General features: G+C 34.2%; 10 protein-coding genes and 1 pseudogene across 16 annotated transcripts; 8 read left to right on the top strand and 3 right to left on the bottom strand.

The window, feature by feature from the left end:
- The first annotated feature begins 12,773 nt into the window (after nucleotides 1–12,773).
- Nucleotides 12,774–13,924, top strand: LOC120180647. Its single transcript, XM_039185933.1, has 2 exons — nucleotides 12,774–13,161; nucleotides 13,800–13,924. Exons 1-2 carry the CDS (start codon nucleotides 12,774–12,776, stop codon nucleotides 13,922–13,924), a joined length of 513 nt encoding a protein of 170 aa, XP_039041864.1.
- A 3,540-nt stretch (nucleotides 13,925–17,464) lies between these two features.
- On the top strand, nucleotides 17,465–18,691 carry LOC120180515 (transcription factor TCP23-like). The gene has a single exon (XM_039185831.1). It carries the CDS (start codon nucleotides 17,523–17,525, stop codon nucleotides 18,684–18,686), a length of 1,164 nt encoding a protein of 387 aa, XP_039041762.1. The 5' UTR covers nucleotides 17,465–17,522; the 3' UTR covers nucleotides 18,687–18,691.
- Nucleotides 18,692–52,924: 34,233 nt separating this feature from the next.
- LOC120180677 (transcription repressor MYB6-like) lies at nucleotides 52,925–53,980 on the bottom strand. The gene is made up of 3 exons (XM_039185959.1): nucleotides 53,809–53,980; nucleotides 53,597–53,726; nucleotides 52,925–53,509 (listed from the first exon to the last, which is right to left on the bottom strand). The coding sequence occupies exons 1-3, from the start codon at nucleotides 53,939–53,941 to the stop codon at nucleotides 52,936–52,938; spliced, it is 837 nt and encodes a 278-aa protein (XP_039041890.1). The 5' UTR covers nucleotides 53,942–53,980; the 3' UTR covers nucleotides 52,925–52,935.
- A 1,419-nt stretch (nucleotides 53,981–55,399) lies between these two features.
- LOC120180678 (transcription factor IIIA-like) lies at nucleotides 55,400–73,322 on the top strand. The gene is made up of 6 exons (XM_039185960.1): nucleotides 55,400–55,540; nucleotides 55,647–55,772; nucleotides 71,975–72,263; nucleotides 72,457–72,695; nucleotides 72,834–72,975; nucleotides 73,087–73,322. The coding sequence occupies exons 1-5, from the start codon at nucleotides 55,415–55,417 to the stop codon at nucleotides 72,870–72,872; spliced, it is 819 nt and encodes a 272-aa protein (XP_039041891.1). The 5' UTR covers nucleotides 55,400–55,414; the 3' UTR covers nucleotides 72,873–72,975; nucleotides 73,087–73,322.
- Nucleotides 73,323–73,682: 360 nt separating this feature from the next.
- LOC120180539 (protein PHOTOSYSTEM I ASSEMBLY 2, chloroplastic-like) lies at nucleotides 73,683–74,520 on the bottom strand. 2 transcript variants are annotated; one of them, XM_039185851.1, is made up of 4 exons: nucleotides 74,282–74,520; nucleotides 74,130–74,184; nucleotides 73,917–73,963; nucleotides 73,683–73,812 (listed from the first exon to the last, which is right to left on the bottom strand). In XM_039185851.1, the coding sequence occupies exons 1-4, from the start codon at nucleotides 74,394–74,396 to the stop codon at nucleotides 73,784–73,786; spliced, it is 246 nt and encodes an 81-aa protein (XP_039041782.1). In that variant the 5' UTR covers nucleotides 74,397–74,520; the 3' UTR covers nucleotides 73,683–73,783. The 2 variants fall into 2 exon arrangements, with proteins under 2 accessions (XP_039041782.1, XP_039041781.1); XM_039185850.1 differs by having other exon boundaries at nucleotides 74,125–74,184; nucleotides 74,268–74,485.
- A 182-nt stretch (nucleotides 74,521–74,702) lies between these two features.
- On the top strand, nucleotides 74,703–88,462 carry LOC120180713 (threonylcarbamoyladenosine tRNA methylthiotransferase-like). Of its 5 annotated transcripts, XM_039186005.1 has the most exons (11): nucleotides 74,703–74,968; nucleotides 75,049–75,090; nucleotides 75,241–75,332; nucleotides 76,239–76,488; nucleotides 77,005–77,124; nucleotides 77,200–77,275; nucleotides 84,326–84,534; nucleotides 84,702–84,810; nucleotides 85,689–85,781; nucleotides 86,728–86,888; nucleotides 87,582–88,251. In XM_039186005.1, the coding sequence occupies exons 1-11, from the start codon at nucleotides 74,810–74,812 to the stop codon at nucleotides 88,125–88,127; spliced, it is 1,857 nt and encodes a 618-aa protein (XP_039041936.1). In that variant the 5' UTR covers nucleotides 74,703–74,809; the 3' UTR covers nucleotides 88,128–88,251. The 5 variants fall into 5 exon arrangements, with proteins under 5 accessions (XP_039041936.1, XP_039041933.1, XP_039041931.1 ...); XM_039186002.1 differs by lacking the exon at nucleotides 75,241–75,332 and having other exon boundaries at nucleotides 74,705–74,968; nucleotides 75,064–75,084; nucleotides 76,236–76,488; XM_039186000.1 differs by lacking the exon at nucleotides 75,241–75,332 and having other exon boundaries at nucleotides 74,705–74,968; nucleotides 75,049–75,084; nucleotides 76,236–76,488.
- Nucleotides 88,407–91,834, bottom strand: LOC120180712 (FT-interacting protein 7-like). The gene has a single exon (XM_039185999.1). It carries the CDS (start codon nucleotides 91,659–91,661, stop codon nucleotides 88,620–88,622), a length of 3,042 nt encoding a protein of 1,013 aa, XP_039041930.1. The 5' UTR covers nucleotides 91,662–91,834; the 3' UTR covers nucleotides 88,407–88,619.
- A 9,740-nt stretch (nucleotides 91,835–101,574) lies between these two features.
- LOC120180646 lies at nucleotides 101,575–102,102 on the top strand. The gene has a single exon (XM_039185932.1). The coding sequence runs from the start codon at nucleotides 101,575–101,577 to the stop codon at nucleotides 102,100–102,102; it is 528 nt and encodes a 175-aa protein (XP_039041863.1).
- A 96-nt stretch (nucleotides 102,103–102,198) lies between these two features.
- On the top strand, nucleotides 102,199–102,903 carry LOC120180645 (transmembrane protein 205-like). Its single transcript, XM_039185931.1, has 2 exons — nucleotides 102,199–102,537; nucleotides 102,649–102,903. The coding sequence occupies exons 1-2, from the start codon at nucleotides 102,199–102,201 to the stop codon at nucleotides 102,901–102,903; spliced, it is 594 nt and encodes a 197-aa protein (XP_039041862.1).
- A 1,028-nt stretch (nucleotides 102,904–103,931) lies between these two features.
- On the top strand, nucleotides 103,932–105,742 carry LOC120180687 (annotated as a pseudogene).
- Nucleotides 105,743–109,711: 3,969 nt separating this feature from the next.
- Nucleotides 109,712–113,145, top strand: LOC120180685 (protein NRT1/ PTR FAMILY 5.10-like). 2 transcript variants are annotated; one of them, XM_039185970.1, is made up of 4 exons: nucleotides 109,712–109,866; nucleotides 109,945–110,162; nucleotides 111,425–111,963; nucleotides 112,284–113,145. In XM_039185970.1, exons 1-4 carry the CDS (start codon nucleotides 109,728–109,730, stop codon nucleotides 113,107–113,109), a joined length of 1,722 nt encoding a protein of 573 aa, XP_039041901.1. In that variant the 5' UTR covers nucleotides 109,712–109,727; the 3' UTR covers nucleotides 113,110–113,145. The 2 variants fall into 2 exon arrangements, with proteins under 2 accessions (XP_039041901.1, XP_039041902.1); XM_039185971.1 differs by having other exon boundaries at nucleotides 109,764–109,866; nucleotides 109,945–110,064.
- The last annotated feature ends 7,227 nt before the right edge of the window (nucleotides 113,146–120,372 follow it).

Raw genomic sequence — 120,372 nt, 5'->3', positions numbered from 1 at the left:
ATGCTTTTATTCAAAAAGAAAACAAATTCTACGAAATTAAAACAAAAGATAAGGGTTTAGAAACACTCCTCCTTTGTGTACACCTAGTTTGGGTACCTACTGACGGACAAAGGTTCGATATGACTATACCTAGGGTGATAGTTCGACGGTTCACTATATACTTGGTTTCGGCCCTAACGGAAAAAAGGGACTCGAATTGTCCTTGATGTCGGTGCCCCCTTGGGCTGCCAGACCCTCAATCCTTACCCATTACAGGTTTCAAACGGACCGAGTTCAATTCGAGGGGATTCACTGCCTTATACCCATACGAGGAATAAATTCCTACGAAGGTATAAGGTATGTATCCCATGGGTTATTTGCTAAAACTCATACGAAGAATAAATTCTTACGAGAGTAAAGCATTCACCCTAACTAATTTGGATCGAAGCTCGTGTCTAGAGCTCATGTTATGCCAATGCGAGTGATGTGTGTGAGGAGGAACATACTTACCTTTGACTCAAAATGAAAAGAAAAAAACTCGACAAAAACTTGGACAGAGCTGAAAGCAAAAAAGATAAAATGTTAGTATGATAATTAAAAATGAAGCAATTAAAAATTTCAATAAACGGATCATAAGTTAACTATGTACTCAAACTTATGATCTCCACTAAGACGACAATGTGTAAGCGACCTACAGCTTGACTCTCTAAAAAAGATGTCCCCAGCGGAGTCGCCAAGCTGTCATAACCATTTTTATAAAACAATTAAATATTATTTTTAAAACGATTATGACTTTTATTTTGAAAAATTGAGTATTTTGGATTAATTTGGATTAAATTGAATAGAGTCGCCATCAACCTTTGTGTTAGGTAGATTGAATACCTAAAAACGTTTTTTTAAAACAATTTTAAGAAAAATCATTTTTTAAGACAAGATTCGGTCTGCGTTACCAAAGATTCATTTAAATGGATTCGGGAGTCGGTTACGTGCGGGGAAGGGTAAACACTCCCACAACGCCCAAAAACTGGTACTGTGTCGCTTACACATCGTTGTAAATGGTGGAAATTATAAATCAAATATAAGGTTAAAATATGATCTATTTATCGAACGTTGATTAATTTGCTTCGAATTAAATAAATAGAGAAAATTCTTTGACTCGAAAAGAAATCTCGAAATTAGCAATCCTCCCTCGGGAAAGCTAACTCGTCTATTTCTTATCAATAAAAGAATATTCCCTCATCATTTATTTAAAATGCGAATTGAATATAGAAAAATCGATGTTTACATACAACAAAATAAATTGATTAACTAAAAATGAATCGAATATAAAATGTAGAATGAATATCGATAATTTGCATGAAATGAAATAAACTATTATTAAGAGACATTCATTGCAATGTTCAACTTAAAATGAAATGAATTAATAATTAGCAAAATACAATTGATTTATTTCAAGTTCGCATTTGGTTTGAATGTCATATTGGATTACATCACTTCGATCAAGTGGTGCTTTCCACGCCCATTCTATAAATCGATTCTCTTGAAAATATTCGCAATATTTAAATAAAGAAATACAATGTAAGCCAATATAAATATGCGAAACAAAATATTTATAACAAATAAAGTTGAACATATTAATTCACATATGATATAAATAAATACATAACATAAAAATAAGTACATACAAAAGGAATTGACATAAACACAAATCAATATTAAAATTACCAAATAAAATGATCAAAAATAAATATTTATAATAACAATGACTAACATGGTAATAATAACAACTTAAAGAGCTAAAACAACAAAAATAACAAAATTGGAGGACTAAAATAGTAATTACGTAAACCTAGGGGCTAAAATAAGAAAAACATAAATTTAAAGGACTAAACAGTAATTACGAAACAAACAGAGCCCAAATATAACATTAAAATACAAGTACTAGAAACCAAAATAACCCACAAATATTATTAAGGACTAAAATAAAATGAAAGTAAAACAGGCAAGCCATATTAGTATTTAACCCAATATATAAAAGCATTGACCAAAACACATTCAGAATCAAAGTACAGGGATTATAAACATAAATAAAACATGTATTTATTTTATATAGTAAATAATGACTAAAATAATAAAATTAAAAATATTATGTCCAAATTCAAATATCCATAACAATACACAAGACACTAGATCAGTAACCAAAATGAAATAATTACAAACATTGTTCCCCGAATTAAACATTTACAAAAATAATATAGCCATACTAATAGGACTAACAAATAAATATAGAAAAATAAGTGCTTAAAATAGAATAAAGCAAAACATTTCATCATGATTAAACAAAAATATTACAAAGCCCGGGGGACTAATCGTGTAGTTAACCCACACGCTGATAACACGCATGCCCTGAACCCTCTAAACGACGTCGTTTTGAACAGTGCCAAAACGGCACCGTTCTGGCCCGAGTGCTTAAGCCCAAAATGAGGCTTCAACTCTCATCTCCCTCATTTCTCTCATCCTTCAGCAAACAGAGAGAGAGAAACTTAAACTCTCTCAATTCTCTCAAATGAAGAGAGAAAGACCACGGTGGCCGGAGGCGCCCACGGCGTGGCCGACGACGGCGCACGGTGGCCGGAGAAGGCCAAAGACCCCCAAAATCATCCTCTCATCTCCCTAAACTCAGAACCTCACCCCGTCTCACCTAGAATCCACCCTAACCCACTAGATCTAAGGTCTTTACCTCTCGATGTCTTTGAAATCCGGCGGCTCTTGGTGTTCCCAACCGGCTTTGAACCCACGGTGAGATCTCCTCTCTCTCTATTCTTCCTTTTTGCTGTTGGTTCCCCTTTTCGTTTGACTCTCTTTTTTCTTTTTTTTTCTTTTCTGGAAACCCCCCCCCAATGAATCCCCTGTCATCGCATGTATCTTTTTTTTATATCCTTGGCTGAGAATCATCATCTCCATTTGATAGGAATCATGTTCCTAGGCTCGGGTTAGTACCAAAAGCCAAATATTTAGGGATTTAGGACTTTTTTAATGGGTTTTCAGATTTGGTGAGATTTGAACTGTAGATGACATTTTCGGATTGATTTGGGTATTTTAAATTTAGAGTTTTGATTTGTTTACTATTTCCTTTGATTGGTTTGATTTGGAACTGATGGGGTTACTGTTGGCGCAGGTGGGAGCAGTCGGCGGCAGCAGAGGATACAGGCGGCGGCCAACGTTAGGGCTCAGAACTATGGTTAGGGTTTCAGACCCTAAATAGCTCTTGATCTAGACCGTTGGATCGGTCCAGATCTAACGGTCTGAATGATGCGGCGCTGGGCAAGAGAAGATGAAACCCTAATGTCTAAGGTTGCTGAGTCGGGCTGGGTTTGGGTCAGCAGATGGGTCTGATCCTGGACGCTGGGCTGACTGGGTTAATGTACTGGGCCTCAAAAATTGGCCTGCAAAAATAATAATAATAATAATTAAACATAATAATAATAACAATAATAATAATAATTAAAATTAGATAGAAAAGACCCGGACAAAAACGGGTGTCTACATTGATCACTTTGGCGATCAATGTAACATTCTAGATTCGACCGTAAGCTCTAGGTAGATTTAGGGATTACAATACCTAAGATAAAAAAATCTGAAATAAATAAATAAATGACAAACTAATTATAATTAGTTGTGAAACGAGCAGGCTATAATTGTCATAACCCATATAAGTTACGATTCAATAAAATAAATTAATCATGAGTTTAATGAAAACCTAATAAATCAATATCATCACGAGTTTAACGAATTTAGACCCAAAAAAGACAAGCAAAGAGAAGGAAAAAAACAGAGATAATTGTCAGAAAATAGAATTAAGAAGATACGTGAGAAAGAAAAAACGAAGAAAATAAAATCAAAAGAAGGAACGTGGAGGAAGAAAATGGAAGATTTTTTTTAAAATAACGATTTATATATATTAAGGTAAAAATATTTTGAGTCAAATTGAATTAAAATTTTGTATCTTACATTCAAATGTAACTTAATTCTTACAAATTTAAATTTTAAATAAAAGAATTATCTTCATTAATTTCCAATCTACAATTCAATATCACCTCTTTTTATGTATTTGAGATGTTTATTAGTACTTATGATCAAGAGAATTGACATTTACTTTCGTGTTATAAGATAATATATATTTATAATATTTTTTTTATTTTTTATTAATACATACAAATTTTTCGAACATAATTATTTTAATTTAAATTTTTTAGAGAGACAATATTTTCTTTTTTCGTTAAAATCATTTAAGAGATTTATACTTTTATATAGTTGAGTTGGAATGAATGAACTATTTCATGGAATATCTTTCATTTTTCTCTACCTCTCTTGTAATAATAATTCTTTTTAAGTATTTTAAAGAACGAGCTATTCGTGCAATAAAGAATGGTGAAATGAATCGTATTTAAAAAATTTCATTAAAAATATGCGTTTTATTGAATAATTAAAATTTTTATTTAATTTTAATTATAATATATATTAATATAAAATTATATTTTTTTTAAATATGAGAATAAATTTTTTTTCTACGAACTGAGTTTCAGGGTAAACCCATGAACTGAACATTAGACATGTTAAGGGGTTGGTTAGTTCATTCTTGGTTTATATTTTGATACGTTGGCCGATCTGACCTGAATTAAAAGTAAATAATATAAAATTTTATTTTATATAAATTTAATTTTATAATGTAAAAATTTTAATATAAAACTCCATTTTTTTAATTTAAAATAGATATTAGGGGTCAGTCGAACGCAGAACCTGGGCTATAATTTTTTTTAATTGAGTTTTAGTTCGGTCCATAAATATTAGATCTGCTTATGGGCCGATCAGCCCAAAGTTTTAGATTTTTAGCTCATAGATTGGTCTGGCATGATTAAAAATTAAACAATTTAAAAATATATTTTAAATAAAATTATAATAAAACATATAAATATTAACATGAAACTATATTTTTATTTATTTTATTATTTTTAAATTAAAAGATATTATTATGGGTAGGTCAAACACAAACTTAGGTAATATAAATATATATATATATATATATTAATAATTTAGAGTAATAATAAGATAATATATATTTAAAAAGATTTTAATCAATTAATAACTTAACACAAACTACAAACATAATTATTCGAACTTAAAATTTATAAAGAGAATAATAATACAACATACCCTTCTACCATATCACTTGATGGGTTCCCATATTTATTCTATTCAACTAACCAAACTGCATATTACATATTTATCCAGTTCGTACATATTATTTTAGTACAGTTATATTCCATTACAACTAACCATGTATGATTAGAATAATTATTAATTTAATACATTAGTGGTGATTTTTTCCCCTAAAAGTGAATTTAATTTATCCACATGTGCATTTAATCAATATTCAAGTAAACAAATAGGACACACATAAGATGAATCTAAGTGGGGGCGGTCGTTAGGAATGTTCGTTCGGTTAATTTGACCATTGATTGAATCAAATAATTATTAATCGAATTAATTAAATTTCTTTAATTTTTAATCGAATTGAACTATTTAAAAATATTTTAACTATGAACTAAACTAAATTCGGTTAATTTCATCGACTAATTGAATTCATCGAAATTTATAAATAATATATATTTAATATTTTCAGTTAATTCAATTAAAATCAAAGTTTTAACCCCTTGAAAAGTAAATAATATATATAGTATTAAATACTCAAAGTTTCGATTGATTCGGTTAATTAAATGATTTTCAAACAAATAAACCGATAACTAAAATTTGAAAAAATCATTAATCGTTAATCGACCGAACCAAAAATTAACCGACTGATTAACTAATTTTTTTTTGTTCAATCGGGTAATTCGATTTCAACCAAATTATGAACACCCCTAGTGGTCACTCCCTTAAATTTTTAAATTTATATATATTTTAAATATTTCTTTGTATTTTTTATTGAAAATCTATATTCACCCCCTAAAATTTTATAAATTTATATATTCTTAAAATTTTATAAATTCATCATTCATAACATAAAATTATACTTCGATCCACGGAGAGACATCAACAACACCAAAAGGAGACCGGCAGAGGCTTTGAACTTTTGGTTCTCACTAATTGGTCAATTTGTATTTTAAATCCTTTATATTTAATAAAATATTTATGAAAAAACTATATTAAATGTATAATATTATAATTTTTATGGATAGTTTTGTTATATGATATTTAATTTATGGTAATTTTCAATTAGAAATGTTTTTATATTCAATCTAAAATATTATATAATTTATAATATTTTTTATTACAACAAAAAAAGTTATATATGTTTTTTAACCGTTTTCTCTCTCGGTGCAAGTTAGCAAGGCTAACAACAAGTGAAGACGAACCCACTTTCCCTTTGATTCTTTGATTCATTCTTGTTGTAACCCGATTTTTTAGGGGTTTTGTTGGGTGATGTCTGTTGAGGTAGTAGCGGACTAGAGAAAGCTCTTCGCGATGGGGAATGAGCATGAACTCGATTTTTTTCCCCAGTGGAGGTGGAGGGTTCTTGCATTGTGAAGCCTCCTAAATTCGTGTTTGAAGAAGGGATCCTGGAGTGGAAATATGCGCTGGTTGGACAATTTATTGGGTCCTCTCCAAGTCCTGGGACATTGTAGAAGGTAGTCGAGCTGATGTGGGGCAAAGCTGCTCCGGTGAAAGTCAGTATGGTTGGTTCAAGCCTTTTTATTTTTTCGTTCAAGAATTCTTCTACCAGGGACTGGGTTTTAAAGAATGGTCTCTGACATATTCAACATAGACATATATTTCTTAGAAAATGGGAACCAAATATGAGGGAATTGCACTTTGACATGATTGGTATGTCGATCCGGATGCAGCTTTACAATATTCCCTTAGAATTATTCTCAAGGAAATGGCTCAGCTACATTGTGAGTGCAATTGGTAAACCCTTCCACATGGACTCAATAACAATGTCTAGGGAAAAATTAGAGTATGATCGTGTCTATGTGAAGATTTCTGTTGATTCAAAAATTCCATAATTTTTTGATGTTATGCTATGTGATGAATCAATTGTTAGGGTCAAGGTCATTGTACCTTGGAAGTCATCTTCATGTATGGAATGTGGTAGGTTTGGTCATTATATGAGATATTGTCCCCTGTGAAAGAAGATAGAGCGTGTATGGAGGGTTAAGGGATCGAATGGGGAGTTAAAACAATCTACTGCTGGGCGTGATACAACAGCAGCATGGGTAACTGGTGGAAATGCTCCCACTGAGCAGATTGACCCTAGTAATGTGAAGGGGTAATTGCTGGTGCAAATTCTGGAGGCACTGCTGGTTCTGAGCAGATTACCTTGGTGAATGATGTTGCAAACGAGTGTAAAGATAATGGCAGTACTAATTATTGTAAGGAAGTTGCAAATGAAGCAGAACAGATTACCCATGAGAATCCTGAGAATGGTGGCAACCCTCCCATAAAGAAAGGGATATGGCTGCAAAAAAAGACTGGTGGTATAGGTGTTATGGGTGGTTCCAAAAACAAGTTTGAAGTTCTAAATTCTGTTGACCCCGAGAGCTTGTTAGTTGTTGAGAACTCGGGCAGGAAACAACGAGCTGCTTCTCTTGGAATGGCAAAGGTTGTTCAAGATCTGAAACTTAAAAAGAAAGAGCATATCGAAAAGGTAAAGAAAGCATAGGACAGAGGAGGTGCTTCTTCTTCTTCCACTTCCTTATGTTAGTATACTTTTGGAACATTAAAGGATTCAATAGACCTCTAAAGCAAAAGAAAGTGTTGAAATGAGCTAGTAACTGTCATATTAGCATTTTATGTCTGCTTGAAACTAGAGTTTGGGAAAGGAATGCTGGAGGCATTTTGCATCAGACTTTTAGTGAATGGAATTCATGTTGTAATTATAGTCATTCAGCCAATGGGCGTGTTTGGTTGCTTAGTCAAAACAGTTTAAGTTGCACTGTTCAGTCTGTATTCGATCAGAGTATTATTGTGAGAGGTACTTTTAAGGAAAATGACTTTCTCATTTCTGTAATTTATGGTTCTAATGATGGATATATTCAGAAGCAAATCTGGAGTCAAATGAGCTCTGTGTGTAACATCCTCAGTATTGGGTTAGTGATCAAATTGTAAAGTTTTAGAATTTGGTGACTATATTAGAACCATGGATTAGTTCAATGATTTATTTAGAAATAAATCATAAAAGTTGTTAGTAATTATTAGATGAATTTAAAGGCAAAATGGTCATTTGACAAGGAAGATTTTTATTTTCCTTATAAAATAAGCAAATCACATGGGAAGAGAGAAAAAGGTTATAGAGTTCTCTTCTCTTCTCTTCTTCCTTCTTCATACGTGAAGGCTTGAATCAAATGTGAGTATTCTATTTAGATAATTTATGGATAAATTTAAGGTTGGGTTATGATCAGTAGATGATAACTAAGCTTAAGGAAATCTTAAGTTATCTTAAAATCAAAAGATAAAGGAGTTAGGGAAGATTAAAGATTTGGAGTTCTTGAGTGAAATATTGAATTAGAGTTTATAATAAGAATTGAAAGTTGAATTTGACTTGCCATCAATAAAAATAAGAGATTTATGAAGTTAGAAAGGATTAATAACAAATTTGAAAATTTAGTAAGATTCTTAAATTTTAAGAATCATGATGAGATATGGAAGATAAAGATGGTTTACATGGATATAAGTTGGTTTACGTAATGGTAGTTGAATTTAATGACATAATAGGGGCTTAAAATAGAAGAATTGAATGAAGAGTTGATGATTTTCGGGCTTAAAATGCAAATTCTGGGCAAGGTGTATCGATGCACTCTTTAAAGAAGAAACATCGAATGCTGGTGCATCGATGCATAAGGAGTGCATCGATGCATCCCCTAAAAATGAAAACATCGAAGGTGATTAGTGCATCCATGCACATGTTAAGGGATGCATCGATACACTGTTGAATGCATCGATGCACTTTAAAGGGAAATAGAAATAAACATTTCTTTTGGTCTAAGAAATGATAGATTAGAGTATATTAATTGGATACTAATATGTATCAATGTATGATTATGTAGCTATCGAACACGAACAAGTTCTGGTATGATCATCAAGTTAAGATTCGATCGAAAGAAAGAAAATCATAAAAGGGGATCGAAACTTAGTGAGGCCAAGGTGAGTGCATATTCAATAGTATATGATATATGATGGAAATAAGACTTGCGACAAGTCTATTTCCTATAGTGTTGCGTATAAATTTATGAATAGTAACTTGTGTTTAATATGAGTGTGTGTATGCTTGTTTATATGAATTGATTTGTTCTTGTATGTGCTATGTGAATATGAAAATAATCAATGTGCATATGTGATATATATGATATACAGGAACATAAGTGAACAAGATATGAAAATGATATACATGTTATATGAATACATGAGAAGTGTTATAAGATAAGTGGCATATGAATATGAAATCATATAAACAGTGATATGTACATGTGAATATGTGACATGATAGATTTCCAATGCCCATGTTATGTGTAAAGAGAGCTAGAGGTATAGTTGGCATGCCAAGAGTCGAGGGTTCATAGGTCTTTCGGGACATACAATAGTCCTTCGAGACTTTTCATAGTGGTCATTCGGGATAAATTCATAGCCCCCAGTGGGACCCCATACGAGTTGTGGTGACAGCATAGTGCACAACCTCAATAGACTCACATATCTGCAGTTCTCGCATGTATGCATGGGCTAAAATAAAGGATATAATATGAGAAAAATGCTATGTGATACTATATGTTTGTTTGGTAAAATGATGTATATGTATGTGAAAGTATGATAATAAGATGATAAAGTTATGAAGTGAGGGATGATATGTGAGCATATGGATAATTATTTTACAGATGAATATATGAAATGTGCATAGTAGGAATTAGTATTAGTATATGTATATGTGGGTATGATGCTTGTATGAGATATGTTAGTAGAAATTGTTCAAGCATGATTATGAGTTAAAATTTTATTATATGTTTTATGCCTCACTAAATCAACGACTTAGCGTGTATTTGTTTCACACGTAGGTATTAGAAACGAGAGGGGAATATCGAGAAGCAAGACATGTCAGTATTTTCCTTACGATGATCAGATCAGAAACATATTGAACATATGTATTTTGTTTATAGAGTTAGTTGGCATGTAGTTATAAGATTTTAAATTGAATATGCTCTGATGGTTTTAAAGAAATAATTTGATTGTAATTATTAATGTAAACTACTCATTTTTCTTAAAGGATGAAATTAAGATTTTAGTGGATTTTTAAAGAACATAGTTTTGAAAAGTCAATGTGACACCTCAGACTCGGATTCGAGTTGGGGGTGTTACACTGTGGGATGCACTATTGGGAACCTCCATTGGCTAATTGGAGGGGATTTCAATATTATTCTAAATGCTGAGGAAAGCTTGGCTACTGTAAACATTGCAACCAGAACATATATCTCATATTTTCACAAGTGTGTAGAGGATTTGGGAGTGTTTAATCATCCCTACTCTGGTCCTTTTTCACGTGGTCGAACAAACAAAAAGATGTTTACTTAGCAGGAAAATTGGACCGTGTGCTAGTAAACTCTAGCTGGTTTGAAACATTTTTTGATTCTGAGGTTGAATTCCAAGCTCCTGGGGATTACTCAGACCGTTGTTCTGCTCTGGTTTGGCTTCATAAAGAAGCACCTACAACTATGCCTAAACCGTTCAAGTTTTTCAATTTTTGGACAAAACATCCTGAGTTTCTCTCTATCGTGGAGAATTCGTGGTAGGCTCCTACTGTTGGAAATCCAGTTCAAATCATTTTCCACAGGATCAAAAGACTTAAAAGATGCCTCAGAGAGCTTAATAGAAAGTGTTTCAATGACATCTCCAATCGGGTTAAGCAGAAGGGGGAGAAATTGTCTAATATCCAGCTGGCTAACCTTAGCATTGTTCATACTGGTAATAATATCAATTCTGAACTGGAAGTTGGCAAGGAGTTACAAATCCTTTAAGAAGCAGAACTTCTTTTCTACAAGCAAAAGACCAAAGTGAATTGGATTAATGAGGGTGATCAGGGGACTCGTTTTTTTCACTCAATGGTGGCAAGCAAGAGGAAAACCAACACTATTCGAGTGTTATACAATCAGGCTGGAGTTAAACTATACACCTTTGAAGATATGTCTAATGAGATTATCAGATTTTTCCAGCAGCAGTTAGGAGTCATTGATCTGAATGTTGTGGGTAGTACTGTTGGAACTATCAAAGATCTCCTGAAGTGGGGCTGCTGAAGATTTATGTAGGGGTGTGTCTGATATGGAGATAATGGAGGCCATTTGGGGACAATGGAATAAAAATGCTCTTGGTCCTGATGGATATAACCCTTTTTTAAATCAGCTTGGCCTGTAATTGCTGAAGATTTCAAAGCTGGCATTAGGTACTGTTTTGGAAACTCTTTCATCCTCCCTGCTTTCAATACTACTTTTGTTGTTCTTGTTCCTAAGATCCCTAATCCCAATATGTTTAAAGACTATAGGAATATTTCTTGTTGTTCTGTGATTTACAAGACAATTACTAGGATTCTAGTTAAGCGTCTCTCTACTGTGTTCCCTAGTATGATTTTAAAAAACCAAACTACTTTTTTTAAAGGAAGAAGCATTGTATACAACACTTTGGTTGCTCAAGAGCTTGTTAGGGGCTATAATAAAAAGAACATTTCCCTTAGGTGTTCTATGAAAATAGATTTGCAAAAGGCATTTGACTCATTGAATTGGGATTTTATTGTTGTTGTATTGTATGCTTTAGGCTTGCATGAGAGGTTTGTTGGTTGAATTTGGGCTTGCTTCACTAAACCTAGTTACTCTATTGTACTTAATGACAACTTAGTTGGGTACTTTAGAGGTGCTAGAGGGGTAAGGCAAGGAGACCCCTATCTCCTTACCTTTTTGTCCTTGTCATTAATGTCTTGTCTAGCTTATTAAATATAGCTGCCCAACAAAGGATTTTCTGATTTCACCCCAAGTGTAGGAAAATTGGCCTGACTCACCTCTGTTTTATTGATGACTTACTCATCTTCTGCAAAGGATCTATTGAATCCATCATGGGTGTTCAATCTGTTTTAGACATGTTTTACTCTCTCTCTGGTTTGAAACTTAATGCCAGTAAATGTGAGTTATATGTTGCTGGAATGTCTAACGCATTATGTGATGATATAAGAGATGTCACTGGATTCAAGATTGGGAAGCTGCCTGTGAGATATTTGGGTATTCCCTTGGTGACTAATAAGCTGGCAGAAAAGGATTGTAACTTTCTCATTGAGAAGATAAGGGACAAGCTGAATTTGTGAGTTAACAGGCACCTAAGTTTTGCTGACAGGTTGTTGTTGATTCGCGATTTATAATCAACTTTACAAATTATTGGTGTAGGCAGGTCATGCTGCCTCAAATGGTGATAAAAAAATCGAGCAACTTTGTTCTCGATTCTTCTGCAAATGAGTTGATGTGTTTGCAAAACGAGCCCGAGTCAGTTGAAGGCATATATGTTTATTAAAATTTGAAGGTGGCCTGGATGTTTTTGATCTAGGTGGCTGGAACAAGGCTTGCTTTGTGAAGTTGATCAGAAATTTACTGGCTGAGGATGGATCCTTATGGGTGGCTTGGACCTATTCCTACGTGATCAAGGGGGCTGAATTATGGCAGATGAACACCCCTACGAATGCTAGCTGAAGTCTTAAATGCTTATTAAAAATGAGACCAGCCATTTCTCACTTGTTTGCTGATCCATGCAGAGAGCTTAACACAAGGCAAGGTTGGGAAGATATGGGCATTGTGGTTTTGAAAGTCTTATGGCACAGTCTGGTGTGGTTCCCTGGTCACATTCCAAAACACATCCTTATCCTATGGATGATTGTCTTGGATAGGCTCCCTACTCGAGCTAGACTCATGCGGATGGGACTAGCTATTGAAAGCGACAAGTGTTTGCTCTGTGACATAGAGCCTGAAACTAGAAATCGTATTTTCTTCGTGTGTGGGCATGCTAAAGCTTTATGGGGGGTTATTTTATCCTTATGTGGTATCAACCGTGGTGCGAGTAGCTGGAATGGGGAGCTTGCTTGGGCTATTCACTACTTAAAAGGTAAGTCGTTCATCGTGTGAGTGTTGAAGCTAGCGCTGGCTGGGCATGTGTACAACGTCTGGAAGGAAAGAAACAATAGGTTATTTGAAGGCATGGCTAGATTAAAGGACGATACGCTGGAGGACGTTCGAGATACCATCCGAATTCGTTTGGCTGGCTGGTCCTTCAACAGATTGGACTCGAGGAATGTAGACCTTTGTGTAAGTTGGGGCATATAGTGAGCATTGGTGTATCTTGCTTTCTGTTTTCTATGGACTGAGTATAGCTAGAGGTTAATTTACAGTTAATGTATTAACTGGTTTTTTGTAGCAGCCTATTTTCTTGAGTAATGAAATGGATTATCCAATAAAAAAAAGCTATATCATGGTGGGTTTAAGGTTTAATATCGAAAAAGTTATATAATTTATAATAATTTGGGTTAGAATATAAAATATTATGAAAAATATTATATTTTTAATTTTAATTTAAAATATTAATTATCTAACCTAAAAATCGTTTTGATAAGATTTTCAATCATAATCGATTTATGCTATTTTTTAATTTTATATTAAAAGGATATATATTTTAGGCTATTTTAATTTTTTATAATTAGATTTGAATATATGGATGGGAGAAACTATTTAATGGTTGTTGGACAGGGTCACGATTGTTGTCATTATCAGCCATAACTCAATCAGTGAGCTGTAAGGAAGTAGTGATGTACGGTCGTCTTTCTTTTCAACATTTCACACCTGTAAGTCAAGTTCCTATGCCAAGTCGATGATGGATTCCATTATTTATTTTATTATTAAAGTTAATTTCAAAATTATCAAAAGCTTATAGATACGAACGGAATATGTAATCTTCTGTAACCCGTGGTTTTATCAACTTTTTAGTCCAAGGAATCTATGCATTTTTACCAAGAAAAATATTAGATACAAATAATATATCTTTTTTATTTGGGTGTCTAAATAAAAATAATATAGGTGCTTAATATTAAAATAATATTAATGGTGGAGGAGAAAATATATATAAAACAATATAGATTAAATTGGTATAATATTAAAATATCATTTAATATAAAAATAAGTGTTTAAAATATATCTTTTTTATTTGGGTGTATAAATTATTTTACGGTTAAGTGTTTAATGTTTCTAATATTACATTTTTAGGTGTCTAAACTATTTATTAATTAATCTAGGTGCTTAATGTTTATAACATTACATTTTTAGGTGTATAAGAAAAAATTATTTAAAAAAATTAAAATTATATATATTTAAAAAAAGACCAAAAGTTTCTCAAAACTTAAAAAACCCCCATAAACTTTGAAAATCATAATTTCAGTCCTATATTTGTGTCGGTCACTGTCATTTTTCGTTATTGCCTTCAACGAAACCTCTACCAGAACCTCCACCCGACAAACAGTCGGATCCATAACCCAAAAACTCGATGAACAAATGACGAAAGCTAGGGTGACTCGAAAGAACAAACCTTGAAAAAACCGATACCAAAATGACCCAACGATGCTCGCGAAGACTAGGGTGACAACAACCAATGATGGGAATGACAAGGGTGGTGAAGGTAGCGACGACTGTGATCGGCAATGGATATGGTAAGATTAGGGTTAGAAACTTTATGGTCAATTTGTAGGGATTTTTTCCATCCTTTTAGAGAAATTAGGTTTTCTTTTAAATATAATAATATTTTTAAGGTTTTTTATTAAATCAAAATAAACATAATATGTCATGTGTTACTTAACAATAAATTTTAATGAAATTATGATCATGACACTTAAAATGATAACGTTTGTAATGTTAGACACTTATATTGATCGAAAAAAATTTAGGCACCTAACTAGAAAAAATGGTATAGTTCATGCATTTGTTTTTATAGTAAGCCTTTAAAACATTTAAGGTTGTTGATGGGAATAGATGTGTTGTGTCAGTAGTTGGAGATTTAGATGGAGAGTTACAACTGGTATAAAAATAATTGTTAGTCGATGGATTTCTACGAGAACAAGGATGAAAAATATAGCATGAGAGAAGATTGTCCAAGATAGACGATAGAAGATAAGGGAGTCTAGGAAAGTTCCCCTTTGAGTCCTAAATGAGAAGTATTTATAGTGTTTGTAGTTGATGGTGTTAAATATAAGATCATTATTACTAAATTGATCTGATGGTTAAATCTTTTATATTTCTCTTTGATATATCACGTGAGTTTATAAAAAATATTACTTGTACATTGTATTTTATTTTTTTAAAAAAATGTGCATTGTAGTTTATTTGGAGGCTATGAACTTTTTTCAGACTTTGATCAACAGAGAGATTTATCTGGAGGTATTTGATTGGTAGATAACTGACGTTTTTTGAAGATCATTCTTAAGGTATTCTAAAAATTAATATTTTAGAGTTAAAGTTAAATTAAAATATAATGTAAAAGTTAAATTTATTATTATATTAATTTTATTAACTATCATATCATATACTATTAATTTTTTTTAAAAAATAATATATTTTTATTTAGGCTTAAAGGTCACTGTTGTCCATGTAGTAAATTCAAATTATTAAATTTTCCTTATCATTTTTTCATCAATTTTACCCTCGAAATTATTTAAGGTATTCATCTTAGTCCTTGAAGTCTGTTGACCATTTTAACTAACAGAACTGTGAGGCTTTTACGTATGTGGATTAAATGTTTATGTTATAATATTTTATTAAACACAGTGAATATAACAAATTTCTCAAAAATAAATGTTATTTATTTAAGTGAGATTAAAGGATTATGTTAAATTTTTAGAGATTTTTTCTAACTGTTATATTTAATAAATATTTTATTATTTATTTTTAATACATGTCACGTCATCATCAAGCCACATTTATAATATTTATTAATTTGAAAATGAATGGTGTTGATAAACGTAGAAGATTATGTTAGTCAAAATAGACTTCGAGGGTTAAGATAAACATCATAAACAACTTTGAGAGTTAAATTGATGCAAAAAATTATAGAAACGAAATTGATAAATTAAGTTTACTCCAAGGACAACAGTGATCCTTAAGTTTAATTTTTATTAACCGAATGTTTCTTTTATAATTGTTCATAATTAGAGACGCAATAAAAAAAATATCCTATAAACTATTATCCCTAAAGAACCCCAAAACTTTGAATCAGTTGCAAAAATGTAAATAAATAAAAATATAACAATTGATGTTTTTCTTTAATTAAATAAAAATAATTTGATATTAAACTAAAATTAGAATTCACTCTATTTAACTCTCTCTAATCAACCATAAAATTTTCACCTCTTCATATTCAAACGCAAAACATCAATCAACTCAGGAAAAAAAATTCAGTCATCATGTTCATCATCATCTTCTATAGTCGACTTTTATTTTTCGATGACAATTCAACGCTGGAATACATTAATATATTCATCTTGGCTTCTTCTATTTAAATCTAACTTTCAATTTTTAACCACAATCTTAACTTTTATATCCTAAAGTTGAATTTTAGTTTAATTTAACTCTAATAATGATTTACTCGTGACTTTAAACACCTCAACATAATTTAGAATCGAAAAATGATCAACACAAATTAAATGAAATTATATTATATTGTTTTTTTGAGGTTTATGTTCTTTGGTTCTTTGAAATATACCCAGAAAAGCAAGCTTGTTTAGGTTATTGGTGTCTTGTATTGAAGCTTTATTTATGAAAAGTATTTCTTTTTTATTGAGAAGAAATAAGACTTGAAAAGAAATTGTGGTTAAAATTAAAGAGATTTTGTAATACTGCTGTTTTGGTATCAATAGACGGTTGTTGATGACGGTGACCGTTTATTAAAGTTTAAGTTATTCTAATGATTTTGAAAATAAATATAATTGTTGAAAATGATAATGTATAACTAAAAAAGAGAGGAGGGAATTGTGTGGGAGGAAAGAATGTTGTAATTTTTATTTCCATGTCATTTTTGTGTCAGTTTAGAGTTTTTGTAATGAGCTTTAACGTTTAGAGTGATGAAACAAGAGTTTAGGGACATTTTTAATAAATAAAAAGTTTGAAGCATGAAATTGAAAAAAGGTAGACTTGAAGGAGTAATTGTGAATTAAGCCATAGAAAAACTGTGTAAGTATTACATGATGAAGTTATTGGGAGAGGCCCCCACTCGTGCTGAAAATTTTATTTTAATTTGCTGTTTGGTGGGCACCTACTCCTCTGAGTGGATGGCAGTGGAAGAAAAGAAGACCCCTCGCACTACCTCCCGCTAAGATCACAACTCATTCACACTTTAGTAAAAATAAAAAAATAAAAGTAGGGCCTTTCATATTTTTGAGTGATAATTCCACAGACATACAAAATCTTTGGAAACCTCAACGGGAGATTATGGAGTCACGGAGCAATAAAAGCGGCAGCAGCACTGACCCTCCCCCTAAACAAGAAGCTTCACCACAACAAGCTGCTGGTGGCGCACATGGGACCTCCTCCTCTCAGCCTCACCCTCACCATGTCTCATTCATGGGCTCCATCTCCAACCAAGTTCCCCTTCCCTCTTCCACCTCTACTACTTCCACTTCTTCCCTTGCTAAACCACCTGCTGCCAAAAGACCCACCAAAGACCGTCACACCAAGGTCGATGGCCGCGGCCGTCGTATCAGGATGCCTGCCGTCTGCGCCGCCCGAGTCTTTCAACTCACCCGAGAATTGGGTCATAAATCCGACGGTGAAACCATCGAGTGGCTACTCCAACAAGCTGAACCCTCCATCATAGCTGCGACGGGGACGGGGACTATCCCGGCCAATTTCTCCACCCTCAACGTTTCGCTTCGCAGCAGTGGATCATCCATCGTTTCGGCTCCTTCGTCTAAGTCCGCGCCTCTCTCTTTCCACAGTGCTTTAGGCTTTTACAACAGTAACGGAGGAGACGACAGTGCCAACAATACTGCCATGCTAGGGTTTCACCATCAACTTTACCCTCAGGTTCTTAACCCTAACGACAACTACAATAGAAAGCCATTCAGGGATGATCTTTTCAAAGAAACGTCCCAACACAATACCGAAACCGGTGTTATAGACGCAAATTCCCCTAAACCGGATAGAACCGGAATGCCAGAACAAGAACCCGGTTCGTTCCACTCGGACAACGTCATGCCAACTCCAGCTATGTGGGCCGTCGCACCGGCCCCCACCAATGGAGGTAATGCCTTCTGGATGCTTCCAGTAGGTGGTACTGCCACCACATCAGCCACCGTACCAGAAGCACATATGTGGGCCTTTCCGGCTCATTATTCGGGTGGTAGCGGTAGAGCAAATCCGGTTCAGCTGGGTTCGATGATATTGCAACAACATCAAACCGGGGGTCATCAGCTCGGTTTAGGAGTGACAGAGACCAACATGGGATTACTCGGCAGTACCGGAATCAACGTTTACAGCAGCAACAACAACAACAACAACAACAACAGAGTGGATTTAAAAATGAATTTGGATCAAGAGAATCTAACTCAAGGCAGTGACAGTGGAGATGAAAACCCAGCAACAGATTCTCAATGATTAAAAGCTTCTAAATTCAGCTCACATTCTTCAACTGTTTTGCAGCAGCTTTTTTTTCCCTTTCCTTCAATGCATGTGTTTTGTTACCATTTTTGGATTGTTGATCGTGATTAGCTTTGATGATGAAATGTAATTCAATGTGAAGTAGGGTGTCAAAGATTGCCCATTAAATTAGCACAACCCCATCATTTCCCAGGTGTGAAAAATATGAAAATAAAAATAATTTCGTTTTTTTTTTCTTGTTAGTTAATTATTTATTTAATACTCTATTATTATTTGGTGGGATGAAGGAAGAAGATAATGAAAGGATTATTCTTTCAAGGAAAGTCAAGTGGCTGAATGTGAACCACATGTGTTGATATGAAAGGATTAGGTTTTACACATATTTTCGGCCTACATTGTAGCAATGGGTATTACTTTTAGATTGGTTGTCCATTTGTAGCATAAAAGACAAAGCAAATGGCAAATAAAATGGAATCTTGCCACCTGCTTTCTGTCCTGTCTTTCTCATGTATCAATATACAACTAAGCTTTAACCTTGCTTGCTTATCCTTTCCTTTTTCTAATAATAATATTTGGCCTTAATATATTTAAGCATTAAAACAAGTAGATAATTGGGTGTTGTTTAGGTATTAGAATCAAATTATAATAACTATAAAAAATCAATCATGATTTAATTATACTAAATCATTGAAAATAAAATATTAGATTTACAAAAACATACATGTAATTTATAAGTTAAAATATTTGAGTCTTTCTTTAATTACGATTTTTCAAAAAGATATGTTTTCTCGTCTCGTAAAAATTCTCTAACAAGATAGAGTAATACAAGTTAACCTAAGTCTTGGGAAACACTACCTCTTTACATAAATTAAATATTATGTCAATCTTTTAAGTATTTATAATTTTGTCTCCCATTAAATTATAAATACAACTTATGATGCATATACTCTAATTTCATAACACCTTAATACATATGAGACATGTAACATAATTGATCACTTAATTTTGTGTCATACTTTGTACCTTATATATATTTACACACAATTGTAGATTTTAATCTAACATTGGCTCGATTTTACATTTTCTTGTTTTATTTTCAATATTTTGATTTATTTTCTTAAGTTTTTATATTCTATTTTCCAAATATTTGTTTTACTTTAGTTTTGGGGGTGCAATTTGGTCCTTGGCATTGATTTTGATCTGCAATTTTACCCGACTTATTTTTGGTGCAAGTTGATTCCTTGAGCTGCAATTTGGCCTTGACATTTTGGTGAGTGTAATTTAATCTCTCGCTTTGGTTTTGATATGAAATATTGCCACTGATTATTTTTTCTACAATTTTAAAATAATGATTTATTTGTTTGTTAAAATTTTAAAATATTGCCACTGACTACAGAGAAATGTGATGGAAACCGATAGCAAAGAAGCATTGTTGTTACTTGAAAGAGGATCAGACTAGGAGGACTTCATATCAAAGTGCAGCTCAAAGCCAAATTTAGCGGACAGACTGCATATCAAAGCCAGATTCAGGGGCTAAATTGCACCCAACAAATAGTTAGGGGCCAAATTGCAGCTCAAAAATAAAGTAAGGGTCAAATTGCATAAAAATGTTAAAAACTAAATTACATAGTAAAACCAAAGTCGGGCCAAAAGGTACATTAACCCTTTACCTTAATAGTGACCTTAAGCAATGTAATTGGGAGAAGATAGCTATTATTAGGGTTGGGGACCATTTAGTTTTGTTTAGAGCGTTTTTCTAACACTTTCATGTTATTTTGGTTCTATTTAGATTTCGATTGGATTTATTTTTTTTATCCTGTGATGGATTTGAACATGTTGAAAATATGCTCTCGAACCCTTCCATCCAAACACGACCTTAGATTTTAACTAAGAATGTATGGTTTGAGGACTAAAAACATGCATTAAGCCTTAAATCTCTTATAGTTCTATATAATATTGAAATTCCATGTAAAAAATATGTTCTAGTACTTTTTGTTACATCCAAATAAGATATTAAACTTTAATTTCTATCCAAATAAACCCTTATTTTTTATACAAACAAATGAACCCTTAATCTTTAACTTGTATACAAAAAGTAACCCTACTCAACAATTCCTTCTAAATAAAGGTTAAATCATGTATATATCAAAAGGTAGGGGTCTATTTTTTTAATTAATCCATGGTATTTAATCTATTGATTGACTAATACATATCAGATATTGCAGAGGCAAGGGTGACCCTCCCAACCCAATTTGCTCCATTCGCAAACATCAAGGTTCGAACCCCTAACCTTATTTAAGGAATTTAGTGCTTCATCCTACTAGACCAACTGATTTTTTGTAGGTAGCGATCTATTTAAATGAAATAAAACTACATAAACATTTGTTTTTAAAATACCTATAATATAACCAATGGGTTAGTTCAAGTGGTAAATAGCTTGATATCTTTTAAATAGGTCTCGAATTCGAGGCCTTGTATAAGTATAAAATCCTCATTGAGAAACTTACCTACCAAAGTTATGTGTACGATACGAGTCAATCTAGATTAGTAAGGAAAACTAGATTTTCTATGCCAATGGATAACACATATCCTACAGACACAATTGCTCAAATTCGATTATATAAAAAAACAGTATTTTCCTTTTATTAGGATACTTTGAGTTTTGGACGTTGGTCTTGGACAAAGTTTAGGAAGTAAAAAAAGGTAAAATATATAAATAGTATTTTAATTAAATGGTGTTTTTAATTAAGTCCCTCGACTATAATAAGTTATATAATAATTATTTAATTTAAAAAATATAAAAAAAAATTAATCCTTAAATTATACACTTTATTTTAATTTAACCCAAATTTTAAAAAATAATCTTAATATTTAAATATTATTTAATTTAATCATAATACTTTGATATCATTAGATTCAATGTCAATCCGCATTGATTGACGAAATTTAACATCAACCCAATGAATCCAGAGAACATTGGCCCAGTTATGACGGATGGGTTGAGAGATTGGTAGTGATAGTTACCTCTGTGAAATTTTTAAATTTTTGTATAATTTTTAGATTTTTTTTAATCTTTTATTAATAATATATTTTTATCCCCTCCTAACATAAAATTATATCCTCGATCACCATAGCTGAGGATATTGATTACGTTTTAGGAGGTTGGCTTGAACTCCAGAAAAATCTATTACCGAATACAATCCCATTGTCATTCAAAGATTGGCGAACATCTGGGCTGAAGGAAGAGTAACGTTTAAGCCTGGGAACAGTCACTCTGCTCTTACATCATCAGCTTACTCCAACACATTCCTGGGTTGATCTTTACCCCATTTGCTACCATTTCAAGTATCTCGCACGCCATTTTCTTCACAGCTGACATAATTATTCAATGCAACCCTAAAAACTAACAACACAGGCATAGTTTCAAAAGCATAAACAATAAAACATAACAGATGCCCTCTCTGCTAAGAAAAAGTAGCTCAAACTTTCAGGGGTTTCAGTTGCTGTTCGTGTAAACCACTTTAATAAATTTGGAGCAAATCATGGGTGCAGATTTGGTTCAATTGTAATCCAAATTTGACTCTAATCAGCAAATATGGTGAAAAATACAACCCACATTGTTTGCCCAACTACGTTCCACAACTCATGATCCAATGGTTGTTAATAATAAATTGTCTAATACTGAATTTGCATGTCAATATCACCATATCACCATTAAATCTTTAATGTCGGATTATAAAAATATAATGTTGTATATAATATTTTAAAAAATAATTGAATGATCAAAACGAAATCTTAAAAGTATGTGAGTAACTAAATATGTAAGTCTATTTACCATACCATCTCACAGTATTAATTTGACGAAAATAACCTTTTTTTATTTTTTAATTATTTTATATTTTAAATAGTCAAATATTCAACAAAAGCAAGCCACCATATGATTGGATCTATATGCATATTCTGTATATACAAAACCAACTTCAGAAATAAGTAATTGGCTCGAAGATATTGAGCCCATTTTAAATAAATAGAAAAGCCCATTTTGCTATATTCTTTTTTTTAAATTAAATAAATATATATGTTTAATATAAAACTATTTTTATGGACATGTAAATAAATATGGCAAATAATTATCTTTTTATGGAAAATAAATAAAGCATTAAATAAATAATTATTATTTCTTGTTTTAAGAAATAAATTAGTACATCATAAATATCAATTAAGCAAAAAAGAAATTATAATATTCTAAATAATAAATGAATTAAACTATATATTATAGAGGCTTTAAATGATTCCTAGACTAATTTATTCATAAATATAATTGAATTAAACAAGATTGATAGTTTGACTGTGTGCAAATTCATCATTTAATTAAAAACAAAAATCAAACTTTGGACAAAATTTTTATCAAACATTCGATGTATCTACCTGAAGGCTGAAAAGTGTTAAATATAATCGCCATAGTACAGTGAAGGTTGATAATGAATACAACATTAACATAAATGTATTATAATAATAATAATGTTCCACCGTTTCATTAATTTTATATAAGGATAGAGTGAATGAGTGGTCCCGACTATATAGCGTTATTTTATCGAATCATTCGATTATTAAAAATTATAAAATAGTAATTTAATTATTTATATGTTTCAAACATATCTTTTTACTTTAAAATTTGACAGTATTTTGATATGGTCATTAACTTACAGAGTGATCTATAATAAAATTATATTTTAATTATTTTTGGCGCCGCCATTGCTTTCAAATAATGACTCGATGACATAATATTTTGAGAACCGACTCAATAAAATAATGTAAACAGAGTCCAGATCTACAAAATATAGCTCAAGCAATTTTGAAATCATATTTTTATTATATCCCAATTGGCAAATTAACATCTAGCTCGAACAGTCTCCGATTTTTAATGAAAAATGACGAATTTGAAACATATGAGTAGTCGAGTGATTATTTATAACTTTTAATAATCGATAGACTCAACAAAACATCATCTTACAATCGAAAAATCATATTGTATTTTTTAATAGTAGAGTAACTCAACAAAGGTATATTTATAGTCATAGGATCATTTATGCACTTTACTCTATTAACCAAAAATATAGTTTTAGCGTTTTAGGAGAAAAAAATTGATCGAATGTCAAGTCATATAAAATGAGAAAAATGATAAAGTTGTCTCTTAAATGTAATTAAAAGATTTAACATATTTATTTTTGATATGTGTAAAAGAATGAAATATGTAAAAAAATATAAATATAAATATTTATCAACGTTCATAATATGATATTTTAAATGAAATAATTTTAAAATTTAAATAAATAAATTTAATGTGACAAAGGGTTTAATTATCTAAAAGGTTGGTCGAGTGCTTTTTGCTATCCCTATCTGTCGAGTCAGCAGATGATAAAAATGTGGCTGACCATAATACATATTACATGACATGAGTAAGGTTCTTGCCCTCTCACCACTACAAACGGAAAAAGAAAAAACACTTTTTTCTCGCTTGACCTTCTAGATTACTGCCTTTATATATTGTTTTAGCATTTAAATCCATTTTTCTCTTTTATATTTCGATTATCTTATTATTAATATATTGACTAATGTATTTTTATGAGTCATACTCTATTTATTTATTATGGGTTTTTTATCGATTATTTGCAGCAAATATATATATATATATATATATATAACTATTTACATTTAGTTTATTAATTAATTAGTTTAAATTTAATATAAATTTCTTGAGGAAATTCAATAATAAATTAGAATATTTTTTTAGTGGATACAAACTCAAGCAATTGCAGCTACATAATATATGTTATCTGTTAATGAATAAGAAATATTCAGAATAAATATTATTTTATAATTATCTTGGTCTATTAAAAAATATAATATTAGATATAATTAAAATAATGATAATTCTTTTAATTCAATTTATTTTATATAAAATTTTTGATTTGAATATTGAATATTAAACGATAATAAAGTTAAATTTTTAAGTCAAATTATAAATTATTTAAAATGCCTAAATTTCATTTTATTATTGTTTTAGTTTAAAACTCTATATTTTTATATGACTAATTTCACCAAATTTTAATCTTCAAACACAAGGGATTAAAAAGAAAAATTACGATTTAAGAGTTTATCTTGTTAGACCAATCCATAATTAATATTTAAAATATATTTGTAAAAATAGAGTAATATAAATAATTAAAAAATTAATGTTTTTAAGATAATTTCAACCTCAAGGAAGAATTGTTAAACGGGATTTACTTATTTTTTTCATCGATATCCGAAGCCATATCTTATCAAACAAATCCCAAGAAAGAGGAGAGAGACATGGAAGTGGATAAAGGTTAGAAAAAGCAAAAAGAAGTAAAGAAGAGACAAAAGTTGTTGTAATATGTAACGTCAGCCGTCCATCCTAATCCTACCAAACCTCCACCACCACCGCTTACCACTTCACCTATATCCATTTCCTTTGATCTTATCGGTTAATGTTGTGCGCATTTTATTCCTTTCTTCATCTTTTTTTCACTCAGTTACAACATTTAAGATTTGATTATATTGCTTATGTCTCTTATATGATTTAACGATTAATCAGATTTTTGTTGAAAGTCAATCCATTTCGGTGTAATTAATGCACTGAATGGTAAATGTCAAAAATGTGACTTTGTGTTGAAAATTAATAATGGTAAAAATGCACATTTAGTCATAGTAATTTAGGGTATTTATAAGATTAGTCCTTAAGCTTCAATTATAAATACCCTTGCTCATTTAGTTTCAGAACCATCCCAAAACATTATAACTTTCTTCCAATACTAGAGAGAATTTAGAGAGTTTCTTGAGAGTTGTTTTCTCTTTTTATCAAGAGAGAATTATCATTTTTTTCTCCTTGGTCGATCGAGAGAAGTTGTAATTCATATTTTCTCATAGTGAAATTCTTCTACCGTTGCCCGTGGCTTTTACCCTATATTATTTAAGGGGTTTCTACGTAAAATTTATGTCTTCTTTATTTTCATTTTTTTCTCAAATTATCAGTTGCGATTTTGTTCTATCCGATAGCCGTCTTCCGTAACAATTGATATCAGAGCCAGATTAGAGTGTGTAATATATACTTATTGTCTTTGTGGTTACCACCAAAAGGTGAATCCTTCAACATAAGAAAGTAAGAAGTTATTATCCATTATTTGAATGTTCCAGAGAACTATTTACGATAGTGAAATAGTGGGAGCTATATGTAATAGAAGCTATGTCAACGAAATTTGATATTGAAAAATTCAATAGGAGAAATTTCTCATTGTGGAAATTGAAGATGAATGTCATCCTGAGGAAAGGCGGTTGTCTAGCAGCTATCAGTGAAATACTGGTAGATTTCACAGATGACAACAAATGGGTTGAAATGGACGGGAATGCTATGGCAAACTTTCATCTAGCGTTAGCAGATGAAGTATTGTCAAGCATCGATGAGAATAAGACAGCTAAGGAGATATGAGATCATCTCACCAAAATGTACGAGGCCACATCGCTGCATAATAATTTTTTTCTTAAGAGAAAATTGTACACTCTCCGAATGCCAGAATCTACTTCAGTGACGGAGTACTTAAATACACTGAACATTTTATTTTCCCAACTTACATCCTTAAGTTGTAAAATATGAGAACAAAAACGTGTTGAACTTCTACTTCAAAGTCTATCGGATTCGTATGATCAACTCATCATCAACTTGATAAAAAGTAATGTCACCAATCTAGTCTTCGATGACGTTGCAGCTGCTGTTCTACAAGAAGAAAATCGACACAAGAACAAGGAAGAAAGATAAGTAAATCTGTAACAAGTAGAAGCATTAACAACGATGACAATGATGAGAATGAGATCAACAGAACGTGGCCAAAGCAGCAGTCACAAACATGGTAGATCGAAGTCGAGGAGCAAGAAGAATTTAAAGTGTTACAATTGTGGAAAGAATGGTCACTTGAAGAAGGATTGTTAGAGTCCAAATAAAAACTCCAATCCACAAGGCACTATCGCAAACACTTCAGATGATGGAGATGCTCTATGCTGTGAAGCGTCAACCACCGTGGAAGGCAGAAAAAGATTTGCAGATATATGACTCATTGATTCGGGAGAAACATATCACATGACCTCAAGAAGATAATGGTTCCATCATTATGAACCTGTCTCAAGAGGATCTGTGTATAGTTGCAATGATCATGCCTTAGATATCGTTGGCGTGGGAACCATCAAATTGAAGATGCATGATGGAATAATTAAAGTTGTTCAAGATGTGCGTCACTTGAAAGGTCTGAAGAAAAATTTATTATCCTACGGATTGTTGGATAATAATGCAAGCAAGATTAAAACACAAAAAGGAATCATGAAGGTGTTCCATGGAGCGCTTGTGGTGTTGAAATGAGAAAAGATAGCATCAAACTTGTACATGCTGAAGGGAGAAACTTTGCTAGAAGTAGAAGCCTCTGTTGCCTCATGTAGTTCAGATTCTGCAATGCTATGGCATCAGAAACTTTGGACACATGTCAAAACAATGAATGAAAGTCATTGTGGAGCAAAGGCTACTTCCAGGCTTAACAAATGTATCACTTACTTTGTGTGAGCATTGTATAACAAGTAAGCATCACCGGTTGAAATTCAACACATCAAATTCTAGAGGCAAAAGTGTTCTAGAATTGGTTCACTCTGACGTATGACAAGCACTAGTTACATCCCTAGGTGGAGCAAAATATTTTGTCTTATTTACTGATGACTACTCCAGGAGATGTTGGATGTACCCTATTAAGAAGAAGTCATATGTGTTTTCCATTTTCAAAAACTTCAAAGCGCAGGTGGAACTTGATTCTGGAAATAAGATCAAGTTTTTCAGAATAGATAATGGAGGAGAATACACAAGCGAAGAATTTGATGACTTTTGCAGGAAAGAATGCATTAAAAGACAGTTCACAGTGGTGAACACTCCTCAACAAAATGGAGTGGCAGAGTGAATGAACATAACCTTCTTAGAAAGAACAAGACCAATGTTGAGGGATGCAGGCCTAAAAAAATCATTCTGGACAGAAGCAGTCAATACCGCATGTTATTTGGTGAATCGAGCTCCATCAACTGCAATAGAGCTGAAGACACCAGTGGATATGTGGACTGGTAAACCAACTGTTTATTCAAACCTCCATGTATTTAGAATTATTGTGTACATGATGTACAACTCCCAAGAAATTTCAAAGTTGGATCCAAAATCCAAAAAATGCAAATTCTTGGGGTATGTTGATGGTGTAAAGGGGTATCGCTTGTGGGATCCCACTACCCGCAAAGTGATCATCAACAAGGATGTTATCTTTGTAAAAGATAATCTACAAAGAAAAGAAGAAGATGGTAGCGCTGAAAAGTTAGAGATTACACAGATACATGTGGAAAAGGAGTTTGAACAAGGAGATTCTTCTGAAGCAGAATCAGCACATGATGAACAAGAACCAGAGAGTTCTGAAGCTCCAACAACTCATCAATCAGATCGTGTGAGAAGACGTCCCAATTAACACTCATATTATGTTATAGAAGGAAATATTGCATACTGCCTTTTAACAGAGGACGGTAAGCCATCAACATACGAGGAGGCAATAAATAGCTCAGATGCTTCACTGTGGATGATGGCGGTGCAAGAAGAAATCGAAGCCCTTCATAAAAATAATACATGGGACATTGTGCCACTACCACAAGGAAGGAAACCAATTGGTCTTCAAAATCAAGCGAAATGGTGACAATCAAGTTTAGAGGTATCGTGCAAAACTGGTGGTCAAAGGATATGCTCAAAAAGAATGTATTGATTTCAATAAAATCTTTTCTCCCGTGGTTCGACTAACAACATTTCGTGTAGTTTTGCAATGTGTGCTACATTGAACTTACATCTAGAGCAACTAGATGTTAAAACAGCTTTTCTTCATGGAAATCTTGAAGAATAAATTTACATGCTCCAGCCTGAAGGTTTTGAAGAAAAAGAAAAGAAGAACTTGGTTTGCAGGTTGAACAAATATATGTACGGTCCAAAGCAAGCACCGAGGTGTTGGTATAAGAGATTTGATTCCTTCATTATGTGCCTTGGATACAACAGACTTAATGCAGACCCTTGTGCTTATTTCAAGAGGTCTGGTGATAATGATTTTGTTATATTGCTATTGTATGTGGATGACATGTTGGTTGCAGAACCCAACAAAGATCATATTGACGAATTGAAGGCACAACTGGCTAGGGAATTTGAAATGAAGGACTTGGGATCAACAAACAAGATTCTAGGGATGCAAATTCAACGAGACAGAAGTAATAGGAAGATTTGGCTTTCACAAAAGAATTACTTGAAGAAGATCTTGTACGATTTAGCATGCAATATTGTAAGCCTATTTCTACCCCTCTTCTTATTAACTTCAAATTATCCTCCAGTATGAGTCCTAGCAGTGAAGATGAGAGGATTGAGATGTCTCGAGTGTCGTATGCATCAGCAGTGGGAAGTTTAATGTTCGCTATGATATGCACAAAACCAGACATTACACAAGTAGTGGGAGTGGTTAGTCGGTATATGGCGAATCCAGGTAAAGAGCATTTGAATACAGTAAAGAGGATCCTGAGATATATCAAAGGGACCTCAAATGTTGCATTATGTTACGGAGGATCAAACTTATTAATCAATGGGTATGTAGATTCTGACTATGCAGGGGATTTGGATAAAAACAAATCTACTACAAGATATGTGTTCAAAATTGTTAGTGGAGCTGTAAGCTAGGTTTCAAAATTGCTGTCAGTTGTGGCTACGTCAACAACAGAAGCAGAATATATAGCAGCTACACAAGCCAGTAAAGAAACAATTTGGTTGAAGATGCTATTGGAGGAGCTTGGGCACAATCAAGAGTATGTCTCCCTGTTTTGTGACAGTCAAAGTGCCTTGCATCTAGCAAGGAATCCGGCATTTCATTCAAGGACAAAACACATATGAGTACAATACCATTTCATTCATGAAAAGGTGGAAGAAGAACGATAGATATGCATAAGATCCATACCAAAAACAACATACCAGATTTCATGACGAAGGCGATCAATACCGATAAATTTACTTGGTGTCGATCCTCTTGTGGTCTGTCAGAAACGTAAGCAACATGAAGGTACAAGGTAGAAAGAATGGTGTGAAGACATGATTGTTCCAATCAAATCTTCAAGTGAGAGATTGTTGAAAGTCAGGCCATTTCGGTGCAATTAATGCACCGAATGGAAAATGTCAAAAAGGGTGGCTTTGTGTTGAAAATTAACAATGGTAGAAATGCACATTTAGTCATAGTACTTTAGGGTATTTATAAGATTAGTCCTTAAGCTTCAACTATAAATACCCTAGCTCATTTAGCTTCAAAACCTCTCCAAAACATTATAGCTTTCTTCCAATACTAGAGAGAATTTAGAGAGTTTCTTGAGAGTTGTTTTCTCCTTTTTATCAAGAGAGAATTATCATTTTTTTCTCCTTGGTCGATCGAGAGAAGTTGTAATTCCTATTTTCTTATAGTGAAATTCTTCTACCGTTGCCCGTGGTTTTTACCCTTTATTATTTAGGGGTTTTCCACGTAAAATTTGTGTCTTCTTTATTTTCATTTTTATTTTCTCAAATTATCAGTTGTGATTTTGCTCTATCCGATAATTGTCTTCCGCAATAATTTTATGTAAGGGGTTTACTTTTTTAAGCTATTACTTAACAGTGTGAGTATATCCTTTTATTTAACCAAACCTTGTGTTTGTTCTTTTTGAAGCTAATATTTTATTGGTTATTGAAAGATTTTTCCAAGGAGTTTGTAAAATGTATTTCCTTAAAATTCTATTATTGGTATTTAACTAAACCTAAGTCGACTCAAGACTGATTATGTACCCACAATGCAACAACAATAATATATGCTTACATTTAAATTATAATGCCTTTCTACTCTCCAGACCCATAACTAGCCTAATACAACTGCACTTTCAGTTGGGTTCCATGGAAATAACAGAAACCCAAAAATAATATATGCTTACATTTAAATTATAATTTGAATAATTTTATTACTTAATTTTATTAATTTAATTTTTAAAAATAAAACTTATTCATGGATCGAAACATACGTTTTATGTAATCCGAATTTAAATACATTGTATACTCTATTTCAAATTAATCTAATTGGATTAGTTATAGAACCATCATCAGCAAAAGTAGAAGACAAATTAAATAAGATAGTAAGTTTGACATTTGATTAGGTTGGTTGAAGTATACAGAATACCTAATGTTCCAATACATGGCAAGCTCCTGGTGCACTACAAGCAACAATAGAATGTGCCAAAAGATTGGTAGGCCTCACTTCATAACCATCCTCATGCCTTGGAGGCAATTGGTATACCAAACTGAGACGAAAACACCACAGCTTAATGAAAGCCATTAATTATACCTTTTGGAGAAACCACACTTATCTTTAATCATGAAACATGCGAGTATTTGGAACAAATATATAATTTTATGTCAGGAATATTTTTTTAAAATATTAAAAATTTGAGACTTAATACAAAAAAATTACTTAAATTATGCTTTAAGTTAACTTTATTTATGTACCTAAAGAAATTTTCATTAAAAATAGGTGTCTAGTGTAACATCCTCCATGCCGGGTTAGTGATTAATTTGCAAAGTTTCAACATTTGGTGATTAAAGTAGAACAATTATATAGTTTAAAAATAAAGGTTGGTAAATATGAGATTAAGGTGAGGACCAAATGGTCATTTGCAAGGGGAATTTTTAAGTAAATAAAATGCTATGGGGTATATGAGAACACGTGTATTCCAGAACCTCCCATTTCTTCTCCCTTCTTCCTCATTTTCTTCTCTTCCTTCTCTCAACGTTGGGCTTGCATTTAAGGTAAGAATCTGAACTTGATAGTTTCTTTGATGTTTTATGATTGGAAATGAAAGCTTGGATGTTATATAAGCTAAAGGAAAGCTTATATGACATTAAAACAACAAGATTAGGGTTTTAGAGATAGATTTGGAAAATGAGTTTATAGATGAGATTTTGATATGGATGAGGTTTTGATGTTTGAATCAGAATTTTGACTTGTCAATAAGCTAATTAAGAAGTATGAGGGGTTAGAATTCAAATTAGAACATATTGGAATTTGAGTTGGATTCTTAAATGCTACATGGAGAATTAGATTTCTAAGTTTTAGAGGTATTTAATGGATAATAATTAGTTTAAGTAAGTGTATGAGAGCTAAGAGTAGTAAAGGGATTGAAATATGTATGTTTGAGTTGAAATTAGATGATTTTCGGGCTAAAAATAGGATTTCTGGGTTAGGGGAATCGGTACCCATTCAAGGGGAACCGATACCCCTTCAACGAATATGATTTCCAGAATGCTAGAGGGGAATCGGTACCCCCAGGGGGGAACCGATACCCCCTCATCGTATATGAATTCCAGATTGCTTGAGGGGAATCGATACCCCAGGGGGGGGAACCGATTCCCCCATGAGAAAAAGAAGAAGAAAGAAAAGAAAGCAAGACTAAGCTATTAATTCTTTTAATTAGTAAGCTATTAAAGCTTAATTTCAAGACACAGACGTCTGATGATCATCTTAAAAAAATTATGTTTATGTAGATACCGAGCCTACTCGAGTTCGGGAACAATCTACAAGTAGGATCGATCGAGGAAAAGGCAAAGAAGTATAGGTGAGTGCATATGCATAACATGAATACAGTAGTATATTCAGTTCTAGACTTGTGATAAGTCTAGATTCCATATTTTGACACATGATTACATTCCATATTATGATACATGACATGAATTTGTATTAAATGTATTACATGACATGAATTCATCTTATATGTATTACATGACATGAATATGCAGAAAAGTTCTATGCACTATGTGATAAAAGTATGTAAATGATATGCCTATGTGTTAAAGGTATGGAAATACTATGTCTACGCGATATGAACTACGGGAAATGTATAAGCCCATGTTATGTAGATGAGAACTATAGGTATAGTTGGCATGCCAAGGGTAGAGGGTATACTCGGTTCTTTAGGACATATGTATATCCTTTGGAACCTGTGTGAAGTCTTGAAAGACACATACTTGATCCATAGTATATGTATATGATTCTTAAAGGATTCTACGTGGTCCTTATGGACAAAATTCTACGGGCACTTCGGTGCAATTCTACGGGCACTTCGGTGCAATTCTACGGGCACTTCGGTGCATTTATACGAGCTGTGGTGACAGCATAGTGCACAACCTCACATTACTCAAATACCTTAGGTTCTCAATATGCTATCATGGGCCAATAAACTTATTAATACTGAATAATGAATGTTACAGTCATACGCTTACAGGTATGGATATTGTTAAAGTATACTACATTGATTAGTTACATGTTTGCATCTCATCTCATATGATCCTGACATATTCATTACAATACATTGCCTTATTATTGTTGCCTCACTAAGTCGATGACTTAGCGTGTGAGTGTTTCACACGTAGGATCCGAGGAAAATAGAAGAGACAGGTGAAGCAGCTTGACAGTATTACTCCTGCAACCATCAGATCAGAAGCAACTTATCAGTAGGTTATTTTGTTATGTAAATAGCAGTTGGCATGTAATTAAAGAGTTAAGTTGTGTATGCTCTGAATATTTTTGTAAACTTATATTACAGTATGTATATTATTGTATTTTCTTAATACAAGTCCCAATTTTACTATTATTTATTAAGAGTGTGTTTTAAAGTCAATGTAGTATCTCTGACTCATATCCGGGTCGGGTATGGGTTGGGGGTGTTACATTTAATGGTATCAGAGCTATGGTTTAGCCGATTCTAGGCATAAACCAGAGTCTATGGAGTCTTTAAATGGAATACATGCCAACAAATGGTGATAACTTCTGATCTGGTATAGTATGAGTATGCTGTTTTGCTAATAGAACAATGTGTATATTCTTATTAGATGTCCGGACATAATAGCTCCCGAAGTGAAGCGGGAGAAGATAGACATGCTGAAAGCAGTAATTCACCTGCCCTGGCCAGGCAAGGTGAAGAACAGGCATCTCAAGGAGTGCCTGTGCAAGATCAAGATACGTTCTTCAGAACGTTAGACGCTATTCTGACGCGTCTTCAACCTCCTGCTCCACTAACTCCACGAATTAATGTAGCAAAAGAATTGAGAAGTTTAGGAGCTCCCGAGTTTAAGGGAGAAGCTGATGAAGGTCCGGTGTCAGCGGATCTTTGGTTGAATGATTTGAAAATCATGTTAGATGGTCTCCACTGTTCCGAAGTGGAGAAATTAGATGGAGCTGTGTCTTTACTAAGGGGTCAGGCGAGGATATGGTGGACGAATGTCACCATGAGGATGTCAACCGACCAGTTGACTTGGTCTTTGTTTTTAGAAGAATTTAAAAGCAAGTACATTGGGGATCAGTTTATCCGCCAAATGAAGCAGGAATTTATGAGTTTGAAGCAGATGAGCCGCTCTGTGTATGAGTACGAATGTGAGTTTAATAAGCTGAGCAGGTTTGCAGCCGAGCTTGTGCCTACTGAGAAAGATGCTTGCGAATGGTTCGTGGAGGGCTTGCGCCCTAGGCTTAAGGAAATGTTGATAGTATTAAACTTGTCCTCGTTCCAGGAGGTGATCAATCGTGCAAAAGCTCTTGAAAGGGCTCAGAATGAAAGATTTGGGGACTCAAGGGTTCAGACATCAAAGAGGACGACTACTTATTCTGGTTCAACACCAACAAAAAGGGGAAGAGACTCGGGATTTCGATCACAAACTAGATCAGAATTAGTTGCATCGTCTGCTAGGGGAGCAAGTCAGGCAAGACCTAGACAGACGCAGTCAGTAGAATCTGGTGCTGGGAGATCTACTCCGGGTCAAAGGAAACATTGTGAGCACTGCGGGAAAAATCATTATGGGGAGTGTCGTATGGCAGCTGGGACTTGTTTTCGATGCGGGGATGCTGGACATTTTGTCCGGGACTGTCCCTTGATGGTTGGGGAGCCGGCACCATCTGGAAGAGCTGGTTCTTTTTCACAAAGAGGCCGAGGAAGAGGCAGAGGAAGGAACCCGTCTGAATTCTCTGCTCAACCTGAAGTTCGATCCACTGCTCGAGTATACAACCTAAAGACAAGTGAAGACCGTGATGACCCTGATATTATAGCAGGTACTTTTCAGTTGTATGATAAATTGGTATTGGTACTGATTGATCCGGGTTCTAATTATTCTTATATTACAAGTAAGTTAGTAAAGGAGTTGGGGATTCCCTTAGAAGCTACGAGTAATGAGAATATAGTAACAACTCCGTTAGGCCAGAGTGCCCGGGTGAATAAAGTTTGTAAGGGGTGTCCCATAAAGATTCAGGGAATTGAATTCCCTGCTAATCTGATGGAATTACCCTTTGACGAGTTTGAAGTGATTCTGGGAATGGATTGGTTGTTTCGGTATTATGGAGATGTTAGTTGCAGATTGAAAAAGGTAACTCTGAAAAGTCCAGACGGAATAGAGATAAGTGTGAACAGTGAAAAGTTTAATCCGTTAGCAAATGTAATATCAATGATGTCTGCCAAGAAATTATTGCTACAAGGATGTCAGGGTTTTCTGGCAAATGTGATTGATTCAAGAGCTCAAGAGAAAAAGTTAGAGGAAATTCCAATAGTTCGAGAGTTCCCTGATGTTTTTCCTGCTGAATTGCCAGGATTACCTCCGGATAGAGAGGTAGAATTCCAAATAGAAATAATGCCGGGAACAGCTCCGATTGCAATGACACCTTATCGAATGGCTCCGAAAGAATTGCAAGAGTTAAAGCATCAATTACAAGAATTGCTAGAGAAGGGATTTATCCAACCAAGTGTATCGCCTTGGGGAGCTCCGGTGTTATTTGTTAAAAAGAAGGATGGATCAATGCGTCTTTGCATTGACTATCGACAGCTTAATAAGGTGACCATCAAGAACAAGTATCCCCTTCCGCGCATTGATGATTTGTTTGATCAACTAAAAGGAGCTTCGGTATTTTCAAAGATCGATCTACGTTCGGGTTATCATCAATTGAAGATCCAGGAGAAAGATACTCCGAAGACAGCTTTCAGAACGAGATATGGTCATTATGAATTCATAGTAATGCCATTCGGAGTAACGAATGCACCTGCTGCTTTCATGGATCTTATGAACAGGATTTTTCAGCCCTACTTGGACCAGTTTGTTGTTGTCTTTATTGATGACATACTGGTGTACTCGAAATCCCATGAAGAGCATAGCACACATCTGAGGATCGTCTTGCAAATTTTAAAAGATAAAAAGTTGTATGCCAAATTGTCCAAATGTGAGTTCTGGTTAAGGGAAGTAATTTTCTTGGGGCATGTGATCTCGGCAGTTGGGATTAGAGTAGACCCTCAGAAAGTTAAAGCTATAATGGATTGGGAAGTTCCTAAGAATGTGTCTGAAGTTCGGAGTTTTCTGGGACTTGCCGGTTACTATCGAAGATTCGTTAAGAATTTTTCGATGATTGTGCTGCCTCTAACAAAGCTAATGAGAAAGAACGTACCATTTGTTTGGACTTCCGAATGTCAAGAAAGTTTCGAAGCTTTAAAGAGAATTCTGACGGAAACTCCGATATTGGTTCAACCGGAATCTGGCAAGAATTTTGTAGTATACAGTGACGCATCCCATAACGGGTTGGGGTGTGTATTAATGCAAGAAGGAAAAGTGGTAGCGTACGCATCGAGACAGTTGAAAACACATGAAAGGAATTACCCCACACATGATTTAGAAATGGCTGCGGTAGTATTCGCTCTCAGGATTTGGCGTCATTATCTTTATGGGGAACATTGTTACTTATATACGGATCATAAGAGCCTGAAGTACCTGATGACTCAAAAAGAATTGAATTTGAGGCAACGTAGATGGGTAGAGTTCTTAAAGGACTACGATGTGATAATTGACTATCATCCCGGAAAGGCTAATGTGGTCGCAGATGCTCTGAGTAGAAAGACGTTTGCAGTTTTACGAGCTATGGATGCAAGGTTATCTTTAACGGGAGACGGTGGTCTTTGTGCAGAATTAACCCTTAAACCAGCATGGTTGGAACGAATAAGAGAATTGCAAGGTAAAGATGAAATGTGTTTGAAAAGAATTGAGCAAGTAAAGAATCAAGAGATTAAAGACTTTGAGATTAAGTCAGATGGAAATATATATTGTAAAGGAAGAATTGTAATACCTGACAATGAAGACTTGAAGAAAGAAATATTAACAGAGGCTCATTGCAGTCCGTTAACGATGCACCCGGGTGGAACCAAGATGTATATGGATTTGAAGGATCGATTTTGGTGGTCAGGGATGAAGCGAAGCATCACAGAATTTGTGTCTAAATGTTTGATATGTCAACAAGTCAAAGCCGAACATCAAGTTCCATCAGGATTATTGCAACCGCTTTTAATTCCTCAATGGAAGTGGGAAAATGTTACGATGGATTTTGTTTCGGGGTTACCCTTGACTCCGAACAAAAGAGAATCAATCTGGGTAATTGTTGATCGATTAACTAAGTCAGCGCATTTCCTCCCTGTTAGAACAGATTTCTCTATGGAAAAGTATGCAGAGCTGTATATTAGAGAAGTTATTAGATTGCATGGAGTACCTGTTTCCATAGTCTCTGATCGGGACCCTCGATTCACTTCTAGATTCTGGAAATCTTTGCATGGAGCGTTGGGGACTCGTTTAAACTTTAGTACGGCTTTTCATCCTCAGACTGATGGGCAATCAGAGAGAACTATTCAGATATTGGAAGACATGTTGAGAGCGTGCGTAATGGAATTTAAAGGATCATGGGAAAAGTATTTACCGCTGGCAGAGTTCGCTTACAACAATAGTTATCATTCGAGTATCAAGATGGCTCCCTATGAAGCATTATATGGAAGAAAGTGTCGTACTCCATTAAATTGGTATGAACTCAAAGACCGAAGTGTTCTTGGTCCGGATTTAATTCAAGATGTAGAACAGAAAGTTCGAGAAATTCAGCATAACCTCAAAGTGGCCTCTGATCGGCAAAAGTCCTATTCTGATCTTAAAAGGAAAGAAATTGAATTTCAAGTTGGAGATAAGGTGTTTTTAAAAGTGTCTCCATGGAAGAAGGTGTTGAGATTTGGTCGGAAAGGAAAATTGAGTCCTCGGTTTATTGGACCATATGAGATTGTAAAGAGAGTAGGACCTGTAGCATATCAGCTAGTTTTACCCCCTGAGATGGAAAAGATACATGATGTTTTTCACGTTTCAATGCTTCGAAGATATAGATCTGACCCTTCTCATATCGTGACACCAGAAGAGATTGAGGTTCGTCCTGACTTGACTTATGAGGAAGAACCGATTCAAATTTTAGCCCATGAAGTTAAGCAATTGAGGAACAAGACCATTCCTTTGGTCAAAGTGTTGTGGAGGAATCACAGAGTAGAAGAAGCAACGTGGGAGCGTGAAGAGGATATGCGACATCAATACCCTCATTTGTTCGTGCAATGAAAATTCGAGGACGAATTTTCTTAAGGGGGAGAGATTTGTAACATCCTCCATGCCGGGTTAGTGATTAATTTGCAAAGTTTCAACATTTGGTGATTAAAGTAGAACAATTATATAGTTTAAAAATAAAGGTTGGTAAATATGAGATTAAGGTGAGGACCAAATGGTCATTTGCAAGGGGAATTTTTAAGTAAATAAAATGCTATGGGGTATATGAGAACACGTGTATTCCAGAACCTCCCATTTCTTCTCCCTTCTTCCTCATTTTCTTCTCTTCCTTCTCTCAACGTTGGGCTTGCATTTAAGGTAAGAATCTGAACTTGATAGTTTCTTTGATGTTTTATGATTGGAAATGAAAGCTTGGATGTTATATAAGCTAAAGGAAAGCTTATATGACATTAAAACAACAAGATTAGGGTTTTAGAGATAGATTTGGAAAATGAGTTTATAGATGAGATTTTGATATGGATGAGGTTTTGATGTTTGAATCAGAATTTTGACTTGTCAATAAGCTAATTAAGAAGTATGAGGGGTTAGAATTCAAATTAGAACATATTGGAATTTGAGTTGGATTCTTAAATGCTACATGGAGAATTAGATTTCTAAGTTTTAGAGGTATTTAATGGATAATAATTAGTTTAAGTAAGTGTATGAGAGCTAAGAGTAGTAAAGGGATTGAAATATGTATGTTTGAGTTGAAATTAGATGATTTTCGGGCTAAAAATAGGATTTCTGGGTTAGGGGAATCGGTACCCATTCAAGGGGAACCGATACCCCTTCAACGAATATGATTTCCAGAATGCTAGAGGGGAATCGGTACCCCCAGGGGGGAACCGATACCCCCTCATCGTATATGAATTCCAGATTGCTTGAGGGGAATCGATACCCCAGGGGGGGGAACCGATTCCCCCATGAGAAAAAGAAGAAGAAAGAAAAGAAAGCAAGACTAAGCTATTAATTCTTTTAATTAGTAAGCTATTAAAGCTTAATTTCAAGACACAGACGTCTGATGATCATCTTAAAAAAATTATGTTTATGTAGATACCGAGCCTACTCGAGTTCGGGAACAATCTACAAGTAGGATCGATCGAGGAAAAGGCAAAGAAGTATAGGTGAGTGCATATGCATAACATGAATACAGTAGTATATTCAGTTCTAGACTTGTGATAAGTCTAGATTCCATATTTTGACACATGATTACATTCCATATTATGATACATGACATGAATTTGTATTAAATGTATTACATGACATGAATTCATCTTATATGTATTACATGACATGAATATGCAGAAAAGTTCTATGCACTATGTGATAAAAGTATGTAAATGATATGCCTATGTGTTAAAGGTATGGAAATACTATGTCTACGCGATATGAACTACGGGAAATGTATAAGCCCATGTTATGTAGATGAGAACTATAGGTATAGTTGGCATGCCAAGGGTAGAGGGTATACTCGGTTCTTTAGGACATATGTATATCCTTTGGAACCTGTGTGAAGTCTTGAAAGACACATACTTGATCCATAGTATATGTATATGATTCTTAAAGGATTCTACGTGGTCCTTATGGACAAAATTCTACGGGCACTTCGGTGCAATTCTACGGGCACTTCGGTGCAATTCTACGGGCACTTCGGTGCATTTATACGAGCTGTGGTGACAGCATAGTGCACAACCTCACATTACTCAAATACCTTAGGTTCTCAATATGCTATCATGGGCCAATAAACTTATTAATACTGAATAATGAATGTTACAGTCATACGCTTACAGGTATGGATATTGTTAAAGTATACTACATTGATTAGTTACATGTTTGCATCTCATCTCATATGATCCTGACATATTCATTACAATACATTGCCTTATTATTGTTGCCTCACTAAGTCGATGACTTAGCGTGTGAGTGTTTCACACGTAGGATCCGAGGAAAATAGAAGAGACAGGTGAAGCAGCTTGACAGTATTACTCCTGCAACCATCAGATCAGAAGCAACTTATCAGTAGGTTATTTTGTTATGTAAATAGCAGTTGGCATGTAATTAAAGAGTTAAGTTGTGTATGCTCTGAATATTTTTGTAAACTTATATTACAGTATGTATATTATTGTATTTTCTTAATACAAGTCCCAATATTTTACTATTATTTATTAAGAGTGTGTTTTAAAGTCAATGTAGTATCTCTGACTCATATCCGGGTCGGGTATGGGTTGGGGGTGTTACATCTAGCGTTTTCTTAATACACTTTTAGGTACATAACATTATATCGGTTACACTTTTACGTATATATGCAATAACAACCTTTAAAAAAATATAGTAAGTGAAACATGTCATGTTTATATTTTGACTTATTGTAAAAATAAGTGTTCCTATACCTGTAATGCCCCAAATATCGAATTAGGAACTTTATTGAAAGGATTTAAAATTTTAAGAATATATTTGATTATATGATAAAAGATGAGAATGATTTGAATTAGTGGTATAAACTAAATTGTAACAATGGATGATTAAGAGGGCATTTTGGTCCTTTAAAGTAAAATAAATTTAAAATTCATTATTTGTAAGGTATTAAAGTTAGGGGAAAAGAGGAAAGTAAGTTACCGAAAGTCATTTCCCTTTTTCTTCTTCTTTCACGTGGAAAGCTCTCCTCCATAGCTAAAGGTGAGATTTCAATTTGATGGTTTATTCTTTCATTTTTTGTTGATTTTTGAAGCATTAAGTATGATAGAAACTTAATGAAGGATTAAATGGGATCAAAACTAAGAGATGGATGAAATATTGGAGATATAAGGAAATGAGTTTTTGAATGATATGTTAGAATTTGAGTTTTTACTGATGTTTATTAGAATATTTGACTTGTCAAAGATGTAAATAAGAGACTAAAAACATTGGATGAGATTAAGAACATGTTAGAAAAAGGGGTGTGATTCTTAGATTTACATGTTCTTGGAAGAGGTTAGATGTTTTAAGAAGCTAAACGAAGGAAAGTCGGTATGGATAAGTAAAGAAGAGTTTAATAGTATTGTTGGGGGTAAACATAAGGAAATTTGACCCAATTTGGGTAATAATTGGGTTGAAAACTGGAAAATCTGGGTACGGGTATCAGTACTGTTCTATCAGTACCAATACTATAGGCTTAAAATGGGAAGAACAACTGAGTAGTATCGATACTGATGCAAGCAGTATCGATATCGATAGGGGGTATCGATATCGATAGGGGGTATCGATACTGTGAGGAAGGTATCGATACCATTGATTACAGAATGCAAAAATGCTATCGATACCATAATATAGTAGCATCGATACTAATTAGCCAAAAATGTGAAGATAGGTTGAGATTGTTATAGAAAATATAATAATAGTAATCCTGAATATTGTTTAATAATAATTGTTAGGAAATATACTAATAATTGATATTGTACGTGCCTTTAATGAGTGATTGAGTAGATCGAAATCAAGTTCCCGAGTCAAGTAAAACGAGGGGCAAGGGCAAAGTACCAGAGAAATCAGCTTTGCATTTTGGATACGATAGCGAGGCAAGCCAGGTGAGTGCATTTATTATGTACATCAAGAGTTATAAATAGATATTGTTAAAATTATATGTTGCAATAGTATATCATTACTATGTGTACTACAGACACTATGTGTGCAAATCCATAAAATTCATCATGAGTTGATGAATAACTGTACAAGCACTATATGTACAAATCCACGGAATTCATCATAAGTTGATGAATAACCGTACAAACACTATGTGTGCAAATCCACATAATTCATCATGAGTTGATGAATAACCGTACAAACACTATGTGTGCAACCCACAGAATTCATCATGAGTTGATGAACTACCGTATAGGCACTACGTGTGCATTTTAATAAATGAACATGAATAGAAAGTTGATCAATTACCATATTAGCACTAAGGGTGCCAATTTATAAAATTTATAATAAATTAAAAAGAGTTGCTCGATATGAGAATTTTTATGCAATACTTAAGTTTATAAGTTTGCTTATGATTAAGTATGCCTCACTAAGAAATTACTTTAACGTGGGTTAATTTCACGCGTATGTTTAATACAAGCTGAGTAAGAAGATCATCGAACAGCAAAGGCAGAGTCACCTCGTCAGTAACAGTATGATGTACATGTCTACTTTTGATGTATTTTAGTTGTCATGTAATAGGTTTATTAAAAACGCTCTGAAAAGCATCTGAATTAAATTGTTGTAAAACAGTGAAGTGTTTGAACATCTCTTTTTGTTTGTCTATTTAAGTTTAATGCATGTTTTATTATAAGCAAATTAAAATGTTTTATAAAAAGAAACAAAATTTTACGGGTTTTCAAATGAGGAACTGTTTTAAAAGTGATGTGATATTTGTATCTCGTATACGGAAATGTATACAGGAGATGGGTGTTAAAATACCCTAAGTTAGCTTTAGATGCCTAAAGAATTTTTCGCTAAGAATATGTGTCTAACATTTTCGACGTTGCACTTTTAGGTACATGGGTTGTAATGACCAGTAAAAAAATCGTTAAGTGACACATGTCATGTTTATATATTTTTTTAAAAACTATTTTTTAAAAATAACTTAATATTATTATTAATACAAAAAACATTTTTCTAAAATTTAAAAAAACTACAACCCTAAAATTTCTCATGTCAATCTCATTACTAGCTGACATCGGCCATCACGGTCACGTTCGTCATCATCGAACTATCACTCACCCGTCGTCGTACCTCCACTACCAATCATCCCTTTTATTGTCGTCTTAATCTCCTTAAATCCATAAATGCAAACTTAAATCCCTAAATCTAATACCCAAATCTCAACCCTTGATTTCAATTTTATCATTCTCACCCTAAATTAACTTTAGGGATTTATGGAGACGATAGAAGGGGTTTTGAATACAACTAGAGGAGGTAAAAAATTGCGTAGGTGAGGGGGAAATTTTTTTCTTAATTTTTTAAATAATATATTGATTTTTTAAAAAAATATATATAAATACCACACGTGTCAGATGATGATCGAATTTAATAGTCGTTACAACATAGACACCTAAAAATGTAACGTTGAAAATGTTAGATACATATTCTTAATGAAAAAATCTTTAGGTATCTAAAGTTAACTTAAGGTGTAATTTGAACATTTATTTTTGTATTAGGTTAAAATATAAACGTGAAACATGTCGTTTAATGAATTTTTTTAACGATTGTTATTATGTAGGCATCTACAAATGTAACGAACAAAACGTTAGACACCTAAAAGTATAACGGATAAAACATTAAGTACTTATTTTTAACAAAAATCTTTTTAAACATCTAAAGTTAACTTAAAGCATAATTTGAATATTTATTTTTATATTAAGCTAAAATTTAATTATATAAATTAAAGATCGATAAAAAATGTAAAAAGTTCGTTTAAATTATATAAAGATTTTAAATTTCACCATTATGATATCTTCTAGGTTTACCTATGACTAGACGGAATAATTATTTATTTGGTAAAGGCTATAACATCCCTGCCCGAATAAGTAGGTGGAATATGCATGGGCCTAACCTATGAAACATATTTTATTTATTATATAAACAAATAAATTGTTTTTCTATAGACTGGATGCTTGAAAAGTGAAAGCAAAGGAAACAAGAGGAATTAGACACAAGCTTAGGAATGGCTGAAATTAAATAAACAAATATTTTTCTTAAAAAAAGGAGGAATTAGTCACCGTGTTTGGGTGGCTCTTTCCCTTCCTATTAATGCTGGAACGGAATCGCATTCCCCTACCTACCTGCATCACCACATGACTCCATGTTCTCCCATTCTCTCTTTCTTTTCTTTTCGTCAACTACCTTCCTTTTTGTAGATTTAGTTGGTTCAAATTATAAGATACGAATACCATATTCCTATAATATCAGTTATAAAAATGATATCATAAAATATATAATTAACATCAACAAACATTATTATAAAATATATTTTTATATCATCTAATGTTTTTTTTATGTTTGCTTTCATATATTATACAAATAATTTAAAAAATCTAAACGCCAACACAACACGCATTATTTATCTAATTGTAACAACTAACTAAACAAATGTTTTATTTTTGTTAAAGAAACAAGATTCGGTTACCTACCTCCCAAACATGTCACATGCTGTTCTTCGTCTCTCTTTGCCTATGGTCCAATCAATCAAAGATGCTTAAATTCTATTTTGATGAATATTTAATTGTATTATTATCGTAATTGCCTCTCATTGACTTTCTGCATAGGGAGCAACAATTTTATTCGTTATTCCATTCCGTTGCCCCGGACATGTAAAAATCGTCAAACTATTTTAACTCTACTCTTTTTATAAATGAAAAGAATAATACACATTTAAAGAGAAAAATTTTACGCTCAAGGTCATATATTGATATTCACAATATAATGATCATTAAATTATATAAAAATAATATTTTATGCATTAAACTTTTAAAACTTTTATAGTGAACATTATATTTTATATTTTGTTACAAAATGAGTATAATATCATCGATTGCAACCAAATAGACAATGTGACATGTTAAATTAATGAAAAAATAAACTCATTTGATCATTCAATTGTAATTAGGTTTTTAATTTTATTATTGATTTTAATTAAAATAATTTAAATAAGTTCATTAAATTGAAAACAAAATAGATTTTAATAAAAGAAATATTATTTTTCTTATCATATTATAGATATCGAGTTTGTATCATATAAATTATTTGAAACATTATTAAAAAGTTAAGGACTATTTCAATTACTTATTTAAGTTTAGATGTATTTGATGAACTAAAAAAATTTCACAAAATTATAATTATTTTTAAATTTTAAAAAACAAATTGTTATCATATATTCTTAAAAAATCTAAATTATCTATTTTTTTAAATCATCACTTAAAATTATTGAAAAAAATCTATATCAAAAATGAAATTTTAGTTATAAATGAGGGGACAAATAAGACATTTTTTTATTATTATTTTAGTATGCTACGTCGTCCCCTTAATAACATCTAATGTTCGGTATCCATTTTTTAACAAAATCCAAAGTTTAATGTTTATTTTAGAACTTTTATAAAACAAATGACAAATAAAGTTATTTTAACAAAATTTAATGAACATTTATAAATTTTACCTATTAAAATACTAGTGATACATACGGTGCATGTCATACATTATAGACTCATCCATTTAAAGATATCTAAATTTACATTTTCTAAAGATAAAATAATTATATATATAGATTTTTATTCAGATTTGGTCCGGATATATTTTACTTGTTGATAATATTGTGTTTGTAATTGTTTATTTTAATTGTAATATATCTATATATATTTTTGACTAATAATATATATATATATATATATATATATATATATTTTTGAATGAGTTTAATTGTAATTATATCTTCTATTTATAATTAAAATGTACTGCCATTTATAATTATCCCCTTTACTTAAGAAATTAACAATGATTTGAAAAATTGCAATCTAAATAGAAAACATAAAAAAAATTAAATGTTAAGTATGGGCATGCTTGAGGTGAAGTGAATTGGTGGTTTTAGGTGGAGGAGGAACCGCCGTTGTTAGTGGAGCGTCTCTTAAGATACCATACACGTGGGTTAGGCTTAATTAAACTATTTGATATTATTAAAGTAATAAATACAATATATTATATAAAATTTATTTTAGTATATTTGATTTAAATTAATCAATTAATAAATAAAATATCATACATAAAATTTCTTTTAGTTTATTAATGATTATTTAATTAATTTTTTTCTATTAATTTTTTTACACAATCTAAATATGTATATCTCCCTAGAAATAAATTTTTAATTTTGCATAAGGTTGTAGGCTGGACATATAAAAATTGATAGTTTCTTTTTGAACTTCTTCTCACGTCATAATTTATTATGTGTTCTTATTAAATACAACAATTATCATATATATAATTTATAATTGTTTCAACAAGTATACAGTAAATATTTAAATATGCATTGTCCATGAGAAAAGAAGAAGAAGAAGAAAGAAAACATAATTCTGATGTATTAATAAAACATTTTATTTTTGGTAAAATAAAATATTTTAATTAAAGTGAACAATTTTTTCTTTCTGAATGTAACACCCACAGACTGATACGGGTGACCCAATCTGATCCGAGGTGTCACATGAGGGCCACCGGAGCGATCCATTATAAAAATCCCGGAAAAATTAATTTTTTTGTTAAAGCGTGTAAAATCGTAAAATAATTTATATTTTACTATATAATTTAACAATATCCATGAATAAAATAGGTTTCAGACTCAAATATAAAACAAAATACAACCTACATGCCCCCTAATCACATGCACTGTACTCCGCAAGTAACGCTGGTGGAACTCCTATACTGATATCGATAGCTGCACTGGATCAATTCTTTTAACCTATAATGAAAGTAAAAGAGTGAGCTTTGAGAATCTCAGTAATACAAAACTACCAAGTGGTGCTTAAGGACATGCAAATAAATGGGAAAGAAATAATATTTCCTTGTTAATTCAGACGTCTACAGGTTTTCGAGATGAGCTGAGGTTCAACTAATATTTCTTCGAGTAAAAGACATGAAGATTTCAGTTCAGAGGAAACATTCAGAGGACCAAGTTTAGGAGAGTGTCTAACAAAACATAGTAACGTATATAGATCCTTTAAAAACGTTAGTATTTTAAAACATATTTTAAAACCACAATAATTCGCTCCAACCGAACACCATTATGCAGTTCCCCAGAACTGCACCATAAGGTTTTACCCTAATCACACAACAAATGAGCCACCCTAATGGAGTACTTTGGGGCCTATGAGCCTACCCAAGGGTCTCCCTAGGCCCGTAAGGAATTACCAGCTTGATCAGAGTTGAACCTCCATACTCTAGAATCCTACCCATACAGTATCTAGTAGAAATCAGATTTAACAGTAAACTGTAATATCAGGATTGTGATCCAGTAAAATCTCGTAAGAGTGAGAATGAAATAAATCACATAACGACCCTCCACTCGTACACCATATTCAGTCCCATGATTTACTAAAGGAAGAGCCTTAGGGCCTAAGAGCCTACCCAAGAAAGTTTCTTAGGGCCTACCTAAGGATCACCTTATGTCTGTAAGGAATTATCAGCTTCATCAGATTTGAACCTCCATACTTCATCCTACCCAGATAATGTCCTAATAAACCAGTTCATGTAGTAACCAGTAGATCCCATGATCCATAAATCAGAAATGATTAAATTTTCTAGTGAAAACAGGTAATCAAAGAACACATACCATGTAGCCATGGTTCATAAGCCAGTAAATCATAATTCTCAGTGAAACGTATTTCAAACAGATAAAACAGTCAGGTAGTACATAGGGAACACATTAGAGGATCCAATTATTTTTCGGAGATACTTAGAAATTATCAAGTGGGGGAAACACGAAATTTCTGTAATTGATTAAATTCATAAATGAGATCCCTATAAAAAGGGGTTTGACAGCCGACAGATTCATAAGTCATTCCGGAAGTGATTTATCAAGATTATATAGTATTCAAATATTTTTCAAAGGCATTTGATCTCGATCAATAAGGAAAAATGTATAACTTCTGTAGATTGGACGGAATTCAGAATCAAGGTCCTTATAAAATGGCTCATTCATTAACATATCTAATCAACCTTCCGAAATTGATGTTTCAAATTTTGTTTAATATTCAAGTTTATTAAAAAGGTACTCGAGAATCTTTATATCAAAATTTTTGAAGACCTCGAGATAACATGAATGTTTCCTTTGTACAGGCAAATAGGGGTAAATTCAGACATTTTAATTTATGATGGATTTTTAGTAGCTTAATCCAATAAGGGTGGTGAAACGATGATTCATGGTATTTAAGATTCATGTCGATTTATCAGTATATCAAATCATCTCGAACTGAAAAAATCCCAACACTGTGATATCTTTCACTCAGTTAAATCGATGTGCTTCAAGGATATTCACACTTTAATACTGACAGCACTAGTCCAACTGATCATCTTCAGAATCATTGTTGAATGGATCTTAGGGAAACGAACAAGTATTCCAAGGGTATTTATTTCCTTTATGTATTACAACGATGTTAAGAAAAGTCGACGTGCTTTATTTGTGGTTCAAAACCCTTAAAGACAGTACAACTTATAAATTCATCAGCGTTTTCAGATTTGTCCAAGTCATCCACTTAATTCTAGGTCATTGAGGGTACTCAAGTCAATTAGTATTCAAGTTTATTCTTGTCACTTCGGAGTTTCCAGGGCAATTCGATCGTTTTAACAATTTGGATACGTACAATACTTCCATTCAATTCAACTTTGTCATGTAATATAATAATTTGAATATTGGAGGTTATTTTAGTTATTTCGCACCTCGCTGACATTCCGATAATTCTCTTCAATCCAAACATAAGCACTTTTATGGTAATTTAATCAAATATATTTTATGGATTATTTTTCTACTTCCAAGGACAATTATTGTCTTTTTATAAGGGTATTTTTGTAATTTTACCCAATAAGAGTATTTTTGAAATTTTACCAAACATAAATATTTTCATAATTTCTCATCCAAATAATTTTTGGCATTTAACCTTTAAGGAATTAATTAAAAATTTGGATCCTGAGGTCAATTTATTTACTAACTAACCACTGAAGTTAGAATTATTTTCGATCGATCTACCAATTTCTTTTAAGAGTCGTCTGAGCCTTATTTAGTGTTATGTCTTTTTTCCAAATTCAATTTTAGTCCAGTGATAATTAAATATTCCTAATTGTCGATCATTTCCATTAATGCATTAACCAGTTTTCAATGTGAAAATCATACAAAATGTAGTAAAATATTATCTCGAATTACGAGCCATATCGATTAACCATTTAAACTCCATTCGATTACCCTTGAACTTTAATTCCACGTCCCATAATGTCTCGGATACATAGCAAACGAATTTACGTTAGAAGATAAACTTAATCGAAAAACCAAATTGAATCTGAAGAAAAAACATTGAAAAATGACTTACCAATTGCGAATTTGGCAAAACGAACTTTAGAATCTGACTCAAGACGTCGAAAAACATAAAATATTACTTTTCAAAAAAATTGACTTTTTTGGTCAAAGACAATAGTCAGACCAATTAAAGTCACCGGTCAATCTGATCAATGGTCAACGACTCAGGTCAAAGTCAATGGGTTGGGTCAAAGTCAACGGGTCAAGTTGAGTTGACTCGGTTTAGGATCGGTTTGACTGGACTGGTTCGGTCCGACTAGACCGATTCCAGAAGCTTCATGGACCAGCGGACAAATTCCACGCGCACTATCTACGCGTGGCGGCACGTGCAACGGCGACAAGGACCGTTTTGACCAACTAATCTTCCCTGAATCATCTATATATTCCAATAAATCAGATTTCAACCCAAAATCACAATAAAGCCACGCCAAAATTTCCAAAATTCAATCGGGAACTTACCCTAACAGCGAACGTTAAAGAAGGCAACGACGACGCGTCGCACTGGGCGGGTTTCGTTCGCGCTGCGATGGCAAGGCTGATGGGTGTGACAGTGAAGCGAAACATTGTCTAGGTTGGTCGAAATCGCGAAATAACCGATGAGGCGGGGGTTATTTCGTTGCACGATTGAGCGCCAAATTACGACGAGCGGTGGTGTTTCATGACGTAATGTGGGTCGGGTTTTGGGCGCCAGGTGATAACGATCTGAACAGAGGCGATACGAAACTCAACGGCGCCAGGACGACAACATATTTAACGAAGACGGCAGCTGGGGCTTGGGATTTGGGGGAAATTGAGAATTGGGGATTTTGGGGAAATTGGGTGTAATCCGGGTTTTAACTTTCCAGGAGAAATTGGGATCCAGGGCTAAGTCCCTGAACTTTCCATAGGTTTCAAATCCAAACTACAACTTTTAAAATTTTACAATTTGGCCCTCAATTTTTCATTTATTACTATTTTAATTCAATACTTTAAATTAATAAAATTTAGCCCCTAAATTATGACGTGGAACTAAAAATGTTGATAGGCTGATGAGAGGTGAATATCCATTAATGTAACTATGAAAGGAGATCCTACATCCAGTAAGCCTCTTTATTTATTTATTTACAATTGCATATATTCTTCTTTGAAAAGAGAAACGATATGGAGAATTTTGACCCAAAGGCAAAATGCTTTTAGGATAAATCTTCAAGATTTATCAATAATTTATTTTTTAAACAGAATTTTATTTACGAATCGATTTAAACAAGTTCTCACGTGATAAGTTTCCAAAACTTATTTATTACTATTAAGTTAAAGTCTTAATATACCCCTATGTTTATGAAAAAAATAAATTATTAAAAAACATGTATTTATATAATAATAATAAAAAGTACGTTTAGTTGTTTAAAATAATGATACGAGGGTTCAAAGTTTAATCCTTCCCGCCCCATGAAGCATAAATTTAGGGGGGAAATTGTTTGAGCCACTTTTACCTGCATCTGTCCCACTTAATTCTGTTCTTCCAAACAAAGGAAGGAAATAACAACTTCAACTTGTTTACTCCACCGCTCCAACCGTCATTGCCGTGCAATCACATTAATTATTCCATTTAAGTAATGGGATGTGAGATTTAATACACGAACTAAATGATAAATAGATTTATTATTATTCTTTAAGGTTACATATTAAGATACCGTATATATAGATATGAGTGTTTATTATTAAAAGATTAAAAATCATTAAACAAATATTTCTTTTTATTTACAATAGATTTATGAAAAAAATGAATGATACTTAATATCAATACAATTTTTGTAACCTTCAAAATAATATTAAAACAAAGGATGATATAATTTTAACAACATAATCAATCATACAAAGAATTTTAGAAGCTATGCATATAAAAAGGTACAAAATAAAATAAAAAAGAAAACATAAAAGCACAATAACAATCGAAGTTTTCTTTTGAATTTGACGTTTATCACTCATAATAACTTAATAAACGTTAATAGTACTCCTTTATTTGTATTCAACTAGATACTACAGGGATGATGAAAGAACAAAGAGGGAATCGAAATAAACTTATAAACTGCTTTATAAAATAAAATTAAATACATCAACAAATAACCACAAAAGATAATTTAACATCAAAAAGATCACCAACAATTATAAATCAAATACAAACAACATAAGAATCTTTACACAATTACATATATGCTACAGATGTAGACGAGCAACATATCATAAAATAAAAAAAATTGACATTAAAAACGTATCACGAGAACATAAATTAATTATTCACCTAAGTAAATCAATATCACTAAAAGATTTGTACCTTCACATGTAAGGATATATGTATGATATTATGTTAGAAGGAACAAATTTATAAAATTTTAAAAGAAGTACAAATTTATAAAATTTTAAGAAGAACGATATATATTTTTAATATAAAAATTTAAAATTTTTAAGATGAACTGACTCACCTGCATATAAGTTCATCATTGATCACAGGAATGACTCTTAATCCTCACATTTCACATAAAAAGTAGCACGTTGACATTAATGGCATTTTTTTTAAATTCATTTGTCAAACTATTCTTTAGTTACACAAACGAGATTAAAAGAGCATTGTATGATTATTTTAAGTACATATTGCGGTTACATTTGACATCCTATTTAACTTGTACGATAACAATACCGCCATTCTTATCTAATTCTTTTCTTCTAGTAGCTAAATTATAACAATATTCAATTTTTTAATTAAAAATAAGTATTATTAATTCACTGTCAGATCAATGAAAAGAAATAAATAAAATAGTAGTAAGCTTCAAAATTGGTTTAAGTTTCCATTCTGGTGATTTCTTCCAACAGACGTGCCAATGACTGAACCAACAAAACAAATCAAAACAATCCAAACTTTTCACTTCAAATCAAAAATACTCAAAATAATTTTATTTTATGAATTTAATATTAATAAAATATTTTAATATCATTTTCATCAAAATATTAATTATTAAAATATCTAAAATATATTTATTAATATTTATAATAATATAATATTTTAATATTATATAAAATAATCAATTATATTATAATAATATAAGATATTATATTTTTATTTTAATAATATATAATAATTTTTTTATATTTAATAATGAATAATTTTATTTATATATTTAAATAATATTTTAGTAAAGATATTTAAAATATACTAATTAATATTTTAAAATATAATATAACACTATTACTTTAATAAATAATTAATATAATTTATAATATTTTATTTCACTAAAATATACCAATATTAATATTTTTATTAATAAAATTATAAAAATAAAATTTAATAATAAATAAATTGTTTTAATATTTTAAAATAATAATATTAAATTTTATGATAAATAATATTATTTATTATATTTAATATTTGTAATAAATATTTTTTAAAAAATTCTTCAACTAGTAAAAAAATATTTAAATAACATCATAAAACGTTTTCCAGATATTTTTCAAAAATGTAATTCATTTTTCAGAAATATAATTCATTTTTCAAAATTTAAATTCCAGTAATTTATTTTGTAATAATTTAAATTTTAATAATTTATTTTTCAAAAAATCAATTACAGCCAAACAAATAGAAATGAATCCAGAAGTTAACAATATCTATTGAATTCATTAGTATTTTGACAGTTCCTACAATTTTCACTTGTTTGGAACCCTAACTGGCAACACAAACAGATAGAAGAAGCATGTTGAGGAAACTGGAAATTCCTGTTGTCTGACCGTCGTTTTGATTCGGCCGAGTTAGATGTTGAAACCCCAGTTGTTGAGTTGTTATTCCTTCCAAATGAAGGAGCCCCGATTGATAGCTCCAAATTTAACTCTTGCCCAGTACATGGAAACTTGTCCTTACACTGCTTTTGTTCTTCATCTGTAGTCATTCCACTGCTGCTAGAGTTGCCTTCTTCAAGGGATTCTGCCTTGGCCTTGACCTGGAACTCATTGAATTTGAAATCCAGAGATGGGTTTGCAATCGAAACCACGGGTACGCTTCTGAAATCCAATTCAGTGGGTGTATTTGTATTGGTAGCCGTGGGTTGATCGAGCGGACGATGAGTTTGGGGATCGATTCCTCTACTAAAAAGCTTCCTCTTGATGTGGGTGTTCCAGTAGTTCTTGATCTCGTTATCTGTTCTTCCCGGTAATCTTGCCGCTATTAAAGACCATCTGGCCATTTGAGAGAAGATTCAATCTCTATCAGAAATGAAAAAAATGATACGCAAAAGTTTCTTCAAAAAAGAAAAGGGGAATCACTTGTTTCCAAGTAAACTGTGGAGTTTGATGATAAGTTCATCCTCTTCTTCAGTGAAATTTCCCCTCTTAAGATCAGGCCTCAAGTAGTTTATCCATCTTAATCTGCAACTCTTCCCACACCTGAGCAACCCTGCATACATATAAACCAAATCAGTAAAAACAACAAATCACTGAAGCAAAAAAAAAAAAAAAGGAAGGGAAGGTGGGAGGACCAGCAGCTTTGGGAAGGGAACGCCAGCAGCCTTCACCGTGGATACGGATGTAGTCAATGAGACGTTGGTCTTCGTCTTTGGTCCAGGCACCTTTATTGGTATGTGCCTTCTCGCAGCAGGGTGAGCGTCCCATTATAATTTTCAAATCAGCTTGTAGAAATCAAACACAGGAGCTTTGGGATATGGCTAACTTGTTCTGTTTTGGTGTATATAAACTGAAAGGGGGGGGGGATAGAAAGTAAGTACTAATAATGATTTGAAGAAAAGGGAGTGAGACGAGAGGATTTATTATAGTGGGCAGTCAGAGTCATCCAGTCTATGTTTTGCTGTTATTGCAACTCGTAATATCTTAAAAATATTTATATTTCTTTTTATACAAATTTAAATCATATAATCCAATATAAAGTGTAAAAACTTCAGGGGTTGGACCGGTTGGTACCTGCTTCGTTGATATATTAATACAATAGCATGTGTTATTCAATAATCGGCAAGTTTACACTCTGTGCATGAGATAATTAATGGGTTATATATTAATATTGGGTTTTTAATTATGATAATAATTGAATGAATTAAACGACTTCTATGATAAAAGAATTTATTGATATTTTTTAAGATTTTTAATTTAATTATTTATGTAAAAATATAAATATTTATTATAAAAAACTAATTTTTAAAATATATATTACCTCATATTGACTAAGTTGGTATGGAGGGGAAGATAGGGGTGGATTTGGTAGGTAGGTACCTCTACTTTTGCTTCAGTTTCATTTTTAATGGCCGTCTTGGTTTTCGGTTCGGTGCGATTTAGTAAGATTTCTTTTAAATGATTCATACTAACACATTTCGATTTTTTAATTAATTTTGTCTTTATTTTATGGTTTTATGATATTATTTAATAAATTCTCAAATTTTTATAAACATTCTAAGTGAATATAATATCAATAATTTGTTTAATTTATGTTAATAAGACATATATTATAAATCAAATAAAAATAAATTTTAATATAGTTTGAATAATTAAGATTTTTAAACTTATATAATTTAATTTGTCTAAACCAGTGGTAAAAATTGACAATAGAGTTTAGGGGATAACTTAAAATTTTAAAAAGTTTGGAGGTTTAAGCTATAATTTTTAAATTTTTTGAAAGATTTAGTTTATATATTTAAAAAAATAGAATCTAACTACAATTTTTATTTTATATAAAAACATAAAATAGCATTGAATTGTAAAATGAATATCTAGTTTTTGAGCATCCATTTAATCTCTAGCACGAACGACATTCTTGTTGTCCTTTTAGGTCATCAAACCATTTTATAATTCTCCAAATGCTTTTAGAAAAAAAGATCGAAAGGGGGGGGGGCTAAGCTTTATGAGACATCCAAAGCATTCGTTGGACCTAAAATCAAACTCAATGTTTGAAAATCAAATATTAAAGCCCAAATCCAAAATCGAAATTAATGATTGAATGGGCCGGACCAACATTGCCTCCCAAGACTAAGTCCAAGTTCAACCGCAAATACATAGGTTATCTCGTGTTTTATATTGTAGTGTTTCCACTTCGAGAGCGGCGCACCTGCTTGCCGTACCCGCGAAAATCCAATAAAAATGGATGGAGAACAAGTAGGCGGAGGAGCTATCTTCAAAGACATAATGCGTTATTTCTGCGAATATTGTGGAATCTGCAGATCTAAGAAGGCTTTCATCACCTCCCACATCCTCTCTCGTCATCCCGTACTTTCTTTGATTCTGCCGATTGCTGCTTCTGTTTTCCCCTATTCAACTCAAAATATGTCAATACTGAAGATTTCTTTTGTTTTCAACTTTGGATTTTATTCAGGACGAGTTAAACAACGAGGGAAAGGAAGAAGAGGGAGTTTCATCGTCGAATACATGTGAAGAATGCGGTGCTTCTTTCAAGAAGTCTGCTCATTTGAAGCAACACTTGCAAAGCCATTCACTTGAGGTACCTTTTTTTTACCTTGTAATTTTCTTCATACTGAAAGATCTTTTTTTAATACCTTCATCTTAGTTGATGTTTTGTTAACCATTAACAAGGTACATTCTCTGTATCATGCTGTTTGCAATTTAGTATCATGCCTTGTTTGCGTTTATTCATATATTTGGAGAATCATACCCTCGAACCAATGTTTGTAGGACATGGGTACTTTTAGTCACTTATGATTTATGAATGCCTTTTTTTTATTGTGTTCATGTCCATAGTTGTAAAAAGCGCGCCTGAGGCGCAAAAGCGCAAGAGGCTCACTGGACGGGGCTTTTTCAACACCGAAGCGAGGCAGGTAGCCTAGGCGCACCTAAGCGCAGCGAGGCTCTGAGACGCGAGGCTCAGTCGAGGCACAATTGATGCGCGATGTAGGCTTAAAACCTTGTAATTATTACTGCAGGACCTTCTCTTTTATGCATACATGGTCTGCAAAAATGAACGACCATTTTCGTTATGTTGTTTCAAACAAATAAGCTCTGTAATCGTTTTTGGTCCTTTCTTCATCAAAGTTTATTTATCTATCAGTATTTGATATTTTCTTTTCCGCTCATCAAAATCTCATCAAAATTTGTGATAGTTTAAAAATTAAGCAAACCTATAATAGGAATGCATTGCGATTAACTGATGAAACTCGGAAAGAAAGGGTACTTCTATGTATTAGCATAGATTAAAAAGAATGTTTAATTAACTTACTGATTAATAATTAAGTGAAGGATATAAATCTATGATTTAAAAGTTTTGTGAGTATGTATACTTAAATTATTCGAATTTTACTAAAATAATTAAATTTATTTATTTTGAAATCTAATTTAATTATTCTAAAATTTACATTATACTAATTTAAATAATAATATTTCACATAACACAAATTTTAATATTAAATTTCAAAATAAACTTATCATATCTTATCTTCATTTCAAATTTTTTTAAAGAAAATATTTTATTATTATTTGAATTTGATTTGTCTTTTAATGCTCTAACTACACGTAAGAGTCTCATTTTCTTATTTTTCCTTCTCTTTTCTTATTTAAAACTCTCAATCTACTGTCAATCGGCCTTCTAATCCATACACACTAATCTATTAATCGTTCGCTTCCTCCTTTTCTTCGATTGGAGACTGCGACGTTGAACAAGAAAGTAGCAACAATTCGATTAATCGATTCACACATTCAATTCTTCACGTAAGTGATTCTGTTCTTCGATTGATCTTTCGATTTATACTGTTAACCATCTGTGTTGAAATAATTTTGTTTTTCTGAATCATATTCTCTTGATAATCACCACAATTCGTGCGTATGTGTTTGTTCTTGTTTTTTTCTTTTCTAAGTATACAGTTATTCGTAATTTCGTATGTGTCTGTTCTTGTTTTTTTTCCTTTTTTAAGTATGCAGTTATTCGTTTGTGTATGTGTCTGTTCTTGATAATCACAGTTTCTCTTATTTAATTTTCTGTTTTCATTTTTTTGGCTTCTGGGATAATATTGCAGCTGTTAATCATCAATATTTTGCTTTTGGAAAATCTGATTTGACATTATGACTTCTGAAAATCAGTCATCAACTTCTTCAAAGCAAGATATAGCTTAGAAGTATTGCATTGACATGGGCAAAGGTAAAGTAAAATGTATGTTTTGTGACAAAATCACTTTCAGAGGTATTTATAGGGCTAAACAACATATATTGGGTGGATACCGGAATAGTACAAGATGTCTAAAATGTACAGCTCATGTACGCGAGTAGATTAGAGAATACATGGAGAAAAAGTGTCAAAATAAAAAAGAAGCGGAAGTTTTATATGATTTTGATGATGTAGATAACTTTGGGGATGACGAGGATGATGAAGTTGGTACATGTGTTCGCAAAAGTGGTAATAGTACTAGTAAAGCATCAAAGAAGCAAAAGGGCATTAAAGGACCAATTGATATGTTTTTCACCCTACCACCCGAACAAGTTGTGAAAAACAGAAAAGATGGGAAAATGAAGCAACCAAGCATCAATGAAGCATGTAAAAAACAACTATGGGAGAAAGCATGTATGGAGTTGTCAAACTGGTTCTTTGATGCTGGATTGGCGTTTAATACAACAAATTATGATAGTTTTAAAGTAGCAATGGAAGCGGTGGCGCAATATGGGACAGGTTTCGAACCTCCTACGTACCACGAAATCCGAGTTCATTTTTTAACTAAAGCGGTTAAGGCAACCGATGAGATGGTGAAACAAGTACATCACGAGCATTGGGCTAAATATGGTTGCTCAATCATGTCAGATGGATGGAGAGACTCGGTTGCACACTGTAACATCCTCTATATCGGGTCAATGATTAAATTGTGAAATTTTAAAAGTTATTGATCAAAGTAGATAAATTGAAAGTTGAAGGAATTGATTGAAATATTTGGTGTAAGATCAATTAGTAAAGCATGGGGAACTAAAGGGGCAATTGGGTCTTTTGGCAAGGAAATAAATTAAATGTTTTTTTATATTTAAATCCACGTGGTAAGTTTATGAGAGAAACAAGGTTCTGGATATTTCTTTCTTCTTTCTTCTCCTTCTCTGCCGTGAAGCCAAGCTAAAGGTGAGTTTTCTTGTGATCAAATTCTTGATGAATTTAAGGTTTCTTATTGATCCTTAGTTGATAAATAAGCTTAAGGAAAGCTTAGATTATCTTAAAACCATAAGATGAGGAGTGTATGAAGAATTAAAGAAAGGAAGTAGAAAAGTGAAATTTTGGAATAGGGTTCTTAATAAGAATTAGAAGTGAAATTTGACTTGTCATTAAGCTAACTAAGAGGTATGAAGTGTTAGAATTCAAATTAGAACATGTTGGAATTTGGGTTAGATTCTTAAACTCTACATGGAGAATCGGATTTCTAAGTTTTGAAAGTATGGAATGAATAATAAGTAGTTTAAGTAAGAGTATGTAAGTTAAGGATATAAAAAGAGGGGTAATATAAAGTGTTAAGTAGACTAAGAAGGGATTTCCGTGCTAAAATGACAATTCTGGGCAATGTGCATCGATGCACATTCATTGTGCACCGATGCATCAATGATAAATCCCAGAAATTGTTTAAGGTGCATCGATGCACATGAAGTGCATCGATGCATTAATTTAAAAAGAAAACATCGAATGCCATCGATGCATCGATGCATAAGGAGTGCATCGATGCACCCCATTAAATACAAACATCGAATAAGATTTATGCATCGATGCATGGTGTAATGCATCGATGCATACCTCCATTAAAAGATGAAAATGACTTTTCTTTTAGCCTAAGAATGATAGCTTAGAATATACTAACTAGTATACTGATAAGTATCAATGAATTGCTATGTAGATACCGAGCCTAAACGAGTTCTGGAACCATCGACCAGTAGGATCAATCAAGGGAAAGACAAAGAAATCTAGGTGAGTGCATATGCATAGCATAAATATGTATTATATTCAGTTCTAGACTTGTGATAAGTCTAGATTCAATATTATGATACTTGATATGAACTCATACCATATGCATTATGTGACCTGAATATGCAAGAAAAGTTATATGAGTTATGTGATAAATATATGAAAATAATATGCCTATGCGATATAAATTATGTGAATGGTGAAAGCCCATGTTATGTAGATGAGAACTATAGGTATAGTTGGCATGCCAATGGTAGAGGGTCTATGTGGTGCTTCGGGACATATATGTATTCTTTGGAACAGGTGTGAGGTCTGTTGAGACACATACTTGATCTTTGGCATATGTATATGATTCTTAAGGAATGATATGTGGTTCTTCGGGACATATATGTATTCTTTGGAATAGGTGTGAGATATGTTGAGACACATACTTGATCTTTGGCATATGTATATGATTCTTAAGGAATGATATGTGGTCCTTATGTACATTATTATATGGCACTACGGTACAATTCTACGCGGCACTCCGGTGCAATTCTACGTGGCACTTAGGTGCAATTATATGAGCTGTGGTGACAGCATAGTGCATAACCTCACAATACTCACATACCTTAGGTTCTCTGTATGGTACCATGGGCTAATGAACTTACTAAGGCGAACTTATGAATGTGAATTTGATAAGTATAGGTGTAAGAAACATGGTTTTGGTTATTGCATTGTTTACATACATCTTATTACTGCAACCCATCTCATTTTGGCAATTACTTTATATTTATTGATATTATTATTATATTATTGCCTCACTAAGTCGATGACTTAGCGTGTGAGTGTTTCACACGTAGGATCCGATAAAGTATACGATCGAGGTTAAGCAGCTGGACAACATTACTCCTGCAACTATCATATCAGAAGCAAGTTAATCAGTAGGTCATTTTGTTATGAAAATGGATGTTGGCATGTAATTAAAGAGTTAAGTTGTGTATGCTCTGAATATTTTGGTAAACTTATATTACCATATGTATATTATTGTATTTTTCGTAATATAAGTTCAAGTATTTTACTATTATTTGTAATGAGTTGTGTTTTAAAAGTCAATGTAATATCTCTGACTCGTATCCGGGTTGGGATACGGGTTGGGGGTGTTACACACACAAAGGCATTATCAACTTTTTAGTCAATTCTCCAAAAGGGTCGGTTTTTATCAAATCAATTGATGCTTCGGACATTGTGAAGAATACCGAACAATTGTTTATTATGCTTGATGATATGGTTGAGGAGGTTGGTGAGAAGAATGTCGTTCAGGTGGTAACCGACAATGCTTCTGCATATGTAGCAGCAGGTGATGAAACGTCCACATTAAATTATTATATTTGTATATGTTTATATAATTATATAAGACTTGAAGTTTTATACTATTTTAATTTTTATATCTTTATAGGACGTTTATTGATGGCGAAACGTCCATATTTATACTGGACTCCATGTGCTGCTCATTGTCTTGATTTGATGCTTGAAGACATAGGAACGATTTCGAAAGTTCGTGTCACGTTGAAGAGAGCAATGACCTTAAACGGGTTTATATATAGCCGTACATATGTTGTAAACATGATGAGGAAGTTTACCGGGAAAAGAGAGTTGGTGAGACCCGCGATAACCAGATTTGCCACTGCTTACATCACTCTTCGTTCAATACAAGTTCAAAAGGCAAACCTTAGAAAGATGTTTACTTCTGATGAATGGAGGAAGAGTAAATACTCAAAAGAGCATGGCGGTAAAAGAGTTGCATCCATTGTTTTGATGCCTACCTTTTGGAGTACAATTGCGTATATCCTTAAGATGACGGGTCCTCTCGTAAAAGTGCTTAGGTTAGTTGATGGTGAAAAAAGGTCGGCCATGGGCTATGTATACGAGGCCATGGATAGGGCAAAAGAAGCAATTGCAAACTCCTTTAATAATGTGGAGGACAAGTACAAAGATGTGTTTGCAATTATTGACAAAAGGTGGGAATGTCAACTCCATCAACCATTACACGCGACCGGGTGTTATTTGAATCCTCAGTTATTCTACTCAAATCCCCAAATTCAAGAGGATAAGGAGGTGATGATCGGGTTGCTTAAATGCATTGAGAGATTAGTGCCGAGTGTTGTTGATCAAGGTAAAATAGAGGACCAATTGTCACTTTATAGGAACGCCGAAGGTATATTTGGGATGGTAATATGCATACGTCAAAGAGAAGCAAAGTCACCAGGTTACTTTCTTTATATATATATAAAATAATATAAATCAAATTTAATTTTTGCTTGTTCTAAAACTTGTTCTAAAATATATATTTACAGCCGAGTGGTGGGCTTCTTTTGGCAATGATGCACCGGAATTAAAAAAGTTTGCCATCAAAGTCCTCAGCCTTACGTGTAGTGCAAGTGGTTGTGAGCAAAATTGGAGTATTTTTAGCCTTGTAAGTAACTCAGATATCATTTAAGAAACATCATAAGTAATGTTTTTGACTCTTGATTATTCTGTTATAATTTGGCAGCTTCATAACAAAAGAAGAAACTGACTCGCGCAAACTCAGCTCAATAATTTAGTCTATGTGAAATATAATCGAGCGTTAAAGCGGCGTTATAATCATCGTGATGTCATTGATCCAATCTCTTTGGATGACATTGATGAAAGTAACGAATGGTTGCTTGGTAGAATGGATGAGGATGAAGAAGAAAATGAAGATTATGTGTTTGATGATGACGATTTTGTAACATCCTCCATGCCGGGTTAGTGATTAATTTGCAAAGTTTCAACATTTGGTGATTAAAGTAGAACAATTATATAGTTTAAAAATAAAGGTTGGTAAATATGAGATTAAGGTGAGGACCAAATGGTCATTTGCAAGGGGAATTTTTAATTAAATAAAATGCTATGGGGTATATGAGAACACGTGTATTCCAGAACCTCCCATTTCTTCTCCCTTCTTCCTCATTTTCTTCTCTTCTTTCTCTCAACGTTGGGCTTGCATTTAAGGTAAGAATCTGAACTTGATAGTTTCTTTGATGTTTTATGATTGGAAATGAAAGCTTGGATGTTATATAAACTAAAGGAAAGCTTATATGACATTAAAACAACAAGATTAGGGTTTTAGAGATAGATTTGGAAAATGAGTTTATAGATGAGATTTTGATATGGATGAGGTTTTGATGTTTGAATCAGAATTTTGACTTGTCAATAAGCTAATTAAGAAGTATGAGGGGTTAGAATTCAAATTAGAACATATTGGAATTTGAGTTGGATTCTTAAATGCTACATGGAGAATTAGATTTCTAAGTTTTAGAGGTATTTTATGGATAATAATTAGTTTAAGTAAGTGTATGAGAGCTAAGAGTAGTAAAGGGATTGAAATATGTATGTTTGAGTTGAAATTAGATGATTTTCGGGCTAAAAATAGGATTTCTGGGTTAGGGGAATCGGTACCCATTCAAGGGGAACCGATACCCCTTCAACGAATATGATTTCCAGAATGCTAGAGGGGAATCGGTACCCCCAGGGGGGAACCGATACCCCCTCATCGTATATGAATTCCAGATTGCTTAAGGGGAATCGATACCCCAGGGGGGGGAACCGATTCCCCCATGAGAAAAAGAAGAAGAAAGAAAAGAAAGCAAGACTAAGCTATTAATTCTTTTAATTAGTAAGCTATTAAAGCTTAAATTTCAAGACACAGACGTCTGATGATCATCTTAAAAAAAATTATGTTTATGTAGATACCGAGCCTACTCGAGTTCGGGAACAATCTACAAGTAGGATCGATCGAGGAAAAGGCAAAGAAGTATAGGTGAGTGCATATGCATAGCATGAATACAGTAGTATATTCAGTTCTAGACTTGTGATAAGTCTAGATTCCATATTTTGACACATGATTACATTCCATATTATGATACATGACATGAATTTGTATTAAATGTATTACATGACATGAATTCATCTTATATGTATTACATGACATGAATATGCAGAAAAGTTCTATGCACTATGTGATAAAAGTATGTAAATGATATGCCTATGTGTTAAAGGTATGGAAATACTATGTCTACGCGATATGAACTACGGGAAATGTATAAGCCCATGTTATGTAGATGAGAACTATAGGTATAGTTGGCATGCCAAGGGTAGAGGGTATACTCGGTTCTTTAGGACATATGTATATCCTTTGGAACCTGTGTGAAGTCTTGAAAGACACATACTTGATCCATAGTATATGTATATGATTCTTAAAGGATTCTACGTGGTCCTTATGGACAAAATTCTACGGGCACTTCGGTGCAATTCTACGGGCACTTCGGTGCAATTCTACGGGCACTTCGGTGCATTTATACGAGCTGTGGTGACAGCATAGTGCACAACCTCACATTACTCAAATACCTTAGGTTCTCAATATGCTATCATGGGCCAATAAACTTATTAATACTGAATAATGAATGTTACAGTCATACGCTTACAGGTATGGATATTGTTAAAGTATACTACATTGATTAGTTACATGTTTGCATCTCATCTCATATGATCCTGACATATTCATTACAATACATTGCCTTATTATTGTTGCCTCACTAAGTCGATGACTTAGCGTGTGAGTGTTTCACATGTAGGATCCGAGGAAAATAGAAGAGACAGGTGAAGCAGCTTGACAGTATTACTCCTGCAACCATCAGATCAGAAGCAACTTATCAGTAGGTTATTTTGTTATATAAATAGCAGTTGGCATGTAATTAAAGAGTTAAGTTGTGTATGCTCTGAATATTTTTGTAAACTTATATTACAGTATGTATATTATTGTATTTTCTTAATACAAGTCCCAATATTTTACTATTATTTATTAAGAGTGTGTTTTAAAGTCAATGTAGTATCTCTGACTCATATCCGGGTCGGGTATGAGTTGGGGGTGTTACATTTAATGGTATCAGAGCTATGGTTTAGCCGATTCTAGGCATAAACCAGAGTCTATGGAGTCTTTAAATGGAATACATGCCAACAAATGGTGATAACTTCTGATCTGGTATAGTATGAGTATGCTGTTTTGCTAATAGAACAATGTGTATATTCTTATTAGATGTCCGGACATAATAGCTCCCGAAGTGAAGCGGGAGAAGATAGACATGCTGAAAGCAGTAATTCACCTGCCCTGGCCAGGCAAGGTGAAGAACAGGCATCTCAAGGAGTGCCTGTGCAAGATCAAGATACGTTCTTCAGAACGTTAGACGCTATTCTGACGCGTCTTCAACCTCCTGCTCCACTAACTCCACGAATTAATGTAGCAAAAGAATTGAGAAGTTTAGGAGCTCCCGAGTTTAAGGGAGAAGCTGATGAAGGTCCGGTGTCAGCGGATCTTTGGTTGAATGATTTGAAAATCATGTTAGATGGTCTCCACTGTTCCGAAGTGGAGAAATTAGATGGAGCTGTGTCTTTACTAAGGGGTCAGGCGAGGATATGGTGGACGAATGTCACCATGAGGATGTCAACCGACCAGTTGACTTGGTCTTTGTTTTTAGAAGAATTTAAAAGCAAGTACATTGGGGATCAGTTTATCCGCCAAATGAAGCAGGAATTTATGAGTTTGAAGCAGATGAGCCGCTCTGTGTATGAGTACGAATGTGAGTTTAATAAGCTGAGCAGGTTTGCAGCCGAGCTTGTGCCTACTGAGAAAGATGCTTGCGAATGGTTCGTGGAGGGCTTGCGCCCTAGGCTTAAGGAAATGTTGATAGTATTAAACTTGTCCTCGTTCCAGGAGGTGATCAATCGTGCAAAAGCTCTTGAAAGGGCTCAGAATGAAAGATTTGGGGACTCAAGGGTTCAGACATCAAAGAGGACGACTACTTATTCTGGTTCAACACCAACAAAAAGGGGAAGAGACTCGGGATTTCGATCACAAATTAGATCAGAATCAGTTGCATCGTCTGCTAGGGGAGCAAGTCAGGCAAGACCTAGACAGACGCAGTCAGTAGAATCTGGTGCTGGGAGATCTACTCCGGGTCAAAGGAAACATTGTGAGCACTGCGGGAAAAATCATTATGGGGAGTGTCGTATGGCAGCTGGGACTTGTTTTCGATGCGGGGATGCTGGACATTTTGTCCGGGACTGTCCCTTGATGGTTGGGGAGCCGGCACCATCTGGAAGAGCTGGTTCTTTTTCACAAAGAGGCCGAGGAAGAGGCAGAGGAAGGAACCCGTCTGAATTCTCTGCTCAACCTGAAGTTCGATCCACTGCTCGAGTATACAACCTAAAGACAAGTGAAGACCGTGATGACCCTGATATTATAGCAGGTACTTTTCAGTTGTATGATAAATTGGTATTGGTACTGATTGATCCGGGTTCTAATTATTCTTATATTACAAGTAAGTTAGTAAAGGAGTTGGGGATTCCCTTAGAAGCTACGAGTAATGAGAATATAGTAACAACTCCGTTAGGCCAGAGTGCCCGGTGAATAAAGTTTGTAAGGGGTGTCCCATAAAGATTCAGGGAATTGAATTCCCTGCTAATCTGATGGAATTACCCTTTGACGAGTTTGAAGTGATTCTGGGAATGGATTGGTTGTTTCGGTATTATGGAGATGTTAGTTGCAGATTGAAAAAGGTAACTCTGAAAAGTCCAGACGGAATAGAGATAAGTGTGAACAGTGAAAAGTTTAATCCGTTAGCAAATGTAATATCAATGATGTCTGCCAAGAAATTATTGCTACAAGGATGTCAGGGTTTTCTGGCAAATGTGATTGATTCAAGAGCTCAAGAGAAAAAGTTAGAGGAAATTCCAATAGTTCGAGAGTTCCCTGATGTTTTTCCTGCTGAATTGCCAGGATTACCTCCGGATAGAGAGGTAGAATTCCAAATAGAAATAATGCCGGGAACAGCTCCGATTGCAATGGCACCTTATCGAATGGCTCCGAAAGAATTGCAAGAGTTAAAGCATCAATTACAAGAATTGCTAGAGAAGGGATTTATCCAACCAAGTGTATCGCCTTGGGGAGCTCCGGTGTTATTTGTTAAAAAGAAGGATGGATCAATGCGTCTTTGCATTGACTATCGACAGCTCAATAAGGTGACCATCAAGAACAAGTATCCCCTTCCGCGCATTGATGATTTGTTTGATCAACTAAAAGGAGCTTCGGTATTTTCAAAGATCGATCTACGTTCGGGTTATCATCAATTGAAGATCCAGGAGAAAGATACTCCGAAGACAGCTTTCAGAACGAGATATGGTCATTATGAATTCATAGTAATGCCATTCGGAGTAACGAATGCACCTGCTGCTTTCATGGATCTTATGAACAGGATTTTTCAGCCCTACTTGGACCAGTTTGTTGTTGTCTTTATTGATGACATACTGGTGTACTCGAAATCCCATGAAGAGCATAGCACACATCTGAGGATCGTCTTGCAAATTTTAAAAGATAAAAGTTGTATGCCAAATTGTCCAAATGTGAGTTCTGGTTAAGGGAAGTAATTTTCCTGGGGCATGTGATCTCGGCAGTTGGGATTAGAGTAGACCCTCAGAAAGTTAAAGCTATAATGGATTGGGAAGTTCCTAAGAATGTGTCTGAAGTTCGGAGTTTTCTGGGACTTGCCGGTTACTATCGAAGATTCGTTAAGAATTTTTCGATGATTGTGCTGCCTCTAACAAAGCTAATGAGAAAGAACGTACCATTTGTTTGGACTTCCGAATGTCAAGAAAGTTTCGAAGCTTTAAAGAGAATTCTGACGGAAACTCCGATATTGGTTCAACCGGAATCTGGCAAGAATTTTGTAGTATACAGTGACGCATCCCATAACGGGTTGGGGTGTGTACTAATGCAAGAAGGAAAAGTGGTAGCGTACGCATCGAGACAGTTGAAAACACATGAAAGGAATTACCCCACACATGATTTAGAAATGGCTGCGGTAGTATTCGCTCTCAGGATTTGGCGTCATTATCTTTATGGGGAACGTTGTTACTTATATACGGATCATAAGAGTCTGAAGTACCTGATGACTCAAAAAGAATTGAATTTGAGGCAACGTAGATGGGTAGAGTTCTTAAAGGACTACGATGTGATAATTGACTATCATCCCGGAAAGGCTAATGTGGTCGCAGATGCTCTGAGTAGAAAGACGTTTGCAGCTTTACGAGCTATGGATGCAAGATTATCTTTAACGGGAGACGGTGGTCTTTGTGCAGAATTAACCCTTAAACCAGCATGGTTGGAACGAATAGGAGAATTGCAAGGTAAAGATGAAATGTGTTTGAAAAGAATTGAGCAAGTAAAGAATCAAGAGATTAAAGACTTTGAGATTAAGTCAGATGGAAATATATATTGTAAAGGAAGAATTGTAATACCTGACAATGAAGACTTGAAGAAAGAAATATTAACAGAGGCTCATTGCAGTCCGTTAACGATGCACCCGGGTGGAACCAAGATGTATATGGATTTGAAGGATCGATTTTGGTGGTCAGGGATGAAGCGAAGCATCACAGAATTTGTGTCTAAATGTTTGATATGTCAACAAGTCAAAGCCGAACATCAAGTTCCATCAGGATTATTGCAACCGCTTTTAATTCCTCAATGGAAGTGGGAAAATGTTACGATGGATTTTGTTTCGGGGTTACCCTTGACTCCGAACAAAAGAGAATCAATCTGGGTAATTGTTGATCGATTAACTAAGTCAGCGCATTTCCTCCCTGTTAGAACGGATTTCTCTATGGAAAAGTATGCAGAGCTGTATATTAGAGAAGTTATTAGATTGCATGGAGTACCTGTTTCCATAGTCTCTGATCGGGACCCTCGATTCACTTCTAGATTCTGGAAATCTTTGCATGGAGCGTTGGGGACTCGTTTAAACTTTAGTACGGCTTTTCATCCTCAGACTGATGGGCAATCAGAGAGAACTATTCAGATATTGGAAGACATGTTGAGAGCGTGCGTAATGGAATTTAAAGGATCATGGGAAAAGTATTTACCGCTGGCAGAGTTCGCTTACAACAATAGTTATCATTCGAGTATCAAGATGGCTCCCTATGAAGCATTATATGGAAGAAAATGTCGTACTCCATTAAATTGGTATGAACTCAAAGACCGAAGTGTTCTTGGTCCGGATTTAATTCAAGATGTAGAACAGAAAGTTCGAGAAATTCAGCATAACCTCAAAGTGGCCTCTGATCGGCAAAAGTCCTATTCTGATCTTAAAAGGAAAGAAATTGAATTTCAAGTTGGAGATAAGGTGTTTTTAAAAGTGTCTCCATGGAAGAAGGTGTTGAGATTTGGTCGGAAAGGAAAATTGAGTCCTCGGTTTATTGGACCATATGAGATTGTAAGAGAGTAGGACCTGTAGCATATCAGCTAGTTTTACCCCCTGAGATGGAAAAGATACATGATGTTTTTCACGTTTCAATGCTTCGAAGATATAGATCTGACCCTTCTCATATCGTGACGCCAGAAGAGATTGAGGTTCGTCCTGACTTGACTTATGAGGAAGAACCGATTCAAATTTTAGCCCATGAAGTTAAGCAATTGAGGAACAAGACCATTCCTTTGGTCAAAGTGTTGTGGAGGAATCACAGAGTAGAAGAAGCAACGTGGGAGCGTGAAGAGGATATGCGACATCAATACCCTCATTTGTTCGTGCAATGAAAATTCGAGGACGAATTTTCTTAAGGGGGAGAGATTTGTAACATCCTCCATGCCGGGTTAGTGATTAATTTGCAAAGTTTCAACATTTGGTGATTAAAGTAGAACAATTATATAGTTTAAAAATAAAGGTTGGTAAATATGAGATTAAGGTGAGGACCAAATGGTCATTTGCAAGGGGAATTTTTAATTAAATAAAATGCTATGGGGTATATGAGAACACGTGTATTCCAGAACCTCCCATTTCTTCTCCCTTCTTCCTCATTTTCTTCTCTTCTTTCTCTCAACGTTGGGCTTGCATTTAAGGTAAGAATCTGAACTTGATAGTTTCTTTGATGTTTTATGATTGGAAATGAAAGCTTGGATGTTATATAAACTAAAGGAAAGCTTATATGACATTAAAACAACAAGATTAGGGTTTTAGAGATAGATTTGGAAAATGAGTTTATAGATGAGATTTTGATATGGATGAGGTTTTGATGTTTGAATCAGAATTTTGACTTGTCAATAAGCTAATTAAGAAGTATGAGGGGTTAGAATTCAAATTAGAACATATTGGAATTTGAGTTGGATTCTTAAATGCTACATGGAGAATTAGATTTCTAAGTTTTAGAGGTATTTTATGGATAATAATTAGTTTAAGTAAGTGTATGAGAGCTAAGAGTAGTAAAGGGATTGAAATATGTATGTTTGAGTTGAAATTAGATGATTTTCGGGCTAAAAATAGGATTTCTGGGTTAGGGGAATCGGTACCCATTCAAGGGGAACCGATACCCCTTCAACGAATATGATTTCCAGAATGCTAGAGGGGAATCGGTACCCCCAGGGGGGGAACCGATACCCCCTCATCGTATATGAATTCCAGATTGCTTAAGGGGAATCGATACCCCAGGGGGGGGAACCGATTCCCCCATGAGAAAAAGAAGAAGAAAGAAAAGAAAGCAAGACTAAGCTATTAATTCTTTTAATTAGTAAGCTATTAAAGCTTAAATTTCAAGACACAGACGTCTGATGATCATCTTAAAAAAATTATGTTTATGTAGATACCGAGCCTACTCGAGTTCGGGAACAATCTACAAGTAGGATCGATCGAGGAAAAGGCAAAGAAGTATAGGTGAGTGCATATGCATAGCATGAATACAGTAGTATATTCAGTTCTAGACTTGTGATAAGTCTAGATTCCATATTTTGACACATGATTACATTCCATATTATGATACATGACATGAATTTGTATTAAATGTATTACATGACATGAATTCATCTTATATGTATTACATGACATGAATATGCAGAAAAGTTCTATGCACTATGTGATAAAAGTATGTAAATGATATGCCTATGTGTTAAAGGTATGGAAATACTATGTCTACGCGATATGAACTACGGGAAATGTATAAGCCCATGTTATGTAGATGAGAACTATAGGTATAGTTGGCATGCCAAGGGTAGAGGGTATACTCGGTTCTTTAGGACATATGTATATCCTTTGGAACCTGTGTGAAGTCTTGAAAGACACATACTTGATCCATAGTATATGTATATGATTCTTAAAGGATTCTACGTGGTCCTTATGGACAAAATTCTACGGGCACTTCGGTGCAATTCTACGGGCACTTCGGTGCAATTCTACGGGCACTTCGGTGCATTTATACGAGCTGTGGTGACAGCATAGTGCACAACCTCACATTACTCAAATACCTTAGGTTCTCAATATGCTATCATGGGCCAATAAACTTATTAATACTGAATAATGAATGTTACAGTCATACGCTTACAGGTATGGATATTGTTAAAGTATACTACATTGATTAGTTACATGTTTGCATCTCATCTCATATGATCCTGACATATTCATTACAATACATTGCCTTATTATTGTTGCCTCACTAAGTCGATGACTTAGCGTGTGAGTGTTTCACACGTAGGATCCGAGGAAAATAGAAGAGACAGGTGAAGCAGCTTGACAGTATTACTCCTGCAACCATCAGATCAGAAGCAACTTATCAGTAGGTTATTTTGTTATATAAATAGCAGTTGGCATGTAATTAAAGAGTTAAGTTGTGTATGCTCTGAATATTTTTGTAAACTTATATTACAGTATGTATATTATTGTATTTTCTTAATACAAGTCCCAATATTTTACTATTATTTATTAAGAGTGTGTTTTAAAGTCAATGTAGTATCTCTGACTCATATCCGGGTCGGGTATGAGTTGGGGGTGTTACAGATTTGACATGGAAGGATGTTGGTATAACTTCCGGAGCTTATGAGCGTGACCATAATACTAGAAGAAAGAACGTTGCTAGTTCAAGCTCGAAAGGAAAGGAAAAAGCTAGACCACACCTTGTAAATGAAGATGATGAAGATGATGAAGTTGTTATGCTATAGGAGAGTGACACTGAAGAAGAAGACATTGGGGATTATGAGACGGATGAGGAGGAAGATGATGACATACCACTTGACGATGATGATGATGATTAGTTTGATGTTTGATGATGATTATCAGTGACTTTATTTGATGTTTTATTTTTGCATGTTGAATGTTTTTGTTAAACTTAGTACTTGATTATGCTTGTTGATAACTTTTATGACGTTAGGTTGGTATTTTGAATTTGAGAATAAACTCTATTGAAGCCTAATATTGGGTATCTATGATATTTGAGTTTGATTGCATTAATATATACACGTGTTACAATTTTTTGGATATCACGCGCCTCGCCTTCGTGAATCTCGCGTCTTTCATGCGCCTCGCGCCTCAAGGCTCCAGGACACTTTGCGCCTCGATGCGCCTTGAGCCTTTGATAACTTTGTTCATGTCTATCAAGGATGAATACGTTTGCAGGAGTTCCTTTTTTTATAAAGAAAAAAACCATTTGTTGTTATAGCGTGAAGCATTGGATCCCACAAAAAGAACTCCAAAATGCAAGAGGCTGTTTTGTTATTACTTGAATGGACCAGTATCAGGTTGGGAGACCTCCTAAGAAGCTCCATCAAGTGAGCCTCGGTCACGAGCTGCGGTGTACTTTGAGGTTTGAAGACTTGCTAATGTGCATGTATACATCTATGATGTATGCTACGTGCTAGTAATTCTAATAACTTTTTTTTAAAAATTTTACTACAGAGGCCATTTGTTTGTTCAGTTGAAGATTGCCGCGCTAGCTACAGGAGGAAAGACCACTTGAATCGCCACATTCTTCAGCACCAAGGGAAACTTTTCAAGTGTCCGATTGAGAATTGCAATAAAGATTTTGCATTTCAAGGAAATATGACAAGGCATCTAAAAGAAATTCATGATGAAGAGTCATCTTCCTCTGATGCTGGAAGTCAGAAGCAATATGTCTGTCAAGAAGTAGGATGTGGAAAGGTGTTCAAATTTGCATCAAAGTTGAAAAAGCATGAGGATTCTCATGGCAAGTTCCTTTCCTTTTTTGTTTTCAAAATCATATCAAAGCATCTGATTTGATGTGTCTAACACTGTGTGGGTTTCATAAGATAATATGTTAATAATCATGCCAGTATTATTTTAATAAATGAAAGAAGTAAGCACTCTTGATCGAGGGTGTTGATTAACATGTTTTCTGATGAATTCCTTAACCGTCACAGTTAATCTGGACTCGGTGGAAGCCTTCTGTTCCGAACCAGGTTGCATGAAGTATTTTACTAATGAGCAATGTCTTAGGGTTCATGTGCAATCATGCCATGCATATATTAACTGTCAGATTTGTGGTGCAAAGCAGGTGAAGAAGAACATCAAGAGGCACCTCCAATCACATGAACCAGGAGGGGTTTCGTTAGAGAGAATTAAGTGTGATTTTGAGGGTTGTCTGCACACATTTTCAACCGTAAGATGCCGTGAACCTTAAAATACATAAGAAGTTGAATGTCATTGTTATAGACTAAGCAAGTGTTCTTTGCTAAAATTGTTTTCTGATCATAAACATTTTTATTTTTCACTGATGTGTTGAAATATTCTTTTACAGAAATCAAATATCCGCCAACATGTCAAGGCCGTGCACTAAGAACTCAAGCCTTATGCATGTAGCTTTGGTTGTGGCATGAAATTAAAGTACAAGCATGTTAGAGATAAACATGAGAAATCAGGGTGCCACGTATATACTCCAGTAAGTTATTAGTTATTCAATGGCTCAATGCTATTGTGAGCTTCTGTCATTTGGTATTGGTCTTTTTCATTTTAGACAAAGTTCATAGTTTTTCTGCAACTATTTGTGCACGGCGACTTCTTGGAGTCTGATCAGCAATTTTGATTACGGCCCAGAGGTGGGCGGAAGAGAACGTACCCCACCGTGGAAATGCTTATTCGGAAAAGAGTAACTCCACCGCAAATGGATATGATGGATCTCGGGCAAACTCCTGGTTGTTCGTAACGGATTTATTGACTAATCTTTGAGTAAAGTGCTAGAGTTCAACAATGTTCTGTGGAAACCGTAGCCGAATTTAACTTTTCCAGGATCTTCTTTATCTTCCTATACTTGTAGTAGGTGTATGTATCTTCCTTTTTTTTGAGCAATGGTTATATATTCTAGTTTTGTTCAATAGGATTTATTGACTAACCTTTGAATAGTTAAGTATACATCTAATATATTACTAATTTTTGTGTTTCAGTTTGTTACAACTTTGTTGCAATGTTTTTAACTATTTATGTATATACACAAATTATAATATTTTAGATATATACACAAAATGTTACAAATGTAGTTAACAAATATTTTCAATAACGTTTTAAATATTTATTTAACATTATAGTATCATAGTTTTTGAGAAGAAGCACAATGATAATAAAGTGAGGGAAAGTTTTTGAGAGTTTGTAGATTGTGATGAGATATAATATGTTCCATTAAAAACTCAAGTCTCTACCTTTCTCCTCTTTGCTCAGGTGTGAGCCCTCCTTTCCCACAAATAGGACAACTTTTCAACCCAAATCCTTGACAATCAAAGCATCTGAAACAAATCCAATTTCATTTTTCTATTTAAACAATTAAAATATAATTATATATCTCCCATATAAATCTTATTCTAAAACATAATATAAGTAAACAACTTACTTCCATCTCTCAAAGATGTTGCCATTCTTTTTGTTTTTCCCTGTTCCCTGGAAACTCAAATCATGCATGATACAAATTAACTAAGCATCATTTACTCAGTCTGCAAAAAGAAAACGCTATGAATTAACTCAAAAATGCAGCAAGATTTAGCATGGTAGTGTATGGAAATGCACAACGTTTCTTGGAGGTCAAGAAAGTACAACACCACCTTACATCCAGTACACTCTATGGCCCCTTTGCCTCCACATTTCTGACATCTGTTCAATATCTGCATGCAAATGGAATACGATTTTACGTTCTGTAAATAAGCTTATAAAGAATGATGCAGGGAGAAGAAGAGAGTTTTATTACGGAGTTTAAGGGACCTGATTTTGCAGCAAAGACAGTGAAAACTCTGGGTCTAATTTGATGCTTATTTGCATTAGCTAGCATCCCAGGACTGTACTGAGGAACAGGTGGTAAAGCTGAGAAATTTGCCATTGTCAGACTGGAACAAAATGCACTATGGTGAACCCTAACCTCATCCTATATGCCTTGTGTACAAACAAATAAATGAACACCACAAGACTTTCTTTTTGATTGAGGCTGAGGGAGAACTGGATAAAGGATTTTTTCCATCTTTCTGGAATTCAAACAAATAAACTTAGATATATGTGTGGTTGAAGGACCATAATACTTGGGCTGATTTGAGCTATCAGTTAACCGCGCGAAACATAAGAAAGTAGAAGCCCAGCAAGTTCCTCCTTTTTCAGTTTGGGAATCAGTTAAAGTGAAGCAAAGCCCAATTAGTGAACCCAAAGTTCACTTTTCGCGGACACACAGAGGTTTGGTTCTCCTTTTCTTTCTTGCACTTGCAGCGCGGCCACTGAGGTCGAAAGAATCGATCCAAGGAAATGGAAGACATAGAGGACTTGTTGGTCGGCAGCGGCGGAGCTCCTCCTGGGTTTAGGTTACCTTTGAATGCCGTCGGGGTAAATCCCAGGAAGAAGAACACAGCCAAACCCAGCAAGATTTCAACTATGAATGACCCTCCCAAAATCCCTGGCACTCAGGTCCTTTCCTACTCCCTAATATTACTATATTTATCAATTTTGAAATTGTTCTTCATTCTTTTTTAAACAAATTGTTGCAGACTATTTATGTCAAGACTTTTGGGTTCTCCCATAACAGGCAAGTTTTTTTTTTTAATTCTTTATGGAACTTCATTCGGTTTTCAAAAAAGAACAAAGGTGTAATCCATCTAATTCATGTTCATACATCGTTTTGAGTGTAAAATCCAATTTGATTTTGCTATTTTTTTCCTGATAATTTGACCTCTTGTCAGAGTGACAGTGAATATATGGCGGGTCAGCTTTCAGCATTTGGCTATGCATTATCTGACAATCCTGAGGAAGGAGACCTTTGGCTAATAAATACGTAAGGCTTCCACCCTTGAATTAATTTAATTTGTTAAGCTTTCTCTTGATTGCCATCACCTTATCATCTTTAATGTTCTTTTAGTACCAGAGATATAGATATCATGGTTTTAATAATTAAGAAATCATCAAAACATTGGGTTCTCATGACCTCAATATATATTACTCTATGTATTGCTTTAATGTGGGAAAAATCAGTATCCCCATATACCAGTAATTTTATATAATGTCATATAATCCTGAATTTGTGAGGGTATCTGTTGATCTTAATTTGTTAAAAATTCTTCAGCTTGTATGGGTCATTCATGGTGGAGTGAAAGACTGATGAACATCATTATAGGCTTAACTTTTCTACACTGGTTCTTAATTATGGTAAATTATTGGGATATCAAGATTACAGAAAAAGATGTCTTGGAGAATTTTCTGGTTTAAATTGAGTGCCTTTCTAGTAGAGAATAAACCAATTTCATGTGATGTTACGTTGCTTAGAGAGTTGAATAGGAAATCTTGTTGTGTGTTTCACTTGTGATCGGTGCGATGATTATAAGATGCTTGAACTAGTTACTAGTCTGACATTGAGCAAATAGTAGGCATCACAGAATGAGAAAATTCTGCTTCCTCCAGCCACGAGCAATTAAACCCTTTTCGTTTCCTTGGATATTTGCTTAGAGGCATAAATATTTGTCTTCTCCTACTCCCCCCCTTTTTCTCTCTCTGGATCTGGGTGCTGATAAATAATGGTTTGATTAAGATATATTTATTGTTATCTTGTTCTTATGTTTTTTACCCTCATTTGCATCAGAATGTCTAAGGAATGAACAACACATTTTTCTTAAAAAGAATTTTTGGTAACTTCTAACAGCTTATATGTTTTAATAATTTTATCTCTTTTTGGTTTGTTTTGCAGATGCACAGTGAAAAACCCAAGTCAGTCAGCAATGAACACGTTAATAACAAAAGGTAAAAGTGCAAAAAAGCTACTGGTGGTTGCTGGGTGTGTTCCTCAAGGAAGTCGAGATTTGAAAGAGCTTGAGGGAGTCAGTATAGTTGGAGTCCAGCAAATTGACCGTGTTGTTGAAGTTGTAGAGGAGACCCTGAAAGGGCATGAGGTGCGGCTTTTGAACCGCAAGACTTTGCCAGCACTGGACCTTCCTAAGGTTTGAACTGTTAATTATTTCTACTTCAGTTACTTAAATGGAGTTACTTTATGAATTTATACTTCAGTTACTTAAATGGAGTTACTTTATGACTATTCTGTTATTGGACGTACTTCTTAATCACTGAATGGAGTCTAATACCTCCCAGCAAGATAGGTGAAATGAAAAATGTATATATTTTTATTATAAAAATGCAATTACAACATAAAGGTTATTGTGGGAGAGATTGCAATAGCGAAGAAAGGTGAATAGAATAGGTGATATTGGAGGAAGCAACCGAAATAAGATGCTTTTTTTTCTTTGTACCGTTGTGTTCTTTAAATTTGACACTGTTCACTTGGAAATGGTGTTTAATAGCTAATGGGTTAGTTAACGAAATGTGGTACCAAATTCAATGCTAAAATTTCCAGAGGTTTCCCTTAATTAAAAGTATAGATAATCTCAAATTAGCAGAAAAGTGATAACATTTTTACTATTAAAGATCAATTTAACTTTATTTTTTTTATTTGACATCAGGTCAGAAAGAACAAGTTTGTTGAGATTCTTCCAATTAATGTCGGTTGTTTAGGTGCTTGCACTTATTGCAAGACAAAGCATGCTCGTGGTCACTTAGGGAGCTACACTGTTGACAGTCTTGTAAGTTATGCTGCTCGGCTACTACATGTTTTGTTACTTTTTGCTTCTGTTTTTTATAACCTCTCTTAAATGCAGGTTGAGCGTGTCAAAACCGTTGTAGCTGATGGTGTCAAGGAAATATGGTTGAGTAGTGAAGATACTGGAGCATATGGTATTTTAGTTTTGTGTCTGCCCATGATGTCTAAGACACTTTGGATTTAAGAGTTCTGTTCCTGCAGCGTCTATAGTTGAAAATATTGTTGAAATAAACCATGAGTGAGACTGGTAGAGAGAGAATTAGAGAGCTTGAGACAGGTCGTTCTTCTTCCGATAAGGAATGGACTGTTTTCATAGATAATCTTAGTAAGAGAGTTACTAGAAGAGAGTTAAGAGAGATCTTTGATATTTACGGTCGTGTTATAAGGATTTTTATTCCAAGTTTTATGGTGAAACCAAATTATAAGTCGTCGACTTTTGCCTTTGTGCAATATGCGAAGGAGGAAGGTTGTAGAAGAGCGATTCAGAATGTCAATGGCACATTGATAGATGGGAGAAGAGTCTCAGTGGGGGTTGCAAAGTATAGGAAGGAAAGGAGAAGAGCAACTGATGACAAAAGTTTACAGGGGGAAGTAAAAAAGCAAGTGAGAGGGGAGGAAGGTAGGCAGCAAGTGGTTGTGGAGAAGCAGAACAGCCCTAGGGATGGCAGAACGTACAAAGAGGTGGTGAACGCACAGGATAGAGAGGAGTATGATAGGGCGGGAAGTTATGAAAGACCGAGTAAGGATGCAGTTGTCTCTGTGGATGGGAGGAGGGAAGTTCCAGTGAGTAAAAGGACCAGAGAGGGTCTCTCAGGTATGGTTAATGGGATGAGGAATTTGTGGGAAATGCATACTCCCCCGGATGATTATAATTGGGTAAAAAGATCTTTAACTGGGATTATCAAACCTCATTTAGATTTGGAGATAGTGGTAAAGGGGCTGGCTAGTGAGGGGATTAAGGTTAAGGGAGCTAAATGGGGATTTACATGGAACTCATGTATCCTAATGTTTGGTTCGATGGAAGATTTTGAGGAGGCTTGGTCAAGTAGACGGGAGGAACTGTTCTTCTGGTTCGACTGGCTTGATCCGGTTATGAATGTTGATGGTGTTCCGATGGCATTTTGTTCAATAGACTTAGTTGGAATCCCTTTACTTTGCTGGAATATTCCCTTTCTGGAAAACCTTGTATTAAGATGGGGGAAGCTGGTATGCTTTCATGAGTCGACGGTCAGAAAAGAGGACATGGCGGTAGCACGAGTTTTATTGAGGGTGGCCAGTCCATTCGATATTCAGGAATCTGTTACATTGGGTTCGTATGGGAGATCTTTTAAGGTCAAAATTAGTGTGGGATCGGTTAGTTTACAACAGGAGAGTTTTTTTGCAAAAAATTATATGGTGGCGGGAGAAGGTAGGTTCAGAGATGAAGCTTCATCAGAGGAGGAAGAGGATCGGTACTCAGGCGGGGTGGGCGGTCTAGAATTGCTAGCTGAAGAGTCTAGGGACAAAGTAGACAGGAGGCTGGTAGGAGAAGTTGGTACATCAGAGGCAGGGGGCAAAGGGTTGGTTAGGGTGGATGGTGCAGATTTGGCAGGCGGCAAAGGGGGGCAGCATTTAATGTTGCAGGAAAATGAAGGTCAACATAGTGGTGTGAAGGTGTCAGACTTTCCTGGAAAAAATTTGAATTTGGAAGGGGATTTTCGAGGTCTTGGGTTCAGGAAAGTCTTCCTTAATGAAAGTGATAAAGCCCAGTCAAAGGAATCCAGTGAGCCCAATTCTATTTCTGGGCCAGCTTCGATTTTAAATAAATTGGGCTATGGTAAACTTAAAGAGTCTTGGGTGGAGGCAGTAGGAGAGCAACATCAAAATGTTTTGTTTGAACCCAATGAACAGAATTTGGTTACTGTTTCATCAGATCTTAACTCTTTTTCGACATGTGATGGGGACAAGGCTAGATTTCAGTCCCAGCCGTGTGGTATTCTAAAAGAGTCTAATAAAGATATGTCAGAGGCGGTAGAAGTGATGGACAAGGAAGTAAGCAGTGTAGAGGAAGCAATGGTGGAAAGGGAAGCAAGGACAGTCACCACGGGTAGCATTCAGGGGTCAGGGCATAACAAAGGGTCTTTTGCAAAAGGTTTAAGAAGTTGGAGTCCATTAGAACAGTTGTCTAGGAGTATTCACATTAGGAATGCATCGATTGGAAGGCGGAGTGGTGGAGCTATATCTAGAGTTTATAGAAGATCTAGAAACAGAAAGGTGTGGTTTAACCCAAGTCGAGAGGAGGGGGCAGTGCAACCCTTGGTGTTGATGGATCTTAACAGGAATATCAGTAAGCCTATCCTAAGTAACTATTCTTTCCCCAATATTTTTGAGGGAAGTCCCACAGAGGTTGAGGTGGAAGGCGAATCCAGTTTCATCTCAGCAGGAGACAACTTTCAGCTGGATAAGAGTGTAGAAGTGGTTGGTTCTGGGAGCCAGTGTAATCCAGTGGGTAGGAAGGAGAAGGGAAGAAGGAGAAGGATCTTGACTAGGGAAGCTCTGGATGTGGCTAGCATTCGTACAGTGTCTTCATCTAATTTCTCGATTTTCTTGGAGGAGGCTCTGGCCACCTGAGAAGTTAGTAAAATTCTAGGGATCTCATTTAAAGAGGGGAAGAAGATATTCTTGGAAAAAATTATTAATCTTGAGGAGGGATTGGTTAAAGATAGGGAAGGGACGGGCCCGGGGGAATAGGTTTCTGGTTTATTTCTTTACTTCGAGGAGTTTCTGTTTTTCGTGTATATATGATGAAGATTAAGATAATTTCATGGAACGTCAGGGGCTTGGGTAAAAAGGAGAAATCTAGAGCTGTAGCAAATATGGTTAAGAAGCATAAGCCGTGTATTCTTCTCATCCAAGAAACTAAGTTAGAATGTTGTTCTCAGGCATTGTGGAGGAGGTTAGGTGGAAGGTTTCTTAATGGAGGAACTTTCGTTCCAGCAGTGGGTTCGGCAGGTGGACTGTTGGTCTTGTGGAATGATATGGTTTTCGAAGTTTCAAATAGCCATTTAACGGGCAGATTCATAGCAGTTTTTGGAAGATTTAAGAATTCAAATGAAGAGTGTGTGATTATTAATGTTTATGGTCCTTCAATTGATTCAGAAAAGGAGGAATTTTTCAGGGAGTTGTTGGATTTTGTCGCTGCTCAAACCGTGGCAGTCTGCATTGGGGGTGACTTAAATGTGTATCTGGATCCGGCTGAGAAGTTGGGAAAGTCTCAGAATTGGCTATCTATTGATATTCTTAGAAATTTTCTGGTGCAAACTAACTTAATAGATCTCCCTATGGTAGGGGGAAGGTTTACTTGGTGTAACAAAAGAGAGACTTCTACTTGGGTCAGACTTGATCGGTTTCTTATATCTGGGAATTTTCTGTTATGTTTTCCGAATGTAGTGCAGAGCCTATTACCTAGGTCTTTATCTGATCATAATCCTGTCTTATTGGAGGAAAAAACAGTAGATTGGGGTCCTAAACCGTTCAGATTTTTTAATTATCTTCTAGAGGAGAAAGGTTTTGAGGAGTTGGTTCAATCGTCTTTGGAAAATTGGAGGGGGAGTAAGAGCAGAAGGGGATTCTTCAGTTTTTTACAAGGTACAAAAAAATCAATAAAAAAGTGGTCTGGCAGCAAGTTTCAGGGGATTGCAGAGTCTATTTCAGAGTTGGAATTGAAGATCCAGGATTTAGAATTTAAGGCACAAGACGTTGTTCTCTCACAGCAGGAATGGGATCAGTTGTCTCAGTTCAGAACGAATCTATGGAGGTTGTATAGGGTGGAAGAAAGTATTTGGTTTCAGAAGTCTAGGACAAAATGGATAAAAGATGGGGATAGAAATACAAGATTCTTTCATCTGTCTGCGTTAAACAGGAGCAAGAGGAACGAAATAACAAGTCTGATGATTAATGGTTCTGTTGTTTCAGACCCGGATTTGATAAAGGCACATATTACGAACTACTTTAAGAAGGCTTATAGCTACAAGTCTATAATGGAAGTGGAAGCTTTATCTCTGGATTTCGCCAAGCTGACAGAAAGTCAATCTACAAAACTTGAGGAGCAGTTCAATGAACAGGAAATCTGGCAAGCAATAGCCTATTCGGACAGCTCTAAAGCTCCAGGTCCGGATGGCTTCACAATGGGCTTCTTCAAGAAATGCTGGCCGACTCTAAAGGAGCATGTTTTGAGGTTTTTTCAAGATTTTTATTTGGGCAGGGATTGGGAACATGGGGTTAATCATGCGTTCATTACGCTCATACCAAAGAAACTAAATTCGGATAATGTGGGGGACTTTAGGCCAATTAGTCTTGTGGGTAGTCTTTACAAGATTCTCTCTAAAGTGCTATCTAAGAGACTTAGCTGCTGTGTTGGTGACGTTATTAGTCAGTCTCAGTTCGCCTTTATACCGGGGAGACAGCTGCTGGATTGTGCCTTCATTGCGAATGAAGGAATTGATTATTGGAGAAAACAAGGGTTGAGAGGAGTAGTGCTAAAAGTTGATTTCCGTAGAGCCTATGATTCTGTGGAATGGCCTATTTTATTTAGAGCAATGACTGAGATGGGTTTTGGTAACAGATGGTCTGCTTGGATTTCACAGTGTCTTTCAACAGCTTCGATTTCAATTCTTGTGAATGGGTCTCCTTCGGATGAGTTCCCAATGGAAAAAGGTTTACGACAAGGTTGTAGTCTCTCTCCATTATTGTTTAACATTGTGGGTGAGTTGCTTCATTTGATGCTTTCTAAAGCAGTGGACAAGGGACTATTCCAGGGGTTTACAATTGGCAAAAATGATAATACTACTAAGCTGTCTCATCTTCAGTTCGCTGACGACCTAATCATTTTTTGCCAAGCTTCGATTTCTCAGCTCAAGAACGTTAAACGAGTGTTGAGGATTTTTAGTATAATGGCAGGTCTGCATTTAAATTTGGTAAAGAGTAAGCTGTTTGGGATTAACATGGAGGACGATGAATTAAAAGATTGGGCTTCACAAGTGGGTTGCTTAGTAGGTTCCTTTCCAACAGAATATTTGGGCCTTCCTTTGGGTGCCAAGAAGAATTCAAAGGCTCTTTGGGATCCTGTTTTTAAGAACTTTAGTGCCAAACTTGCTGGGTGGAAAGCTTCATGTTTATCATTGGCCGGTAGGACTGTTTTACTGAAATCGGTGTTATCTTCCTTACCAATTTTCTTCCTTTCTTTGTTTAGAATGCCATGTATTATTGGTAAGAAGTTAAACTCGTTAATGGCCAATTTCCTATGGGGTGATAAGGAGGGAAAGAGGAGAATCCACTGGGTGAATTGGAGCTTGGTTTGCAGATCAATAAAATGTGGTGGATTAGGTGTTTTTTATTTGAACCTCACTAATCGGGCTCTTCTAGGTAAGTGGGTGTGGAAATTTGCCAATGACAAAAATTCCATTTGGAAAGGTGTGCTGTGTAGCAGACATAAGGTTAGTAGGAATTCGTTGTCGATTAGGGAGGTCTCTCATCCTCATTCATCTTGGATTTTGAGAGGAATAGCTAATAATTATCTGAAGGATGATTCGGTGGGAGATTGTCTAAGGTCAAATTCGAAATTGAAAGTAGGAAATGGCAAGTCTATTTCTTTTTGGAATGACATTTGGGCGGATGACTGTCCTCTGAAATTCCTTTTTCCAAGAATTTTTGTGCTTTCCCCTATTAAAGAGGGGAAAGTTGAGGAGTTTGGCAGCTTCGAATCGAGTGGTTGGGTGTGGACTGTTCAGACCAGGAGAAATTTGTGTGATTGGGAATTGGTCCAATGGTTGGAGTTGATGTCTAAGTTGAAGGATATTCAACTTTCAGAACTTGTGGATGATTTTTTATCGTGGACTGCTAGTGGAGATGGATTGTTCTCAGTTAAATCTTGTAGGAATACTCTCGGTATTACGTCTGGGGGTACTGCAGTGTGGTCGAAAGGGGTTTGGCAAGGCTTTGCACCACCTCGGGTGGAAGCTTTTCTTTGGCAACTTGCTCATCAGAAATTAGCTGTCAAAGTCGAGTTGGTCAAGAGAGGTATACCCCTAGGGGATGATATTCTGTGTCCCTATTGTAAGAATCAGGAGGAATCTGTGCAGCATCTATTCATCTCTTGTACGGTGGTTTGGGAATTATGGAATAAGGTAGCTAATTTCTGGGATATTGCCATGGTTCTACCTCAGGATCCTCCTTCTCTTCTTTGTTCCTGGAACGAGTTGAGGGCGAAATCTACGATTTGGAAGTTTATTCCGGGAGCCATCTTTTGGTCTGTTTGGAAATTTAGGAACGCAAGGGTTTTCGAAGGAACTCCTATTGACAAAGTGTCACTATTCTTCATTGTTAGATTCAGGATTGTTAAATGGTTCCTAGCCAAATTTCCGGGTATAACTATACATGAGGATGTGCTGATTGGTAATCCATCTCTAGCAGATGGTGTTTCTTCTAGTAATGTTATTGATAGTGTTGTTTTGCGCTGGTTACCCCCACCAGTTGACTTCCTAAAGATGAATGTAGATGGAGCCGTTAGGCAGATTGATTCGGGTGGAGGTATTGGAGGTTTATTAAGAGGCTTGGATATTTTTCTGTCTTCTAGGTGGGCTTCGGTAGCTAGGTTGATCGTCGAAAGTGATTGCTCGTCTGCAGTGGAATGGATTCATTCTCCGGTTCTGGCACCTATTTTTTTCATGCCTATTGTTTTCCAGATTTCAAGGCTTATTAGTGATAAGGTTCATTCAGTTAGGTTGATTCCTAGGGTGTGTAATGGAGAGGCAGATATCTTAGCTAAGAAAGGGATTGGGTGATTGTAAGGGTCTTTTTATGATTTTCGTAATTTTGGGTGTAGGTTTTATGACGGGAGGAGTGTTTCAGTCTTATGTCTAGCAATTTAGTGTTATTTTTTACTATTATGTAACTTTCATTATTTATAAAAGTTCCAAGGCACTCTTTCCCTCCTTCCTATGATTAATGACCTTTCTATAAGGTTCTTAGTTAAGAAGGGGGGTTTTAACGAGGCCTTTCTTTCCTATCAAAAAAAAAATATTGTTGAAATTTCCAAATACGTGCATATATTTATAAAGATCAACTGTTGCATATATATATATATATATATATATATATATGAATACATATATTGAAATTGTTCTTATATGTCTTGCGTCTTGTAGGTCGTGACATTGGGGTTAACCTACCAATTTTGTTGAATGCCATTGTTGCGGAACTTCCTCCTGATGGGAGCACTATGCTACGAATTGGGATGACTAATCCTCCTTTTATCTTGAAGCATCTGAAAGAGATAGCAGCTGTTTTGCGTCATCCTTGTGTATATTCCTTTCTTCATGTTCCAGTTCAATCTGGCAGTGATGCTGTCTTGACTGTAAGTTCAAAATTTGGTCATATAACATGTCTTTATCTTGGTTATGGCTTTAAGTTGTTATTTGGTAACTAAAACAAATAAATAAAAAATTGTACTTAATGTAGGTAAATGTCCTTAAATATATGCTAAATTATAATTGTCTAACTAATTATTATTTTTTATTGTAGGCCATGAATCGGGAATATACTGTGAGCGAGTTTAGGGCTGTGGTAGATACCTTGACTGAACTCGTGCCAGGCATGCAGATTGCAACTGATATAATATGCGGATTTCCTGGTTAGTATGCAGATTAAGTTGTCTCCTTTTCTCCATCATCCTTGATGCGCATAGATATATATCTTTTAGTCTGCGCCATAAGACATTTATATTTTTAAAAAATGTTCTCCATTTTCCATATCTGGCTTTAAATAAGGTAAAAAATTAAATACAGAAAACAAGATTAATCTAACCAGTAATGCTTCCAGTTCTCAATACAATTTGGTTCAACCTGCAGGAATTGGTTTACTTTGAAGGAAAATTTAATAATAAAAATATGATTTTAATGTTAAATAAATATTAACTGTAGTAAATAATTAATAATTTTTTTATTTGGCTTAATAATATGATTTTTTATATAAAATTAAGAGTTTACAGGTTCAAATATCATCAATTACCCATAATAATAATAATAATAATAATAATAATCAAACCAGTTTGCTGTTTTGACTGGACAGTCTGCGGGTTCCTGGTTTAACTGGTCACAAACCTTGGAGTGCTGATCCTGGTAACTCAGGAAAATGAAGTTTTATTGTTAAAATAGTACAAAATAATATTATATTAGTAGTTAAATTTAAATATATATTTAAATTAAAATTAAACTAAATGAAATTGTCCATTTAATAAAATAATCACTTGAGCTCGGGCTTGCAATTTAAGATCTTACCTGAAAGAGGATGAAGCTTGCGGCATGGGTGAGCAACTAGCCAATGGACTGATCTACTCCATTACAACGGGATTAGGTTAGGGAAGTTTCAAAATCTGGGCCCAAATTGGCTACCATGTCTCCCAAGTCAGTCTTATGGGAGAAAATTCTATTCCATCACAAATATGGAGTATCTTATTTGACATTTACTCTTAGTTTTTGATTCAATTATAATCATTTTTTGTCATTTCAGGTGAAACTGATGAAGATTTTGCTCAAACAGTAAAACTTATTAAGGAATACAAGTTCCCACAAGTTCATATATCGCAGTTCTATCCTAGACCTGGTATGTTTTTGTTATTACTGCAATTCCTTTGATATGATTCTCTACTCTCTCTCTCATTGAATTTATTTTGTTAAAAACTTAATCTTTCTTTTGTTTACCTATTATCAATCAGAGCCACATGCAAGGCATGTTTTGCTATTTTTCGTTGGAGCTCATGAATTCCTGGATATTCATACATATCTACTTAAGCATCCATTTAAGGACTTGTACTCTTGTAGCAATCATTAGGCCATGTTGCAATGTCTTTGTCATCTTCTTTTGTTTACTAGAACACATCGACAAACAAATCCTTGATGACTAATTTAAAATTGGAAAAAAAAAATATTTCAAAGGCTATATGCCCTCTAGCAGCTACAAGGATAGAAGGTGAGAAATACAAGATTACTAGGGCTTGTTTAGTTTCGAAAATGTTTTTCAATCTCCATGTCAGCTGTTTGAATTTCTTGATTTTTGTTTAGTGGGGTCATCCCCCTTACGTTTTAGGTTTCTGTTGGTCTTATATTATGGTTGGGGTCATCCCACAGTATTTTCTTTTGTGAGATATTGATGATAAATCATCCAAATGCTAGGAATAAAAATTATGTAGTACAAACTGATTTAAGGTTAATAAATTGACCTATTGGTTGCAAAAATATTTGTAAGAGAACTATAATATCTGTAGTACAGAGCTAAAAAATTATTAGCCCCCTATTTAGCTGTGCTGATAAAATTTTGCAGTATTTAGCTGTATTTGACTGATACATATTCTTTAGAAATGGTATATTTGTTGCTTTGGTCTTTATGTATGAACCCAAAAAGGTGAGATAAAAAGACATCACTTAACTTCATTGAAAATTTCATCTGTTGAACTATGCTTGTTATTTTGCTTGGCTGAAATACTGTTCATTTGTTTGTTCCTAGCTATAGTAAGCTGAGAAGTTCTTATGTATGATCTTTCTAAAACTAGGAACTCCTGCTGCAAGGATGAAAAAGGTCCCAAGCACTATAGTGAAGAATTGGAGCCGTGAATTAACTTCTGTTTTTGAAGCATTTACGCCGTACAATGGAATGGAAGACAGAGTTGAAAGAATTTGGATTACTGAAATTGCAACTGATGGAATTCATTTGGTAAGACGATCTGCTACTGGTAAAATTAACTTTTGCACAATTTCTGTATGCTTCCTTTTTTTCCTATGAAGTGGCCTTAGTTAGGCAACTAGATTTCAGCTTAAACTAGATTTATTCTCTGATGTTTGTGGACTAAAACCCTGCTGTTGGGCTACTTTTGCGATGGCTTATTAATGTGTTTGTAGTCCTGGTATCTTGCTCTCTGATGAACTTGATTTCTTCCTTGTTTTTTGTTAGAAAATAACTGCCCCTTGAAAGCCAGTTCATTGTTTAGTTGATTTACTCTGCATTCAATTTTTTTTCTGTTTTTCTTCTAGGTTTGAAATGCAACGTGGGAATTTCTCCTTTACTTCTCTTTTGAAAGTCTGCAAGTGTTGTCAATCATCTCTATTTGACTCTCTTCCACAACAATTTGAAGCTAGTTCAAGTTCTTTGTTCAAAACCATTTCATGGTCTACTGATATAATGCATATTTCAAATTGGTACTTGACATTGCATGTGCCAGGAATTAATCTAAATGCAATTTTCAGTGCCACCTAATATCTACCTTGTGTTTGCTTTATGTTCTATTATTAGAAACCACTTTATGCTTCAACCTTTTATTGGATATTCTAGTTACAACTTGTCACTTTATCAAAAGGCTTTATCTAGTGTGTGCTAACGAGTAACTCGTATTCTCTTGATTGTCCCAAGGTTGGCCATACGAAGGGATATGTGCAGGTTCTCATAATTGCTCCTGAAAGTATTTTGGGTTCTTCAGCTATGGTGAAGATAACATCCGTGGGAAGATGGTCAGTGTTTGGGGAAGTGATCGAGACTCTCACTCAAGTAAATGTGAAAATGGCTCCAGAGAATGTTGCTACTCAAGAGAAACTGCCTCCTTGCTCCGATAAGTATGAGAGTTGCGCATGCTCTAAGGAGTCAGAACCATGCTCTTGTGGACTAGACATTTGTGGAGGACAGATTAGATCGGAAGAATATGCAGTTTCCAAGAATGATAGTTTGATGGAAAATCGAGGCAGCAAAAATCCAATTCACTGGTTACTAAGGAAGCGAAAGAACCATGAGCATAAAAAGGTGGAGAATCACATTGCCATGGGGCTAAAGAACAAGCAGGAATGGGCCCTGGGGGGCTGGGGCATAATTGATAGAGCTCTTCTTGTTGGAATCTTTGTCAGCTTGTTAATGATTGTTGCAGCAATAATGCATCTAGAATTTAGGACTTTACCATCAAAATGAATTTTGTCCTTTTACTGTTATTCTCTTTTTGGTTTGGAAGATTTCCAATGTCAGAATTACCTTTTCTTTGTTGTACTTTTTAACACAGGTGCCAATGAGATTGAGAGATTTGCAGAATATTGTTCAACTTATTTTTATTATATAAACATTTTTATCCTATAAATATAAATAAAGTAGTTGTAAAACTTGCCGGCACTGACCTACAATTCCATTTACCTTTTTTACTCATTTTCGGCTCCCTTGTGGACATATTTAGATTACATTTCATGAAGCAGCAGGTGAAAAGAATTGTGGGTTCCATAGATGAATATGAAGAAAGCTTAGAAAGCGCAAATCTGAAGCTAGAAAAGTGAGATTCAGTAATGGGGTAATGGATTGCTTTTCTCTCCCTCATCTTCTGGTATGATAATCTGTTGAAAGTTATCTACCAAATCCCCTTTATTCACTTGCTGATTAAACGAATAATAATATGATGGAAATTCCCTTAATTTCTCATATTAGCATGTCTGACTTGGATGGTAATCTTTTGAAGAAGTTGACAGGCACCGATGGCAGCTTGCTCCTGAAGCGAGGATGGCGCAGCCAGTAGAGACCAAACAAAACGGCCACCACTTGGAATGGAGTAACATAAATGAACACTGCCCAGATCAAGGACAAGATGATGAAGATTGCTGTTGCTCTTGGGTCACGCCAGCTTAGTATTGCCTGAGCCCTTTCCCCTTGGCTTGCGAGATCTCCAACCACCGTTTGTACCCTACCGGCAACGCTTCGCAGCCGATCGTACCTCATTCGTACAATATCTGATGGTCTAGATGTCGGAAATGTGTCGAATTCTTCATCTAGCTCATCAGGGTGTGCATTATCTGCTTGCGAAAGCCGTGCATCCATATGCGGGGGATGTCTCGGTCTGAACCGGTAGTTCCATATCCCGATCACAAACAGGTAGAGGAAAATTGTGGGTAATATAAGTTCTGGGTAGCAAACAAGTATCAAGAATAAAACATGCACTAGACATGTTGTGATTGGGTTTCTCCAGTAGCAGATGCCGTTGAACCACTTGCAAACAGCAGTAACCCCTGAAAGAACTGACATTATGCGGTGGAAATTGGCTTTGCTTCTCCTGAGACTCCACATGTGGTAATCAACATCCAACATGTACTCGACCACCTCACGCCTCAGTGGCGGCTCTGCCCTTTGCAATCTTGCCGCCACAATCTGCATTGCTTGGTGGCGCAGCCAGTCTACGTTCATAACTGGTATAGGATTGACATAGTGCATCTTGGGAAGCAATGGCCTTCCATATTGAGCCACCATGTTAACCCAAGCAGTGCAAGTGAACCTTAATGCCAACTGAAGCTCCCCGTGCTTCTTCAATCCAGAAGGTGTAAGAACCAATAAAGGATAATAATGTGTATAAACACGATCAATTTCGAGAGTCGATAGCCGAATTCTCATTTTCCCAATTTTTTGATCCCTTGCATCATCTTTGCTTCCGTTGGTGTGGGCATTGTCGAACACTCCAATTGTGATCACTGTACAGGGATCATGGACCTCCCAAGTATACTGTTCGTTCCATCTCGGAGTCAACGTATCAAGAAGAGTTCTAGTCCTCACCCATTTGTTCCCGTACTTTGCCACACAGTATGCATCAGTCATCTTACCTTCCTTCATCTTCATAGGCAGCAAATTCCTTGCACTCAAAATCCCGAGTTCCAGAATCCCAATGCTCGACTTCCTTAGGTATTTCGATGATGGCTGAAGATCACTGCTAAAATGTGCAGATTCATCAAGAACATGGTACCCTGCCTCGAGAAAAAACCGCAACAATATCTTGCTTGAGAATTTTTCTTTCTTCTTCTCACCCTCCTCTTCTGCCTTTGAATGCTTTAGCAGATTAAGCCACCGAGGATCTGGCGGCTTACCGGTTTCTAATCTCTGAGGCACCTGTCGAAGTGGAATCATTGCCTTCCCTAAAATCTCATCTTTACCAGGTCCAATCCTATCCTCAACTGATACGGTTATGTAGTCTTCGAAAGGCTCAGAGGCAACAAACATAAGCTGATCATCCCAAACTGGATGAATGGTTCGCTGTTGTACCTTCGTAGGTCTAATCTGATTCCCGACAATTACTTTAACATATGGATCTGGAAGCCGGCCCTTGTCGTGCGGGACGAGGTCTTGAGCTTCCATGACATGAACTCGAAGGTAATACAGCTTGGGGGAGAAGTAAACCTTTGACCGCGTATTAGCCAAGTTCGAGTGGCTAATGTTGTGAGCATCCGAATGCCATGCCTCGGGAAAGGACTCATCAGCTTGTGTTCCCATCCAAACTGCCAACATAATTTCCCCTTTAATTTTGTCACGTCTCTTATCTGCCAATCTGTACCATTGGGGTGCCAGTGGACTATCTGGCGGAACCCGAAGTGGGATTTCCATAACATCAAACACAACTTTCCCAACAAAATCATCCTTCCCAAAATCCTTATCTTTCACAACAACTTCAAGCAAGTTTGATTGCACCCTTTCCTTTGAGAAAGCGAAGATTTGGTGCCATACAGGGTTCTGATTCTTCTCCAAGTGTTTTGTTTGCCCTTTGTAGTTCCCAAGCTTCACTTCCACATAAGGATCAAGGCTCCCTGAAATATCCATAACAGGAAGATCCTTTGCCTTAACCACATTTACATACAGGTAATGCATCTGCTCTACCAAATCATAAGTAGTCGATGTCTTGTCACCGCCCCGGTACCGCAAACGCGCCGCCACGGGCGGGCTAGTTTCCACCAACATGTACTCCGGATTCTGCCTTGGCATCTGCATATGCATTACACCAGCAGCCGGCGCTGCTGCTTTAGCAAAATCTGCTCTAATCTCCACCACCGGTGGCTTTTCCTTCATTGGAGGCGGACCTCCAGCTCCAGTCCCTATAGAGTGAAAAGTCCTCACTTCTTTTTCTTTCTTCTTTTTCTTCTCCTCCTTTTTTTCTACCTCGACCTCTTCATGAAAACTGTTAGTGTTGATCTCCTCAAACGGAGTTTTCTGGAATTCGGGTTCTTCAAAACGCCCGGTTTCAACATTTTCAGCAACAACACTAGAAGGAACTGCACGTTGTTGTACTACTGGCTCTTGAGGAACTCCACCATGCACGGCATAAAGTTTCAATGCAACCTCACCTTTGATGTTGGAAAAAAGGCCACGTTTATCAAGCGGATAGTGTTGCACACTGGAACCGGACTCCGAAGACGGAACCGAACCGCCGGAAATCTTGACACGGCCGAGAAAGTTGAGGTGGTGACCACGGTTGCCTTGTCTGTCATTGTAAACAGTCACATCAATGGTCTTGAAATCAAGATCAGCGGGATTCTTTATATCGAAAACAAGCTTTTCATTCCAAGAAGGGTCAAGATCTTTGTGCTTGGTCTGAGTCCTCTGACGTTGTCCGTCGAAACCAACTTCCACAAAGGGGCTTGAAGAACCCTGCTCGTCTTTGGGCATCAAATCAAAGGCCCCAGCCACTTCAACAACAAGCTTACTCATGGTTTAAATTTGGGTTGCAATAATTATGGAAACGAAGGGAAAGAGAAGAGTAGAAGCAAAGAAGGAGATGATGAGATGTTCATATTGTATAAAGACATAAACATGTGTAGAAGGGAGAGAAAAAGGGGGGAATGGGGCGTTTGGTGGAGCGTGAGGTGGGTCACATAACAGGGAGATTTCTGGTGCCCTCACTTGTTTCTTAATCTTTTGCTTATGGCAGTATATGCAGTTTTTTCATCTACACCTACATCATATTCAGATAAAGTTTAGGTGGTAGAGAAGAAACCTTTTTCTTCTTCTGTTTTTTCTTTTTTATATAATTAACTTGTGGGTGTGTCGGTATTACAGAACCGTGGCTGTCGTGGATGAAAATTGAATACCAATAAAAGATTTGTTGTTCATAAAAGCAACGGGGTAGTTTACTTTTCATACAGCCAGGTCCTTGCTTTCAAAAGTCACCAATCTCATAATTCTGCTTTTGCCTCTTAAATCACTCCCTCTCTTATATTTTTTTGTCATAACAAATAGAATTAATCATTATAGAGTATCATTTAAACAAATATCAAGTAGAGTCATTATTCACTAAATGACGGTAAAATCCATCTATAGAGAACACATAAACGTAACTTTTAAAATTGATAAATTTTATATATTATTAATGAAACATATTTATATAATAACTTAAAACGTTGCAGTATATCCTTTGTATTATAATATATCATATGATATGCAATAATTTTAATATGATAGCAGGTAATTTTTAAATATGGTTCTATTAAAAAAATAAACATAAATATTGTTAAAACGGATTAATCACCAAACCAATCGAGTTAAGTCGATCTAATCAAATTAATTGAATCGATTATCGAAATACATAAAAGGGACGTACCCAACTAATCGAATGCTTACGCACGAGTTAACTCACTTCCGATTGTCTTTTGCATTGGAAGATTCCAATCCACACCTAAAGTATGCTTCCCTTTTCAAAATTAAAATATGTGATTTGAATATATCATTGAAAAATTATATACAAGGATAATTAATTAATGTTTTGTTTGATAAATTTTGTTTTTTCAGATAAGATATTTTTAAAATTATTTTTATTAAAAAAGAAAGCAGTTTTAGAAAAAGATAGGTATATTATGTGTCTATCCTAACCATCAACTTAAAAAGTGACGTGGTGTTCATTTTATTAAGAGTAATTGCAAATCTACACCCGTCCACACAATTGATGTATAATTTTAGCATGCACCAATTAAAGATACAATCAATCAGTCATTTATGTGGTAATAAAGGATTTATATTTTCAACGTCTTTATATATTTAAGAACAAAATATGAAATTATTGAGTGATTTCGGTAGTTAAATGGACTAGGGGTGAGTATTCGAACGAGTCGTATCAAAAAATTTCGAGTTATTCGAGTTGATGACTCGAATTTTACAACTCGAAGTTGACTTGAAACTTTTTTGAGTCGAGTCGAGTTTAAGAAATTTGAGTCGAGTTGTTTGAGTTTCTATACAAATTTAATTGTAATTATTTATAGTATTATAGTACGGATTTATTCCAATTTTTCGACTTTCTCTAACCATATAAGATATATATATTTCTTCATATTCTTTTCACATTACAATGATATTTAATATATCACACACAATCTAAAATTATAGAATATATTTACAACAATATAATTCAAATGAGGTGTTTTAAGGATAAAATATTAATGGGAGTATAAATGATTAATGAGAGTATAAATGAGTCAAAGAATTTATGTGAAGAAATAATTTGTAAACAATTGTAGTCAAAATATTAAATTGAGTAAAATGCAAAGTTAAATGACTAAATTAAAAAGAGAGAGTATATTTTTAGTAAAAAAAAAGAATTGAAGTTACATAGGTATTCTACAGTGGTAGAGGAGCATGTGGTTTAAATTTGGTAAAAAACGTACTTAAAATGAATGATGAATTGAAGAAATACAGAAATCATATAAAATTAAGGGACTAAATTAAAAAAATACAAAATCAACTATCAAAGTAAAAGTGAAAGTACATATATATTCTCTTATGATTTAGGGGCACGTGGTTTAAATTTGGTGAAAATTTGAGTTAAAATAAATGAGAAATTGAAGGAATATGAAATCAGGGACCAAATCGTAAATATATCAAAATTTTCATCCAAATTTTCATTTTTTTGAGTAACTCGAAATTTTGAAAGTTCAACTCTACTCAACTCGAAAACCGAATTGATAATTCGAGTTGATTCGAATAACTCGAATAATTCAAAATTTAAAAAAGTTTAATTTTTCGAGACGAGTCGAGTTTTGCTCACCTCTAAAATAGGGTATTGTATTCTCCTGAAATCTTAATTCGAGCAGTTGCGTTTGCAGATTTCGTATATATTATCAATGATTAGAAAAAATTATGAATATATATTACCTTATAATTACTTCAGAGTCCATATTATTTTAAAAATAGAACGAAATTATAAATTGTGTAAGAAAATTGAGTTAAAATTATAAATTTTTGAAAGGTGTTTAAATTAAAAAAAATAAAAGAATAAAGTTAAATAATTAATTAATAGGAGGGGTAAATTTTTTTCATATAATAAAAAAATAAAATATTTAAATTATATTGATAATATTTGTGATGGATTAAAAGAATAATTTAATCAAGGGGGGCAAGGCTGCTACTTGTACCCTTTGTTTAAACTTTGGACATCTAATCTCGTGTTATTAAGATTTAGTTGACACATAATCTAATTTTATGAGAAAAAATAAAATAAAAAAACAAAATTTTGATTTTTTTTAATCCAATATTGCATTACACATTGCTACATCATAAGCAAGAGCGAATATAGGGGATATGCTGTGACTTTAGCCTACAAAATGAGAAAAATTATCTTCTAATCCCTTAAAAAAATGAAATTTTAAATTAATATTTTAAGCCCGAAATTATAATTCAAATTTGGTCTTCCTAAATTATTTTCGATATAAAAAACTCCCTTTTAAGCATAAGGTATTAATATGGGTGATTTGGTAAAATAATTAATTAAATAGAGCTACGTTCAAGGCTAAGGTATTAATACTTCCCATAATGGGAAGTTGATTGCAATTTAACAATATGGCTTCACTTTTTGGGGGTTTATTTATTTAATTATTAATGCCTTGTTTGGTTGCATTATTATTATTATTAAAGATAAGTTTTCCAACACCAGTGGCTCCGCTAACTTTTTAAAAAGTAGTCTCCATCCCATTATTTAACCATCTATGAACAAAGTTGGTACTATAGCCCAAAGCTATTTCCACCCAAATTTAATACCCTTTTTGACTATCCATTTTTCATACAAAAAAATAGTTTATTTAATATTGAAATTGTTTTTTCAATAAACTCTAATTTTCACGGTTTTAATGCTAAAGTTAAAAAATATTAAAATTGTATATTTTGATAAACAAATAAAAAATGTTACCCACTTAATATAAATGACACAAATTAAAAGATCTTAGTAGTTAAAGGACGACTATTATCTTTAGAAATTTTAAATTTATCTTTAGAGATTCCAAATTCAAATATATCGTATGCAATAGTGTTTAAATGTTCATTGTCAAATGATTGAGAATCTTTAGAATAAATATTATCTTGTAATCACTACAAACTGATAAAATAAAAACTTAACTTAAATAAATAAAAAATAATCAATAAATCAAGTAATTATTTAATAACTTTTGATAATTGTACGACCAAACTGTTAATAATTACACAATTATTTATATAATATATTTTGTTCAAAATTATAAACACAAGAAATACAAATAACATTTAATATCCTAAATCAACCCACATCTACAAGATAATTTGTTAATTGCTAATTCTTATATTTTCTTTAAATACTGAGGTGGGTGGAAAGTGTTGTCAAACCTTTATGTCTAAACCAACAACAACAGCAGCATTAATAATAATAACAATAACAATAATAATAATAATAATAATAATAATAATAATAATAAATGAAAAATAAATGCACAAAGGGTTAAGGGGCCATGTGTTTGCTTCGTCACGTATTCTGTATATTTTGTTTGTTTCAACAAACCCACATGGAATGGAAAGGCACATCCTACCTTTTTTATTCTTTTTCTTCCACTACATTTATTTCATGGATTGCTTGATATTTGTTTGCTTCAATTTATTTAATATTATTTTAAAATAAAATTTAGATTAAAATATTAGAAATTTGTATCATTATTAAATATATTTTAATTAATATTACTCAAATTTTTTCCTTCGTTAGATTTTACCTTCCATCAAATTATACTTTCAAAGCACGTTATGGCATAAAATTTTATACAAGTTAAATTTAGAATCTTAAATTTATTAGATTCAATATTTGACACATATGTTATATAAAATTCATAATTATTTGAATTTTAATATTTTAAGTCTAAAGTCTAAACCTCAAATCTAACTTAAACTTTTAAATCATATTTTTAAACAATTAACCCTAAATTTTTAAATAGAACACATTTCACTAAAATAAAGGTAAAATATATAAATAGTCCCTGATTATAGGATGTTACTTTATGGAGTCTTCACTATTGAAAGTTACAAAATGATCTATTGACTATAAGACGTTACTTTATTAAGTCTATCAACTATTAAAAGTTACTAAAATAGTCAAAATGATTATCACTTGAGTTGAACGTTAACCTGCTTACTATGATGTGGTAAAATCTTATCTCAAAACTATTTAAACTGTATTTTACGGATCGAATGTCTATTTACATCATGCCATCGAGTTAGTGTTTGAAACATTATACCGTCTAGCCAGAACTTGAAAGTAGTGACGTGTCAAAAAACATCATTAAAATATAATTTTATCATATCTCAATTAATAGGTTAACGTCTAGCTCAAACGACGTCAATTTTTAATGGAAAATGATAAATTTGAAACATATGAGCAGTCGGGTGGCTAGTTTGTAACTTTTAACAGTAAGGAGAATCAATAAAATAACGCTCTATAATCAGAGACCGTTTTGTAACTTTTAATAGTAAGAGATTCAATAAAGCAATTCCGTATAGTAAATTAATAAACCATTTGTGTACTTTACCCTTAAAATAAATAAATTTATATAAATTTTATTTATATAATTTGCATATCGAATATTTTTTCTTAAATATCAATCTTAGAATATCTAATCTCAAATTCATAATTAATATTTCACAATTGTAAAATTGTTTTATAGATTGCTAACAAAAATATTTTACTTTTATCGTATTGGATTGGAGTTAGATATTTTGATTCTTGAACAAAATCAAGCATATACCCCCTTTCATGCCACAACCAAGTACAAATAAAGTGGAGAGCACATGGGGTTGGAATATTCATCGTTGTTCTGAAAAAAGACTAAAAGAAAACAATCATTTCAGCTCTCTTTTTCCACATCGAAATTTTTTAACCATTGAAATCTTTGTTAATATAGTCTCAATGCATGTAAATGGAATTATCCAACTCTTGTATTTAATAAATGTTTTTATCATTTAACATTCTACTTATTAATTTAACTTAAATAACGTTCTGAAGAAGCTCATTAATATTTAAGTTTCAACAAGCTTGATTTCTCTTTCACTTGAAGCAAAGGAATCGACAACCCGAGGAATATGATGATTCAAGAAGAACCATATTAGTACCAGAAGGAAAAGCTCACCAAAAACAGAGACAAGAAGATGCTTCAAAAAATCACAATAATATTCAACTCAATTTTAGTACTAACGTGTGATGAAATAAATCATTTTGACCCTTATTCTTTAATTTGGAGCATTTTGATCTCCAACGTTTCACTTCATGTCAAAAAGTCAATCAGTATTTGATTAACTAGTCACTTAAAGACATATTCTTTTTTAGATCATTTTGACTCTCAATATTTTATTTTAGAATAAAAAGACCCTTATTTTGAAGCGTTGAGTATTTGTTGACATTTCCATCCACCAAGAGATTTTTTTTACCTTAAAAGTAAAACGTTGGAGGATCAAAATACTAAAAAAATATAGAATTCAAAATGACTGTTTAATTATATGTTTGTAACTTTGGGGTTACATGTTCCTAATACTCAATAGGAATCTATATCTAAAATTCGACAGTAGTAGGTATATAGATGAATCAGTTTTACCTCAAAAAAGACGCCGCAGTTCTGGTTTGTGCCTTAAACATTGCAATAGAACATTAATTTCAAGTTCTTATGCAAAATAACATATAAAAGGTGGCCGTAAAGAAGGAGAGTCTCTAGGAAATGATTACTTAAGTTGTGATGGCATTTGAATGCAAACCGATGACCCTTCTGTCTTATCCAACGAATCATTTCCTGGTTTAACAAAAAATTCAAGTTATGTAAACATGACTTTAAACCAAACTTAAGAAAAAAATTTGGCCTACTCAGAGGGAATGCTAGCTCTACCACCACAGGGTTTCTGTTTCAGCTGTGTTTGTTCACAAACAAAGATGGTAACTACATTTTGCTGCAATTTAACATAGATGCATAATTAGAGCATGGAGGGAGGATAGACATAATTTAGATAAGGTTTCTTGGTTTGCGTTGTAGATTTATGACTATTGGATCAAGTCACTAAATTTATAAAGTTGACAAATCATGCAGTAAAATTTTTGAGGTATCCAGAGTTCAATTTCAGGCAGCTTTTATAAGCACAAGCTGTACTCATGGAAGAAGTGAACGGAGAGTAGCCTAACCTGCAACTTAGCTTGCAAAAATTTTGAAAGAACATAATCGTCTGCATTTCTTGAATGTAAATCATACCGGTCTAAATGGCAATCTCTCAAGAAAAGAAATATATTTGCGATTGAAAAGAAGACCCTAACTGACAATTTTATTAGTAAAAAAAATTAAAAATAACAAGACAAAGTAAAACATTTCCTAAGGAGAATTTCATGTCTCCATCTGATCTATTTGCAGTAAAAATTTCCTTCGAACTTGGTCCCAAATCTATGCCATCTGGAAGAAGCATAGATAATCCATAAATCAAAAGCAGAATTAATTAGTTTTAACCAAAGAGATACATGTCTTTAATAACCAAAATGCAACCACACAGAGAACTAAAACGAAAGAAATGAAGCGAATGACTCCATAAATAAGAACAGCTGCCAGGTTTTGCTCGAAGCTTAGGACATGGATGACCATTTTATAGAACAGGTTATCACTTATATTCATTCGACTTTGTGGAAATTACGATAACTTTTGAATGTAGCGGGGAAATGTTTTTCTCATTTGAAAACACGACTTAAAAGGTAAATTTGAATGAAGAAAGAAGGCTAAATTGGATGCTCAACGAAAGTGCTTGCTGCCACAATTTCAGCCGAGTTGGTTTCTTAACAAGGGTGGTAACAGCTTTTTGCTGTTCTTTCACATGGTAGATAGGAGTGCAGAGGGAGGGAAGACACATTGGTCACAAGCTATACATGTGACAGAAAAGAAGAACAAAGAGTAGCCAAACCCTGCAACTTAGCTGTTGAATATCAGCAGCATGAGCTTGGGGAAAAATTAGAAGTACAAGTCTCTATGCGTATCTTGAATGTGTATTGTACCATTCTGAATTGTTACAGATTCATATGTTGATTCTTAGATTCTTAGGCTAATTAAAATTATATTCAATGTAATATATTATGTTACCTAGTTTAGCAATATTATATTTGTATATATACCTCTCTCTACTGATTAATAAAATACAAGAGAGATACACGTTCTCTACTGATTTCTACATGAATAATTTATCAGAACAGGAGGAACCAATATTTTCAAGGAGGGCCTTTATTTGCTGCCGTGGTAGTTGCAAGAGAAGAAAAAGGTTGTTAATCAGGGTTCAATTTCAAAATTTTCTTCTCCGCTGTACAATGAAAATAAAATTTAAGTCTTAGGAAACAAGAAACCTAATAATCTTGGGATTCTAGTTATGTTCTGCCACATAATGATATAAAAAAACTCTTTTTTCACCAAAAATAACATGCGTCAAAGTTAGATTCGTAGCCCTAGTATAACATGGAAAACCTACTGATTGAAGACCTACCCAAAGCACGCCAAGTCAGGGACATGTGGCTAATGTTTTCAACACCAACACCTAATACAATCCATTCACTAAAGAGCAAAAGTATTACAAAAGCTATTTGGGAAACTGTCACCCTCCTTTGAACAACATACTAACATGCTAGCACATCAATGTATTTTTTCTTCTTCTGCAGATATTATACAAACTAGCAAGTTAAGTCTTGGATAGTTGATTTTAGAGCTTCAAATCACATTACTGGAGATATTAATATTTTTCACACGTTCATCCCTCAATCAAGCCTCTCTACAGTCTGAATAGCATATGGATCACTCTCAAAAGTGGAAGAAATCAGATCCATTAAATTGATAAATAGCCTTCTTCTCTCATCTATCCTTTATGTTCCAAAATTAGGTTGCAATATGATTTTTATCAGAGAACTCACTCGTAATTTGAACTTTGTGACTAATTTTCAATCAAACCTTTTTGAATTTCAACTCATTTCTTTGTGAAGTTTGTCAACTTGCAAATCACACCCGACATGTTTATCCTGGCATCCAATAAAAACCTTCACATCCATTTTCTATGGTTATAATGACATTTGGGGTCTTTACGAGTGACAAATCTTAATGTGGTTTGTAGATTCATATCAGAGATGAATTTAGGAGGTGGCGGTCGTCTCTATACAACTTTTAAATTTTTATATATTTTTATTATTTTTTAATTAAAAATTTATTTTCGTCCTTTAAATTTTATAAATTCATCTCTTCTTTAAAATGTATATCTTTACTCATTTTAACATAAAAATTTGTATCATTCCCTGATTTATATCTCCGTCCCTGATTTATATATTCGTAAATGACTACAATATAACAATCTGGACATTCCTTATGAAAGAAAAATATAAAATTGGAAAATATTCAAATATTTATTATAGGTTCCGTAAATCACATATAAGATTTATTTATTATTTGTAAATAATTTATTAGTTAATTTAGGATAAATTCTTAATTTATCTCTAATTTAAATTTTAAATAGAATTTGAATTAGGGTAATCTTCTTGTACAGAAAGGTCCTTAAAAAAGATGAGGACTCTCTCCCCATTTTAAAAATCGAAACAAGAATTCTACTTCCCCAAAACTACATGTATCAGTTATGTAAGGTATGACTCATAAATATTCAGGTATGGCTCAAATTTTTTGTACATGTTATTTTTGTAAATATTGAATAAAATTTCTAGTGCCGCCTAGGCACCGAGTACGTAAGCACATTGCTGAACCTCGTTAAAATTATTATGTTCTTCTGCTTTTTTTACCCGATTCTTCAACAAGCTAGGCTGTGACTGCAGAAAATTCAGCCAGCTTCAATCCGCAACGGCTTGCGGATCTCAAGAAATTAATTCGGCAGACACTCTCTTCAGCCTAAACCAATTCTGCATCTACAATACAATACAGTTTGGTAACTTCACATTTCACTCAAATTCCATGCTACTTTCATGGATAGTCACTTCAAATATATATCAGTATATATAAAACCATTTTATAATATCTAAAAAATTGTAATTTTAATTGACGACCGTCACTGCTGCTCACTGGGGTTAAAGGTACCTTCTATAGCTTTCGTTTCCAACGATACTTTAGGCCTGAGGGACTGCTCTCGAACTCTCTGATGTTTACAAGATAAGTTGTTTAAAAGGTCCAACGATGCCCTGAATTGCCGCCACGTAGAAAACAACGTGGCCGAGTCAGTGCGAACGTGTCGGTTTCTCGATTGCTTGCTACATGCAACGTGGATTATATCTTTCAATTCTTAAAATCTCCATAACAAAAAAAAACATCCCATAACCACGGCAAAGATTCGAAGAGAAAGAGAGATGATCAACATTTTGGCCTTGAGTCTTGTAGCGACTTCATTGACAGCTGCTGGAATATGGTCGCCTTCCCCACAAAGGCAAGATGTTAGACGGAAAGAAGGGCATACAGTTGTAGTCGTTGAATATGATAAAGGTGGCCAACGTGGCACCAAAGTCTCTATCTCGTCACCTCCGCCGCCGCCACGGCATCAACCGAAACCGGTGGAATATTTTAGCAAGGAGGCTCTCAAAGAAGCTGCCTCTGTGCTTCCCAACCTTGGCCAAGGCACTTCACCGGTAGGAAAAGCCGGCTTTGGTGGTCACATACCCGGGGAACTTATCTGTGATGCTTTTGGAAAATGTACTCAAACATTCGCCTCTGTCTTCGACCTTGCCAAAGGCAAGGTTTCAGTGACCATAAATGAAGCTAAAGATAAGGTGAAAGAAACAGCAGGCAAATCAAAAGAGGCATTAGCACATAAGGGCCAAGCTCTTAAAGAAAGGGCAAAGGACACCATGGGAACGGCGAAAGACACGGCTGAGACTTGACGGTGTCATATAGTGAACAATGGTACAGAGGCAATAGAGAAAACAGAAAGAACGGCTAGAAGTAGCGTAAACAAGTTATTCGATGGGGTGAAGTACATGACTGAAATCGAGGCGTTGAAACCGGTGATGGGTATTGCTAACTTGTTGGGATTAGCTTCGGCTTATGGGATGTGTGTGTGGGTTACGTTCATTTCGAGCACTGTGTTGGCTGAAGTGCTACCTAGACAGCAATTTGGGGCGGTGCAAAGCAAGATACATCCTGTTTACTCCAAAGCTATGGGTTTTAGCGTTGGGTTGGCCCTGTTGGGGCACCTTTTGGGGCAGGGTAAAACACTATTCTCTAGCAATACCGAGATGATTCAAGCGTTCAATCTTTTGAGTTCCTTTTTCTTGGTTTTGGTCAATGCACTGTATCTCGAGCCTAAAGCCACAAAGGTAACATTTTAGGCAACATTAGCATCCTAGTTCATTCATTTGTTACGAGCATTCATTACATCTACAATCGCGATCTACTATTGTGATCAAAATGAAGCTTATATGATTTAGGTTATGTTGGAGAGGATGAGAATCGAGAAGGAAGACCGAAGAGGAAGAGAGAGCTTTGTTGTGGAAGAAAGCAGGGCGAGCGAAGCAGCAATGAAAAGCATGGAATCCCCATCGTCGGCAGCCACCATCGGTAGGCTGAATGAGAGGCTGAAGAAGCTAAAGGCAAAATCATCGCTTCTTAATGTTCTTACCCTAATTGCTCTCACTTGGCATCTTGTTTACCTCGCCCACCGCCTAAGCTTCAACAGTTGTTGATTATGATATAAAAGAAGATATACTTTCTCCGGTGTGACTTAATAATATATATACTCATGTAGGGTAGGACCTAAAGATATTCTATAGGATGTTGGGATTTTGTAACATTTCTTCAACGTAAAGTAAAAAAGGTTTTTTACGAATGAATTTGGACATGATATGTCTTAATTCCATCAATCTTCTTTTTTATATGTAAATTTACAAATCAAATTAAAAATTATTTTTTGTTAACATATTATATCATGCAGCCAACTGTTACTAACTAAAATATAGATTTTTAAAAGTTAATGATGAAAATGAAAACAACTGAAATTTAAGTGAAAAATCTTGTAATTTGCCCTGAAATTTAATTAAAAAGGATAAGATAATATACATAGAAAGCTAGTCTATTTCATTTCACTTTTAACTAAAACTGCAAATGCCATCTGGAATTCTAGTGAAACATAACTTTTACCATATTAAAATGCAATCTTTCTACTCCCATGGAATTTGTTTTCTGAACATTATCGAGATAAACGAATTAAAGTATAAGAGCCTAATAAAACATTTCGAAAGAAAAGAAAATCTTTAATCCAAACTTATTTCCATACCGCATATGTTTAATTGCTTCTTATGTATTTAAAAACTGTAAACTCATTAACAGAAACAAAGAGTTGAATCTATGCTTGGGTACAGAAATCCTGCCTCAAGCTCACTTGAACTCATAAACCATTATGAATGAATGAGCTCCACGATTCTCAAATAGTAAAGTTGCTTGCCATGCTCAAACAAAGCTTTGAAGTACAATTCAAGACCGAGGAAACAACAATACTATCTACTTGTACAGTTGTACTTGAGCATCCTGTTGCTCGACTTTGCTTTTATCATTGGGGTAACCATGGGGAAGCAGCAGCTTTGAACATGAAAATTAATTGAAGGCCATGTCCTGCAGTGGTGTTCGAGGTTATTTTTAACTGTTTTAGTAATTGATTAGAGTACTTGCTAGATGTTTTCCGTGATGAATTGATTCGGAATGGCTTACAGGGTCTAGGCTTGTTGATTATGTCAGCCACTCATATTTCTGTGGGCAATTCTGGTGATCAAAACTCAGATAATGTCACATTAAGTTCTTCTGTTCGGTTTCAAGCGATAATGTTCTTCTTCTCAGTGTATCTAGTAGCATTCGGACAAGGTGGGTTCAAGCCGTGTGTTCAAGCTTTTGGTGCAGATCAGTTTGATAAACAAGATCCAGAGGAGTGCAAAGCCCAGGGTTCGTTCTTTATTGTATATGTGCTGGTACATTCCTAACCACTTGGATTTTACCCTACATCCAAGACAACATTAGTTGAATTCTTGGATTTGGGATATCCGCTATTGTAATGGTTGTTGCACTGGTTGTTTTTGTGTTTGGAACAGGACTTACAGGTTTTGTATAAAAGGGAATGAAGAAAGTCCATTTGTGAGAATTGATGGAGTGTTCATTTTAGCTGTCAGGAATCGGAAAACAGAATCTTCAGCAATTGCCAGAGACGAAGAGGCCCAAGTAAGTCTTCCAGCTGAAAGTTTCAAGCAATTCAAGTGAGTTTTACTGAAGATCAATATCTACAGCCTTATACACTGTTTAGGAGACAAACAGAAAATTCATTTTTCTGCTTTAATGTCATCTGATATAAGTTACCGTATCATCTAAACAAGGCTGTAAGCCCGGCATATGTGCATGTTAGGACCTGTAAAATTTAGTGCCACCATGATTTCTGTTTTACAAAATATGTATGAACTAATTCACATAAAGGTCCTGGTATTGCAGTTTCTTTTGTCAATCTGTAATCACCTTGGTTGATGCATCTTTTGTAATTGATTAGGACCTCTTGCTCATTTCTTTTCTTCTTCCAACTATTATAAGGTTCAGAACTTCAACTTTTGTTAGCCATTTGAGTTGTTACCCTTGTTTTGGTGAAATAATGTTCCTATTTTCCGTTCTATGACAAATATCTCTTAACTGGCAATGTGGATTTTCTAATGTGCAGGTTCCTCAATAAAGCCTTGCTTGCTCCAGATGTTTCAAAGGAACAAGTAAAGGTGTGTAGCATCAGTGAGGTTGAAGAAGCGAAGACAGGCTTGTACCAATATGGGCTCCAAACTTATTTAATACAGTTGCGTATGCACAAGCATAGACTTTCTTTACCAAGCAAGGGGCTACCATGGACAGATCAATTGCAACAGGGTTTAAAATACCTGCTGGTTTACTTCTTTCATTTCTTACCCTTGCAGTCATTCTCTCCATATATGACCGCATTTTTGTTCCTTTAGCCAGGGCCTTGACCGGGAAACTGGCTGGAATTACAACGCTTCAAAGAATTGGACCTGGAATGTTTTTATCTGTCACATCACTGTTAACTGCTGCTTTAGTGGAGACGAGGAGGCTTAAATCTGCTCAAGAATACGGGTTGGTAGACAAGCCAAATCACTGTTCCGATGAGTGTGTGGTGGTTGGTCCCTGAATACGTACTGTTCAGATTGTCCAAAGTGTTCACGGTTGTTGGTCTTCAACAGTTATTTTATGATCAGTTGCCAAAGGAATGAAGGAGTGTGGGCCTTGCACTCTACCTTAGCATCTTTGGTGTTGGAAGCTCTTTGAGTAGCTTTCTCATCTCAGCCATTGAGAAGATGACCGGTGGGGAAGGCCGAGATAGGTGGTTTGCAAATAATCTGAATAGGGCACATCTTGTTACTTTTATTGGCTGCTTGCTGCACTTAATGCCATTGGATTGGCTCTCTTTTTATGTTCTACAAAATCTTACATTTGTGCCCGGGGAGCCACCTTTTAGATTGAAGATGTCAGGCTTACCTCAGTTGCCTCGTGCAACGAATCCAAGGCGTTATTCTGTCTCACAATCATACTGATTGTTGTAAATGTAATACTGCATGCTGTAAGCTGAGTTCGTAAGAATTCGTGATCTGAATTTTATTTGCCTCAGTTTGGATATTTTATATTATGACTAGTTTGACCAAGAAAAATATTAGGAGGAAAAAATAAAATCATCTAGAAGAAATAAATTGAAAGAAATAGAATACTTTTATAATAATAATGATTACAATAATAATATTTCTTATAATATATTTTCCTTTTTTTTATGTGTGTATTTAACGTTCATGTATGTAGAGGTTATTGTGTAAAAAGATACTTCTATTTACTACTTTCGAATTCCCAGACTCCATCAAGGTTAGTTTTTCTTAATCACCTTGACCTCGATATTTATGGGTAAGAATAGACGTAATATTTTATATTATAATGATGAATTTTTAAAATTTTAAGGAAAAAACTTATAAAATTTAAGAACCAAAATAAAATATAAATAATATTTAAAATATTTGATAATTAAAATTTCTCCGTCTGAATCAATCTCTATTTATGGGGGCTGAGATCTATTTATTTTCTTTTTGTTCCTACTATACATAAATATATTTATATATTCAAGTATCTGTAAGACATGGTTTGACATTCATTAAGGAAAAATATCTGTGATATGAAGTTAGATCTGTTAGTGGAGCAGTTAAAAAGACTCGAAAATTGAAAAATGAGAATTCAACTTTTTACAATAATGACAAATACAAAATTATCTAAATGCCATGCCTTACCCATTCCCTGTAGCGATATCTCATGCGATTATAAAAAAATACAAATTCGAGTGTTTTCTTCAAAATGATCCAAAATTAAAAAGGGTAAATTATATATTTGGTCACTTTCATTTGAGTTTTATGAATTTATATAGTCACTGGATTCAAAAAAACATAATATATAGTCACTTTCGTTTTATTTTAATTAAGATGTGGTCAATTAAACGATAAATTCCGTTAGTTTGATAACGTGTCAAATTATTAAAATGATTTAATTTTTACTTTAACTCCTGGAATTTAGATAAAATACTAATTAGGGACCATTTATAAATTTAAAATAATTTAGGGACAAAGTTCTAAATTACCTTTTTTTTTTTAATGTACTTTTCTTCTTCCCTGCCGCCGCACACCCCTTTCCTTCGACGATCTGGAAACAGTGCTACCTTGAACCTGCAGATTTGGCAAAAGCTACCAGTTCATCGTCTGAAATAAAACAACTATTTGCCGCCGCTTCGAGAATTACCTTTGCCTTCTTTCCTTTTGCTTCCTTCCCATCCGACTCTATAAATATGCATACATATAAACACAAAATTGCAGCCAAAAAAGAAATTTCAAATCTCAATATCAAAATCCTTGCGGGTGATGATTCGCTATGGGTTGTGCGGGTGATGGTTCGCAAGGATTTTCTTGATCAGAGTTCTTGATAACATAAGCTTTGCCTCCCAAAATCTAAAGGGGGTCTTAGTCTAAAAGACATAAAATCTTGGAATTAAACTTGTATACTGCACTTGATCAAAAAAATCCTTGCGGGTGATGGTTCGCTATGGATCGTTTGGATCAAAACTTATGTTATCAAGAACTCTGATTTTTGGACTATGGAGGCTAGGATCCATACAAGTTGGAGCTTTCGTAAACTGCTAAGTATGAGGAATCAGGCTGCCCCCATTTTTGCTTCTAGAACTCAATCAATCAAGGACATATGACATCACATCCGTAACAAAGACGACAAGGTTACTTGGCATAAACTATTCTGGTTTCCTCTTCATGTCCCTAAGTATAGTATTATTACTTGGATGGCTTTCCTTGACAGATTACCAACCAAAAATAGGCTGATTCGAATAGGGTTAAACATTGACGGTATTTGTGTGCTTTGTAATGAAGAGATTGAAACTAGAGACCACTTGTTTCTACATTGTTCTGTGGCAAATTCTGTTTGGAACTCTGTTCTGCATCTTAATGGCATTTGCAGAGGAACATGTTCATGGAATGCTCACATTTCATGGGCTTGTGCTTCATGGAAAGGAAAATCATTGCTCACTGCTATTATGAAGCTAGCTTGGACTACTTTTACTTACATTATTTGGGAGGAGAGAAACAAGAGAATTTACCAAGGACGCTCAAGAAATGTTAATGCCTTACTCCTTGCTATTAAAGACTCTGTTGCTATTCAACTTAAGGGTAGAGAAATAAATAGAAATGACTATGTCAATAATACTCTTTGTAATCAATGGGGTATTGAACATTGGTGTTTCTGTTCTGTTGTATAGTGTTGTAAGTAATGATATTTTTATGTAAGAACTTTCTGTGTTTTGAAGCAGTTTACTACTCTTTTGGATATAAAATTGATTGATTTATCCAAAAAAAATCCTTTGAATTTATAAAATAATAATTGGACTAATTTAATCCAATTCTAATAATAGAGAGTATGATGGGTGAAATGGTGTTGAAGAGGAGAAATGTATTGGAAAATACTTCCCCCACCCCGTGCTTATCTCTTCAGTTCCCAAGCGCTCAAGCAGCACTCCTTTCAGGATTTCAAATCGCGGTCGTATTTTCGATCCTTTCGAATTTACTGTGATTACGGCATAGCTAACGCTATTACAGCCATAGCAAACGCTATTGCAAACCCTGACTCCATTCAACAATTATATTATGTTTATCTCACTCTTCACGTTGTCCATCTCCCACTTCTCTGAACCATCTTCCTTGCCCTTCTTTTCTTACATAATCACTCTTATTTCACTTCTCCCATATCTCACTTCTTTCAGTGTCAACGACCATGGAAGATGGTCATAAACAAAGCCAAGAAACATCGAGGGCAACCACGAGCTATGGTGGATAGCCCAAAGTTAATTACTCCACGTGAAGATGAGCTGCTTCCCCTAATAGAAAGCTTCTCCAGACCATCATGACCACTAGCAATCGCTGCAAGTGGGGAAGAAAGGGAAAGAAGAAAAGTATATTAAAAAATGGATAAATTAGAACTATTTCCCTAAATTATTTTAAATTTATAAAATGACCCCTAATTAGTATTTTATCTAAAGTTCAAAGGTTAAAATAAAAATTAAACTCTTTTACTAACGTGACACATCGTCAAACTAACGGAAGTTAACGTTTTAGTGACTAGATCTTAATTAAAATAAAATGAAAGTGATTGTATTATGTATTCTTAATCTATTGACTATAGGTTTATAAAATTCAAACGAAAGTGACAAATCTATAGTTTATCCAAATAAAAAAGGGTAAGGGACATGAATGTTCTAAATAATAGCGTGTTGTTGTAACGAGTCTTTTGATTGTTATAAATTAAAAAATAATTCTCAACTATAGAATGTTACATTATTGAGTATTTCTGCTATTAAAAGTTATAAAATGATCATTCAATTATTTATATGTTTTAAACTCTTTTTTCATTAAGAATTGATAGTAATATGAGATAGACATTAACTTGTTGACTGTGATACGATAAAATTTTATATCGATATCGTTTTAGCTGTAATTTTATGGATTGAATCTTTGTTTACATTCTGTTGTCGAGCTAATGCTTGAAATATTATATTGGCGAACCAATGCTTGAATGCAACGACGATACCAGTAGATATCATTAAAATATGATTTTAGAATATCTCAGTTAGCAGGTTAACATCCAATTCAGACAGATGCCAATTTTTTTAACAGAAAAGGATAATTTTGGAATATATGAATAGTCGAGTTATCATTTTTATAACTTTTAATAGTCAAAACTCAACAAAACAAAGTCATATAATAAGAGGATCATTTTATAATTTAATAATTTAAAACCAAAAAATTAATATCTTATAATCAGATGACTATTTGTGTAATTTACCAAATGAAAAATTAAGTTATCAAATCAAATGATTTAATAAACGAAGATCATCGGTTGATATGTTTACACCAAGTCTCCCAAGTCCCAACGGTCAAAGGACATGGCAATCTCCAATAACTCCTCCGGCGCTGAAACCCCACTCCTAGTGGAAGACATCGTTGATGGTTGCCTTGACTACAAAGGCCGCCCTGTCGAAAGAACCAGCTGCGGCGGCTGGAAATCCGCTTCCTTCATAATAGGTGATGCCTTGCTGTTTTAATTACTCAATAATCCCATTTGATAAATCGCTAAGCTTATGAAAATGAATCCAAGTGCAGGCGTAGAAATTGCCGAGAGGTTTGCTTACTGTGGAATCGACTCCAACCTTGTAACATACTTAACTGGACCTCTGGGTCAGTCCACCGCCACTGCCGCCGTGAATGTCAACACCTGGTCCGGTACGGCGGCGCTTCTGCCACTCTTGGGGGCATTCATTGCTGATTCTTTTCTTGGCCGATACCGCACCATTATTGTTGCTTCTCTTATTTACATTTTGGTAACATAAAAAGGATTTCTTTTCTTTGCACAATTATACGTTCCCTACCAATTATGAATATAAAAAAAAGATACTGGATCTCAGCTCTCAATTATATTTGCGTTGTAGTCATTTGTCTGTTATTTTGGTATGTTATGCCTGTAATTTTAGTTATATATAGTAACCTGTTAAAAGTAAATCTTTCTAGGAAGTGGGAATTTCTTGTCAGAGCTTCCGAGAGCTGAATTGGAGTTGTGAGTGAGGCTTAGAGCCTTAGACCGTCATTAAGTCTCGGATACGAAAATAACTATGCATCATTCTCTTACAAGGAATATGTTATGGAGAAGGTTTTTTGGTGTAAAAGTTGGCATGATCTTGAACCACTTTTCTGAGATTAGGTGTAGGATATACTGCGTAAAGCTGGTCCTGGCAGTAGCTGGTTTACTCCAACGTTGTTGAAGTCTTGAAGAAATAATAACTGAACACAGTTTTGGGGCTTTGATGTTGATTTAATAGCTGTTATGGATTCTTTTTCATGGTTTCTAAGTTGGAACTTTTTGCCAAATTCAGTGTGCTTGCTGTAAGGGGGGAATTGCCCAACTTTCCTTAGTTTCTAAACTTGTTTGTATGCACTTTCTTAATTGGAACTATTTTTTTCTTTTGTTGGCTTGCAAACGAAAATGCAACGTAGAAACTGAAAATCTTATTTCATATGTGTGGTCTGCGATGCATGTAAATAGTTTACCCATGCTAAATGAGTGTTAAAGTGAATTATTATTAATGTTTTCTACTTTTCTTGGAATGCTGATCATTACATCTTCTGGTTGAAAATGAACAGGCAATTTTTTGACAGCTCATCTAAAAAATAAAATAGCATTGACAGTACTCTATTATATATCAGAATATTATTGCATCTTATGTACCAATGAGGTGATAACATTTAACAGTTTACACAACTTGTTCTAGTTGGAAAATTATTGTTTATGTTTTAAGCAAGGTTTGATCTAGTGCCCACAGCTTTTTGGTACTTTTTTTTTTTGCTTCAAGCAACCAGTTTTGAATTTTAATTCAAACTTCAGCAAGTATACATAGTAGATGGAACTTATACTTGAGCTTGTAGATGGCCTTAGCCATAATGTAGATAGTTTTAGAAAAGTGCAAACTCTTTAAAGGCAGATCTAAAGAAGTGCTTGAGCTTCATTTATTTGTTTCGTTAATTGTTCGGAGTACTTGTCGAGTTGCTTTTGTTTTCTCTTTTGACTTGATTTTGAAATAATTTACAGGGACTCGGATTGCTAACTTTGTCGGCCACTCTTCCTTCTCTGAACACTTCTTGGTGCCAAAAGGCTGATACCAGCATACTGTGTTCTCCTCAGTTACAAGTAATAATTTTCTTCTTCTCACTCTATCTAGTAGCATTTGGACAAGGTGGACATAAACCATGTGTCCAAGCTTTTGGTGCGGATCAATTCGATGCACAAAACCCGGAGGAGTTCAAAGCCAAAAGTTCCTTCTTTAATTGGTGGTATTTTGGTTTATGCTCTGGCACCTTAGTAGCATTTTTGATTTTAAACTATATCCAAGACAACCTTAGTTGGGTTCTTGGATTTGGTATCCCCTGTATCATCATGGTTGTTGCACTGGTTGTTTTCTTGTGTGGAACAACTACTTACCGGTATAGTGTCAAAAGAAATGAGAAGAGTCCATTTGTAAGGATTGGTCAGGTGTTTGTTTTAGCAGTTCGGAATTGGAGAACATCATCAATAGCTGCCGATAAAGAAGCTTATGGGACTCTGCCATCAGCAGGTTCCGAGCAATACAAGTAAGTTAAATGTTTACCCCACTTTCAAATGTAGATGTTAGAACTTGTAAATTGATATTTTGTGTTGTTCTGTTTGACATATCCTGTTATTGTTCAGTTGAATGAAGCACGTATAAGCTCCTGCTTATAAATGTGCATTTTTCAATGGCTTTGTATTGCCATCAGGGAGTTCTTGCACTATCCTGTGCTTCTTCTCTAATTTTCTAAATTTAACTGGGCTGAAATATGTGAATTGTTTTCTCCCTTTTCCGATGGATTATGAAAAGTATTTGTAGTTTTTTTACCTTTAACACGGGTATCTGCATTTTTTAATATGGCAGATTCCTCAACAAAGCCTTGCTTGCTCCAGACGGTTCAAAGGAACATGGAAAGGTGTGCTGCATTGGAGAGGTTGAAGAAGCAAAGGCTGTTCTAAGGCTAGTTCCGATATGGGCTACAAGCTTAGTTTATGCTGTTGTCCTTGCACAATCATCGACTTTTTTCACAAAACAAGGCGCTACCATGGACAGATCAATTACAACAAGTGTTAAAATACCAGCAGCTTCACTTCAGGCATTCATCAGCCTTACAATTGTTCTATCCATTCCTATATATGACTGTATTTTTGTTCCTTTAGCAAGAGCCTGGACTGGAAAACCTGCCGGAATAACAATGCTTCAGAGAATCGGAACTGGGATGTTTTTATCTGCCATATCAATGGCACTTGCAGCTTTAACCGAAATGAAGCGGATTAAAATCGCTCGGGAACATGGTTTGGTGGACAAGCCAGAAGCCACGATTCCGATGAGTGTGTGGTGTTTGGTTCCTCAATATGTTGTGACTGGGTTGTCTGACATGCTCACCATGGTTGGTCTTCAAGAATTCTTCTATGATCAGGTCCCAAATGAATTGAGAAGCATTGGTCTTGCACTGTACCTTAGCATCTTTGGTGTTGGAAGCTTTTTGAGCGGCATTCTAATTTCTGCCATTGACAAAGCAACAGGAGGGAGCGGTGGAGAGAGTTGGTTTCCAAATAATTTGAATAAGGCACATCTTTATTACTTTTATTGGCTGCTTGCTGCACTTAGTGCCATAGAATTGGCTCTCTATTTCTATTTTGCCAAAAAATACATTTATAATAGAGCAACTAGACAAATGCAGTCATGAATCCTAAGAAAAGAGATTTGTTGAAATTAAATTGTAAATGAGATATTTGTATTCGTAAATTATACAGATTTTACTGATAAGAAATTGATTTGACTATACAAATCAACACAAACATTATAAAATATATTTTTATATAATACTTTTACATGCAAAATGCTCAACACAAACATAAACCCGACAATTTTAATCCTTATAACCCTAAAATATAAGATAACAAATCTTAAAAATTAACTATACTCAATCATATCACACTTCATATCGACTACTACATCCATAAACACCCTAAGATCCTAACGTTCACTCGAGGAAAACATTAATATTTTTTTAGAAAAGCATAAACCTACTCTTATAATATTATAATATATTTTATTTTCTTTAGTTCTATTTTTTACTACAAACTATTTTATTTTTTTATTTTTTATTTCATGTTACAAATTATAGTATAATAATTTTTTTATATAATTTTTTATTATTTATATTTAATTTATATTTTACCGAAGCAACTAGTTTAATTGAAAATAAAAAATACTCGAATTACAATGAAGATTTACAAACACAATCATAAAATAAACACGTGATAAGACATTTTCTTATAATCAATAAAACAATAAACTAACCACCTAAAATCACTAAAAAATCATACAATAAAATATTAAAAAATCTAATCAAATAAATTCAAACAAAAGATAGATAGAAATATATCTAATTACATTGAAAAACGAATCACAAAAAGGGAATTAAGCTATTGAAAGATCATCAACTAATCGTAAATCAGAGTCGAGTGACGTAAAAAAACTATTCACAAACGCAAATTGCATATCCAAATTCAATTTGATGATCCAAAGCAGGGAAGATCAGCACGATAATAAATAAGGGTAATCTTGATCCATCGTGACAATGTAAAATCTAATCATGAAAAAAAATATAAACGAAAACAATGATCGAAAATGTGCCATTAAGACAAAGAAAAATGTGTTGTAAAGACATAGGAAAACGTGTATAAATACATAATTATTAAATATTAAAAAAAGGAAAAAATAAATATACAATATAATAAAAAATTATGAATACTAGTGGTCGGCGACCAACATTAAGAGTGATGTCGTCGTTGATCATAAAATAAAGAAAAAAAGAGACTAACGACAGACTAAAAAAAGAGAGAAAATTAGAATAAACTAATATAAATTTAATTTATAAATTTTAGAATAAATAAAAGATTTTATGAACTAAATTAAAAATAATAACCTTTTTATATTCAACATGTAATTCGCCCAAAAACACATAAGAAATCCTAAACCATGTACAAATTGTTTTTCTAACATACAGAGTATATAAACCATCACTTAAACATTAAATATCCCAACTTACTAACCCGTCTCAGCGGTTAAAGAGAGTGTATTCTTTATAAAGATCTTGGATTCAAACAATTATGTATGTGAGTATATAGTAAAAACATTTTTAAAAAACATAATTGTTGAGTTAATCGATCGATAGAGTTGGCCAAGAGGGGGTGAATTGGCAAATAAAAATTTCGGTGGAAGCTTTGCAGAAAATTGAAAAGATTTGCACATCGATTTAGAGTGGTTCGACTTTCTCAACCAAAGTCTACGTCCACTACCTTAGCTATCCACACTAAGGATTTTCCATAAATTCACTAATTTGTCTTTCTTTTGAGGACAAAGAGTAACCTTACAAATCCCTCAAGAATTATACCCCAAATTCTTGACAACACTCTCTCCCAAAGAGAATAATACAAATTTTGCAAACTTACAAGAAAATCCTCACAATGCAAGATGTTTGCACAATTCTAGAACAAAGAAAGAACACTCAAGAATAATACAATTGAGCACAATAAGTGTTCTTGAAAGCAAAAATGAATATTGAATGAAATAGGCTTGAAAATGCTCAAACTTGAGGTTTGATGCTTTCTCTTTGATTCTCTCTTGATTCTTGTTGATTGTTGTTTCTTGTTATTGATCAATAGATTCTAAGCTTGTTTAAATACACCTTCAAATGATTCTGAACGTTGGGGATGATTAGTGGAGTCAATAGAGCCATTTTAGTGTGAAAATTGTCATGTTTGGATCATCGGGATTAGGAATGGGAATTTGTTGGATAGGTGGAGGATTTGGATGTGAGATTGGAGGTTGGGTAGAATGACTAGAGGAAGGTCTAGAATGTTTATGAGACATGATTTAAGGTAATCGGAATAGAAGAAATAACCTGCAATTTTAAGAACACATGTATGCAATATAATCAATCCCAAAACTCAATTGAGTTCTCAATATTTCAAGGTTCTCTAAACCAAATCTAATGGGCAAAGTTTTTGAAAACTATTGAAAAATAAGGGTTTGAAAATCAATATACACATATTTTTCATAATAACAACATAATTAAATCAAAACACAACAATTTGAAAATTATTTTTTTTTAATTTTGAAAATTTTTAAAATTTTTGAAAATTCTTGTGTTTTTGATAAAATTAGTTGTAGAATCTAGTTTCTAAACACTAAACAATCAATGCCCGATCTAAAGTTCAACCTAGAACTAATTAAAACTAGTTCTATGTTCAAAAATTGATGAAATAGAAGTTTTAGAAAAATACCTTGAAGAATTTCGGATTTGAGTGAGATTAGATGAAGTTTGCACGTTTTTTATGATTCCAACAGGTTTATGAGATGATATTTGAAGAGAATTCCAATTAAAAAACATTGTTTTGATGAAGTATGGAGATAGGGTGAGAGTAGAGAGGAAAACGGTTAAGAGAGAAGAAGAGAGGGTTTGAAAGTTTGGGGTGTTCTGCCCGTGTTAAAAACCAGAACACCAGGGGGTATCGATTCCCCTACAGGGGGTATCGATTCCCCTACAGGGGGAATCGGTTCCCCTTCAAGGGGGTATCGATTCCCTCTGCACCAAAAATGATAAAATCTGATTTTAAACACTCAAAATGCTAAATTAATTTTCTCTAGTGTTATTGACAACTTATATATTAAAAATTAATCATGCTCAATCCATCAAATTAATCTTTAAATTACATTTGAACATAAAATTAATTTTCACCAAGAATCATAAACTAATTCTAACTAAAAGCAATGAATGCAATCAAAAATTACTATTATAAGCATTTTTTTATTTATGCTTAAAAGTGCTAAAATTATTTTAAGCACTAAGTGAAGATAGGTTAGTTAAACCTAATTCTCTCCTAAGTGTCCAAAAACGTTCCTTGTCCAAAGGCTTTGTAAAGATATCCGCTAATTGATGCAAAGTATCAACAAATTCTAGAACTACATCTTCCTTAGTGACATGGTCTCTAATGAAGTGATGTCTTATTTCAATGTGCTTAGTTATAGAGTGTTGGATGGGATTTTTAGTGATACAAATAGCACTAGTATTGTCACACTTGATAGGAATGGTACCTACTTCAATTCCATAATAAAAAAATTGTTGTTTCATCCATAAAACTTGTGCACAACAACTACCAGCTGAAATGTATTCGGCTTCAGTGGTAGATAATGCAACACAATTTTGTTTCTTTGAAAACTAAGAAATCAACATATTTCCAAGGAATTGGCAAGTACCGGAGGTGTCTTCCTTTGATAATGGTTCTCCAACGTCATGTCTAACGTCATTTGTATTTATAATACCTACATCATCATTCAAACAAGAATCCTTCCTCGAAAGGAGATTATCATTGAAAACAACATGTATAGACTCTTCTACAACTAAATTTCTTTTATTAAATACTCGATAAGCTTTAGAACTTAAGGAATAACCTAGAAAAATTCCTTCATCACTTTTAGCATCAAATTTGCCAAGATTGTCTTTACCGTTGTTTAAAACAAAACATTTACATCCAAAATGATGAAAATAGCTAATGTTAGGATTTTTATTTTTAAAAAGTTAATATGGAGTTTTCTTCAAAATAGGCCTAATCATTACTCAATTAATAACATAACAAGCAGTATTTGTGGCTTTCGCCCAAAAATATTTTGGCAAATTGTTTTCACAAAGCATGGTTTTAGCCATTTCTTCTAAAGTTCAATTTTTCCTTTCAACAACTCCATTTTGTTGAGGGGTTCTAGGTGCTGAAAAATTATGACTAATACCATTAGAATTGCAAAATTCAGTAAATCCAAGATTTTCAATTTCAGTTCCATGATCACTCCTAACACTAGTTATAGAGTAACCTTTTTCGTTTTGGATTACTTTTGAAAACGTGATGAATTTTTCTAATGCTTCATCTTTAGTACTTAAGAATATAACCCAAGTATATCTAGAATAGTCATCTACCAAGACAAATGCATATTATTTTCCACCCAAGCTAGTAGTTCTAGATGGCCCAAAAAGATCTAAATGGATCAATTACAATACTCTACTAGTTGATACATCATTAATGGATTTAAAAGAAACTCGCTTTTGTTTTCCTTTAGCACAAGCATCACATATTTTATCATTATCAAATTTTAGTTTAGGCAGCTCTCGAACCAAATCTCCTTGAATTAACCGTTGCAAGACACTCATATTAGCATGTCCTAGTCTCCTATGACATAACCAACTATCATGCTCATCCTTAGCAACTAGGCATAAATTAGTCATATCTATAGAGTCTAAATGCACCATGTATATGTTTCCTATTCTATGACCAACAAGCATAATCCGATTAGATGCAATGTCAATAACTTTACTAATTTGTATGGAAGAGGTATTACCTATTGTACCTATACCTTCGATGTAACCTTTTGAATTATCACCAAAAGTCACTTCTCCTCCATTTTTGGCGTTAAGCTCTATGAACCGGCTTTTGTCTCCGGTCATGTGTCTTGAGCATCCACTATCAAGGTACCATGAGTTTGAATTTGTTTCCCGTGCCTTGTAGCAATGCTCATTTTCCTACAAACATAGATTAATTTATATTTTTTGGTACCCAAATTCTTTTGGGTCCATATTCATTAGTTTCCAAAATCCTAGTCCCCTTAGGTATGCATTTATGTAGGATATCTTTATCTTTAGTAGTAATGAGTCCTTTAGGAACCCATATACTTCTAACGATTTTTCCATTAGAGGTTCTTCGGGGACCTCTATGATTGTAGTTTTTAAAACTTTTTCTAACAAAGTTGGATTTTGAATTTTCTCCATTTTCAAAACGTTTTGTTCCAACTTTACCAAAAGAAGCTTTAAGATCATCAATTTTCTTTTGATGATCATCATTGACCTTTGAAAGTAAATTTTGCAAATCTAAAATTTTCTTTTCAAACTCTTCTAGTTTGATTTGCAAATCACTAATTTTACTTTCAAAATCATTGTTGGTCTTGGATATGAGCTTATTTTCATTTTTCAATTTTGAAACATCATTTTTATATTTTAAAAACAATTTCTCATAATCCAAAGCCAACCCAATATATTCCTCTAATAACTCATCATAAGATAAATCATCTAATGAGTTAGAGGTTATCTTAAAATCTTCCCCGAATGCCATCAAGCACAAGTTTGCTACTTCTTGTTCCTCTTCATCGAAACCTTCTTCATCGCTCCATGTAGCCATATGAGCCTTGTGCTTATTCTTTGATTGACCCTTTCTCTTCAATTGTGGGCAATAATATTTGACATTCCCTGGCTTTTTGCATTCATAGCAAATGATAGGGTCCTTCTCTTTTGGTTCATTTTTGAGGACTTCATTTCGTTTGAATTTCCTTCCTCGGTAAGGTCTCATCATTTTTCTGAACCGTTTGGATAACAATGCCATTTCCTCGTCATCTTCATCCGAATCACTCTCATCTTTTGTGGATTTGAGAGCAACTCCAATGTTTTTCTTCTTCTTATTCTCCTTTGGTGTCTCGTCAATCTTATCGAGGTCCGCCTCATCTTTAAGTATCATTTCATGAGTGAGGATGGAACCGATTAGCTCTTCAAGAGTTAAGGACTTTAGGTTCTTAGCCTCGATGATTGCAGTCTTCTTGGATTGCCACGATTTTGGAAGTGAGTAAACTAACTTTCTCACAAGCTTTTCATTTGGAATGATCTCTCCATATGATTTGAGACCATTGACAATCGTTAAGAATCTATCCATCATAGCTTTGATATCTTCATTTGGTTTCTATATATGCTTAATTTGTCTGGGGCCTATATCATTGGCAAATGAAAGCAGTTCTTAGGAGTTAAAAACCAGAAAAAACGTGGAGGGTAAGTTTTTATCAGAATTAACTGCCATAGAAAATTAAAAGGGAAAGACACGCAGAAAAGAGGGGGGAACGACTGAAAACAAAAAAAAAGGAGAGACATCAAAGAATTTTACAGAGGGGGAGGAGGAATCGATTTTTTTTTATTAAAAAAGACAGAGACCAAAGGCAGAGGAACACAAGAACAAAAGCACAAGGAAATTGTTCGTTTTTCAGAACAAAGCAACTATAAAAGAGTGTGTAAACAACTAGCAAATTCAAAGTTCAACTCTTGTAAGGTTTCCTTTCCATGATTATTTATAATTACATTTTTGTTATTTTTGTTTTAATAGCTTTTGAAATAAGTGTGAAACTTTAAATAGAAATGAGCGATTTTGAGTTTACCTTTGGGTATATGTAGTTGGAGTAAATGAAACATAGCTATTAGGGTTCTAGGCGAAGGCCAATGAGGGAGTGTCACAATGGGTTATCCATTTTAGAGTAAGCGAAGCAAATACAAAACAAAGATTCAAGAAAGCTTTTCATTTTTTTTAAAAATCTTTGTCGTGTTTCATTGTAACAAAAGAGAAATTGAAAGTAAGAGGGGCTTCGAGTTACCTTAGTAATTGGAGTCGTAGCACCGGAGAGGGGAGACCTGCGCAAAGAAAAAAACATAGGGGGAGGCACAAACGAAAGGGGTAGAATTTCATCGTGGGGGTAGTTAATGCCATTTTCCATGCTTTTCTCACTCTCACCATTCCCCAATGCCATATCTCTCTCTTCAGTGCCTTCGTCTCGCTTGACCAGACCCCAAATATCATCCAAATTGCTTCCACCTCTCCTCCAACGCCGCATCGTTCTAGGCTGTGGGCAAGTATCGGTTGATCTCTTGGCCACTGTTCCTTCTTTCCCTAACCCAGACGACAAAATCAAGAGCATTAACTTAAAGGTTCAAGGAGGCAGGGAGAGATTGTAGAGAAGTGAGAGGCGCCAGATTTGTTCAATTGGGATTAGATTTAGGTTTATTTTAGTTAATTTGTTGGGATTTTCGGAAGCTCGAATCGACAACCAGAACGGTTTGCAAATAGGGGTCGGAACGGTTTTGTGT

This window comes from Hibiscus syriacus, unplaced genomic scaffold, assembly GCF_006381635.1.
Source record: "Hibiscus syriacus cultivar Baekdansim isolate YM2019G1 unplaced genomic scaffold, ASM638163v2 tig00112498_pilon, whole genome shotgun sequence".
Taxonomy (NCBI): domain Eukaryota; kingdom Viridiplantae; phylum Streptophyta; class Magnoliopsida; order Malvales; family Malvaceae; genus Hibiscus; species Hibiscus syriacus.
The sequence above is the reverse complement of the archived record's forward strand: the minus strand, read 5'-3'. Positions and strand labels throughout refer to the sequence as shown.

Bases quoted from the DNA above. Each gene is read 5' to 3' on its own strand.
- LOC120180647 (XM_039185933.1), top strand. From the start codon at position 12,774: ATGAGACCAGCCATTTCTCACTTGTTTGCTGATCCATGCAGAGAGCTT. The intron at 13,162-13,799 runs GTAAGTCGTTCA...GTTGTTGGACAG, and splicing joins GGCTATTCACTACTTAAAAG to GGTCACGATTGTTGTCATTA.
- LOC120180515 (XM_039185831.1), top strand. From the start codon at position 17,523: ATGGAGTCACGGAGCAATAAAAGCGGCAGCAGCACTGACCCTCCCCCT.
- LOC120180677 (XM_039185959.1), bottom strand. From the start codon at position 53,941: ATGGGACGCTCACCCTGCTGCGAGAAGGCACATACCAATAAAGGTGCC. The intron at 53,727-53,808 runs GTCCTCCCACCT...ATATGTATGCAG, and splicing joins TTCCCTTCCCAAAGCTGCTG to GGTTGCTCAGGTGTGGGAAG. The intron at 53,510-53,596 runs GTGATTCCCCTT...TCAAATGGCCAG, and splicing joins CACAGTTTACTTGGAAACAA to ATGGTCTTTAATAGCGGCAA.
- LOC120180678 (XM_039185960.1), top strand. From the start codon at position 55,415: ATGGATGGAGAACAAGTAGGCGGAGGAGCTATCTTCAAAGACATAATG. The intron at 55,541-55,646 runs GTACTTTCTTTG...GATTTTATTCAG, and splicing joins ACATCCTCTCTCGTCATCCC to GACGAGTTAAACAACGAGGG. The intron at 55,773-71,974 runs GTACCTTTTTTT...ATTTTACTACAG, and splicing joins TGCAAAGCCATTCACTTGAG to AGGCCATTTGTTTGTTCAGT.
- LOC120180539 (XM_039185850.1), bottom strand. From the start codon at position 74,396: ATGGCAAATTTCTCAGCTTTACCACCTGTTCCTCAGTACAGTCCTGGG. The intron at 74,185-74,267 runs GTAATAAAACTC...ATTTGCATGCAG, and splicing joins AATCAGGTCCCTTAAACTCC to ATATTGAACAGATGTCAGAA. The intron at 73,964-74,124 runs GTGGTGTTGTAC...TTGAGTTTCCAG, and splicing joins TAGAGTGTACTGGATGTAAG to GGAACAGGGAAAAACAAAAA.
- LOC120180713 (XM_039186005.1), top strand. From the start codon at position 74,810: ATGGAAGACATAGAGGACTTGTTGGTCGGCAGCGGCGGAGCTCCTCCT. The intron at 75,333-76,238 runs GTAAGGCTTCCA...TTTGTTTTGCAG, and splicing joins GACCTTTGGCTAATAAATAC to ATGCACAGTGAAAAACCCAA. The intron at 84,535-84,701 runs GTAAGTTCAAAA...TTTTTATTGTAG, and splicing joins GCAGTGATGCTGTCTTGACT to GCCATGAATCGGGAATATAC.
- LOC120180712 (XM_039185999.1), bottom strand. From the start codon at position 91,661: ATGAGTAAGCTTGTTGTTGAAGTGGCTGGGGCCTTTGATTTGATGCCC.
- LOC120180646 (XM_039185932.1), top strand. From the start codon at position 101,575: ATGATCAACATTTTGGCCTTGAGTCTTGTAGCGACTTCATTGACAGCT.
- LOC120180645 (XM_039185931.1), top strand. From the start codon at position 102,199: ATGACTGAAATCGAGGCGTTGAAACCGGTGATGGGTATTGCTAACTTG. The intron at 102,538-102,648 runs GTAACATTTTAG...TATATGATTTAG, and splicing joins TCGAGCCTAAAGCCACAAAG to GTTATGTTGGAGAGGATGAG.
- LOC120180685 (XM_039185970.1), top strand. From the start codon at position 109,728: ATGGCAATCTCCAATAACTCCTCCGGCGCTGAAACCCCACTCCTAGTG. The intron at 109,867-109,944 runs GTGATGCCTTGC...ATCCAAGTGCAG, and splicing joins ATCCGCTTCCTTCATAATAG to GCGTAGAAATTGCCGAGAGG. The intron at 111,964-112,283 runs GTAAGTTAAATG...TTAATATGGCAG, and splicing joins GCAGGTTCCGAGCAATACAA to ATTCCTCAACAAAGCCTTGC.